The 127,156-nt window shown below is 30.8% G+C and overlaps 8 protein-coding genes and 3 long non-coding RNA genes across 23 annotated transcripts; 5 read left to right on the forward strand and 6 right to left on the reverse strand.

Moving 5' to 3' along the window:
• Positions 1-20,227: 20,227 nt before the first annotated feature.
• LOC147909808 (uncharacterized) lies at positions 20,228-20,522 on the reverse strand. Its single transcript, XR_015545196.1, has 2 exons — positions 20,414-20,522; positions 20,228-20,331 (listed from the first exon to the last, which is right to left on the reverse strand). It is a non-coding gene; the product is annotated as an uncharacterized LOC147909808 (long non-coding RNA).
• A 3,285-nt stretch (positions 20,523-23,807) lies between these two features.
• On the reverse strand, positions 23,808-31,166 carry LOC147909809 (uncharacterized). The gene is made up of 2 exons (XR_015545214.1): positions 28,843-31,166; positions 23,808-27,375 (listed from the first exon to the last, which is right to left on the reverse strand). It is a non-coding gene; the product is annotated as an uncharacterized LOC147909809 (long non-coding RNA).
• An 8,702-nt stretch (positions 31,167-39,868) lies between these two features.
• LOC105153626 (uncharacterized) lies at positions 39,869-49,339 on the forward strand. Its single transcript, XM_011068581.2, has 5 exons — positions 39,869-40,080; positions 44,300-44,680; positions 45,139-45,573; positions 45,710-46,302; positions 46,496-49,339. Exons 1-5 carry the CDS (start codon positions 40,078-40,080, stop codon positions 46,707-46,709), a joined length of 1,626 nt encoding a protein of 541 aa, XP_011066883.1. The 5' UTR covers positions 39,869-40,077; the 3' UTR covers positions 46,710-49,339.
• A 255-nt stretch (positions 49,340-49,594) lies between these two features.
• LOC105153628 (glycolipid transfer protein) lies at positions 49,595-51,899 on the forward strand. Of its 2 annotated transcripts, none has more exons than XM_011068585.2 (5): positions 49,595-50,064; positions 50,194-50,249; positions 50,338-50,459; positions 51,314-51,431; positions 51,516-51,899. In XM_011068585.2, exons 1-5 carry the CDS (start codon positions 49,920-49,922, stop codon positions 51,696-51,698), a joined length of 624 nt encoding a protein of 207 aa, XP_011066887.1. In that variant the 5' UTR covers positions 49,595-49,919; the 3' UTR covers positions 51,699-51,899. The 2 variants fall into 2 exon arrangements, with proteins under 2 accessions (XP_011066887.1, XP_011066886.1); XM_011068584.2 differs by having other exon boundaries at positions 49,602-50,064; positions 51,281-51,431.
• On the reverse strand, positions 51,893-53,520 carry LOC105153627 (transmembrane protein 17B). Of its 2 annotated transcripts, none has more exons than XM_011068582.2 (5): positions 53,392-53,520; positions 53,187-53,279; positions 52,649-52,752; positions 52,456-52,569; positions 51,893-52,372 (listed from the first exon to the last, which is right to left on the reverse strand). In XM_011068582.2, exons 1-5 carry the CDS (start codon positions 53,432-53,434, stop codon positions 52,130-52,132), a joined length of 597 nt encoding a protein of 198 aa, XP_011066884.1. In that variant the 5' UTR covers positions 53,435-53,520; the 3' UTR covers positions 51,893-52,129. The 2 variants fall into 2 exon arrangements, with proteins under 2 accessions (XP_011066884.1, XP_011066885.1); XM_011068583.2 differs by having other exon boundaries at positions 53,372-53,508.
• Positions 53,521-53,687: 167 nt separating this feature from the next.
• LOC105153632 (translation machinery-associated protein 7 homolog) lies at positions 53,688-55,238 on the reverse strand. 4 transcript variants are annotated; one of them, XM_011068589.2, is made up of 2 exons: positions 55,104-55,238; positions 53,688-54,176 (listed from the first exon to the last, which is right to left on the reverse strand). In XM_011068589.2, the coding sequence occupies exon 2, from the start codon at positions 54,173-54,175 to the stop codon at positions 53,981-53,983; it is 195 nt and encodes a 64-aa protein (XP_011066891.1). In that variant the 5' UTR covers position 54,176; positions 55,104-55,238; the 3' UTR covers positions 53,688-53,980. The 4 variants fall into 4 exon arrangements, with proteins under 4 accessions (XP_011066891.1, XP_011066892.1, XP_011066893.1 ...); XM_011068590.2 differs by having other exon boundaries at positions 55,063-55,203; XM_011068591.2 differs by having other exon boundaries at positions 55,037-55,177.
• Positions 55,136-58,694, forward strand: Dhfr (dihydrofolate reductase). Of its 2 annotated transcripts, XM_011068587.2 has the most exons (7): positions 55,136-55,276; positions 55,943-56,151; positions 57,524-57,644; positions 57,716-57,871; positions 57,948-58,065; positions 58,325-58,434; positions 58,504-58,694. In XM_011068587.2, the coding sequence occupies exons 2-7, from the start codon at positions 56,118-56,120 to the stop codon at positions 58,580-58,582; spliced, it is 618 nt and encodes a 205-aa protein (XP_011066889.1). In that variant the 5' UTR covers positions 55,136-55,276; positions 55,943-56,117; the 3' UTR covers positions 58,583-58,694. The 2 variants fall into 2 exon arrangements, with proteins under 2 accessions (XP_011066889.1, XP_011066890.1); XM_011068588.2 differs by lacking the exons at positions 55,136-55,276; positions 55,943-56,151 and adding an exon at positions 56,482-56,815.
• A 79-nt stretch (positions 58,695-58,773) lies between these two features.
• Positions 58,774-60,046, reverse strand: HINT1 (histidine triad nucleotide binding protein 1). Its single transcript, XM_011068586.2, has 2 exons — positions 59,691-60,046; positions 58,774-59,122 (listed from the first exon to the last, which is right to left on the reverse strand). The coding sequence occupies exons 1-2, from the start codon at positions 59,889-59,891 to the stop codon at positions 58,853-58,855; spliced, it is 471 nt and encodes a 156-aa protein (XP_011066888.1). The 5' UTR covers positions 59,892-60,046; the 3' UTR covers positions 58,774-58,852.
• A 287-nt stretch (positions 60,047-60,333) lies between these two features.
• LOC105153633 (cyclin-dependent kinase 4) lies at positions 60,334-78,582 on the reverse strand. Of its 4 annotated transcripts, none has more exons than XM_011068595.2 (5): positions 78,234-78,582; positions 63,110-63,921; positions 62,553-62,912; positions 61,716-61,876; positions 60,334-61,613 (listed from the first exon to the last, which is right to left on the reverse strand). In XM_011068595.2, exons 2-5 carry the CDS (start codon positions 63,899-63,901, stop codon positions 61,391-61,393), a joined length of 1,536 nt encoding a protein of 511 aa, XP_011066897.2. In that variant the 5' UTR covers positions 63,902-63,921; positions 78,234-78,582; the 3' UTR covers positions 60,334-61,390. The 4 variants fall into 4 exon arrangements, with proteins under 4 accessions (XP_011066897.2, XP_011066899.2, XP_087262334.1 ...); XM_011068597.2 differs by lacking the exon at positions 78,234-78,582 and adding an exon at positions 74,271-74,540; XM_087406208.1 differs by lacking the exon at positions 78,234-78,582 and adding an exon at positions 72,344-72,758 and having other exon boundaries at positions 63,110-63,917.
• LOC147909810 (uncharacterized) lies at positions 74,915-83,605 on the forward strand. Its single transcript, XR_015545108.1, has 2 exons — positions 74,915-76,957; positions 82,787-83,605. It is a non-coding gene; the product is annotated as an uncharacterized LOC147909810 (long non-coding RNA).
• A 7,047-nt stretch (positions 83,606-90,652) lies between these two features.
• On the forward strand, positions 90,653-115,464 carry pwn (calcium-binding EGF-like domain-containing protein pawn). 4 transcript variants are annotated; one of them, XM_087406425.1, is made up of 17 exons: positions 90,653-91,146; positions 91,586-92,081; positions 107,331-107,646; positions 107,967-108,290; positions 108,874-109,106; positions 109,317-110,150; positions 110,392-110,565; positions 110,656-110,860; positions 111,113-111,354; positions 111,427-111,554; positions 111,985-112,255; positions 112,363-112,579; positions 112,644-112,769; positions 112,990-113,072; positions 113,151-113,275; positions 113,653-113,895; positions 114,511-115,464. In XM_087406425.1, exons 2-17 carry the CDS (start codon positions 92,018-92,020, stop codon positions 114,616-114,618), a joined length of 3,693 nt encoding a protein of 1,230 aa, XP_087262551.1. In that variant the 5' UTR covers positions 90,653-91,146; positions 91,586-92,017; the 3' UTR covers positions 114,619-115,464. The 4 variants fall into 4 exon arrangements, with proteins under 4 accessions (XP_087262551.1, XP_087262552.1, XP_087262553.1 ...); XM_087406426.1 differs by having other exon boundaries at positions 91,706-92,081; XM_087406427.1 differs by having other exon boundaries at positions 91,713-92,081.
• The last annotated feature ends 11,692 nt before the right edge of the window (positions 115,465-127,156 follow it).

Here is a 127,156-nt window from a genome sequence, read left to right on the forward strand (position 1 = left end):
GTTTTAGCATCTTACACAATTTCTTAACCCGTCTTCTGTTTCTTTTCTTGTTGATTATTCTCATCTTACTTTCTTATTCTCTTTATCAAATGTTTTTGTTTACATTATTTATATAAAAAGTTACAAGATAATAAAATTCGAATGTCTAACTAAAGATAATTTAAATTTAAAACACGTGAATATATGAAAATACAAAAATATAAATAATAATATAAAATTTGAATAAGTCAAGTTAATTAAATATCTGAGACAGCATAAATACACCACATATTTGAATTAATATAACGTCACTAATTTTTCATGTTTCTTTTCTATTGTTGAAAAATTTCGGAAAAGAATTTTGGTATTTAATTTGTCAGGATTAAATATGGCAATAGATCTTTAAATGCGTATATAAATTTGCAAACATTAGTCCGTTAGAACAAATTGTGTGGCAGGCTAAACCTTTCATATAGAATTTTAAGAATTGTTCTTGTTATTTTGTTGAAATTCTTTTAATATTTAACTGCTTTATAAAATAAGATCCAACCATAATAATTATTTTATACAACATCTAAAAATATAAATATTTGTGAAAAATTTTGTATTGTCTTTTTCTTTGTTGCACCAAAATAATAAATGCTGCACTAAAATGATAAAGAAATAATATATAATAATTTAAATAATATAAAAATAATCTTTTAATTAACGAAAAACGATCATGATAATAATTCCAATCACGATAATAATGATATTTTTGTGTGCGCGCTAGTTATAATGCAAATAAGAATTTTATTTCAATCTTCTTGGGTGCAAATATAAACTATTTTCGAACTAATGAACGCGAATGCAAATATCCTCAATATTTCTCAGTAAGGAAACTTCCACAAAAGCGATGATTGCAATAAGAAGAAAAACGAAAATAGAAAGGGAGAAGAAAAGTTGCACTGAATCTGTGTTTCGGAGCCAAGGCCCGTCATAAAAACCCGTCGAAATATTGCTGCGTAATATACCATGCGTTAATGCAGGTCAGGTTTTATAGGTCCTATCTTTACCTTTATAGGTTTATCTTTCTTCGAAGGTCACAATTCAACTGACAATCATGATATAAATACACATGTTTTACATGCTTATAATACCTGATAATTTAGGAATGCGTTCAGGAATTACGCCCAGATAACTCTAAGCTATATTACGTATATTATGCACACTATAATTATTTAAGCGTAATTCCTGAATGCAGCCCTGAATAAAAGAGAAAATATAAATGAATCGCGACTATCGATATCAATGATAATGACGGAAACACGACAATGATTTTGGTTAAAAATTATACTACATTTTTATATTAAATTTATAAATTTATAAATCTTTTTAAATTCTTGTAAATTAAACATATTTTCTACGCGTGCAGTCAGATCATGGTAAGCAATCAGTGATAATGTAAAATAAGCATTACTTATAACTTACTATAAAATGTTTATAATTGTATAAAATTACAAAGCATGCAATATATATATTTTATATTCGTACAACTTTAATATTATCTGATGTAAAGAAATTAATCGAAAGTTATATTGAAATATTTTATTATCCAGTCAATTTAATTTAATTGATACATCATACTTATTTAATCTTTTTAGCAATGATTAATCAAGCAAATAAACAAAATAATTGCTTTTCATCATTTTTAGACTCGTGATAGTAAAGTGAAACAATTATATTTTACTTTATAATTATAATACAATAATTTTTCTTCCTAAAAATATTGTTAAAGGTGTATTTTACGAAAGATAAAATACACCTTTAATGAATTTATTAATAAACGAATAAATTTTTAATTAACCAGTCGTACACCGGATGTCCAATGCCTAGTCCATCGGAATGCTCGCTCAAATTCGCCTGCCCCAATAATTTGTCACGTTTATACATCTGCATGCCGCCAACTCTTCAAAAACCACAATGGAAACCATGTTGCATTCATAAATACGGTTTTCCTTGCAAAACTCATGCATATTCGCGAAAACTTCTGCGATCCGGTTACAACGAATTGATGACTCAATACTGAACTTCTGTCATGGGCATGAGTGATATTTTGTTGATCCTAGAAATCTTGCTGCGCATTGCTTTAATAATCAACGGTAGAGGATTCTTACTTTTCGTAAATTTTCGATAAAGATCTCTTTTAGGATAAAATCAAAATGCAACACTCAACAGTTGTAAATTATGTTATATAACATAATTACATGCATGCGGCATGGAAGATTTTTGAATGAAAAATAGAAAAAAGATATGTAAGCATGTAACAAATAACATTATTAATTTATAACTTGAAAAAGATAAATACATTCAGGAAAACAGTAAATTTTTGTGCAACAAAATTTTTGAGTCCGAAGAGATTAGACTATGATATTCTTACTCTCTAAATTCTTTAGAATAATAATAAATAAAATCTCATTTTAAAGAGAATGAGAAATCTCTCATTTTAAGAAAGAAATCTCTCAAGTTAAGTTCAATCTTGAAAAAGAGTGGCTCCTAAAAACCAGATTATAAGTGGTTTTAAAAATACCGAAAAATTCTATTTTCTATTTAATTCTATTTAAGATCTATTTTCCATTAATAAAAAAAATTGTGACGTGATAGGACAATTTATTGAGAGCATCAAAATAGATAAGAATGGTTTAATCTCCGGATCAAACATTAAATTTTTTATGTACTTGTTACTTCTAGTATTATTAACTATGTTAAGTAGTATTATTAATTGCGTATATTAAATAATTTTTCACATAATTATTCATTAAGTAATACTAAAGTTAATACGATATCTTTTTTAATTTGAGGATTCTGATTCTATTTATGAACGCATTTTAAGACTAAAAAAGATATAGGCGCATGGTATGCAGAATTAAAATGTATATTCACTCAAGAAATATACATTTAAGAATTAAAATCAGCTTATACTAATAAAAATATAGAACTTCTCTCACTTAATTAGATTTATTCATCAGTCTAAATTCGTATCATATTATTAATTTGAGAAATTGAAGGTAGAATTTGAAGTTCTACTTATTAAATATTAAAAGCATTTGCCTCTAATAATTTTTAGACAGAACCTATATTGTTATAAAGAGCGGCGAAACATAATAATATCGTCGTTATCTATCGTCGAAGTAGGTTGTCCATCGACAAAGCAGTGACGGAAAACCGAAACCGCCATCAGTTCTTGAAACACAATATACCGCGACGCTGGTCACTCATTTTTCCCTTATCTTCTGCGCACAGTTGACAGTTAGCAAAATACGCCGCTTACCGGATAAACGTGTCGTCTAGCCAGAAATATCTACAAATATCCGCAATGCGTCGGCCATGGCCACAGAACAAATGCGTAAGCGATGCGTATCAGACGATGATGGTAGAGGAAACGGAAACGGCTGATAGAACTTTTATCTTGAAAAATTCGTCCCGTGGAATCGTATTCGAATTGGAACATGAAACGTCTTTTCCTCTTATAATCTGCACGAGCTGCTGCACGCAGGTATCTGAGACATAGCAACGCATGTGCGTGAACGCATTGCACTGTCAGTCCAATAAAATAGATTGAAATCGATTCAGATTTTCAAAAGTATGCATTCGTGATTGTTGAACCGCTTTCAATCCTAATGCATTTTTAATTCATTCGTAGGAATTGCATAAAACATTTTTATAATACCTTTCAATTTAACAAAAAATCTGATGGTCTTAATCATTACTAATGTCGAAACGTTATGATTTTACCGTTTCGACTTCTCAACCGTTTTCCCTTTCATGGATTATTCTTTTTTGCATGAGTGAATCCTTTTCTTCGCCCATACTAAATTTGACGCATAGTTTTTGTTCCTAATATCGGTGATCCATTTTATATTATATACTGTTACACATTCTTAACGTTAATATGTTAATATGTTTCTAGCTTACCACTAGAATATTATAATCCTAGTGCTGTTAATTATATGTATAATCCTTTATATATATAATATAGATTATAGAGGAAATAGCCCAAAAATACAAATTAAAGCAGAATATAATTATACAATAAAACCATCTCTTGTATATGTAGCAACGAGAATTAATACGTATTAAAATAGAGGGGAGAGAAAAAGAGAGAGAGAGAGAGAGAGAGAGAGAGAGAGAGAAAGAATTTGGTTTTTATCTTCCTATACCTTCTACATACTATTACTGTGAAACATTGAGCGACTTCAATTAATATTAACAATTTATATATGTATTAATAGTTAATATATATGTATTAATAATAATTGATAGAGTTACTTTTTTTGAGTCATTATAATTTAACTTTGTTCCTTTTTTCTACCCGGGAAAAAATATTATATATATATGTGGACATATTTTATATATAATTATATTTAATTGTATATAAAATATGTCCATTTTTTATATAATTATATATGAAACATTTTTTTCCAGATATTTATAAGTAACTATAATTTAATTTAATTGTATTTTTTGTAACTAATTTAACAGTTATTTTTACAGTTACTTATGTGTTAGTTACGTAGTTTACTTTATGTTAAACTTATTTGTCAACCAACCAAAATGAAATATTCAGTGATTATTTTTTATAATTAAGATATATTTATCACTGATAGAATCATCACACTCTGTCGTATTAATTAAGCAAGAATCCTTTTGGTATGCAGATGCGTCTTAATATTGACCGAATTTTGATTTAAAAAGTATATATTAATTCATTATAAATAATAGCATATAATCGAATGTTTAGCATAATAAATAAAATAATTTAGAATGTTAGGAATATAAATATAGATATATAACATAGATATATAACATATACATAAGTATACATCATTTATATTCCAGTTATGTTTATGATTTGCTGAGAATTAAATGTATAAATTCCTATATACTATTTCCTATATAATAAAAAAGCAATAAAAAAATTATAAAATATTAAAAAATAATTATTAAATAACGACTCGTTATTTAAAAAAAAACTAACTGTAACTGGTTACTTTTCAGTATCAATAACGGTAATTAATTATTTTTCAAGAGACAAAAACTGTAAACTATGACTATAATATAGTCACCCGCAAAAAATACATATCAATACTCATTTTTTGGCGATGAGATTAGTTTCACAATTTCTTTCAGAAGTCAAAGTGAATTGAAGAAATTTTGCGTTCATCAATCGGAGTAATGAACTTAAAAAAAGCGGGAAAAAAAAGCGGGAAAGAAGTGATGAAAAGAAAAGAGAAATAAGAGAATAAGAAAAACGGACAATAGAAGGAAAAATCTACCTATGGTATTAACATATGGTTGCTTTTAAAATCATGTTCGCATGCATTCTCTCATGTGGTTCGACCCATGTTAGGCTTAAGAAATCCCAATATTCAGAAGATTTATTATATTGAGGAATGTAGGATGATTTCAAAGAAAAAGAAAATATTTGACAAATTAACTAAAGGTCAATAACCTGCAGTTTCTATTTCCTAAAAGGGACATTCAACCTTAGAGCCAAAGTCAGGTATGTTGTGAAATCGGAAATCACGATCTTGGAAATACGCGCCAAATTATATCAACACCAATTTCGATAAGAATATTTGGAATAACAACATAGCAGATCAAATTATGGATCGAGTTGGCGATTTCTATTTTTAGGATCTCTATTCAATATTTTTCTTGTTGGAAAAACATAGCCTCAAATCTTTTTTATTTCTTACAAGACGTGCAGTTTAATGTTTAATTCGAATAAGAATTCTGTATAGAATGTGTGATATGCTTTAATTTAAAATATACAAATAAGGATCTACAAAAAAGGATAAATAAATATATAAAATGAGGCTCGAAAGAATCTATCAGTGAAAAATATAAAAAAGCTCAGAGTCTACATCAGCTGTTCGGATGCACAGAAAATTCTTTATTTTCGTGTGAATGTAACAAAACGAATAAAATAAATGTTTCAATTCTTATGTAATTTCGATTTATATTTTATATTAATTTATATTTTATATTAAGGACCTGAATTGAAGGGTCGAAACGTTTATTTTATTCGTTTTGTTACATTCACACAAAAATAAAGAATTTTCTGTACATCTAAATAGCCGATGTAGGCTCTAATAGGCTTTTTTACATTTTTCACTAAGGATAAATATACAAATTTCGAAAACAGCTACATAGAATAAAATTATAGCTGAGCATCAAGATGTTTGCTTTGCAAATTGTTGAAATATTTGAAAGAAGCATTATAAACGCCAGCTTTAAGAGAGATTATTTGAAGATATATAAAATAAGTCACCTTTGTTATTTGCTTTAGCAAATGTAATTTAACAATTTGTTAGAGCTCTTTTCTATGATACAAGCAAAATATTTTTCTTGTACTTCATTAATACAGAGCATTAGCAGCATTAATACAGAGGCATTTAATACAGATTTAATACAAAGGCATGGACGCTAGTCAGTTTGTAAGGAACTGTCGCTTCTCGAAAATATAAGAAAACATAAGTAGAAGATTAATTTTCATGCAATGACACTTTTTTTGGAAAAATTCAAAACTAAAATACAATTTTAAGAAGCATCCTTATATAAATTGATTAGCTCCCACGCCTCTATATTAAAGTTGCTCAATGCAAGAAAAATGCGAATATTTCGCTTGTATCATATAGAAAAGAGCCTCGATGAATTATAAAACTATATTCACTAAATTAAATGATTTACTGTAATTTTATATATTTTCAAACAATCTTTCTTAAAGCTAGCATTTATAATGTTTCTTTCAAATATTAAGATGGAATCAAGTGATATTCGATTGTGACTTGCAAATGTCTTAATTTCTTTATTCTATTTTTTTATAAAATCACATCTCTTTTCATTGCTTACAATCATGGGCTTCTATGACTAAATTGTTTACTTCGATTATGTGAAAGAGATAAAGAAAAATTTCGTGATTTCGAAAAGAGACTAGCCTATATACACGTATATGCATGCGTACTATATTTGTGTGTATATTATGTATGTTTGAATAAATGGGCGTATAAGAAATGGCCGATATGCTTGGCGTCAAATATGGTGGTAAAGTGCTTAAAAGTAAAAGTGGAAATCTGCTTATATGAATTTTTCGATATACATATATAAAGTAAGTTTAAATAACTTATTATTTGTAATGTATTAAGCAAAAGTTCGTAGCGCTACTTCATTTGTACAATGTTCACACGTTTTTAAAAAAATTTGGTAATTATACCATTCAATAGAGCGAAGTTTCAGAAGTTTAAGAATCTATTTTTTTAATTGCGGTACGCGCAATGATTTTTAACGGAGTTATGAACAATCAGAGTGCATCTTTTATTAACAAAAAAGTTTAAAAAAATGTTTCTTTTCTGCTATATATAATATTAAGATAAATTTTTCACAATCAAGGAGCCACACAATTCGAGACATTATATTTGATGTACTAACCAAATATTATGTACACACGAATAAGAAAAAAGAGAGCGTGATTTGCTAAATGTATGACTGCGAAATTTATTGTTTTAATTTTATGTACTAAGGCGGGATTTTTTGTAATTTTACTGAAGATTGCCAGATATTGGCCGAAACGTCTAAAGTTAATGAATCTTTGTAATATATTAAATATTACAAAAAACAACCTATGTTGTAGTTATATGATCCTTTATTGTGGAAAATTTATTATTAAAAATCACTTTTTATTATTTATAACACTATTAAGAATTATTCCGCACTCTCTCTCTCTCTCTCTCTCTCTCTCAAGAATATTTCTTCTCTCTCAAGAAAGTCACTCCTCCCTTAAACAAGCAGCGGATGTCGAATGAAACTGGTTTGGCAAAATCGAACGCCCCCTAAGAAAGGAGGGGATGATAGACCCGATTTTCGTGGAAAGTCGTATACGCCCTAAATGGGAAAAAGATGAAATAAATATTGCTTGGTGAAAAATCGTTACAAAATATAAGAATTAAAGAATTCCATTTAAAACTTTTTGTTAGTAACTTTTTAACGATGGTTAAAACCTGTTGGAGATCACTTAGGATTATAAACAATATATGTCAAGGTCACTGAAATCAATAAGGTCACCCTTAATTTAAAGTTTTATCTTTTTATAAATTAAATTTTGTTCATTTTAAACGAAGTTACAGATGCTTGAATACAAAAGTTCGTGACGATAACTTTTTGTTCGGACCAACTTTAAACAAACTTTGTAATTTTAATACTTCTTTCGATTTTAGCATTGAAAGTTCAAATAGCCGAATTTATGAAGTCCTTGGTTACTAAATTGCGCGGGAAAAATGATTACACTATTAACATCCGTTAAATCGATACGGTTGCAGCCTTGACCGGTCGTAAGAATATTTCCTACCAATCAAATTTCTTTCGTCATATTATTCGTTTGTCATGAACATATCCGTCGACAGCTATCGACAAATATTGACGTACCGGATATAAGCTCAAGCAGCCGCTTACTTTTGACATTTCGTGACGGTCTGACATCAGCAAACAAAAAAGAAAAAGAAAAACAAATGTGGAACGAATTTATATCAGCTAACTGAGGGTTTTTACAAATAACACAGATTTAGTATTTGCATATTTTCAAAGTACATATAAATATGTGTGTGTGTGTGTGTGTGTGTATGCGTTTTAGAAAAATACATATTTTAGAAAATACTTATTTTTTAATAAAAAAAATTTTAACACATGCAAAATATTTAAAATAACCTGACAAAATTACATTGTACTGTAAGATATAATACTAACTCTACAATGGGTGTATTCAGATGCACGATCGCTCATTGATGGTGTGAGCTCTTGTATCTGTTTGATCTATATTTTTAGTTCTAATGAAATATGCAAAAGCTCAGTGAGCGCTTATACTTCTGGAATGCAAATAAAGAGAATATCTGACTGTGAATGATAAATTTTTACAACCAAATACAATATATATTTTAAATAAAAAAGAAATTAAAAAGTTATTTAGTATTTATTAATTTAAATAACTTCTTCTGATCTATTTCTTATTTAATATTTTAAATAAGTTTTTGAAACTTATTTTATATTTTTTATTTTAAAAAAGTTGTATCAGCTTTTTATCGATTTTGTATTTTAAATAATTTTCTGGAACCTATTTTATATTTTCTATATTTTATATTTTTTAAATAAATTGTATCAGTTACGTTACCGATCCGTCGGTAAAAGTGACAGTGAGTAGTTAAATTATAGTATATTTATGATAAAGTATAGCATATGAGATACTACTCATATATGATCCATATTGATTTTCCACTTTGTTCGCGTAGAGTTAATACTATTAAGTATTAATTATAGGCTATCATTATAAAAAAAACTGAACCGTTATACTTATAAATGTATATGCATATATTCAAATAAACAAAATCATTAAAATATTTTGTATTTACTATTTAAAACGTTTATTTAAAATACATATTTCTTATTTTATATTTTAAGTAAATTTTCGAAATTTATTTTTTATTTAAAATAAGAAATACTTTTCGAAAATTTATTTAAAATAAAAGAGAAATTATTTTTATATTTTAAATAAAAGTTATTCTATATTTTAAATAAATAAATGTATTTCCGAGTCCTATTTCTTATTTTATATTTTACATATTAGGTGTTGGAATTAATTCGTAGCGTTTTACAAGAGATGGGAAGTACTTTCATTAATGTATTTTTTAATGCTCATGTGAAATAAATAACATTCTTTCATTAAAAACGCTACGAATTAATTCCAACACCTAATAATTTCCTGTGATCTATTTTTTATTTAATATTTTAAATAAGTTCTTGAAACCTATTTCATATTTTTTATTTCAAATAAGTCGTATTAGTTATTTTACCTATTCCTACGATTTTATACTTTCAATAAGTTTCTGGAACTTATTTTATATTTTTTATTTTAAATAAGTCGTATCAGTTATTTTATTGAGTCCTGATAATTTGTAATAAAAGGAGCATTTGAAATTAATAATAATATAAACCTAGTTCTTGTAAGTCAATAAATTATAAAAAATATGATTCGTTTAATAAAAGATTATGCAATATGTCAAAGAGATTAATATGACAACATAAAATTTAATATATCAAACATAACAATAATTTTATTTCGTTTTCTACATATTTGAAATTAAATTTTTAAATCGATCAGGGTTGTCCATCTTATTTTTATCATTCTATTGATAAGATATGGTTCTATTATTCTATTGAAAGTAGAGAGAGACTATTACCTGAAATTTCCATCTGAAATTTATCATCTGAATCTTGTGATGAATGATACTCCATTGTTGTACTACTTTGTTGTAAAATGTTACTATCTTTTCAGAATTAGAGATAAGAGATAAAATTTTTTTGTATCTTTTATCAAAGTCTTAGATCACATAATGGAAATGAAACATTTACATAAAATATCTCTGACAGAATTTAAAGAATATTTTAAACTGAGACATCATTGCCTTTTACCTTTTATCTTATGAATCTCTTCTAAACTAAGATTTTAGTTTAGAAAAATTTAAAAGAATTTGAAGAATATTTGAAACTGAGCATTGCCTTTTATCTCTTACTTATGAATCTCTTTTAAACTAGAGATTCATAAATTATCCAAGCGACAAAAGGTATAAAAAAGAATTTTAGATACTTAAAAACTTTTTTTATTAACCATCAATTCTTGTATAATTCTGTAACGATTAATATATGTATAATATTTGTTCACGTGCATACTTAATCGTCACAGACATCACAGACAACAAAACACATTCCTTTTTCTTCTTTCCAAATCGGTCTTCCGTCGAGCAAACAGAAAAAAATCGATAAAATATTCCACGAAAGCTGATTTTTCCTCCACTATTTATTATGCCGATAAGCGAAAGCGAATTCCTGATTTACTATTAGGTGTTGGAATTAATTCGTAGCGTTTTTAATGAAAGAATGTTATTTATTTCACATGAGCATTAAAAAATACATTAATGAAAGTACTTCCCATCACTTGTAAAACGCTACGAATTAATTCCAACACCTAATATATCAATCGGGGGGCAACGATCTGAACGGATCAGTCAAGAGTTCAATAGTCAACAATGTGACAAATTCCTAAAACTTACGATTTTCCTTACCTGTCATTCACTATTATCTCTCTAAAAACAGATATGGACGCATGTGCGTCTTCTATTTCTTAAGCTTTGTTTACTCAAAAATAAAAATACTACGGTATACATCACGTACATATATTATAAATTTTCCTAGTATTTTTATATGCAATAAAATAAGAGCTACGTACGTATAGTCCAGGTTGGGAATGTTACATCGTAAAAGTAATGCGTTATCGCTAGTTTTTGTAAAAAGTTACTTATTATCGTTATCATTATTTAGAAAGTTACTTAGAATCATTTGATTTCTATGAGGCGTCACTTAGCAAATTAGGCAGAGTTTAGGTAGAGATTCCTATTTTGCTATTCCTATAAGCAAATAATATGAATACAATGAAAATGGCCAGTGTGAAAGCGATTTCACACTGTGACGTTTTTAGTCCATGAAATTTTGAAATTTCCATTTCGCACAACACTCTTACTGCGGGAGGGCTTAAAATATATCAGATGAAATATATAAGCTGAAAGGAAACAGCTCAAGCATTCTTTGCTACGTAAGTCGTCTATCTTTTCCTAAAATGGAGGAAGGTTGAACAAACCAAAACATAACAAGAAGGAAGTGCCTTTAGGATTGCAGCGCAAAAATCGAAAATACTTGAAAGTAGTAGCGCATAAATAGCGCATAAATCCTGTATATTTGATTTTGCAAATCGATCGTTTTTAACGAGTGGGGAGGGACTGTCTACTCAGCCCCTCATAAAAATTTTTTTTTAGCTAAACGGAATGAGCGCAAAATTTTTTGTTTACGGATATGAATAGAGCATAAATATCGCATTTCATAATTTTTTTATTAAGATTTGGTTAAATGGGGGGGGCAGTTAGGCAGACGTCAAAAACTGCAAAGCATTTGGCCAATCAAGTGGAGTCAGAAGATCAAAGATCGGAATCAGTTTTGCTTTACTTATAATTCAACAACGTAAGTGTTTCTTCGCTGGCCAAAAATTATTCACTTTATCGTTAAAGTATGAGCATCAATTTTGTAACTTTTTCTCCTAGAGCGGAAACATAAAAAATAAGTTTACCATTGAAGTAATTTTTCATTTTTCATGTTTCTACCTCAGAAAAGAAGTTATAGAGTCGATGCTTTGTCTTCGTCAAATAAATTATGAAAAATATAAATAAGATATAAAGCGAGATACAATGAAGAGATTCCCGAAACTGATCAAATTATATATCATTGTTATGAACTTCTTTTAAAACTCTGTGAAGATTATTTATAACAAGATCATCTTAAGATATCTGTTTATTTATACATTAAATTGGAATGATATTAAAAAACCGTTGTTTACATATTAAATTAAAATAACATTGAAAAGCCATTTTTGTCAATTATTTTCTTCAAATCAATGATAGATAATTATTATGTATGTAATACATTTCAAGAATTCACTGTATAATAAAATAAAAGACTTAAACACATTAAATATTTTTTATATATAGAAATTATTTTATTTTAGTGTACTTTAAGTATGTGAAAAACCAGATAAAAAATTATGTGCATGCCTTCTTGGATTAGTATTTTATTCGTCACGATAACTCGATAACTTAAATTTAACTGAAATTTACACGGCAATTTCAAGTTCGAAGCTCTAGTTACGGCAGAAACCGCGGTATGTTATGGGAGATATAGAATCTGCGCGCCTCGGCCGTCGGCATGTGAATTTCAGCATCGAACGACGCACTCTACACCTACGACTGATTGCGCAAGTTCTTAAAATCAGTACGCGAGACTGGACTCACTTTCAGCGTGTCAAGGACACCGACGACAGGTCCTCTCGGCCTAATTCCTCGCGATGAGCGGCCGCATTAAATCTCGCTAATACGATGCTCATTCTGTTAAGTTAACAGAATGAGAATCGTATTAGCGAGATTTAATTAATTCGTGGTCACTGAGTATCAGTTGAATTTTCTTGTCCTATTATTAATCCCTTAGAGACGACATTGTTGTTAAAAAAAATTTGTTGTTAAAAAAAAATTGTTTTTTACTGATTTTGCTTAAAAATATCTTAAATGAAGATTTATGATATATGTGTACTCTATCTATATTGATATATATATTCTATATTAATATAGAATCTATCTCTATTGATATATGTATTATATATAATTATTTCTTTTTTATTATTCACTCGAGTAACTAAGATCATTTTTAAGTTTATTTAGTTGCATTAGGAACAAATTTTCCGTTCTTTTCTGGTTCTAAGAAACGAAATATAAGTATATTGTACTGCTAAATTATCAGCAAAGGCGACATCCTAGGCGGAACGCCTTCTCCACCCTTTTCCTCCCTCTGCCACTAATCAGTTTAGTGACAGTAAAAAGTAGAAAAAATTTGGTAAAATTTTAGAAAAAAGGAAACTGCACCGATTTCAATAACCTTGATAGATGTTGTCTGAGCTTCAAGAGATTTTTAGCTGTCACTCGTTAAAAAGTTATTAGCAAAAAAAGTTTAAGAAATAATGTCAGATTTCTATTATATATACATTATTAAATACTATCCTAAGTTCTCTCTGGTTAGGAACGTTCAACTTTTCACGCGAAGCGAAATTCATTCCATCCTCCCCTTTGCTTAGGAATGAAACAACTGTCTATCCCTGATGAAAATAAAAATCGGAACGTAAGTCGTGTAATGAGAGAATAATAGAAGTGTAAACGAAACTTCTAGGAAGCAAAAATTGAAATAATGAAACGTAAAAGAAGCGTTTACGTTTCTATTACTCTTATTATATTCGACGATCCAATTTTCATCATCAAGGATGTTATGAATGCGTGATCTTGTTTATTTATACTCTACAATATTCGATCTATGTTGAGTATTTACGGTATATAATTGATCAATTATCTGTTGTCTTTTGTTGTTGAAACTCTCAAAGAGATTCTACTATGATCTAAAATAAAACTTTACAATTTTTTTAGTATAAAGTGGTGTTCGCAATAAGCTTATCGATTATTTGATAGAACACGAAGTTTTGCCAGGTTTTATGCATTGTCCTCGATATAATAATGTGATGAATTTCTCAATTGTGATATGTTATTATTTCAATGTGTCATTATTTAAATGAGTGTATTCGTTAACTTAAAGCCAGCGAAGATACGCTCCATGAAAAGGAATCAGAAGAAGAGCGAATAGCTTTTGAACGCGCCGCTGCTTTGATTTTGGTCAAAGTGAGGAAAATTTTCATGCCTTCATTGCATGAAATTGCACTTTTATAGAATAGCCATGCTGAGAACGGAAACTTGAGTGCATCAGGCTACGCATTGGTCTACACTAAAGAATCCGAGTTCCATTCCAGCCAGAAAATTTTCGTAGGTCCTTATATATAGTGAATGCAAAAAGTATTCGTACAAAGAAATTTTTTATAAAAAAATCTTATTTGTAGAAAATAAACATTTATTAGCAATTTTATAATAAATACGTTCTGTTCTAATATAAACAAATGAGCTTCGCATGTATTTCTGATTTTGAAAGCTAAATTTCTCGACGAATACTTCGCATCCAAACAATACAATTTTCCATTTTCGCTTATTTTTCAAATGATATTTTCTATAATTAATACACATCTTTTTTTTGTATACTATATAATTTTAAGAAACATAGAGTCTATTTTATTCTTTATAAATAAATTGTTAATCAACAAAAAATTATCATCAATTGAACGTCAAATCAACGTCAAATTGATGTTAAAATCATCGATTCGATATCAATTCGATAACGTATTTCTCGTTGGATAATATTTTACTTCTTAAAACTAAAGTTTATTTTTAATATTTAAGATTATTCAATCTTAAATTATTTCTGCGTTGTAGCACTGACGAAGGCTTTGTAAGTTTGAAACGTTAATTCAAAGTTAATTTAATTAAAGCTCGAAATAAGCCATGACATTGTGTTAATTTTTAAAAATATATGTTATAAAATATATAATATATAAATATATATAAAGACAATGGATATCTTTTAACAATAAAACTGCCACGTTATGATTTAATAAAAAATGAAACTGAAGTTTCTTCATTACTATTGTCGATTAATCAAGTTTCTGTCGTGAAATAATTTATTAATATTTTTAAAATTTTTATTGTTTGATAGAAATTTGGAATATTATTTGCGTTCTTTTAATAGTTATGCATTCACTAAATGGAATTAAAATCAGAAAACGTATGTAAATTAGAAAACTAGGAAAATACAACGTATTGCAGTATTTCTTTTACTTTAGTACACGTTCTTCTTAAGAATAAAAACCCAGATACCGACTTATGCAGAAATAGTCTTAAGAGGATAAAGTGATTAACATTAATAGACACATTCCGACAGAAATATATTTCATTTTGACAGAAACATATTTTCGCACATATACACGGTGTCTCATAATCACCGCGTATAATATACTTTTATAGCGTATTTTAGAGATAGAGTAAAAAAATCTTAATACGAAAATTCAAGCAACAATAGTTTTTGAATTATAATTGATAGATAGTTTGTATTCAAAAACTATAGCCAAAAACTATATTTTCATATTAAGATTTTCGTCTTAGAATGGTCCAAAGAATCCAGAAATAATAACAGAAACTATAAAAATAAAATAATTTTTAACTTATAAGCAACTAAAGTTAGCTTATAATTAAAAAAATTATTACAATCTCAACATTTTCGTATTAAGATTTTTACTCTACCTCTAGAATGCTGTGAAAATATCTTATACGGTGATTGTGAAACATCCTGTATATGCTATATTAAAATACATATATTGTAATTACTATAATAAGTAATAATTAATCAAAAAACGTTTCAATATCTTTTCATTTATCAGTTAAGAAACAAAAATAAAATATAATTATTGTAATAATATTTTATTTATATAATTTATTTTAATTTTATCTTACAAAAAAATATTAACAAACATTAATAAATATTTACATAAAAATAAAAATATAATAGCTAATCAATTGAAAGGTACAAATAGAAACAAAAAAAGTAAAAGCGATGCGGCAAAATGATCGAGACGCCACCATTCCCAGATTAAGAGATACAGAATAATAGGAAGGATTCTACAGGATAACTGTTTTGACGTCACAACACCTCACCATGGGATGATATTCGTGTTTCTCAGGAAAGCACACAAGAATAGACGCGTTGTCCTTGACACGGCAGTTGATCGCGTCGTGTGCGTATTCGTCCGAAGAATTTAATTTTTCGGACGCCGAAAGTGAAACACAGACCATTTGGCCCATCGATACTGACTTGACTTGAAATTCTCCGTTTAATTCGACACGTATCACAAGTATTGTTCACCGTGACTTTATATTATCTTCGTGATATGATAAAAGAAGAGAAATAAATTTAAATTTAAATGTACAAGTGAGAATTTTAAAAATTCACACTTTAAAAATTGTTTAAAAATCAATTAATAAAAATTAATTGATTGGCCATACGACGAAATATGTATAAAAACAATATTTTCGAAAATATTCACTCAATTGATTCCCCACCTTCGACGAATAATTTGTTTGAAAAATGAGGTATATAATGAAATAAAAAATTCAGCATTTATAAATACACACATACATACACACACATACACGCGCTCTTATGTAAATAGAATAAACTAAACTGAATCAAAAAATCTACATAAGAACGCTTGGCAAAAAATTTCGGGACACCCTGTGTGTGTATGTGTTTATAAATGCTGAGTTTTATATATATATATATATGATGTTTGGACAATTGATCAAAATGACATGAATCTCTGACTTTTTAACTTTTCTCATTAAATAACTTTAATAGAGACTCGAAATTGTGAGTAAAAGAGACAGAAGAAAGCGAATATAATTCTTCTTGTCGGAATTACAAAACCGTAGACTCACGAAATGATTCTATTCCAACTCTCTCAAAAATATCTGCTATAAGTCTAGGTAGATTTTTTTCCTTAATACATTTTAGTATATTCCGAAATAACATTAATCGTTATATAAATGAATTCTAAATGGTTATCTAGATTGTTATCGTGAATTAACAACATTCTCAAAGCAACGAAATTCACATATTTCGGTTTCTACCGGTAGCAGAATGATTTAGGGTTTTTGCTGTATCGCCCATATTTTTCCAGCGATTGAAAATTAATTGCCGCAAGCAATTTAAATATTGGACTTGAAATAGCGCTTTCTATTTAAAAGTTAAAATACTAAGATTCGAAATTTCAAATTCAGGATAAGATACACACTTTCTCTCTGTATCTATATTTTATCCCGAAACTATTTAGTTCTCTACATTTTATACTATCATTTATTACCACAGAAGTTGGGATCATGTGGTTTATTACCGCTTCGGTTTGCTACTTTTTCAATTTGCTATCTTTTCGAATCAGAGCCTTTACTTTTTTGATTGAACGAATTTCCGAATAACCTAATTGCTTTGACTTTTTTAATTGTCAACTGCTGTCGTGATGGTTAGTTTACAATGAAAAAAGTATGATTTCACCTAAACAGAATTGATTGTTACCTTATTTCTTGGTAACATAAGTTATCAACTTCTTCATATAAATTTCTTATTAACTAAACTTGATTTATATAAGAAATTAAAAAAAAATAGTACGTATATAACGCCCGACTTTCTCACGTTGTACTTATACACGTTGATTTATACACGTCCCCATTTTCCTTCAATTTTGAAAAGAAATTTTCTAAATCTGATTTTTTTATTAAAGAGATCTCAAACTACAAACCAATAATAATTTCAAAATTTAGGGAGTAGTATTCGATCTCCAGTAAGATAGCGAAATCTTCGATAAGAGGGCTGTCAATTTGTAGAATATAGTTAATTGAAAAGTAGCGAACGTAATTGGATACGAAAATGATCACTTTCAGAGTTCTGTAATATTCTGTCAAAGAATTCCATTTTCGAAAGGGAAAAGAATAGAAGTAGAAATATTCGGTGCACAATAATTTATTACCTGTTCACCGATACAAATATAATTTCTATATGTATTACTATTGAAATTATCATTTTCCTTTTAATTGCTTTTTCTAAAAATAGTCCTCTACATTAAAAGGAGAAAAAGAGAGAGAGAGAGAGAGAGAGAGAGAGAGAGAGAGAGAGAAGAGAGCTTATTATTTTTTCGAAATTAAAACAATTAAGCTTTAACTTCCATTAATTTTCATTGTGCATATTATCAATAAAATCTATAAGATTTTTACCGTCGTCATTTCTACAGTTTTTTTTATAATAAAAAAGATCATCAAAATTTAGAGTAATCAACCGAACAACCGAGAAATGTTTTCCGTCTGTCAAAGCGCCAAAAAGTCAAAAGGAGTTTCCGGTCAAAAACCGGAAAGATGACAAATGACAACCGTTGATACAAAATTGATTACTCAAGTTTTCTTCAGCAGAGAAATAAATGACAAGAGTCTTTTTTATTACTAATTTATTTTGATAGATGATTATGTGTAATTATGCTGTGACACGCTCTCACGCATAATTGCGTGTTATGCTGGGCATGCTTTCGCACTAGTCGCACACGTTGCGCAATATCACATACCGCGAAACAGGTTTTTCCCTGGCAAAATCAGCAAAAAAATTTATTTTTGACATGGGTTGCGTATCCCTTAGTGCCTTTTAATAGCGCCGCCTTCGCAATTATATTAATTAATTAAGCGCTTTCTAAAAGCAACGTGGGAATGAGTATGTAACTGGAAAGAAGAAAACAAAAATACAAGGATTTTGGAAATCTATAAATTTATATGTAACCACCATAAAAGAATAATTTTAATTTAATTAAGAAATTGTAAACTCGAAACAAAATTATATATATATATATATATATACAAACCCTCATTGCTTTTCATATGTATGTATATATATATATATATATATACACATACATATGAAAAGCAATGAAGCATAAAATGTAATAAAATAAATAAAAAATATATATATATATATGTATATATATATATATCAATTTTTCAGAAGTTACTCAACATTACTCAGAAGAAAATGTAACATCGTTGCTGAAATTCGTTACTGAAAAAAGTAACTTGTAACGGTAACGACCAAATAACGCGTTACTTGTCAACCTTACTTCAACTCTACCTCACAAATACTTATTAATGCGTACACTTTAATCTTGGAAAAGAATTTTCGAATCAATAAAAGAGAAAAAAGGTAATTGTTATACAAAGATTATATGATTTAGTCGGTAATACAGATGACTTTAGAATCCCCTTTGGGATCAAATTTGGAAATATAAATACATATAAATTAGAAAGTGTTTTCTATCAAATGATACAACAATTTTTATAATATTGTTTGAAATTTCATTTCGATGAGGCTGAATATTATAAATGAACTATTATAAATTTTAATTTCTATTTCTACATCGTCTATCTATGCAAGATAAGGCATATAATTCATGTATATTGTATACACAAACGAAGTGTGCTAATTTTCGCGTTCTGCGAGACTTTATTGACTAATCGATCGCGTAACCGTGAATAGAGACACATGATTGTTGGATAACATAGCTCTTAGGCAACATACAATCGATACTAGATTATAAATTTTAGTTTCTATTTCTGTGCATGTATAAAGCGTAGCTTCATGCTTTATGAATCACGCAAAGTATTCATATACATATGTACTTGTATATTACGTACAACATAATAAAGAGTGTTAACTTTTCTTATGGTTTACAGGACTTTATTGACTAATTGATCACGTAATCATCAATAGAAGCGTATAATTGTCGAATAATATAGCAATGTACAATCGAGATTGAATATTTTAAGCTTTCGTTTCTATTTCTACGATGCCACGTATATGTATATAGAATGCAGCTTTATGCTTCATGTGAATTGGCACAAAGTATATATAAATATATACATATTAAGCTTACAAACGGAGTGTAGTATAATATGTAGGATAGAAGTTGTCACACACGATTTAATGTCTAACGATTATATTCAATAATCGTTCTCTTTTCCGTACATTCTCTTTCACGCTGTCCGCTTGTCGCCTCTTTTTTTACATTTTTTCCTCTCAAACACTTCGGTTTTTCCGGAGAAATCAAGAGTGTCTCTTGTCTTGTATGCGTCTCGCTTGTCCTACTTTCAGCACTCATTAGCATGTCTTTTTACAACGTAATTTCCGCACATTCCGCCGGACCTCTTTCCTATTCTTTAATGTAAAGCAAAATAATAATAGTAATAATAATAGTAAATAATAATAATAAGTCAACAAGGTATTACGCATATCTCACAGTCTGCGGATTCGTCACGAAGACGCGCGTGCGTTTCTACATCTCGCTAACCACGAACTCCTGACAATGAACTAGATAGACGAGTTGCGACGTGTACGCGTGTCTATGCGTGTCTAGGTTAGTAGTGACAACTTTATATCCACTTGACATATGAAATGAGATTGCCGTGACGGAGAGCGTTTCTCATTCCTTGAAGCTACGCGAGTAGCTTAACTATTCAAATATATATCTAATGTCTTTTTTAATCCTATTGCAAATATATAATTATTATTTCTTTTAAAATTGGAGCTTTAACACAGAAATATCTGTAAATGTGAAAATTATCTTCATTTTTGTTTGAAATTTGTATATCATAATTAAAGTAAAATTGTTATAACTGTATTTTCGTATTTTACTTTTCACTTTTTAATTGAAAAATACAATGTGCTGGCAGAAGATAAAATTAAAAATTTATGCAACAAGTTTCGGACTAATTATTCTCATATATATTTCACCCAAAATCTCCGTATTCTTGATACGCATGACAGACAGTGAGTGCGAGCGCTGCTGCGCATCGATTATCGACATTATCATATTTCCAATGGTGCATGTAGCAATACGTGGCAATGATCCACATAATCCTTTCATTGAACTGTCATTCTTCTCTTCATTAATCACGGATGAGAATAGAAAAATTTTGTAGTCGGCTTCGGCTACAAAAATCGAGAATATGATATACACCATAAACATACAATGAGTACGTTTAGTACTCCTACGTACGTACACAAAGTTTCTATCTAACATGAACCGGTTTCACCAACACCGATTATTTGATCAGCCAATTAATTTTGTCATCAGAATTGCTAATAACAAGACTTTAAAATCTGTCTTAATTTCTAATCTATTCATGGTAAGGAAAAAATTTGTAGAATAGATAATGAATTAGATTTTAAAATATAAATACATTTTGAGCAGTTTTACAAATATTTATTAACAAATTTGTCGTTAAGAAATTAAATCAGAAGTGAGAAACTAGAAATTGACCAATCACAATTAAATGTCAAAAAGATAATTGACTGCGATTGATCAATTTCTAGCTTCTAATTTCTTATTAATAATGATTTACTGTAATGATGAATATGTATTACTATTTTAGAATGCTTGATTGTGCCATGATTGTGACATGTTTATAATTTTACAATTATTACTGAAACTTTTTTTATCTGTGAGAGCCTTTGCTTAGATTTCAAATTCCGATCATTCTTATAAAAATCTTTTTTCTCTAATAACATTTTTTCTCTAATAATATGCGTTTTTTAATCTTTTACAATTCATGGCATATTAAATATCGAGTCAAATTTCATAATTTTTAATATGAATTGAATTGAATCATTAAAGAGATGCACAGGCTTTAACATTCAGCATAAGTCTTTTATTAAATATCACCAATATAACATTTAGAAATAAAAAGTAAAGTTCTAAAGTTTTTATTTTTTTTTTATTGTTTTAAAGTGATTTTATTACAATAACAATATATTATTTTGGTTGAATAAAAGTAAATACAGTATATAATTTAAATAATTTTCATAATTTAAAATATTTTTTTACTTTGTGCCTCACTCGCTCTTTTATTTATTTCTAAATTTTTTATTTTTTTTACATTCTCTAAAATTTTTATTATATACTTAAAGACTCTTTGTGCTGAATGCATACCATTGAAAAACTCTGCTCTAATAAAAAACGTCATAATAATTTTTGTCAATTAAAAAAAAATACTCTCTATATAGAATATTCTAATATAGATTGATCTGATCTTGATCTAAATAAAATAATATTACAAAGGCATTAAATAACAATAGGATTGATTTTTTCACTTTTTCTAAAATACATACATAACTATTTTTGCTTACTTTTTTAGTTGAAAAAAGGCTCTATATCAAAATGTTAAGTTTCCATTATTTCAATGCTTTTGTCTATAAGCAAACATTATATATATATATATATATATATATATATATATATATATATATATATATATATAGGATAAGTGTAAATAATACGGAATAAAATCAATTACTGAGCGGTAGGGAAAGCGATGCGACGGTCGGAATGGGTGAAGTAGAAAAGCGCAATGTGGAAAATGGAGGCGTACCGCGCGCGTGGTTTTGTCTCGAGTAAGAAACGAAAGAGAGTGAGAAAACACAAATGCGAAGCAAGAGAGTGAACGACGCTGGAGAGAGTAGGCCAATGCCAGTGTCAGAGACTCGGCTAGCCAGCTCCTCTCGGCAAACTTGAAACTTGATCATGAAAACAGAAAAACGAGCTACACCGATTACGTTCTTGCGAGATTTATTTACAGCCCCCTTTCCCCTGCGTCGATTACACGCGATTTTTGATTGATATGAGATTGAAAAGGATCAGTGACGGATGAGGGGCTAACATTTATGGATGTGAGAAATTTGGATAATATTGTGTAAGATATTACTATTTATACGAGAAAATCAGAAAGAATCCCTCTCTCTGTGTGACTTCGCGGCGAGATGATTGGTTGCTAAAATGGACGAGGTCTCTGATTTAGTCCTGGCACCGGTGGAGCGTTCAATATTTTTTCTTGGCTTAGCTCTTAAGCCTATTCTACAATATGTAAACATAGTTATAAGTTGTATTTGTAAAAATTCACGAATCACAGCCGAATATGTGAAGAATATTCTTACAACTACACTCACTTACAACTATACTTATGTAAAAGAGGGTTTATAGTTTCAGAAATGAGATATACATTCACTTCTCCCATTATTCAATTTTTTCCCTCGGAATCAGATAATTCTTCAAAGCTGACTTTCTTCAAAGCAGAAATTTTTCGGCGAACAGTGTGTGCCTTCCGACAAAATGCGACACACAATGATTATGTCATCTTTGTTTAAACATTGGCAAACAATAAGGATGTAATAATCCATTGTCACACTGTGTCATTTGTGTCGCTTATTGGAAAGCACATATTATATATATATATGATTTAGCGAGATATTCTGAGAGTCATATTATAATATATATATATATATATATATATATACATATATTATATTTCGAATAATTTGTTGATTAATCCAGACACAATAATAGATACCTATTCAACCTATCGTTACGTAACGATAACGTCAAAATGACGTTAAAATGAATTGTGACACTGATCGAAAAGTGATTCTTAATAATTAATAACTTCATAATAAGTTCACAATTTTTCAATAATTTTAACAAGAAAGGAAAAAATTTTTTTTTTTGTATTTTAAGGCGGTAAGTTCAAATCTGTCGTCAGAAAAATTCCATTATTGTTGAATTTTCCATAACAATTCCGCATTAGAGTAGGATTTAATTTATGCATTTTCGTTATACGATAAATTTTTCAAGCCTGTGATTGGCTATAAGATTGAGAAATCCTCTTTTATCTTGCACGTATAATAAAAACGCACAAATAAAATAATATCCTTAAGCTCATTTTTCGAACAAATCTGCTGACATGTTTATGCTACAGATTAATGACTAAAACCGAATAAGAAATGCTGTACAATGCAGTAAGAATTGCTATACAAAATCCTCGGTTTCCGCTGTGACCCTGCAATAACAAAGCATTTTGACAGCAGAGAAACAGCAAGGAAACAAACTGTCACTATTATAAAATAAAGCAAAATATTATAGAATAAAGCTTGCTGACTTTCTTTGTCAGTATTTTGATAGCAGGATAACAGCGGAAACATAGGGTTGATTTCACTAACACCGGTTATTTTTTATCAACTTACTAAATTTGAGAATTGTTAACTTCTAAACTGAAAACTTAACATTTCTATAATGGCTTATTATAGAACATGCCTAAGACTGCACTTTTGATTGTGATTGATTGATTTGCTTACGTCTTTACAGTTATGACTAAAATTTTTTTACATATAATTAAGGATACATCGGAAAAACTGTGGCTTAAAATTTGCTGCTTTGTAGCTTCTTTGATATCAATCTCATTAATAAACCACATAAGACATGCCAAGTGGCAGTGCGATACTGCCCTTAGTTTTGTTTTGAGAGCTGATTGTTGTTGACGTGTTTGCGAAAACGATTTTCGTTCTCTCATAAAACATTATTTTTTGAGAGGCAAAACGGCGAAGGAAACAAAAGAAAAGTTGGATAAATATTATGTGGCTAATACTCCGTCAGATTACACCGTCAAATATTGGTTTCGAGAGTTTCGTGGTGGCCGCAACTCCACTACCAATGAAGTCCGCAGCGGCAGGCCCTCCGATGCGGTTACCGAGGAAAATGTCAAAAAAATACATGAAATGGTGTTGGCTGACCGGAAAGTGAAGGTGCGCGAGCTAGCAGATGCTACAAAGATTAGTACTGAGCGAACACGCCATATTTTGGGCGAGATTCTGCATAAGAAAAAAATTTTTTTCATTCCCAAGGAGGTTACTTTTCACCCCACCTAGTATCTCACTCTTCTATCAGTATGACGTTGAAAGAACACACTAACAGCACATTACAGGATACTAATAATAGTAAATAGATTGGCGCATAAATCAACTGAAAGAGAGAAAGAGAAAGATGTGCTGCTGTACACGCTGTACGACAATTTGTCCGGCTCGACCTGGTTTTCAAGAAAAGTCGTTCGCTTCTTGCTACGTTTAAGATCGAAGAAGAGACCATGCCGCTGTTACGAATGGCAGGATGCTCTTTCCGATTCTGAACGGTGGAAAGCATCTCTCCTCTCCCTTCTTCCGACCATCTTCCTCGGTCGCCTCTCGCTCTCCCGGCTCTTCCCCTCGTTCTGTTATGAAAGTGCCGCAAGTGGAGCGCGCCGCCTGTGCGACAACAAAGCTATACTTTTATTTATAACTGGCCGACTTACGTCGCGAGTTAGATTCCTGCCGATAGACGAGAGAACGGACATTAGATCGGGTAGACGGCACGGCCGCCTGATCATTAGGATCATCGCGCGAGAGAGTGGAAAAATGGAAGCGAATCGGGAGAGTGCGAGCGATGCGCGCGAGAAAAATCTCGACGGGCAAAATTCTCTTGTGGCGAGAGAGTTACACTGGATCGGAAGAACTGGAGACGAATGAATGGCGCTTCCACTGACGGAAGAATTCGTTTTCCTTTTGTGGACGCGCCGACCCGCGAGATCGATGCGAGAGAGGCACAACGAGTATGCGGGAAACCAGGCGAGACTTACTATCTCAACGGACTTTCCAATAAAAGTTTAATAATTTGTTGCAAAATGATGAATTCGGACCCGATCGGTCGTTCTCTATATTGCACCGAATAAATTGCAAATGCTATACATTATTAATTAACAATAAATCAGTTGATCGCTCGCTGATTAGGCTTCCCGAGTGATTTACCGCTCAATATATTATTAAGGCTTGGATGGTCAATAAAGAAGAAGTATGTCATATCTGTGATAAATTTTTAAAGTAATGAATCAATTGACAACCAAACGTTACATTATTCATTCAAGTGTCTTTTCTAAAAGCGCTAAGTTTTAAGATTCTCCAACAATTTCCTGTTTCCTTTTCAACACTGGTTTCTTCAGAAGTACCTGAAGTATATCTGAATTATTAGTGTTATCTGCTCTTTTTTTGTCATAGAAATTAGAGTTACAAGAAAGTAGATTTCTTAGAAAGGATTCGCCTTAATATTGTGAGAAAATGACTACGGTCAAAATTGCGGTATTTTGTAAATGCTGATCAAAAGTTTCACAACAACTCGAGTCGAAAATAGATATATTATGTTGTAGTCATTCGAAAATTGCTATTTTGAGTTCAATCAGACGAAAAAGCATTTTTATCTATACTATAATTATTCTTTTAACTGTTTTAGGCAGTCGTATTAGGTCACGATATATATATATAATTATGTGTCTCCATTCCTATACAGCACACTTCATCCCAGAAATCTTCCTGGAAATGTTCTCAGGACGTTCCTTGGAGATTTGCTATATTTTTTATTAAATAGGTTTATGCTGAGTAAGCGGTGAAGATCATGGATATTAACATTCTTCTTTTTTTTGCTTACTAATAAACTTTTGAAAAGTATTGTGATTAATGGTTACTGAGGTTACTTAAACTGTCAATTTCCGGCTTCATTCCCCACTACTGAAAAACATGAAAATATTTGATTTTTCACCAACGTAGATTAACCTACGTCTTTAATCTCGGTTTAACTTATTCTTCGTCTTTTTCTAATCTTTAGAATTAGAAAAAGATGAAGAGTAAGTTGAACCGGAATTAAAGTTAATCTACATTGGTGGAAATGGGCATTATGTATATAATTATGTATATATTAGGTGTATTAGAAAGTTCCGTCCGTTTTTATGCAAAAAGTATGATTATATTTAAGAAACAAGATGAAAACGTACATCTAAATGTTACATTTATAAATTAATCGATATTCTAAATTTGTTTGTTAGTTTCGTTTGTTTATTGCTTCTAAATTGATAAATAAAATGGTAATTGTCTCTGAAGAACAGTTTCGTAGGAATAAAATGTACAGTTTAAATATAATTTTTTTAATTTACTGACACATATAAGTATCGAATAAAGTTAATCAATCCATCGTTAGCGATGACTTTTTTCCATCTTTCGGGCAGTAAGCGAATTCCGCGGCGAAAGAATGACTCATCTTTGGAGGCTATCCACTCAGAGACCATTTTTCGACATCTTCATAAGAATTGAAGTGTTCCTCTGCAAGTGCGTGTGCCATCGATCGAAACAAGTGATAGTCAGAAGGGGCACAGTCTGGTGAATAAGCCGCATGGGGTAGCACTTCCCAGTGAAGTGCTTCTAACATTTCCTTAACGAATTTTGCGAGGTCGTGAAGCAAGATCACTTTATGCTGTCTCATTTCATATTCTGATCGTTTTTCTTGCAATGCTCGGCTCAAACGGATAATTTGTTTTCAGTAGAGATCCTCTGTGACATCCTACCCTGTAGTATCTGTGCAATCAAAACATACAGGATTGTTATCATCTTCGTAAAAAAAAATTATTACATTTATAAATTAATCGATATTCTAAATTTGTTTGTTAGTTTTGTTTGTTTATTGCTTCTAAATTGATAAATAAAATGGTAATTGTCTCTGAAGAACAGTTTCGTAGGAATAAAATGTACAGTTTAAATATAATTTTTTTAATTTACTAATACATATAAGTATCGAATAAAGTTAATCAATCCAGCAAAAAACTAAATCAATTTTTTTGAAATTTTGATTCCTAATTCACCGTTATTCGAAACTTCGAAACAGTCGCGATACCCGGGATGATTCGCAAAAACGTCATCTCGAAAGTCCACGAGATGATTGCAGAGAGAAAAGCGGTGGAATCGAAAGGAAGATCGGTAGGAGTTAACTAGTGCGACGTATTAACTGGCGTACTTATTAGGGAATTGCACTTTCTTTCACAGTTGGCGCGCTGAGGACGGCCGAAGGTGAAGAACGAGGAAACCGACCTCCGGTGCAACGACCTGCCGCGAAGTGTGTCGGTTGTGGGCGCACGCAATCGTCGCAACGATTTTGAAAAATGACCGTCCCACTTCTGCAAGGGAGTACTTTCACGGTCGCTAACCCCGCGACTGAGAGAATCGTGCTGATCTCGCTACCCGCGCTTGTGCGCCATAAAACCGGGTTCACAGACTCTCTAACGGAAAAGACCACTCTTGCTGCTTACCGTAAATCGTCAAGTTTAAATCTCGCTGAACGACGCATCAGCGACAGAAAAAAAGCAGCGGTCTGAGGAACTTCATGCGATCGTAGATCAATTGGCAAAATCGACTGAATCTGATTGTATTTGCATATCGAAGAATGAAGTTGTCAAAATCGACAATAAGTAAAAAAGTTTTTTACTAATATTTATCGATTATAACGGTAATTTAACTGTTAATCTATTTTTCAGGCATAGATTTTAAAGAAAAAATAGAGATTTTAAGAAATCACTCGTATAATTCGTCAAAATACTATTACGATCCAAAGAAAAAAAATCAAATCAAGTAGAAGCATGTCTACTAGAAATATTTTAAATCATTAATTATATTATAATTATAATTTGAGCAACATTAATTTGAGGTAAAGATGCAATAATATATAAATATGCAATCAATATATAAAATATAAAATTGATCATTGAACACAAATAAACAAAAGAAGGTCATATTCAGACAAAAAAAGGTCTTGATATCTAATACTTTTTATGTGATTTTTACAATTTTCAATTCAAGTAAACTGTGCAATTTAATTTGTGATATTATATATTCCAATTTTGGTTTAGAATTGTATTTCACGACAGACAAATAATTGGCACGCAATTTATTTGAACTGAAAATGATAAATTTACACAAAATTATTGGGCATCTATTTTGACCGAAAATATAATCTTCGCAAATTTGTGTTGAACGCGAGGGGTTACTCACTGATGAAAAATGATTTCCTTGCTGATTTTGTAAGTAGCCTCTCGGTTAGCCATTCGATTTTCGAGAATCTCGTTTATTGGTAATTCAGTTGAGTGAAACTTTATACGTAAACAATATTCTCTTACCTAGAAACAAAATAAAAAAATTGTTAGAGAAAAAACAAGATTCAGTAAATTATATTAATAATAATATAGAACATATTATATAACTATTTGCAAAAATAAAATAATAATTATTCTCAAAATATAATCTATCTGTGTGCCTCGATCGTCACATCAAAATAATCATGAACATGAGACTTCGACGAAAATTTTCATATTTCCTCAACACACTCTCTTCTTTTTCTCTCGGCGATTTAGCTGAACGAGCGCACATACCGATTTTTCGTCCTGAGTTGCATCGGATTTCCCTCAGTTTCTCAACTTTTATCCTCGTACGGATCGCCGCGATCCACGGGGCCCACTTTTCACCATGAATTCTCACGATATCGTGCTCGGAAAGTAGCGAAAACGTGTTTGAGGATTTCTTTCCCTTCCCCCTCCCCCACAGCACCTCTTGACACTCTGGGAGGATCAGCCAGTTCGCTTTTGTACAGTCCACCATGCACGAAGAATAAAACTGTCATCTCGAAAGTTGGCCTACTATCTCCCTGATCGCAATAATAGCCCCCGCAGCAGCGAGACGTGTCTTCCTTCTCTCCTCGGAACAACGCGATAGTCTCTAATGCTCCCTGGAAAAATAAAGTTGCTGCGGATCTTCGTATCTTCCATAACCACATTTACTTTTCTCCCATAAATATGGAAAGAAAGATGAAAACTATGAAGAGAGATATCAAGTAAACGACTTGAAAAAATAACTGATATAATGTCAATATTAAATAAAGAATAATATGATTTTTTATCTGTGTATTTATTATATCATAATTTACGCATTCAAAAAAAATATTCTGCCATTTAGTGGTTCCGTGTTAGATTGTTTCGAAACTTTGCGGGGTGTCCCCGTACATTATCTTATCCTTGTTTAACATATGACGTATGTTGTAACAAAATTTTAAGTTGAAACTAGTTTGAAAAAGAAAAAGCGTGGAAAAGCTTTTCCTTCTATTTTTTCAAATTTAAAAAAAAATTTCTTTTTTTTTCAATTTTGCATTTTTTACGCAATAAAATAATATGAAATCATGATTTTATCACGATCTACAATTTTTAGTTTATAAGTAAAAATTCTTTAAAAATAGTCTTAAAAATTATTAAATTAATCAAAGTTTTTAAGACAATTTTTTGAGAAAAATTAAATGTCATACTTTCAAAAATTGATGATTTCTTACTTCAAATTAAAAAAAATTAAACAGAATTTATGAAAATTTTTTAATTTTTTGTTTTTTTAAAAATAGAGAAAAAAACAAATAATTAAAAAAAAATATTTTGGATTATTTTCGCAAAGTTATAGACATTTGAAAATTGGAACTGCGAATTTTGAAAAAAATTCATATCTCATGACTATTAGCGTTTTCCATTGGGAAAACTGATGCAACACTGATGCACACTGAGTGCAATTGTGTTGTTCCAATGTGAAAATTTCAGTGTTTAATGTTCCATTGATAAAACTGGTGCAAAAAACTTGCACTGAGTTCAACTTTTGTTCCACTGTCTTCGAAATCAGTGGAGACCAGTGCAAATTGAAATTATATTCGTATTTTAAGGTATAATATTATATTAATAGAATATGATGTTACATTATAATTAATGTTATAACAATGATATTGTTTTAATGTTTCTAATAATAGCAATGCAATGATATTTTGATGTTTAAAACTCTTGAAATGTAAAAATTTAATTTTAGAAAATGTTTTAAATAAATTAATGAATCAGAATATTGTAAAATAAATAATTTAAGTTTGAATATAGTTATATACATTTTTAGGGGTATTATAAAATGGATGTCTAATGATATATTCCATTGAACCGCACACATACTAAACTAGTGCAGTTTTCATCTAAACCTAGCACGGTGCTAGTGTTGCATCAGTTTTCTCAATGGAAAATGCTATATGTTGAAAAAAAATTTTTTTAAATCATGGTAGCTTCTTCCGATGAATACTATATCAAAATTTCAGCCAAATAACATATATATGTATAATAATTTAAGAGTGAATTATTTTAAGCATTAAAAGATTCAGCTTCGACTGTTATAAGTCTTTAATTTCTAATTTGATTGTGTACAATAAATATTACTGAGTCAGTGGATATTCACTAATTGCCCAGTGGCATACTTGACACTATATAATCAGTGAATCAACCAAAAAAGAAAAAATGATTGAACATTATATAACTAAAATATTGATATTTGCACATTAAGTTCAATTAATCTTCCAATACGATATTCATTGAATTTAAGCACTAAAACAAAGTTAATTAGATGACATAATATAACGCTGATTCTACAATGAATCGGTAATCGATAATCCTAAGTTTTATCGGCGAAGTTGACCAATAGCCAACTTATACAACTAAGGCTGACTTCACCGATTAAGGGTATACGGTCAACACGATGCTGTAAACGCTTTAAAGCATTTTTTAGCTGGTCAGTTTGTAAAATTCTTTCTTCTAATTGGTCCATCAAATGCTTTGAAATATTTAGAAGAAAGAATTTTACAAATTGACCAATTAAAAAACGCTTCAAAACATTTGCAGCATTGCATTGACTGTACTCATAGTCAGACTTTGTACTTAAGGCTTTCTTAAATTTATCTTTAGATGCTCAGCAGCCAATGAAATAATTCGTAGAGTATCTAAAGATAAATTTAAAGAAGCCTTAAATATAAAACCTGACTATGAATGCGAGTATAAGACTACTCATTGTAGAATCAGCATAAAGGTTAATTAGCTATATAGGTTAGGAATCTTATATTTAATTCACCGATTAGTAATTACCAGTGACATACTTGATTGATATCACTGATTATCTACTGATTTAAATTTAGAGAGTACATATACATAGATTTAGAGAGTATAAATTACTTATTTTAATTAATAAATTAATCGCTTTTATGTATATTATAACGTGGAAATTACCAAATTTATTCTGAGTTGACCTCGGAGCCGTCTAGCGTCGTTCATATTCGCAATTGATGAACAAATGCAAATGCGTGCAGTTCGTGCCACGTGGTACCTGCCGCTGATACTAAAATATTTGAAAATAACTTCAAATTTGTTCTAGAAATATTAATACCAAACGCAGATAAGATGACATGTAGCAGAAAGATACAAGTTGCCAAACGATTTTTGAGATCGAAAATCGCAAACGGACGCCTTCGATTTGCAATACCGAACGTACTTAATAGATCAGGCTGTAAGAGTAAGAAATTGATCAATCACAGTCGATTATTCTTCTTACATTCAACTGTAATTAGTCAATTTGTTGACTCTTAAGCCGGTTATACATTAGCGTTGATTTCAAAATGCAAACTTCAGATTGGCTGTTGCAACAAACTTTCGATCGGCTTGCAACTAATGTAGAATCAGCTTTACACTCTCATCCACTACTACTACTATTATTGTAGATCACGCATTCCATTTAACGTTTATAACGTTTGCGAACATCATTTCATTCTCGTTTAATATTTGAAAACAATAAGAATGAAATAATGCTCGCGAGCATTGCAAACGTCAAGTAAAACCCTTAAGTCCATTTCTATCAATGTAGATTAACTTTAATCTCAGTTCAACTTACTCTTTTTCTAATTTTCAGAACTGGAAAAAGATGAAGAGTTAGTTAAATTAAGATTAAAATTAAATTATATTGATAGAAACGGGCCTTAAGATCCTTTTCAAATTTCGGTTAAGTTAATTGACGGTTATATGGGATCATATTGGGCTGCGTTCAGAATTATCATCTGGATGCACTCAGATTCTTTTATCCTTGTTTTTGTGAACAACAAGGATAAAAGAAAAACGACATTTGGGTGCATCGGACGATGATTGAACACAGCCTAAGCCGGTATTCATAGTCGATTCTTATTTCAAGAATACTTCTTAACTTCTTAGGTACGACGCGCCACTATAGTGGCTCACTCTAGTGGCTCACTCGCTCACCGTTTGAATTAAATGATCGTTTTTATATGTTTTGTTTCACACTTTTTTTGCCTGCACAGTTTTATAACAGTGTTAACAATATACAAACAGAATATACAGTCTTTGTTTTTGATACGCCAATGTCAGGTATGAAATGTTGCTTTTTATTTAAATAAATAGAAAACAAAGAGCAATTTGTTACAATTCAGGAACAGACTCGGAAATCGAAAATGATATAAACAAAAACATGCGTGGTAGGAAGAATATAAAAAACGAAGATCGCGCTATGAGTATAAAGATTGTGACGTGGATCTATGTGTTGTACCGCTTTAAAATATATCATACTCAATTGTATTATTAATTATTAAAGTATGTGTATCATATCTTTAAGAAAAATTATAATTTAATCATCAAACTTCATTCCAATGTACTCGCGTAGAGAACAACATTGTCCGTCACACGTTGCAGTGCTGAACTGTTTACGCGTAATTCGCGTTAAACTCTGCCTTACAGAGAAACGTTAGAGAAACAGTCCCGCGCAAAATTCAGCTATGCTTAAGAGGTTAAATAATATCTTAAGATGTTAATGCAGCCCTGATTTGATTCGTGACTTATTAAGACCGTACTTAAGACGGTCTTGAATATAAGATCTGACTATAAATACCTTAGGTCCAGTTTCACAACTTATGGTTAATTTTTAACCGAAATTTAAACTAAGTTATCTTGACTTTTACGTGACCAGTGTTTCTCATCTTTCATCTGGTATCATCAGTGTCACTTGGACGGCAGACGGCTTCCCATTAGCCCTAAGACTGCAGCCATTGGTTGTGATAGTAAGGGCCCTGCCCTTAATCAGGTTAATGGTGGAAATATATAAGGCGTGCCCATGATGAAAGTCATGGTGGAATTAAACATGGTGTTGTCCCAAAGATGCGCAGTGGCAAAATACTGACGTCCACGATTTCGCTTCTAAATGCAGCTGACATGAATGTAACGTTTGATGATTCGATTTTATTTTTTCGAGTTTTTATATTTGATAAATCGTATTAAAACACATATTTAATATATTTTACATATTAGAAAAATAAAAGTCGCGCTAACATTTAGGGACGATTTTTGATTGGTCGTGCCGCCATATTATGCGCAATAAAACACCTTGACTTAAGTCAAAGTCTCGCTACAAATGTTTTGAAGCATTTGATGAACTAATTAGAAATACATAGTCGTTCGGAAATACTCGTGTGTACACTAGTATGCACTAGTGCAAGATCGTTCGGAAACGTCGAGAGAGTCACACCGAGTATCTCACACACATTAAACTACCCGTGCGAAAAACAAGTCGATGTATTATGGCTGCAACACAGATTTGCATAATGCATAATGCATAGTGCATAAAGGAATCGACTAATTAAAAAAATAAAAAAATAAATTAATTATAAAATTATTATTATAACTATAATTATATTATATTATTATATTAGGTGCGCAACTAAGTTCCCGCTGTTTGTCAACAGATGGCTCCAGCAGTAAGTGCTGGTCGATTCTGACATAACCTAAACGTCATGAACCAAGCTTAGACATATGGTAAACAAACCGCTTTGAAACATTAGTGATTTTGTTTTTACGTCATATTCTTTTGGTTGTGTGAAAATGTCTGATTTTGTGTCAAATAATCGTCATATGCGGGAAGTATTGATTTTCTTCTTTCATTCGAAGAAAACGGCGCATAGAGAGCTCCAAAAAGTTTACGGAGATGCTGCTCTAAGTGAAACAACGTACCGAGATTGGTTCTGTCGCTTCAAACGGTGATTTCGATGTTGACGACCGTCCGCGTGAAGGAAGACCAAAAACCTTCGAAGACGCTGAATTAGAGGCATTGCTCGATGAGGATCCGTGCCAAACGCAAGAAGAGCTTGCTTCAGTATTAGGAGTTACCCGCCAAGCCATTTCCAAGCCATTTTTTCACAATAAAGTTGCATTTTCATCAAAATAAGAGCGAGAACTTAGTTGCGCATCTAATATTATTATATTATTATATTATTATTATATTATTATTATTATTATTATATTATATTATATTATTGGATCATCTAAAAAGTATCCGCGGTTTTTTGTCACTAGATGTGTGTTGATGGTCATATATCTAGTGACAAAAAACCGCGGATACTTTTTAGATGACCCAATATTAGTGGCACACCAGTGAGTTTCCGAACGCAAGTATGCTCTTATTTATCTTGAACATAAGAAAAGCGTATCCAGAAGCGCCATGTTGTCGCAATTGAATTTGAAGTTGGCGTTATGTCATTATGTCATTATGACAATAGATTGTATTCTTTTCTTCGGAAATCGAAACAAATGTAAATTTCTGCATCCTTTTTTTTCGGGAACAATTTGTGAACAATGAATTTACATTTGAACATGATTTTACTTGACATATACTCATTTTAATATGTCATATCAAAGTTACCAATGTAAATGTTTAAAATGGCTGCATCTGCGTAGAGCGATACGAAATTCGTCTCAAAAACGAGCATACTAATATAGAGCGTTTTTTTCGTTATCTAATCAGAAACTATCATAAGGTAATCTTCGTCTTCAGGAATCAGAAGACGAAGATAATCTTAGCCATAGTTGCTTTTGGTTGCATAACGAAAAAAACGCCGATAGTTCCATCGGGTTAACATCTGTAGTTAGAAATTAATCAATCATGATCATTCCATTCTTCAGAAGAATAGCTATTAGTTTCATAACTACAAATGTTATTAAATCCGATTAAGGATCATGTAGACGTGCACTATATATGTATATATCAATTGTTCACATCACATCGCTAATTTAAAATAATACAATCTCATTGGTAAAAACAGTAAAAAATTAATTAGGAACTGGCCGATATGAGTGGTATGTGCAATTGAACTGTGCGTAACTGCAGTAACTGCGCTCCTTCCGCTCAGTTCAGAATCTGTCCCCTTGTCTTATTACACCATGGATATATCCACAAACTTGTATAGCCGTATAAACGCCGTATGCATAAAAAAATTGTCCAATCGCATTTCTCCTATAAAAACGCTCCTATAAAATGTTGGATAATTTTCTTAGTTATTATGTCGTAGTCATAGAAATAGTAACGTTCTCAAGAAAGTTATGTATCTTCCACCTTAAATTTATTTAGAAGTGATGCTATTAAAAATACATTTCAATTGATGTCAAACTTTAGCTGAAGTACACATTTTTCCATCCGTGAGCGATTCAAAAAAAATTACATTGTTGGTTGTGTAATGCATCTGCTAAAAATTGTAAATGGAAATTAAACAAGCTTTTGTAAGTGTTCGAGAGTCGAAAGCAAGAAAAGATATCGACGTTTTTAATCGCGAAGAAAGATAATTAGATAACTTTATATACAATCTCAATATTCGCATAGCAACAGGCTGAAGAGTTTGCACGAGCGTGGGAATATGGAAAGAACAAAAGAGAGTCCAAAGAGTCCGATTTCTTTCTGTCAAGTTCTCAATTTTCATTTGTGATGAGGGGTTCTAAATGCTTCTATGAGTATCATCCTTATTTATCATTCAACAAGAATGATATCTGAGAAGCATTTTGCAAATGAGAATCCCAACATACTCTTGAGTGTGAAATCGACGGAACAAAAGAAGAAAAAGGCCCTTATAATTATATTTAATTAATATAAATACATTTATATTACGATTAGTTTGAAAATCGAAAAAAACTTTTTCAATTTTAATATAAAGTACCATCTTCTATTTTGTGTCTACTTTAATCCTACAAATTTTTATTTCGTTTTCAATTTGGAAATTTGTATACAACTAGAATATCGATAATTCGATCATTCCAGCATCCCCTTATTGATACTGAATAACATATTAAAAAATCTATAAATAATTTTATCGTGAAAAATATTACTCAACTGGAGATCGACTCCGGATCTCTGGCTGAAATAGGACCGGATAACCATTAATTGTAATCGTCAATCTGTAATCTAATACAGGCGGCTAATGTGACGAATACTCGTCTAAATATCAAGGCGATTCCAGACAACATGATTAATGTACGCCAACTTTATGCACATTCGCTAAATATTGGTCTACATTCATATGGATAATTATGCATGTTATGAATGTGTGTGAAATATTTGCTAATGTAGCGTACATTGATCATATCGTCCAAAACTACCTTTACATGCATGTCTATCGATCCTTTCGGTCACGTCGGGAAATGAAGACCGCTGAGACAACTTGCAGATGAGCTAGTTTCGCCCGTCCTACGCGCTAATTCTGCTCGTTGAATGATACTTGTGTTTATTACTCCCCAAACACTCATTAATTAATACATTTGGAAGCAACGCAAGTCGCTAACAAATGAAATTAGCAAACTGAACTCTGGGGATTTGAAAGCATGTCAGATATTTTAGTATATTCGCATAGTTATACAAACGTAATGATTAAAGGAGAAAGTTAATTACGTTTCATGGTTCGTCAAATGTAAAGAGATGTTGGAATAATTCTATCAGTACAATTATCAATCATATCATAAACTGCATACAGATTTTTTAAAATCACTCTCAAGTATAGACTATATCAATAATTTTTAACATATTACATTTAAATATTAATTAATTAAAAAATATTATAACTTGTCTTAATTTAAAAGTATCTTATTTTTAATATAATTAAAAGTATACGAAAAGAATAAGATATAACGTTGAGAAACATTATTTACATTACATAATATTTTATGTAAACGATAATCAAGAATTATTTTAATATAATAAAAATTTTAATAGTAAAATAAAAATGCTGTTGGAAAGTCTCATGACTTTTTCACAGAAAATTCATCGAGTATTTTATCAAGAACAAATAAAATGGGTTATAACGCAAATGGGTTGAAAACGCAAAAGTACTGATGAAAAACGGCCCTCAATACGAGTCAATTTCCCGCTGGAAATTAGTAGGTCCAATCTTCGGGTTGGTTCACATCCAATTCTCGGATTGGTAGGCGTCCAATCTTCGGATTGCGCGTGAATAATCTTGCACGACCGGAAGTACGAACGTATGTTCCATTTATTGCCGTAAATGTGTTAGCTAACTTCTCTTCAAGTACGATATCGTAAATCGTAACCGAAGGTAATTCAAACGCGTGAAGAATTTCTTGTGCCAATTTATAAAAGAGGCACGATCAACATACGACTCACTGTCAAGATTTGAAAAATAAAGGCGCTTCCGCCAGTGACTGTAAATCGTAAGCTGCGATATATCTTGGGGGATTCGTGGTCGTGGGCATGTCTTTTCTGGATTCGTATGAAAAATGACGAGCCATTCTGGGTTGCTAGATATATATTTTTAATTACGTCGAAAGAAAAAGAAAAATGATACAAATATTAACTATAATTCAGAAAATATAAAACAAAACTTTAGATCTACAATCTTCTTCTTCTTACGTTATAGACTTCTGGTCTGTTTATCTCTCTCATATGCTTGTGATGTGCACGCTGATTATTCAATTGCCATAAATATACAAGACTTACAGTTTTAGTGCCAGTTCCAAATAGCAGATTTTTCGAGAAATGTTTTTCTTTTTTGGGATATGGATATACTCGAAGTTACTAACCTTTTTCGAAAGGAGACACGAGTCTAAATTTTTTTATTCTTTCCCAGGACAAATCCTCTGGCATGATAGACCAGTGCATTCACCCAGAAAAAAAGTTTCTTTGATTTAAAGAAATGTTATAATACTTTGCTATACAGTTAAAGAAAAAATTTCTTCGATTTGTGAACGTTATTTCTTTGATTTAAACATTATTTTTCAAAAACAAATAAAATTTATTCTATTTAAAGAAATTATATTCAAATAGAAGAAATGATGTTCAAATCATAATTCGTCATTTCTTGGATTTGAACAATTATCTGCTATGTTTTCGCGCTTTAGATGCGCTCACGTTCTAGATTTACAATTCAATTGTAAGAATTCGGGATGAAATTCTGTTAATGTGTTTTTATATAATTTAACGTAATTTAATGTGTGATACGAAAAATATATGAATCATGATGTATGCAAAAACTGTATATTAAAATACGCGCGCGCGTGTGTGTGTGTGTGTGTGTGTGTGTGTGTGTGTATAAGAAAAAAAAAAATATATATATATAAAACTGTTACAAAAATATATAGCTGTTACAATAAGTTGAGTTTTGCTCTAATTAATCTGGGAAATAGTTACAGCTAGTTCTTTTTTGCGTACCGATTCCTTGGGATGATATTTTATATTCCAATTAAAAGTCACTATTATTAATTACAAATTATTGATATATTGACTGTTCTATAATTTATTAGTATTATGACAATTACATCCTTACAATTACATCCGTGCAGAATATTGTATCTTCTAAAAAAAGGAAGAGAAATAAAAAATATAGATTTTTTTTTTATAAATTCTTGATTAGTAAAGAAAATGGATCTTTATTTTTTGCTGCTAAGATATAAACATCATTTCATAATGATTACTCCTGAGTTAAATAAATGATAAAATGAATAGAATTTTACCAAAACTGACGCGAATATGATCGCGCAAAGTAGACGTCAGGGAAATTACGAGACCGTGTCCTTTGATATTAGAGAATTAAAAAAAAAACAACAACAACAGAGCAACGAGGCGGTTATTTGATAAAACTGCCGAATAAGGGCTGGCTTGTTTGTTTGTTTTTTTTAGTAAATAAAAGAAACGCGGAGTCGGCAATGCAATGTGCATCTTGCAGCCTAGTTTACGACTCGCGTCACATTTTGCAATCGCACACGCGGCATGTAGGTATTGTAGGTGTACATACATACATATATACGACACGTACATCGCGGTGACGCAGTAAGCTAGGGACGGGGATGGAAAACGATTCCGTGCGAAAGTGCCAGTCGAGGGAAGGACCACCCTGCAGCATTTGAGAGAAAGAGAGAGAAGCGCAAGGACGCGATAAACGAGGACGCGGGCGTCTGCAGCGTCGCTGCGGCGCGGCGGCGTCGTATAGTACCGCAACCCGCCACTCGTCGCCAGGCGCCACAGTTCTTTATCTCCGCATGTCCGAAGCCGGTTCGGTCGGCTCTGTTTGCGGCAACGCCATTCTCGACAACGTCTTTAGTCTTGTTTCTTGCTACCAACAAAATGGTAAGTCAAACAAGTGGCGAGTGTCGCATTACATTGTTCATCTCGAATTACCAAAAACGTATTAGAGAAATTCTATAGGAACCGGAAAGTCCTCATATATAGTTCCCCTGCGGAATAGTCATGTGAAAGAAAACGTAATGGGGGGGAAAACCTTAGGGTTTTTCTTGGAATCTTATATTTGATCGCACACGATCATCGCGGAATGTCGTCCACGCTCGTGTGACCACGTACGTCATACGTCGAAGGAGGTCGCGTGACTGCAACAGACGTGCCGCAGCTGCGGCAGCGTGTCGTCTGCTGCCTGTCATCTGAACTGCGTCCCGCATAATATATCATTTTATCCTTATCTCTCGAGTGTCAAACAAGGATAATATGATACATCGTGCCTGAAACGGAACGCAGCCCTGCTTTACTCGCGACTGGTTAGCCGCGTGTAACGGAAATCGCTTTAGTCGAATGGAGGAAAAGGACGATGATCGTTCTCCTTTTCAGCGGGAGTTAAATCGCGGTAGAAAGCAATAGAGAAGACGTGAAAACGCAGCTTCCGCCTCCGATTTAATGCGACGCACTCTGATGACAGGAAAGAGGGGAGGGTCGGGTCATCTGAGCATTAATGCGCGGTTAGTCTCACGTTTACGAAATTTACCGCGTGATCGCAGCACGTGACGGGAAAGCCTGTCGTGCACGATTTTTTAAGGCTATATAGCACACAAAAAAAATTTTTTTTTAATAATTTTAAAAATTAACTAAAACGAGAGAAAAAACAGTAAGTGAATCAGCTAATCACAGTAGAAATTGTGGCAATAATATAAACTGTAGCAAATATAAAATGTTGATTTGCTTACTGTTTATGCTTAATGCTTAAGTTTTTTTTGTGTGTGTCGTCTTTAGTATTATATAACGTCAGCTTTATTTTTGATTTTTTTTTCATTCCGTCTGATTTGTATGCTGCGCGCGAATGTTGGACAACCTTGCATTGCGATTGAAATCTTATTTCCAGCGCGTTATATGTATACAGGGTGGTTCATTTAAATCGATCATTTGAAATATCTCGCTTATTTTTGATGATATAAAAAAATGTTTCAAATGAAAGTAGAACGGTTTCGAGAGGGATGTATTTTGGTCATGTTCTTTTTTTTAGGTATAGGCGTCAAAAGGATATGAAAGTCATCTCTACTTTTTTAAATGGAATTGTATAATTTTTTTATACAATATGATATTTTTTTAATTATTCTGCATATAAAAGTATTAAGGTGGAGATATCAGAAAATCAATAGTTTACGAGCTATTTTATATTTTATTCCGGCACATATTGACATAAAATATTAAATCATTCATAAACTATTAATTTTCTGATAATCGTATCTTAATATTTTATGAACAGAATAATAAGATGGATGTAATTGGTGTAAGGAAAACACATAATTGCATTAAAAAAATATGCGAGTAAAATGGATAATTTTTTAAATGAACAACTATATGTTTTCTTTCCATCAATTGATTCATTTCATTATTCTATTCAGTAAAAGTATTAGGAACGATTATAAAAAAGTTCATAATTATTTAACATTCTATATCAATATATGCCAAAATAAAGTATATAAAATATCTCATAAACTATTGGTTTTTTTGATATCACTATTTCAATATTTTTATATGCAGAATAATTAAAGAAATCATATTATATAAGAAAAAATTATACAATTCCATTTTAAAAAATGGAGATGATCTTCATATCTTTTTGACGCCTCTACCTTAAACAAAAAAAAAACGATATGATCAAAATATCCTCCTCGAAACCGTTCCATTTTCACATATTTGAAACATTTTTTTATATCATCACAAATAAGCGAGATATTTCAGATGGTTGATTTAAAGATCACCCTGTACACATACATACATATACAAAAAGTTAATTAGCTTTAAAAAGTTAATCCACGACGATATTAGCCCATCGCTATAATTGCATCGTATAAATCATATTCAATCTGAAAATTATAATCGAAATGTCATGGAGAGAAGAACGAGTTTTCTTGTTAAAAAACTAACAAATATTGATTTCACGACACCACGATTTTTACATTTAATTCTGTCATGTCCAGTATAACACTATGTTCTTTATACAGATGTTCTATTTTATTTTAAATAATTAATTTTTTTAATTTGATTATTGATAAAAATTATATAATTTTATTGTAACAAGTGGAGATAACCATTATTTCTTTTTAGCATTTTCACCTAGAAAAAATATGTCATCAAAAATTTCTCTCGATACCATTTCATCTTCATTTGAAACAATTTTTTTTTATTTATCATGAATAATGTCGAAGAAAATTGATTATTTAAAATAAAATAGGACACTTTGTATATCTATGTTTATATATATTACTCGAATACGTCTCTGACAATATTTTCAAAAAATATACCGAAACTCGCAAGTTTTTTGTATCTCAATAATAGACAAATATAACAATGCTTATTATTTTGATACTTGCGGATAAAAATATAAATTGGGTCAACAATTTTTAGAGCTTATTACGTAAATCTTATTTCAAAAAAATTTACTAATATTAATGTCATTTTGGCTATGCTAATTTTTTTTGTATTAGATACAATATAAATATTGAAAATATATCACTGTCAGTTCTTCTATAAAATACGCGGCAGTTCTAGTGCATCCGCTTATGCGGACGTATTGATTATTTATATCCATCTATAATATAGATTAACGTAATTAACTCTCTCTTTAATTTATTTTTTATCTCTTTCTAGTTTTAAAAATTAAAAAAAGATAACGATTAAGTTAAACCAAGATTAAAATTAATTTATATAAATAAAAATGGACATTAGTAAAATATACAAATCATATACGGATACTTCTCCGCAGTAATTAAAACCAGGAAATGAAATTTCTCATTCATTTCATACTCGAGTATTTGTAGAATGACCGCTCGAGAATTGGCGTATCGATCTGTTTTTCTTTACTGGAAGATTAAGCTGTTACTTTCAAAAGAGTTCTGAATGTGACGTAAAACGAAGTATTGTTTTTTAGCTTGTCGAACTAACGACAAAACTTTTAAGCTTTCTTACAAAACAAATCGCAAACTGAACGACACTTTTGTACATACTTAAGATTATTGTGTATATGTGGCAGATGCTTGTTTCTATCAAGATAGATTAATTTTAACTCGGTTTAATTTATTTGTTATCTTAATTCTATCAAAACTAAAAAATGATAAAAAATAAATTAAATCGAGATTGAAATTAATATACATTGATGAAAATAGACGAAATAAAGATATTCATAGCAATACATATATCAGGAAATGTTAAAAGAGCTTTTCACAGTAATCCTTTTTTTATAATATTCCTTTTAATCTATTCTATAAAATTGCGATATTAACTAAAATGTCATTGAAACAATAAAGTATAAATATTATTTAAAATGTAATGTCGTACGTGGTCTCATATCGTACCCTATATAATCCAATAATAGAAATCTTTGTTCTACACAGGAGTTTACTATAATAAGCCTTAATAATAAACCTTTGAGTTTATAGAAAAGCTATTACAGCCGATAAAATCTCGATGCTTTTAAAGTATGTTTATCATTGTATCCCTTAGGAAATTTAATCAGATTAAGATTAAGGGATGATGGATTTCATTTTGCGTCGATAATAATAAAACATTTTTGTGATTATCCATGTTATGTTATATGTTTGTTTTCTTTAATATAGATTAATTTATTTTCTTCTAATTCTAATAATTACAAAAAAATAAAGAGTAAATTAAATCGACATTAAAATTAAATTGCATTGATAGAAGTGGATTTAAAACAAATTATTTCTTTCTGATTAAAGTGTATATATTTAGAAGCATGAAAATCAAATTTTTTAAATTTAGTTTGTTATGATTCAAAGTTTGTCATTTAAATCATAAATTGTGACTTAACGAGTAAATTTTGTTAATCTTTCTCGATGGATACTCTAAAGAGTGAGATTCACTGTAAAAGATTGAAAATTCACTCTTTTTTAAGACTGGCTCAATTTTCATTCTTTAGAGAGATTTCACTTCAAAGAATTTAGAAAGTAACAAAAGGTAAGAATTTCTTAAAAATTATAACAACAAACATCTGTGTTTATTCGACTTCTTGGCGTTGCACAAGAAGTACTCACTCTCGGAAGTACAAATATGAAATACTTGCTCGTGTATATTTAAGGTGCTTGCAGACGTTGCGACATTGGCGGACAATCATTATCGTCATCGCACCTTCGCGGTGAACGGTAACCCGGAAGGCATCACGATACGCAACTTAGTAGACGGTGAGACCTTGACTTACAGCTTGGCACTGATAAGAGGTCGTGCACCTGCGCTATGCAGTTACATTACCGTTCGGGGTCACAAGAACGTGACCTCGGAATGGCCGATCATCGCTGGTCAGTTCCGTGTCCTGATAGATCTGGCACGCGGTCCGAACAAATTAGAACTCGAGGCAGGTGGGCACAAAAGAAGATTGGTTCTCATATATGAACCGAGAACCACCAGGCTACGGGTGACACCAGTGTACGTTATCTGTGCGGGTCATGATGGTTATTTTCAGGTAGCGACAACAGTAAATTATACTTTTATAGTAATGTCCTGGCAAAATCTCTCTCTCTCTCTCTCTCTCTCTCTCTCTCTTTCTCTCTCATAGGAATTATATTTACATAATTATTTGAAATCTCAGATCACAGAATTATTTCAATCACATTTCAATTATTTCAATTTTATCGATATTAGACTTAATATTCAGGAACATTATTTTGATTAACTGTAATTGATACTTAACATAATGCAGATAAGTGAATCGTGACTCATAATTCAGCTACTTGGAACGTAGCGTGCACTCCTTCAATTATCGATCGCTATTCTATTGCATGAAATGTCATCGTGTTAGCCTTGCCTATATTCCAGCATAATTGGATTGTTTTCTCTTGATTGCTTAATCTTGTGAAACAATAATAATTTTGTGAATTATTCACATCCATCCAGCAGGTCATGATCTGATCTACGTTTTAGGGTCCACGCAATGAGGATCGATCACCTGAGAGCGCGGCAACGAGAATAGGATTAGGTGCCAGACTTTTGCAAACCTTGACAGCTGAAAAGCTTCAAGAGGCCGGTTATGGCAGAAAGACCTTTCAGCTAGAAAGGGATCTGGATGGTCCGGAATGTCTGGTAATGCATAGTATGCTTCACGTGGACCAGGCACGAGCAATGAAGCAAAGAGAACTGTGGGAGTTGATCGCACGCGAGCTGATGACTGGTCCCTTGGCATCTAAAGATCGCAAATACTTAGCGTTTTTATCGTGTACGAGATACCGCGGCGCACCTAGCCCTCGCACGCACGAGGATACCTTGGCGAGAACACAAGGTCACGCAGCCCTCGGTGGAGGTGGCTTAGCGCTCTTCGGTTCGGCGTGTCTTCACACCTGGCCTACGTGTATGGCTCAGGTTAGTTGATGATACTCATTGACTAATTTAATATGACAAAGAAGACCATGTATACAATGTAGATTCTTTTCATTTCATATGAAGCACTCTAAGAAAATATTAAAAAATAGAGTCTTTCATATAATTTATTTATCAGGTATTACCGAGATTCCTGGATGCCACTGTCATTGACACTGAGCAGCTTATGGACGACAGTAATTATCGTGGCACGCACGGCGGCTGTTTGGCAACAACATTAGGCTCCGTTCTACACGAACTTGGTCACACCTTTGATCTCGGCCATACTCGAGAGGGAATAATGGGTCGAGGATTTGATTACGTCGATAGAGTTTTTGTAGGCGCAGCTGGAATCGATTTCAATCGTAATCCCATTAGAAGAGATCCCCAACACACTACTGTCGCTCTTAGCCGGCCACTCAGTGTCACGGTAACTGTGCAAGATCTCGTACTGTCAAGTCCACGAAGGGGTAGATTGCTTTCGGAAACATCTAGACCCGCGCCATCGTCTACTTCGAGACAATTACCCGGAAGACTTTCAGCGCCAGCTAGTCCTGAGCTTAATAGATCTCTTTCTAAAAGTCTGATCGCCTCCGAACCTCTTTCACAGCCTGACCGAACATTCTGGGGTCCATCATGTGCAGCATTACTTGCGTATCATCGCTGGTTTAACAGCGAAATGGACAATCGTTCCAATAGGCATCATCACGAAATAGAATACGATGGAAAAAGGTGAGTTATTATCGATGATACATTCTCGTTTTATGTGACAATATAAATGACGTTTGATTAAACATCAAACGACCTTTTCACGCGCGACCCATTAATTTCTTCTTAAATTATTTATTACTCTGCCTCTATGTCAGTAATAAAATCAAATAAATTCAAATAACTATTTTTAATAACTATGATTTTTCTTTATAAGGAATGTGGTAAGATCACGATATGGAGTACGAGTAATAGAGCTTAGAGAGACATCGGGTGGGATGGTTGTGGGTTCTCGCCAATTTCCTGGCTTACGACCACCTTTGGAAGCTTTAGTTCCACCACCTCCATCCCACTGCCTCATCACTCTTACCCTTGTTGCCGAAGACTCCACCGGGAATGTGCTCAAACATCCTCTTCCTACTGCCTTTTAAAGGTCAGCAGAAACAATGATGCATAATTTTATTTTCTAGTCCGGCGAAGATTGTTACAGTTCGTAAGCAATACTGGCTTAATATACATATTGTAAATTATTCAAAGATGTTATATTTTTTATTTGTTCCTCGTTTAAAGTCTATTATTTAAGTATTTTAATTAAATATGTATAGAAAAATTAATTTTTTATTGATATCTCATGCGCTAATTATATTTATTGATAAATCTGCATAGACAAAGTAAGATATTTTTAGACGCATATATATACATATATATATATATACGTAATAAATGCAATACTGAGTGAGAATAAAAATTTGAAAAATGAACTGCGAAGATATTTACAATTTAATTTTTATGTTTAATTTTTTTTTAATATAAATTTCTAATTTCTGTTTAATATGAGAATAAGAGTTATAATCGTCCAGATACACACACACACACACACACACACATACACACACACACACACCTCACGGTGATCGCATTGCGTTTAAAATTATTAATCAAAGTATTATACTGCCATTATATATCCCTTGCTTCTAAAAATACAAATACGATTTCGGCTAGAATGAAAGCAATTTGCACATCAAATTTGAAAAACTTTCTCTCATATCACATTATTTAATAAATTTATTTTAATGTTTTATTACGCTCTATTCCATATAAATAATTTTAATAACAGAGTGGAATTTTTAGATATTTATGTTATAAATTATACTTTGACAAATATATTTGTATAGCTGAGAATCAAATAAAAGCTTGTATTTACTGTACATGGTACGTTCCTACGGAGCGCTTATATTGGCCGTAATCATATGTCGTAATCTAAGAATTGACTAATCACAGTCGAGTCTTCCTCTCTCATTCCACTATAAAAAGAAAATACTCGAAAGATCGGTCAATTTTTACAGATTATGGCATACGGTTACGGCCAATATAAACGCTCCCTTAGAGATCCACCTAAAAATTAACTACTTGGAATTTTTTAAATGATTATAAAAACATGTTAGTGTACATATTGTATAATGTTTAATGTCAAAAATATAAGTATACTTTCTAAGATATTGAGATAGTCGTTTTAAGAAATTTTTCCTTTATGACATTTGTAGCTATAATTATAAAATTATAAAATTTTAATATATATATATACATGAATTTTTTAGGACTTTTTCTGTACTTTTAGATCAACATTTTTATCTGACAATATAGGCAAAATTCTAAAAAGTGTATGCATATAAAAATTTTGTATACTTTATAATTTTAGCTACAAATGTTAAAACAAAAAAACGATTACCTTCAACATCTTGGATGCAAGGCATATAATAATTATTTTTTTTAATATTATATAATATATGCACCCTATAATACAACCTTATACAATATCTATATACTAACATATTTTCATGCTCATTAAAAAAATCCTAAACAGTTTATTTTTAAATGGCCTCCTGAAATATGGAATGCGCCAAACAAATATGTAACTGACATAGAGATGATATGGATTTTATATAACAATGTATGATGATGTAGTCAAATGAAATATTTGATAACACATCTTGCTCATGTACAACTCTTTCCATGTTGTCGAATATGCAGGGAACTATTATTATAATAATTTATTTTGTAACAATAGTCTCTAGCGTTCCTCGAGCTCTAGTCTTAATCTCTATTAATGAAAACATAATAATTAATTAATAATATCCGTAACGTGCACAAATGAGTATTACAAACGAGGAGTATATACATTTAGTATATAAGGTATTGGAAGTGCTCGATAATTATATACGTTACGGATATTTCGTATAGAATCTTATCATATATTCTCTCAATTTCCAAGTAACAACCTGATATTATTTATCATCATTTTAATGTATCTTTAATGACACTTTTACGTCTAAAATGACGATAAATAACATCAGTTTGCTGCTTGATATTTTGGAGAGGAATCTTACTCTAAACTCTAAAGAGTAAAAATTGAGACAGTCTTGAAAAAGAGTGACTTAATTTTCAATTTTTAAAAGTGAGATTTTATTCTTTTAGAGTAAAAATCACTCTTAAAAGTTTTTAGAGAGTAATTAAACACTTACGTAAGTAGAATTTTTAAAAAGACAATTGACATAAGTTCTAGCCTAGACTAGAAGTCGTCAGGGCATTTATATATTATTAACCGTTTGAGTGCTGCCACGCAGCACGATCATACTTCTCATCTTTCTTGTTGAAAAGTATCAAGCAACTGATAATCAATTCCGATTGGATTTCTTTTTAGAATTAAGCATTAGTCAAAATGTTTTCTTTCAATTAATTACAAATAGATTTTAAAAATATACATACAGTAAATTTTATTTTTACTTATCACAACACTTATAAACATTTTTCGACATGAAATAGGAGAAGTGCGAATGCATCGCTAAACAGTTTTTCGCATGGATTTTTACGATCATCTTCAGCATTCAAACGATTAAGCATATATAATATATACAGTATTATATCCTAAATTATTTTAATAAGTTAAGCTAGTGAACCAAAAATTACTGAGACAATATTGTACCATCAATCCCGGCAAACTGACAAAAATAATCTATATGTACTGAATTAAAAATACAAAGTTAATTAGAAACATGAATAACTTTTTTTTACCTATTTCTCCTTAATGAAATAAGCTTACATAGTTAATATGTGGTAAATGGCATTCATATAACTTTATATTAAAAATTTATTTTATTATTTGCGCCCTTTCAAATTATACAATTTTTGTTTGAAACGTTTTTTCGTATCTTTCATATATATATATTTTTCAAGATATCATTTAACTGTTTAAAATAAAATAGGACACCTTATATATAATTTTTGTCTGTATCCTGAATGTATGTATATATATTGTGTGTGAGTGTGTGTGTGTGTGTGTGTGTGTGTGTGTGTGTGTGTGTGTGTGTGTGTGTGTGTGTGTGTGTGTATATATATATCGTAATTTGTGTTGCAAAAATGTAACGTAATAAAGTATTTAAAAAATATGCAAATAATCTTATTGCAAATGATGATATCACATAGAATATTGTTGGTGATGACGGTCAACCGATATCGAATTTTTTTTCTAAAATAAATCATTTTAAAAAATTGAATCTTATCTAGAATCCCGAAGATAACAATATAGTAACGTTATTTCAAAGTATGACGCATGTATGAGTAGTATGTATTTGAAGTAAATCATGTCATCCTCCGATTCAATCGTTCAGAAAAATACTTGTGCAATAATAGAAACTGATAACAAACTACAATTTCCTGAAATAATCGATGATAAGATAGACACCGAGAATTTCTTGCAGGCCGCTCGCGATGTCGTGCGGACAGTTGGTATGTACCTACTTTCGATCTTAACCTCAAAGTTATCCAAGGAATTGAAATCAAATCGCTGTTGATCACGCAAATTAATCTTGTTTTAAATACAACATGATATACGACAGAAACAAATTTGTATTTCAGATAAATTTGGCAAATTATTTGCACCCGTACGGCATGACATGCAAGGCAACATTGATGTAAGTTAAGCAAGAAGTTCACAAGAACAGTATTATTTATTAACAGTCTTTATGGAACTTGAATTTTACATTTTTAAATTATTTACAGAAGCTTACCACTAGATACTGTATGGATAAAACAGCTAACTCGACCTTACAAGACATGATTTTGCTTGAAAAATCTACTGAAAAGGACCTCATTGCAATTGATGCCTTAATGTGGTTAAGAAGGTTATTAAACATGTAGTTGCAAATGCTGACATTTTCAGTCATTGGACAAAATTATAATAATTATTTGACATAGTTAATTATACACATTATTATTTGACATAGTTAATTATACACAACAATTATTTTTGTAAGTTTTATCTTTTGCAACAATTTTTTTCCAATGCTCATTCTTCGGAGCTAATATTAGTCACTTATGCTTGATCTATAAGAGTTATTTAAATTATGTTAATTAAAGGCACTAATTAATTTCAAGGAATCAAAATAATGTAACTTGTATAAGAAAGAGAAAATAATACTAAGTATTAGGTGTAGTAAAAATAATGGATTTCTTTTTACTACACCTAATATATTTTAATAATAAAGTATATTTAAAAATATTAAGTATATATTCTCTAATAAGAATAATCCAATTTGCTGATGTAACAAAAAAAAATTGAGTTGATATATATTTTTGACAGAGATTTATAATTAAATGAATTCAATAGACCCACCATCAACTTGTGAGAATTAATAATATAAAATTAATAAAATAAATAAAATAATATTAAATTATCTATCAATTGTATATGAAATTATATTTATAAATTTATCACATGTTTCAAAGTCGAGAAGAGTAATCAGTGCATAATTGAATATATATAAAAAAAGTATGGAATTCACACAAAAATTATTGTTAGGCCTGAAACCCCAATGATCAAAAATGTGGATATTTATTTATTCTGTGCTGTATACATTATTGCTATTATTAAATCTACTAGTTCTTTCAGATACATACTTTTGCATATAAAACATTTTTATTTAATGATTGTTAAATGTTTTAGAGCCTTACATCTGATTTTACTATTCTTTGAAAGAATCGTGGAGACACATAAAACTGGGGAAGCAACAGAAGATTTGGTCGCATTCCTGAGAGAAGCGTACAAAGAAACTTTAGAACCATATCATGGTTGGTTGGCCCAACAGTTGTTTAATGTAACTATATATTTTTCTATATATGTCTATAAGTTAATAACTTACAAAAATTATAATAGTGTTTAAATATTGGTTTTGTTACAGCTCCTGTCACGTATGACGCCTTCTCGTTCGCAGCTCCTATTAGCATTAGCCGATGGAGAAATAGGGAGAGAAGAAATTACTTTAAGTAATATGGAATTATTCTTAATAAATTTAAGGAAAAATATAATAGCCTTAAAAACGTTTTATAATGATCATAATCTAGAAGTGACTACTGTAGTATAATATAAAATATGTTAGAGTTCAATATTATAAATTCAAAAATTATAATTTCAATATTATATCTTCTATTACTTAGTAATTATTATTATCTAATTATAATTATATTATCTAGTTATATTATTATCTAATTATTATTTATAGAAAATACTGCCTGAAAAGATAGATTATATTTAAAATTAAAGAAGATACAACGAAGCTAAAAAATTTTATGCATGTTTATTAGCATAAAATCATAAATTCTTATATCTATATTACATTTCTATAGATTTCAAGTACAAAAATTAGTTTCTATTCAAATGTAACATATCATTTATATCATATTACATTGACTGCATTCGGAGCGACGTTTCCGTAGGCAGCCATTAAGTCTTAGCATTATATTAATAATGCAATATTTTATTGTTAAATTGAAAGCAATAAGTAATGTATATCAATCAATGTCTACTATCATCAATCCCATATAATTGTGCAACATAAAACCTTTTAGCATGATGGTCTGCTGACTTCTTTAAAGCTACAGTAGCTGTTATAATTTCTGTAACGAGCAGAAACGCCATAATACTGTTAATAATTATTTCACTAAAATGAGGTCTGGTTTTGCTATCGAAGAGAAGGAACATCTCTAAAGGAAAATGTATGAGAGTAGATATCAGCCAAAAGCTTGCCAATTCTGGAATCTGTATAGAGATTAAGAGAATACCTTCAATCCCCTAACAACAATTCGTCTAATTTATCTATATATCTTATTGAAATAAATTACCTTCTCTGCTAGGTTCCCAAGATATCCCAAATACAGCCGTATACCTTCCAATACTGATATAATAATAAATACGGCTACAGTTATAAATTTGTATACATCTGTCAAATAATAGTACTGTAAAATAAGAAATAATATCTGTATTCTTTGTCTGTCAAATTTTGTAAAAAATTTTACTGTTTTGATACATATTTACTTTTGCATCTAAATTGATAAATATTATAAAAAACCATACGGGATACATCCATACATTAAAATACAATGCCATTTGGAGGGGCAAATTGGATTGTATCTGATTTCCTGTATAAAGCAAATAATGAATGATAAACATATATAAGAGAATATATAAATATGCAAAAAAGTAATGCAAAAAATTTAATTAGGTGTATTATTAAACTAGTAAAATTAGAAATTTTATTAAAGTTGTAACGAAAGTTTCAAAATTTATTAGAAATTACGCGCGTTTCCGCAACTATTAAAATTCAATAGTTAGTTTTGTAATAAAAAAATTAATTAATTTTAATACTATCTTTGATTAATTTTAATACTATTGTTATGTTTTAAATCTTCGAACAATATATTAAAAATGTCATTAATACATTAATTATAAATTAATTTGTAATATTAAATTGAATGGCGATAATAGATCAGTTAGAGTGACGTAAATTTTTACTATTATCGTTTCTCATGGCAACAACTGCTACCAATAACAATGCAGAATGCAAGATGCATACCTATATCATAAAATTCCTTTTTTCGATCGTGATATGCCAAACCAGGAAATAAACGATTTGACGCGATGACAACTGACGTTTTCCACATCATTGCTAATAATGTGAAATTTTCACATTTGGAAAAATAATTAAGTTTAAATACACATTTAGAATTGAGTTTTTGTATTTTAGTTCCTCGCACTAACCAGTAGCGGCGATTAATCACCTGCTACCAGTGTTGCCAAAACTAGCATTTCAAATGTAGTCATCTAACGGTATTCATAAGATAATAATCATCTAATAAAATTCTAGATTTTTATTAGCTGAAATCTTTGTCATAAAAATCAGAAAATTTGACATAATAATGCTCTATATATATATATATATATATATATATATATATATATATATATATATACCTTTATTAATATTAAACTAAAGCAATAATTGAGAATATCAAATAGTATTATAACAATAATTATGTTAACAGTATATAAAGCGTAAGGATTTTTTATTGCTAGATTTAGAGATCTTTGTGTTCTTTATTTTGCTCCCTCTTAAATTAATATATTTGACGTGAAACATATAAAATCGTATTTGATAAATGCTATTATACAAGACTTGTATTCATTTTTTTAAAGTTAGTGGAGAACACATCTATAATATTATATTTACAAGTTTAAAAGTTCTCTCAGAAATAAAGGTCGTCAAAAAAAATTGCAGTCTGGCGTAACAATAAGATCAAGTTCAAAATCATTGTTACAATTGGAACATTTATGGGCACAGTAGATCACATATTTTATCTATTACTACGATCATTTTTTCCCAGATTTTTTTATGCCGCCGGTGACCAGAGGTCCTTTTTGACTGGCTTTCTTTGCTGCCTCAGCCAAAGCTTTCTGTGCTTCCTTTTGCTTTTGTTTAAAGGCTACATCCTCATCATCCAAAACTTTGCTTTCCTTCTTTGGTGCCTTCAAGGGTTTCTTCTTACCTCCTTCTCGACCAGACATTCTAAAGTACATAAAAATTAATCACTTGTGTCTGATTATCGCTTATTAAAAATGATACATAGCTCTAACATTGTATCCAAAAAGTTATTTAATTGTTTACTGTGTAGATGATTATCTGGGATAATCTTGACATTCCCAGTTAAAAGTCATTATTATTAATCATAGCTATACACATTTTTTCTTTTTACCCTTAGTATACACTGATATACACATTCAGGTTCTTGGGATCTTATTTATATTTATATTATCGTAACTTGCATAAAAATGGACATATTTCAATTAATTTTTTTTTCCAATCAATGTAGAATTGATTAAGAAATAAGTATATAATATATAAAAATCGATAGATTAAAGTATCTTTAAGGTATACAAATTCAAAGAAAAAGAAATTTTAAACACACGAAAAAAATTTTGATTTAGCAAATTGTACTGGAGTTTTTGAGACCTTAATGTGTTCATAGTTAGGATTAATTATATATTAATTATTCTATAATTTATTTAAAATCATTACGTAGATTTAATCAACATTTTCTAAATAAACATAAAAAAACATTTAAAAAAAAAATATATATATATATATATATATATATGTCAATGAAAACAAATAAAAACTGATCGAATTTCATTGTTGGTTATAAAAAAATCTTCTCAGGTAACTATTTTTGGATTATAAATCAATATAACCTCCACAGAAACGGAAATTAATCAAATCACAGACAAAGTATTTTACAATAAGCGATGAACAATGTTAACAGCTGTGTCATTAATATTATCACAAAATTAAATCCATAATTCGTTCAAATATATAAAAAATACTTAAAAGTTATAGATATATAATATATTTATGAAACAGCGACATACACATACTACGCAAATATCACTCTTACTAGATTGTGGAATTCTGTCAGTATTGGAGTACTCCACTTACTTGCAGCAGTACTCAATTTCCAGACAAGATCGCGAAGTACGAACGAGGCACGACAGATTTCGAAATTCGTTCTGATGAAGATTAACAAATGCCGTTGTACGGTAAATTTTTCTCGAGCTAATCGCACAGATTGTGCTGCCGCAAGCCGTGAATTCGAAGCTCGGCGATCTCAGGTCTGTTCCTTGCTAACTGCTAAATAGATAGTCTATTACTTTTCTATTCTATCATTTTTCTTCTCTTTTTACTTTTTATTTATAATTCGAATCAGAATTTAAAATAGAACTAAACTTGTAGAATATACAAAATATCCGAAGAATTACACACAAATATACAATACATATGCGTAAAAATATCTCTAGTGAATTTTTCTGAGAATTTTTCATATAAATTTTCAAAATTTTTATGTAAATTTAAGAGTTTTGAAATAATTTATAACTTTTTAGAAAATTTCTTAGGTTTTTTTTATATAAATTCGAACACTTTCGATGAAGTTACAACTTTTCTAAAATTTTCATTAAATGAAAATTCGAATTAATCTGAAATATTCTGAAACGTTTTATTTTTTTCTAAAATCTTAAGTTTTCTCAGATTTTATAAATTTCATAAAAAATTACAGAATGAGAAGTATAGAAAGTCTTAGAATATTTCAATTTATATATATATATATAATATAAGAAAAGTTGTAAACTTTTTCAGTTTTTCTAAAAAGTGTTTCAAATCGTATAAAAGTTTTAGGAAAAATTTTCGTCAGAAATATGACATATTAAATTGTAAATAGAATTCTGTCCTACATTCTATACTCTAAAGAGCTTTACATGCATTTTTCATTTTAATTCCAGAAAGTGTAAGGAAGTTATAAAAAACAGCTATTACTTGTGGTTTTTATAAAAAATAATTACTTCATTGTTCGAAATAATCTATTAAGATTCATCAGATTCATATCAGATTACGACACACACATCAACTTTTAATGAACAAAGATCGTACTTGGAATCGGTTTAAGAATTCGATGCAATGTTGTTCAACTTTAACAGTTATAAATATGCAAGTAAGTGTATATATATTTTTTATACAAACAAATTTGATCGGGATTGTTTGAATTATCTCTTTTGAGTGTGCAAGTCTCTTTCTCATCACATTCGATTAACATTTATATCTCTGAATAACAACATAAATGTTAAATATTATTACAAAAAATTTATGTATCTTCTCCCTTCTTTCATTTTGTCCAAAATTCGAGTGTTGGTAGTATTGACGTTATTATTGGGACAAGTCCCAATTCTCTAAGTCCCCTAGTTTAAAAGTTTCTCTCTTCTTCCATTATTGGTCTGTTCTTTTCAGCTAAACTCCTCTCGCATCGTTCACCTTTCTTCTTTTTTTCTTCACGTTGTAGAAAAGAGAAGAAAAGATGAATGATATAAAAAAAATTCAGCTAAAACGAATAGACTTTATTATATTATACGCTGTGCTACAGAAAATTATTCTTCTTTCTTTTTAAACCATTTAGGAAATAAAGAAAAACACAGCCAGAAAAAGAATGGCATCAAATATTTTGACACTTCTTTAAAAGAAATATTTACGTTTCTCCCAATAATTCCAAAACAGAATGGTGGGGACAAGATATTCACAACAGAGTTCTCGAACAGCTCGACTGTTAGTCTCACTAGTCGGTTAACAGTTTCCTTCGTGATAATCAGCAGAGCGGTGATAAAGTAAATAAGTAGAATAAACAAATAAGATTCTTATCAAGATAATTAATTGAAAGATTTAACGTGGTAACATTGAAACAATTTATATCTTTTGTTCACATAATTTATTTATTATTTTATTTAATTAGCTTGCATAAGTAATGGAATTTTAATCAAAAAATTTGTTTGACGTCAAAACATGATAATAAGAATCATGTAGAGTACTTGCTGATATCAGCATCTTCTGTAGAATCCAAAAGGATTTTTAATATAAAATAAAAAAATATCTGATAGAAAATCGAGAATTGAAACAAAAATATCAGCATATTCATTTTTCTGAATACAATGACTTTTTCTTAAAATATACTTGCTGTAAATATAATTTATAAATTTTTTTTATAATTACAATTAGAGCTTATATTTTTAAAAACAATTCTTCGAGTTACAGCAATTTTATATTATTGGCATTGATAAAGTGAAAGGAATCTTAATCCTTGAAATTACTTGACAATGTAAAAATTAAAAAGAGACTTCATTACAATTTATAATCGCTGATACATCTGCGTAATTGTTCCTTATCGCTATTATTAAAAACGCAATCATATCGAAGAATCAACATTCCGCGATTTTTTCACGAATTAATATTTTCAATGCAGCAGTAAAACTCCAATTGAAGTGTTCATCACGATTTTTTTAAACAAGCGTAAATTGAATAATGCCATGTGTGTTTAGGATCATTGCACCGGATTTATTCAAGACTGCATCTTAACATGCCACCTAAATTGGAATTAATTGCCGCAGCATGCGAAAATATGGGCATTGGAGTAAATGGCGATTTGCCTTGGCGTTTAAAGTAAGATGAATAAATATACTTAATTAATAATTAATTTAGAGAGAATACTTGAACGAGTGATTCGTACGTAGGACGGAAATGGCGTACTTCACGCGCATGACAACTAACACAATGTGCAAAAATAAAAGGAACGTCATACTTATGGGTAGACGCACATGGGAGTGCATCCCCGAAAAGTATCGACCTCTGAAGGACCGAATAAATATGGTGTTAACTTCGCAATTATTGTAATTATGGGCAAAATAACAAATATCAAACAAAATTTAATTTCAAAGAAAACAATAGATCATATATCAATTTTAGGGATTATGGAGATGATGCGATAGTATGTAAAAGTATACCACATGCGCTTGACGTAATTTCAGGAATGCAGAATGAAGTAGAAAGGGTATGGGTAATAGGAGGAAGTAACGTGTATAAGGTACTTTGTACGATAAATTAATACAATATACATACATTTGTAAAAGATCTGTTCTTTTCGGTTGCACAACAGTATAGATTCTGTTCACTTCATGTGAAACGTATCAAGTATTTGTGACTCAAAGTTAAAAGAAAGAGAAACAATTTGAAGAATAGAAAGTGTGATTAAAAGAACAGACCTGATACTGCAACAAAAATTTAAATGTTAATAATAATACAAATTTAAATTAAATGTAACAATTATTGTATAATTTTATTAGAGTGCCATGGAATCTCCGCACTTTGGACGATTGTATTTGACGCGTATAAAGAAAAAATTTGAATGTGATACGTTCTTTCCTTCTATCCCAAACGATTTCGTGTTAATCGAGTAAGTATTAATGTTTCTTTGTATTAGATATGTTTCACATTGCTGTTTTGTTAATAATAATAATTCCAGGGATCCAATGGTACCACAAGGTATACAGGAAGAAAAAGGAATTGAATTTGTATATGAAGTGTATAAAAGAAGTAGCTAAAGAGTTGAAAGAACATTACTTCTTTCAATTAAATTAAAATTATAAATGTATTATTTTTGTTGCAAAACATTATTTTTGCTGCATTTGTAATAAATAAAAGGAAAAAACGTTACTATATGATATTATCAATTATAATTTTAATACATAAATTAATTATTGATATTTTTTGTACAAAATGCCCTTCAACCATATACTTTCAACACTTTATTCACAGAAAGTAAAGACTTCATAATGAAAATCAAGGTTTATACATTTAAATGTATAAATATGTTAGCCAGGAGGCCACTGCAACTGCCGACCGCCAAGAACATGTAGATGCAAATGATACACTGACTGTGCACCATGTTTTCCATCGTTGATGACTAAACGAAACCCATTCGTCAAACCTTTTTGCTGTGCTACTTTATGAGCGACATTCATCAGGTGACCAAGCAAAGGTTCATCTTCATCTTGAGCTTTGGAGAGTTGCGAAATTGGCTTTCGTGGAATCACCAGAAAGTGTACTGGTGCTTGAGCATTTATATCATCAAATGCGACGCACTATCAAATCAGAAATATATTCAATAAATTAATATTAGCGCATTTCGCATAAAAACAATACATTATTTAATCCAAATCAAACTATCACTATATAATATAAAAAATAAAAAAAAATAAAAAAATATATAAAACTAATAAAAAAAATATAAAAATTAATTTCCTCTCTATATCTATATTTATTCTAATTCTTAAGTTTTCTGATATAACAAGAGTCAACTAATAGTTTCTATGCAACTCAGTAGACTGGAACAAGTGGTTATATAATAATCATATAGATGAAAATAAATAAACATACAAATCATTTCAGATAATTAGATGAAATTTCTGCTGTACATAGAAAAGTAAACGCAATACATAGGAGATAATGTAAATTTATTTTAATGCTTACAAACACATTCAAACATTTTAGCCATACTTTTTATGTTATGGTAAGCAATATCGCGCAAAAAATAATATATAATATTTTCAATAACAAGTCTGATGCAAAGTTCAAGTAACGCCGGTAGGTCGAATTTGCTATGTAATTCAACACAAACATACAATTTTGTGTGTTATGTCATAATTTTACCTGGCTGTCCTCGTAAATAAAGTTGCACGGGATTTCTTTACGTAATATTTTTCCAAATATCGTATCAGCTTTTGGCACAGCCGACTGTGCCTTCTCCACCTCAGTCGCCATTTTCCTTAAACTAGCAGAACAGACTGGCAGGTTGCCACCTATTGTCAGATGTTTGTATGCATTTACGACGAGATTCGAAAGCAACCTCATGTCAAAAGTCGGTGACGTCGTCGCAACTACAATAATCTGTAAAGCGGATATCGTTAACTGTACATTACATGCGCGTTTCGATGCTTTATTTATCTCTGAATTCCATTATTACAATCCGAAGGTCGCGACGTACGTGTCAATGCAGCCACGATCGAGATATCGAAGCGCGAATTTCAAATTCGACAATTGTTGAAAAGTCAGAAATAGATCACATATTCGGAATGGATTCCAATCGGAATTGTTCATTTATTCTGTAAATTTTTATTGTATTTTCTAGGGGAAATAAATCCAATAATTATTTCAAAGGTATATGTACCAGAATACTTGCCGGATCGGAACATTTTCTTGTTTCAACAAACTGCTTTCTGTATTCATTACGATTGTAAAAAATCAAAAGGTTTGCTGATGGATACATCGAGGAGATTACTTGCGAGACAGAATCTTGCATGTAAAACTATAAAACTTTTATTTCATAAGACAGTCTTCTCTTAATAATGCGATTATTCTATTTTCGAAGTCTTAATACAACAATGGACTCTAAGAGGCACATAAATATTGTCACTTATTGCTTTATACACGTATTGTCAGTATTGTACATTATTAAAAATACGCTATTAATGATTGCAATGGTTCATGGTACATGCAAAGTATGGCAGTGCGCTTTCTGGTTTTCTCTGGAAGATCTTTAAATCATTCCTGTATTCCTAATGGGTCGCAAAGGCCCCAGTCTTAGAAAAATAATTCTACTTATAAAAAATATACATAGTGTTATCTTGAATTACATTAATTTCGCATTAAATCAAAGCTAAGTTAGCTATGTATTAGCTTTCGTATCTCTAATAGGATTTGCCGTAACTACGCATATCTTATATAATATAATGTAAATGTCGTGCATACAATTAAACTATTAATCATTAAGTGATAACTGCTGTGAAATAAAAAAAAAGTTAATCAGAAGTGTAATTCATGACGTTATTATAAAAAGACGATTGACTGAAACATTGAGACATTAGACAGTAAATAAATAACATATCAAAAATAATAATAATCGCTTCACTTTCATATTGTACATTAAGGTATGCCTAGGATAAATTAACGTAAATATTATAAACTTATTTCGCAAAATGTTAGATTGTTACATTTACTGTTAATAACTTAATTACGCAAGGTGTAAAAGTAAGGAATATGTATAATGACTACTATTTAATACGACGCAACAAATTTAGGTGCTAATTGAATTTATAGTATTATATCATTTATACGCACAGTTGTTAATACTCGAATTAGATATTTAATATATAATCAACGTTATTAGTAATTCTATATATGTACTAATATTCTATATATGTAATAATATTCATACTGTACTACGCTTAAATGTCGCATATACTTATATATGTATACACGTATATACTTCTATTCCTGAATATAATACGTCAGTCTGAGTTTGCCAGTTATATATATAATCCAGCAATAAGTCTAGATAATTTACGGAATAGTCATTGTACGCCCTCCTCGGAAAAGTATCGGTGTCTTACGGCTTGAGCTGCAGTTATACGACTATGAGGATCAAACATGAGCATGTTCTTTATTAAGTCTAATCCATCTTCATTGAGATCTGGTACTATTAGACTGAGAGGTCTCGGAAGTCTGTTTGGAAAAGCATTCCAATTGAGAGATACATTCTCCGGCCATTCTTCCTGTGACGGAGTACCCAAAACTCTAAAATAAAAGAGCCAAAAAAAAAAATATATATAGCATAAAGAAATATTAAGAGTATTACAAAGTTTATTCTGAAAACAGAAAACCAAAAGTATAACTCACTGGAAAATCCTGTCCAGTTGATCACCTTCACTGGTACCTGGGAATAACGGTTCCAATTTGCAAAGTTCTGCTAGTATGCATCCGACAGACCAAACATCTACAGGAGTAGCATAAGAACATCCTAAAAGTACTTCGGGTGCTCGATACCATTGGGTTACAACCTAGACAGAATATCATAAGATTTTCTTAATTACGATATTAAATGATACAGAATCATAAAAAGTAGCTTAAATAGTAATTATTATACATATCTCTTACTTTTACACCTTGCGTAATTAAGTTATTAACAGTAAATGTAACAATCTAACATTTTGCGAAATAAATTTATAATATTTACGTTAATTTATCCGGCATACCTTAATGTACAATATGAAAGTGAAGCGATTATTATTATTTTTGATACGTTATTTATTCTTTGAATCATATGCATTGATATATTATCGTTAGACTGCAGATATTTATGCAAAATATTTAACTGAATATTAATCATCGGACAGTTTTAGCAGTCGATCGTTGTTCATTACAGAGTTATTAAAAAATAAAGTAAAAAGGTTGAGATTATTATCTGTAAATACGCAATTTATGCAAAATATGCATTTTATGCAAAATATTCAGTTAGTATTTGTTAGTAAGTATTTTGCATAAATATCCGCAGTCTAATTATTACTTATTTAATAATATTTAAAAAATGATATAGTTAAAAATAAAGTTTATAAATATATATATATATATATATATATAAACATAAATAAATAATGATCAAACAATGACAATAGTAATAACAATATTTGTGATTGAGAAGAAATGTATTTGTAATACTTAATATCTAACACGTACCACGGAAGTTAATCTCATTTCAAAACCATACGTCTTGGCTAGACCAAAATCCGCGATTTTGATTCTCCCTTCCCGCGTTACTAGAAGATTCTGTGGCTTCAAGTCCCTGTGTATTATTCTGTGGCTGTGTAGAAACTCCACTCCACAGAGTATCTCTTTTAACATTTGCCTCACAAGATACGGTGGGATGCTTGATCGGGGCGAGCTATTCCGATAATTAGCTATGTATGAAGCGAGATCTCTTTCTACGTGTTCGAACACTAACCAAAAAGTGATATCATGTTCCGGTCTTTCGAATGTACCATCACCTGATGATACATCAAGATAATCTCCTCCTTGGCAGATATCCAATAATCTGACCTGGATAACGAAGAGCAAATATATAAAATATATACTTATATCTACAATAGTAATACATATAGTATTAATTAATAAATAAAAGATTCTATTTATGATAGTTTATAACGAAATGTAAAATATTGAAGACCAGTATATATATGTACATATATAGTACGTAATCGATAATGGAAATTATATTTTGATTAAAAGGTACTTACAATATGTGGGTGCTCGTATTGTTCGAGCGACTTCAAGGCAGCAATTTCCCTTACTGTGGACGTAGGCAGACCATCCTCCGTCAAAGGTATCCTGACTCTCTTAAGCGCTACGGTTTGACCACTATTCTTATCTGTAGCTTTGTACACAGTCCCGTAAGCGCCATTCCCGATAACGGACAAATTCTCGAACGACGCTCGTTCACGCAGCGAGAAACTTTGTATCGTCGTCTCTTCTGATCTTCTTCCGGAAGGAGCAGAGAGCTCACCTTGATCGCTGTACTTCATTACAACGGATTTTAACGTCTTGAGCTGCTCTTCTCTTGATGTACTCGGGATCGCTTCCGTTGAGGTCGATGCGATATCACTCTTTTGTTTGGGGAGATCCGGATCCGTTTGAGACGATTGTTTAGTCGATTCCGAAGATGTTTCACTGATTAAAACCGATTGCTTCGATGTTGTTGCCTGTTCTGTAACATCTGAAAGTTGTTTATCTCCTTCCGAAACGATCTCTGATTGTGCAGAGATCTCTGTAACATCTGAAAGTTGTTTATCTCCTTCCGAAACGATCTCTGTCTGTGCAGAGATCTCTGTAACATCTGAAAGTTGTTTATCTCCTTCCGAAATGATCTCTGTCTGTGCAGGTATCTCACTCGTGCTCGATGTCTCAGTACTTTCCACTTTTGTTAGGTGCTTTTCTTCAGACGAATCGGATTGCTTGGGCCTTTTCGAGGCAGTTGGTGTCGATAAATCCGGTTCGAGCTCTGTGCTCGAACGTCGTGACCTACCAGCCATCACAACATCTCGACTTCTACCTGAAATAAAATTTGTTCTTATTATTGACAGAAATAAGAAGTAAGAAAATATAATAATTTCTTGGAAAAGGAAATGAGAAAACCTTAACATGTTTTAATTTCAAGAGTAATATTTCTAAGGTATCTTCAAAGAATTTTGTGTTAAAATAAGAATATATTATTTTTGCACACAGAAATTTAAAGTTATATTTATAAAACTAAAAATAATGTAAATAAATAATGTAGATTAAAGATTTTTTCTCAGAGTTTTTATTCGAATTGGAATACTTTTTCAGAAATACTAAAAAAGTTTATGTTTTTTCTTAGAATTATATATATATATATATGTGAAATTCTATAGAAAAGATGTAGACTTTCTCGGCACTTCAAAAGTGTTTCAATTTGTATAAAAAACTTTGAGAAATTTTTTTAAAAAATTATAAAATACTTAGAAAATTCTGAAATTTACAGCAAAATTCTGAAAAATTATATAAAACATAAACAATTTTAAGAAAAATTTTCATCAAGATTTTCAATGCGAATTATAAATAATAATAATAATGAGCGATAACTAATAGCTAAATCCGAATCTAAGTAACGAGTTTTACTTCCGCTCGCTGATGATTATCTATGAGCTCCTTGACAGATTGATATCAAGATTTATTGCGAAAAATACGCAAGGGGACGAGATGCACAGCACGGATATCGTGGCGCGTGCATGAGTGTTTGTACAGTCGCGCTTGCGATACACGGGTTCGCGTCGTAAAGCAGATACACGGGACCGGCTCGTTTCTCTCTTTTGCTTGCGTTTTATTAAAATTTCGAGACGGTACCACAAGCAGGACGTGCGATCATGGCAAGCCGTCTGCTATGCGACATCTGCACCGACACCTGCGCTCGTATAATAGCCCGCTATACTGGCCTCATCGTCGGCTTTCCGGAACATCTTGTGAACGCGCGCGCAAGGGAAGTCCTAAACCCCACCAGGGGTCCTTGCCCTTTGTTTTCTTCGCCGGATCCAGCGATAGTAATTGATTGTGAAATAAATATGTCAAACCGTGGTAGTGTCACTTCAAGAGTGAAATTCCACAAAAGAAGAAAAAATATATATTAGTCGTATCTCATTGGATTATTAAGCCGTTTTCATTACGAATCTTCTACGGAAAGAATGGTTTTGCTAAAAATCTAAAAATTTAGATACACATAAATATGAAAATAGATTTTGTCGAACTATCAAAATAATTATGTAGAATACTCAAATCGATGGTAAAAATGACAAAATTGTTTGCGTTGCTTATCATGTTTGAATTTCTTACGTAATTATTTTGATGGTCCAACAAAATTATTTTGAAATATAGCTAAATTTTTAGATGCTTCAGCAAAATCATCCTTTCTATGCAGAAATTTGCTGCAACGTTGCAATATTATTACAATATTACTGGAACTTTACAATATTGCTAAATTGATCTGTAATATATGGGTTATTTCCGACATCTAATGGCAAGCTATTTTTTTTTATTCAAAACACAATAGATCTCACTAACAAGTTTTGTAAACTGTAAACTATTGATTATGAATGATGCGATGATCTCACACTTGACACGAATGCGTGAATTTTGTTGTTTCCATACGGAAGATTCGTGATGATGAGTTGAATAAAAGAGGAAGCTGGAGATATTAGGCCAAAGAGATATGAAATTACGATAGAAAAGATCCATATGGCATAATTCAAATGATTTGAATAGCCGGATGCCGAAAAAAGGCACTCGCCTTCATTCAGAGGAAATAATAAACTATACTGTTATCACTTCGTAATTTCTTTGTGACACATGGCCGCCGTTAGATGTTAGTTGTGGGAAAAGTCGACAGGGTACAGATAATCCAACGTTATTTGATTTAATATCAAAATACATTCTTTTATGTTACGAATAAAAATCCTTAAACTTTTACGTTTAATCAAATAATGATTGTATTAGTAAAATATTTTTGCTGTATTATGTTAACACAGACATAACGTCGAATATTAATATACGAAAAGAATGGTTGTGCTGAAATATTTGAAAAGTATTTAAAAATTTAGACAGTACAAATGTAAAAATAATTTTATTGGATTATCAAAATAATTATGTAGGATCAAAAAAAACCTTACGGCATTGCTCGTCATGAGTTTTCTAATAATTATTTTAATGGTCCAACAAAATTATTTTTAGATCTGTATCTATACTTAAATTTTTAGATACTTTAGTAAAATCGTTTTTTCCGTGTACTTTTGGAGGAGAATGCTTTGCAAACGGATGTACTCTCACGGTTTTGATTAAATTCTTCTATCAACTTCCTCTTACGATAAGAAATTCTAACTAGAAAAGCCGACCAGAGGAAGGAAGGAAGAAGTGAATGAACGAATGAACGAAAGAAACTGACTTTTATATCGCAAGAAATTTTTTTATTCGCAATGTCCGACATTGCGAGGAAAAAACGGAACAAAACGGGATGTTCGTAGGCGTAAATTTTAATGGGGTGCATTGTGGAAAAATTCCGGGCGAGATACGTCGCAAAATGAAAGAAACGAAGAAAGAGAAAAAAAGGGAAATATATGAGCGAGTCAGGGAACTGGAGAAAAACATGTCCTCGTTCTGGAGGCGACCAACAACTTTGTATGTACAGAACGCGTTTCCATACGGCATTATCTCGAGACCACCTTCCTGGAAGAGGCAGATGTTTCTATATGGTTTCGTTAGACACCAAGAAGAAGAAACAGTGAAGTCGATGAAGTGTAGTTTAGCAACATTTAAGAAAAAAAAAACACACATTTCAAGAAGATGGAAGCATATTACTTAGTCTGTTTTTATAATTACTTTTCATTTATTTTTATTAGAAATGAACGAAAAGTAATTATAAAAGAGACTAAGTAATATGCCCCCATCTTCTTAAATGTGTATTTTTTCTTAAATGTTGCTAAACTGCACTTTCTATTAGTAGATGCAACGGTGCGCCAACAACTTATTTTCGCTGGTAATATATAATGCAATACACTTATAAATATATAATATGTCTGCACATTCTGCATATTTTGAAACACATAGGGGAGACTAAAGGAAATATTACTCATTCTGTCATCATGTATTTTTTATTAATTCAAGTTGATAACTTGGATGGTGATCGTGCAAAGACTATGCATTCTGTAATTTTGTTTCTCTTATAAAGTCTCTAAAATTATTAAGAACACGATTGTTAAGAACGTTCGGTCGATATTTTACGTTTTTTTTACGTTGTAAAGAATTTACCAAACAAAATCACGATATTTGTTGTTGCAACACTTTCCACATAATTTTCAATAAATCCATCATGATTTCCAAAAGTTGCTATTTGCTGTAAAATATTGTATACTAGTGAAAATCCACAAGTAATATTCTTTAGGTAGTATTTTTAGTTGAATAATAGACATCTTTCCTTCGTTTTGAGAAATCTTTCTTTTTTATTGTCTTTAAATACTTTTCTGTTCTCATGCATCCCTTGGTAAAATACAATATTCTTCTGTATGTGTATATATATATATATATATATATATATATATATATATATATATATATATTGTTACATCAAGTGTCACGTAAAACGGATGAAAATAGCCCAACAAAGTTGACGTAGTAGATAAGCGGTTGGGACACGGGAAAACTGATAACTCGAGAAGTCTTCGTGCTAGATAAACAACCGTACGTGAAAGAGGATGTTCAATGGAGTACAAAAAGATGTTTAACTGAATCTTGACTTAACCGTCTAAACCGAGACACTGACATATAGACTCGAGATGTGAAATCACGCAATGCTCGTCTTATTGTTGGAAAAACACAACTTCCGCTGGCAAATTAGATAACGTAAGAACTTTCGAACGTCGGAATGTTGAGTTACTCAATCTTCTTATCATATTACTCGACGAAGTACACTCGATGATACACACGCGCGTGGAGTTCCGTATAAATACATCTAAAATTGAAAAAAAAATGTAAAAGCAGGCAATATTTCGATTTACATACCACATGTCAGCATTTTATTTTAAATTTCGGAATAAAATATTAACATTTAAATATTTTGAGATAAATATTAAAAGAAAGAAAATAATATAAAAGCGTAATTAAAAAAAGAGAAAGTAAAAAATAACTCTAATAAATATAATAAAAATAATATAAAAAATAATTCTGATAAATAAGAATATTAAAAAATTGCGTTTATTAGAAAAGTGTCGCTTAAACTTCTTCAATCTCTCGCCTCAATTTTTGGATATTTCGAGAAAAAAAAAAGTAAACACTGATAATACTCTCTTTAAATTATTATACATCAGATTATCTCTAAGAAAGGAAAATCATTTCTTATTATTTAGAGTTTAATTCATTAGGTTTCTCTCGACAAAATTATTAACATTTTACGTCGCACGACGTAAAATTATTGCCCCGCGGCTTCCGTAAAGTTACACGTGTCACGATTGTTTACGCACTGTGTAGCGCGTAGTATAACTAGCATAATAACGCGTAAATCATATGTCGCCTCAATTGCAACATAATTGAAGGCACATTTATGATTATTGTTTGCAAAGTCGAGCATTAACGCGCGTAGATCTTCGTTGGATGAATGAACGGCTACATACGATTAAAATACACTGTTTACACTCATTAATTCATCATGACCGAATAGGTGCAACAATGTTAAGCTCGAAACAGGACAAATATTGCGTTTTATTAAAATAATGTATATTATCTTCTTAAAGTTCTCGAGATTGCATCTATTAACTTTAAGATGCACAAAAGAGGTCAATCACTCTAAATGCAAGTCGTCGATTATCTTATCTCAATCCGGGCATCCGCGTTACAACTTCGAGAATAAAGATAAAAATGTACATAAGATTAATTTTTCATATATTACAGAATTGATATAAATGTAAAATTTTGATTATAAAAATATTGCACGATTTAATTAAATCTTGCAATTAGAAAAATTATCACAAATGTGTATTATCACAAAATGAATACTCAAATAAATTCGTGAGTTCGAGCCACAGAGTTATGCATTTTGTGTATCAAAAATATTGTTATACTTTTTAAATTGAAAATGTTATTTATCATATTGAAATGCGATAAGTATATCGCTCTCTTCAGAAGTGACAACCGAAAAATTAAGTTTTCCAAAAAAAAAAAAAAAAAGAAAAGACTATTTTTCAACCAAAGAAAAAATTGCTGACTAATCAAATTGTCCAAAAAAAAAAAAAAATTCTTAACATAATCAAGTATTTTTGTTCTTTTGTTAAAATTTCTTTTAAAAATTAAAATCATCACCTTTTTGTTGCGACAATTTTGACAATTTCTTTTTAAATCATTCTTTTTGAATTATAACAATTTTTTATTTTTTTTTTTTTACAAAATTAAGTTAGTTCATTTTTAGTGATTGATCGCATAATGTTTACTTGATTATTCATTCATGGTAATAATTATAAAATCTTTTTTTTTTAATTGTATTTTATAAGGGAGCATTTTTAATTGCATTTTTTAAGGAAGTGATTTTCTCGATGAAAAATAATACGTTATAAACAACTTGTCAATTACAAGTTTTGAAATATCAGAAAGTCTCATAAAAAAAAGAGATTACGACATTGTAACATGTATATTATGATTATTATATTGGGAAACCAAATGGAATGTTGTTTGAGTTTGGATAATCGGCATTCTATCTCTCAATAAAATTGACAAAAAATGCCGTTCTTCGTGCGGGGAAAACTTCACCGCGGAGGAACGCTGTGACGGTCTAATTAGAAATTCGAATAATTTATGAGTGCCGCGTCGTCCTATTCAATTAAGGATGCTGAAAATACATCTTTGACGATATTCTGAGGCCTCGTTTGCTACGCTATACTACCGAACTGAGTAAACAGGGCGTCGCTGGTTCTAGATTATCCGCAGAATTGACACTACTATGTACTCAAGTCTTTCACACAACAAACACTTGCTCGACGCTCTCATTCACTTCTATTTCTAGAACGAAAAATCGAGGGTAAAGAGAGTATGCATATTCAGTATCGTATACCGCTTCGACGGTATCTAGGAAGCTGAATATGATCCATCTTCCATAAAAATATCCGTTCTAGAAAATAATTTTTGTTAACGATTTTCGTTCAACGATTTTAAAATTAATATATATTTTTTAAAGGTAATTGGTGTAATTTATGTAAGAAAAGGTTACAACAAAAATTTTTAATTCATAAAAATTCTTTGTTTTTTAATTAACTCATAATTTTTTTTTATATATAACAGATACATTTGTTATATATAATAAAATATAAATATATTTAAAATATAATATTTTATTATTAATAGATTTACTAACTTTTAAATTATACATAAACATTTGAATATTTTACGTAAAATTTAATTTTATTATTTTCTTTTAAGAAAATAACAAATAAACTTTTAAAACAAATAAAGTTTATTTTTATTCTAAGCTATTCATTGGAATATTTAGAATTTTTATATATAAATGAAAGATTTGTAGATGATAATTATTGGTTACGAATAATTTTGTATATCAAGTTTTATAATTATTGACTGATGTATAAAGTTCATATAAATATACAGGTTATCTATAAATGTGTAAGTTCAGTGACGCCTTATCGTGGAAGAATCATCATATTTCTTAGATATAAAACTGCAAGTGTTGCACTTATGTGTCAGAATGTGTAGATTTGAATGAGTATAAATGCGATACGTTGCGATCTTCTTGGAATACTGCTCAGCATAAATTATTCATTTAGAGTTGGAATGAGCTAACTAACAGAATTATCTTCTACGCTAAACGCGTTTCATTGTTGAGTAAAATGCGCGTAATAATGTGTTAAGAAAATAGATGATAATGTGTGAAGAAAATAAATCGTCGAATTTTGATATTTGAATGGTCTGACTCAATTCTTTAATAATTTAGTAAAATTAATTTATCTCTCTCTCTCGCTCTTTTTCATTCACATTAATTAATATATTAATTTTTTTAATGTATTGCTCCTTTTAAATCACCTCTTGAATAATAAAAATGCACACAACTTTTCGAAAATTTATCTATACGGTGAAACGATATCTAACTTCTCTAAGGGTTCAGATTTTCACCCGAGTATCCCAAGTTTATCCTTAAAATTCGATTTAACATTCGATAAAACACAAGGATAAAATCTAAATGACTTAGGTGGGAATCTGAACATAGCCAAACATATTCCGTGTTTACAGTCACATGGTTTCTCTACGCGTTACTCTACGCACACCGTTCGTAAACAAGAGGGACGCACAATGGCGGCAGGAGTAGGGCAAACCAACCCCGAGCTGTCGCTTCTTGTCTAATCTTCACACACGTTGAAATATTTCACATACTCGTCCTACGTTTCACAGATATGTTATCCGTAATCTCATCGAAATGCATTTCTCACGATGAATATTACGAAATACGGTGATAAATGAAGACCGTATGCGCTTTGCGTGAGGAAAGAGAGAAGTGCAAATTATTTTTTAGACTTTAAATATAGATCGATCCCTACGTCTTTTGAAAATTCTGCGCATTTAAATGACATACGGCAAAATAAATATGAAAACTTATGAAATAAATGAGTTTGATGATATTTAACGCCGAGAATACACCAGTTGTTCATATTTTGAGAAATACAAAAAAAATACATAAAGCTAAATCAATAAACAAACTAACTAAAAGTAACATAATATCAATATTATAATTTTACATCTAATTTAACGATGTAACTGTTAATTATAACATGATGTTATTACAGTTAATTGATATTTACTGGAAATTAGATATCAAAGCTAAAATTATAATATACAATTCAAAAGAAATCTTATTTTACAAACAAAACATTTCGATGCTTTCATTTACAGATCACATTCTTCCTCACTGCAGGAAATCTGTCGTACTATATCCATGCGTTGAAGTTCTTATTAATCAATATGATTTCAAATCGTGACTACCTATTAGAGATCTAATAGGAAGAGTCTACGAACATCCCGATCGTTTTTGACGTTGTTGAATTTCCGTTCCTCAGCGAGATCAACAACAAAGCCCATTTAAATCTCTGCGACTCTCATGCGCGATTTTTCATTGGAGTCCCATGGAGAAGCGATTGGCGAACATTCGCCACGAATCAGCTCGTCCAATCGTTGCGCGAATTTCGGTACCGGTGGCTTCACACGCGAGATAGGTACACTGTGGGATCCCCCGCGTTGGCCGCCAACGCAAAGAGAAGAAAACTACCGAAACCGGCCGCTCATATTTCACCGTGAGCTCTTCTTTCGAGAGGTAATGGGAAGCACAATCTGTCTTTCTCTTTTTCTTACTCCTTCTCTTTTCCTCTTGAAAGTCCTCTTTCACGTTCCAGCAACCCCAAAGTCCCGCATTCCGCACTTACCTACCTACCAACGCTGAGGTGCTGACCTCCTGCGAGAGGAGCGAAACAGCGGAAACCCGTGACGCTGCGTCTATACTCCACAGAAGAAGAAGAAGAAAAAGAAGAAGAAGAAGAAGAGGATGAAGATGAAGATGATGGTGAAGATAATAACGAGCGCACGCAGAAGACAGAGAACGATAAAAGTTGGACGGATGGATAGATGGACGCCGCGCGCGAGAGATACAATAAAGACAGACAACACAACCGAAACTGTATATCGGCACGACCCAGGCGCACGCCGGAAACGGTATTAACGAATGCCCCGGCGTACGCACTCGCTCGTAAGCACTCGCGCGAGACACAACGGGGTTATGAGCTGCACACAGGAGGCGACGACACGTCACGCACACATCAGTCCGTTCGCCACTCACAACCATGGTCGCCGCGCGGCCGACGAATCGTCAAGCTGTATCCGGCGTTCAGGCGGCATGAGATCCGACACAGACTGTGCTTGTGGGTCAGGCTGTAGAACAACCGAGTCTCGCCACGCCGGTCTCAACGGATTCGATCAGTTGACGGCGGGCCCTCGAGCGGGTTGGCCGGTTTCCGAAGGGATTGTTCGCGGCTGCGTTTTCTATGCAGTGGCCTTTCTCTCTCTCTCTCTCTCTCTCTCTCTGTCTCTCTCTCTCTTTCTTTCTCTTTCTACAGCTGCCGTCCGATTTCCCAGCTCAAGATCGGATTACCGAAGAATAAGCGCACTCCGTTGTTCCAAAAAACAAGGGAAGGAAAGAGGGGATAACTGCGAAGATAACTCGAACTTTGAAGCTTTGAATTTACTTGTACTTTGAGTGGATACGATTTTATGTTGATACCTCGATCCTAAGATTATTGTTAGTTCCAATCAAGTTGAATAAAATATTTCGTAAGTGCTATACTCTTCGTTGATTGTACAGACTGTCATTTTGCACTGTTGAGATATTAAGTTTTTACAAAGTTTATTATTAATATATTAGAAAAATGGAAGATATCGAGTCCCCTCTTTGGTATACATATATATATCTCGGTTTAAATTTTCTGAAGAGCTTAATTTAATATCAGGATAAATGTATTTAAATGTTGCAGATTTCTGTTCCCTTGAATTACACGAGGAGAATTGTGTTGACACATGATGCTATTTATAGATATACGCCTTTCGCGAGTGAATGCGGACTCGTGTAATCGATAGAGACGATATTTTCAATCTTTCGCGGTTAATGAATTATAGGCACCAAATCTAATCGGTAATTTGTAATTATTGTTACGTATTCGTTACATCAATAGTATCGTAATTTTGGTTGTAATTCACACTGACGCGTAGGAAACCGGTTGAAGCCTGCGCATGATCGATCCAGGATCTTTAATTTATGTCAAACTGTCACTATACATATTTTATACGTATTATAAAGTAGATATAAATAATACATAAAGTAGATAAAAAATACTATATAAGCAACAAAATTATATATATATATATTATGCATATATATATTTAATTATAAATATATATATATATATATGTAAAAGCAATAAAAACTTATTTATCTACCAGATTTAGATATCTACCAGAATTTATGTGTAAAAATATTTACATCAGAAGAAATTAATAAATTCTCTTTCGTTTTATTTTTGAAAAATAATATTTTCCAAAGATTATTAATATTAAGTAAGCTTCAAATATACAAAAGAACTTCATTTATAAATCTCATGTTTGAAACTTATTTAATATTAATAAATTTTAGAAAAATATTTATTTTTTTAAATATATTCCTCTGTTAAATACTGCATTCTTCTTACATTATGTTCTAATCAAAACAAGTAAAAAAACTGACTAAAAAGAGTGAGAGAAAGAGAAAACAAACTCATAATACTGAAGAGCAAACAGAGTCGATATTCGCCCGTATATACTTACATATTTATGGCCGCAGTAAGTGATCCCTAAAGCGGACGGCGCGTCGTTTAAATAGGCTTTACAAGTGGCGGAGAACGTGTAATTTTTCGTCATCCCGCGGAACCCCAGTTTGGGAAGCGCTGGCTGGGAGAGAAAGGGAGGCACGCCGCTGTTTCGAAGACCCAGGGTCTCGTGAATCGTGTTTCGGAAGGACGAGACGCGCGCCCGCGCTGGAGCCGATGTATACGGTGGCTCGTTCGAGTTACTGAATGATCGCGCACGCGATACGCCATGGATTTATATGAACGGAGGAAGATTACAATTTCTCAGAGATACGTGGAAACGCATGATGTTTCGATGTGTAGTAGTACCTGTCTACGGTAAAGGAATGTGATTCATCACGCTCAATGAGCTATCCCGGAGTAACACGTCACTCGGTTGAAGTTTAAAGTATTAGTTGGAGGCGATTCTTGGACGGTATCCAAGCGTGTTGAATGATGTCGGATTTTCTTCCGGGAAAATGCAATTTTACGATCGCGGAAATGCAGATTACAAACGTTCTGGAAAACGAACCATTTGTCAAATGTCTATCGATTATTCTCAGTATTCTTTTATCATGAAAATTCGAAAATTTTATATATAATATATATATATATTAGGTGTTGGAATTAATTCGTAGCGTTTTTTAATGAAAGAATATTATTTATTTCACATGAGCATTAAAAAATACATTAATGAAAGTACTTCCCATCACTTGTAAAACGCTACGAATTAATTCCAACACCTAATATATATATATTAATCAGGGTTGGGAGTGCTAAGTTAGGAGTTGGGAGTTAAAAGATAAAAGTTAAGTTAAAAAGTTAAAAAGTTAATTAATTTTAACTTAGTTGCATTTTAGACTCTTAACTTTTTAATTTAATTTAGTTACATTTTATCGGTAACTATTAACTTTTAATTTGATTTTTTTGAAGTCAATCTTTAGATACAATGCGAGAGTAATTTTATATTGTATCGTCGTTATTTGTGAACAAAAAAAACAACCAGATTCTTTAATAAATAAGCTGTGAGAAAGGAAAAATTATGTAAAATAATCAAACTTTTTCTTTTTTTTTTTGATTGTTCGAAAATTTAACTTTTAACTTTTTAATTACTTTTTTTATTAACTCTGTCTTAACTTTTAATTCAATTAATTTTATTATGGATTAACTTGCATTTTAATTAAGTTAAATTTTTAAGGCTGTTAACTTTAACTTAACTTAGTTAAAAAAAAAAGTTAACTTACCCAACCCTGATATTAATTGAAGGGTGCAATGTGTTTTAATGAAAATGAAATTAACATTAAGAAATATGTATGCAATATCTCAGGATATACAGGGTGTCTGATAATAAGTGTAACGCTACTCATGGAATGAATTGAACTGAATAAAAAACATCCTGTACCATTTCGTAATTCTCGCAATAATTAATTAATAAAGATCTGCGGATAAACGTACATCTGTGCGATTCAACGACAAAAGACAAAAAAAAATATTAATTTACATTTTGAAATGGTCTCATCTAAGCAACGTTATTATACAATAATAAAACAAGTAGGCGTTATGCATCGTTTTCTGCGTTTTCACTTCTAACGCCTACATGTTTTTATTATTGGTTTTCAAACTTCGGGAGTCTTTATTGTGATTAAGTTATTATATAAGTCAACAACTTTCTGACAATTAATAATTTGATTTTTTCCGCAAATTCCATTCAAAATTAAAGTACTTTCCCATCGTAATGCGACGTCGATTATCGATAAATACAGAGAACGATTACTATCGCGGGGATTTATGTATGTATGTTTATTCATTCTAGGATCATGAATATCTCGTAATTCTTGTTGTTCCGCGAATGATGGTAAAATTCTGCCGAGTACATGCAAATATTAGCATTTAGTCTATAGACATGCACAGGTAACGTGAAACGCTTTACGTTTGCCAGTGATTGTAAAGTATCGTGATTTTCTAAAGTATTGTCTAATGTATTATTGTTTTCCGAGTCACAGCTTATAAGTATAATGAATAGTATAATGAATAATTTTCAGTAAATAATAATTGCGAGATAGATCTTATATTAGTTGAAGCCATACATTATGAAGTACACTGCACTATGGGTTTGTCTAAATAAAATTTGGTCTAGATGGGACTACAATAATAACGAGTATTTCTTTTCAATGTTACTTTTCAACCTGCCACGTGGGAATAAGTGAGAGTCGCTCGTTCATTATAATTTTTATATTCCATCGCGACATTAACGGCACGTTAAACCATCAGAAACTGTCAGTTCGCCATAACCGCAAGACGGGACTTCGGTATCGTCACGCTGGCCGAACTCGCATGCATATTCCCGGGAAAATTAGCGACGCGACATTACACATTCGTCATCCTGCGCCTGACACTATCACCCACGGCGGGAAGCAAAGGAAGTGCGGCGGTTTCGACGACCGCGCGCGGAACAACTAGGATCTCTCGCCCGTTATTTCAACATCCGCGTCGTTGTAAAAAAATCGGAGGTCTGTCGTTACGTCGCGCCGGATCTCGTCGCGCTTTTGGGAGAGTCCTATCAAAGGAAAGGGAGGAATCCTGTACAGTGCATGTACAGTCTACGGAGGATGCACTGAAATGTCTCTCTCGTAAGATCTTCTGGAATGGAATATCTCTCGTCGGAATGTATGTAAATATTGTACATTAGCGATATACGGGGCTGTTGCGTCGAACAGTTTAAAAGCGATAATTATATATATATATATATATATATATATATATATATAATTATTGCTTTTAAATAAATATATATACGTGCATATATATATATATATGTGTGTGTGTGTGTGTGTGTGTGTGTGTATGTGTGTGAAGAGGGACCGGGGAGTTCAACAGCCGCGTTAGCATGCGGAGGATGCGCGGCGGTTATGCGCTTTGAAGACGAAAAGAGTCGGGATGACGGTCGGTTACGACCCTTCGCAGACCGCTTTGCTAAATAAAGATTATTTACAATAGCGCCGTTCTCTGCGATCCAGTGCCAGTGAATGATTTTAAATAAGCAGAAAGCAGATATGATAGGAATCAGAATATGTAGCTTGGTATTCGAAAGATAATTCACAGACTGAGTCATATTACGATTACGGTTTTATCGACGCGACAGTATTGATGTATGATTTTGACATGAAAAATAATAAGATTATTGTTTTGCTTGTTGCATTACATAATTACACTCCGCTAATGCTATACGAATAAAGTTTAATCCTCTACACGCAAATAGGGTCTTTAAAAATCATTATCGATATTTATTATATGAATTTTTATAAATAAATTTAAATCTAAAGAAAATAAGTAAAATACAATTCAACTTTTGAGATGGTAGACATTCGACATTGAAACTTTGACAAGTATATAATTTTTCAGATTTTTATATAATCCGGAACAATAAAAAATTTGCTGTTTTTCAACCGCTAACAGAAGAATTAGACTTTTCATCGTTGCCGGTAAAGGTTATGAAATTTGTATTAATTCCGCTGCGAAATGAGACATTATCCACTCGAAAATAGAGAATACGAGATTCCCGTGGCATTCTAGCGGCGCCGACGCGACAAGGCAGACATCTCGCTAAATGTTTTACCATTCTAACCACTCGTCTTTATCAGTAGCACAAACACTAGTGATAAACCTCTTAATCAAGCCGCTATATTTACAGACACCCAATTCTATCTCGAAATAAAAGCGAGATAATACACGTATTATCTTCACACCTCCGCGATTCATGTTTGCACGGAACTTTTGAGATTCAATATAAAAAAAATACTCCTACTATACCGTTTTTATCAAGATTAATCACGTTTGACGAATTTTCTCTGCGATCGACGGTACGTAACATTTTGCGAGACGCACATAGGACGAGAAAGCGATGTAAAAAGAAAGAAGCAAGGTAAACAAAAGAAGAACGCACCAGTGCAGCTTCACTGCATCCCCGGATTCCCCGGATGCGCTCGGCGCGGCGGCGAGACAATAACGCAGGACCACGTGTTTGGCGTTGGACGGATCCGCAGGGCGGGTGGCAGACGTTCCTGGCGAACCCGTCGATCGTCATCACGGCCGTCATCACGGCCCGTCGTCGTCGTCGCTGAAGGCGGCGCCAGGTAGCGAGGACCCTGCGCTTCTCCTCGCGGCGGGGCCCTCTTTCGTGGCCTTCTCTTTCTCACGCGGCGCTGCGACGAGCGTGTTGCGCGCTTCGAGACATGAATGGAATGCTTCCTCCGGCGGGCGATGCACGCGAGAGACGGCTACGACTCTGGAATGGAATGGGCAGAGAGGCTCCAGCACGGGTCTGGGCCCAGGAGTGGGGCCGACGATCGCCGGGCCCTTTGCAGGGCTCGATTTAACGTCAGGGCTGTAGCTATCTTTTGTAGCTATCTTCGAATCATACGTTTAAGCGTGACTGTACTGTGTCAAAAACGTTGGAAACAGAATTTTTCTAGTAGACACGACATTGTAAGAGTAACATAATATCAATGCTATAATTTCGCACTCAACAATATGTGAATGTAATATAATACATGGTGTTGTACAACAGTTACATTGTTCAGTGCGAAATTATAACATTAATATTATGTTACTTTTAATTGGTGTTGACTGGATTATTGTCGAGCTAAGTAATAAAATAACGAGAACATAGAGAAAATAAAAAAATGGAGTGTTAAAACTTGATCGCGAACGTAATAGAATTGGCGGATATCTTCTTTTTTTTATTTGAATCATAGTATTTAAATCGATATCTTCTTTTTTTTTTGTTATATCGTGGTATTTTAATTCAATGTGCATGTAATATTTTTTTGATTCTTTATCGTGGTAAACAATTTGTTTGAACAAATAACGAAGAATACTCGATTGCTAAACTATAAGCTATTTTTAATCGAGCATGTATAATTATTGCGTTTTTTAAACATTTCTTTATCAAATGCAGCATTATTCTTGCAATCCCTTTTAGAATAACAGATTATTATTAACGAGCCCAATATGTCGGCAGATTAAAGGAAAACCTTCGTTAATTTTTGAAATTTATGATAGAATGTTTCTTTAGCTTGGAATTCCGCAGCACTTTGATCGCTTTTTTTATACTAAAGTGTACATTTTATGACACGAGTGTGAAAGAATCACTAGCAAAACGCGCAAGATATAGGTTCAACATTTAATTGGATATTTCTGTTAGCTTCACTTGTGTTCGAATTTCCGGCGTAAGAAAGTATGTCGTTGTACTCTCTATACGTGATCAGAATTCGTAGTGGTAAGGGCAAGGCGTTCTGCGTCGAAGGTATAGGGTTAAAGAATTCGATATGCGTCGTGTTATTGATTGACCTAAATGTACATTTGATTTCTCGTCGATAGTCTGACTTGAATGTTTTTTTTCTTTCGTTCGTTTTGTTGACTACTATAATTGAAGAATAATTATTAATAACAATATTTTATTTTTTAACGTGAAATATTTAAACGTAATTTTGCAGAAATGTTGTACAGAAATATTAAAAATAGCATAATTTTAATACACGTGTGGGTAAAGATACAACATCTAATCAACCTATTTATGTGATTGAATTACTTAATTTCAAAACAAACAGCATACGTATTAACGTATACACTTAGTAAATAATAAATAAAATTTGGATCAAATTTAATAGTTCTTGTTTAACTCTATTGTTTTAGTTAAATAAGAGCAGTGGCGATCTATGTAAGAATAATTAAAAATAATTCAAATTGGATATAATTTAATTAATATTGTAAATTTAACAGTGTAACTCAAATTCTTTAGTCCGCATTAAAAACATACTATAAATGGTCAAGAAAATTACTGTTGTATTTTTCAATGACTAACACTGCATCCATTAATGATTAGGAGACTTTTCATACTCGTCATTCGGTTATTCGAGCAGCTTGCGCGGAATTATCCCGCGTGACAAACCAGTGATGCATCTAACGCCGCCTGTTTCTATAAGTGTAGTAATGCAGTGACGCATACTGCAACCAGATGACGTATGAATCAATGATTATTGTCGCCCAACGAGCTACTGTACTTCATACTGTCTTGCGGCTACAAATTGGAAAGGCGATTGACAAATCAATTAAAATCTAAATAAGAGCGAGTAGAAGATATTTCTTTGTTACTTGTCTTTATAAATTATTAGTATCATTATTATGATTTTTCTTATTATCAATCAATAAGATATTATATTTGCAAATAACAGTTCATAAATTTTGAATAATTTTTTTGTGTAAGAAAAAGAAACTTTTTTAAACGTATTTTGGAGCGTTGAATTTTAATCTGCCAGAAAAATTTTATCGAATAAAATATTTATGTCGAATTTTTAAGATATAGCGTTTTTTTTCCAAATAATGTGAATGCAACATGTGATGAGCAAGGCGGTTTTTCCTAGTAAAATTTAGTGATAAATAATGTTATCAGTATTAGGACGAAGACATGCTAGGCGATTACTGGATTCTAATATGTGAAATCGATCCAAATTTATATAAAAAATAAAAATTAAACGCTTAATCCTTCTAATTTGTTTTTTTATTTCAATAAAATTTATATATATTTGAAATATGTATGTTTAAACCTTAAAAACCAAATCTAATGAAAATATTTCAATGACAGATTCGGCTGTAAGAAATTATCTATTCTAGAAGTAATATATTCTTACATAAAACTTTAAATTAGTTTATATTAATTATAATTAATTTTAAAAATGCTCATTTTTGCGTGATCCCCTTTTAGTTTTATTATTGTTTCAAGTAGCACAACGAGAAGTTTGCCATTATTGAGAATGTTACGTCTCGTAGGATAATTAAAGCAAAGAAAATTAGATAGTAAATTCTTTAATCTTCGTAGTAACGGATGACGCTATACGTAACACATTCCACGTAGAAAATACCTGATGATTGTAGAAATAGAGAGAGAAATTGAGTTCCGTTACGTGCTGTATAATGAGGACCCAGTGTACCGACAAAGTAACTATTTTTTTATTGCAATAGGTTCTCATTAAATTATTCAAGCCACTTAGAAGGAGAACACACATTTTACTTGTAAATCGTTTCTGAGAATGCACACAGTGGGAATGTGGATTTAATGTATATTTTGTTTTTGAATGGAATTCATTTTCTATTTAATCTTCGAGTCTATCGTTTCCATTTAATCGACAATTGAAAATGGAAGAAATAATTATTAATCTTAGTATACTCTAAAAAATTCTCTATAGAAAAGAATAGTAAAGAAGTATATGATTCTTGATCGATACAAATCATTTTCAAATATTTTATTTATTACAATTATAAACTAAATAGCCGAAGAAATAGTTTCCGCAATGATTAAATGTAAAAATATATCAAGATGTTTTCAAATAAAAATAATCAAGAAGGTAATGTTGTAAGACTGCCTTGACGTTGTACTAAAAAACACCTGGAGGCCATCTACACCTGGTTGCTCATAGAGCTTCTTTCATCGCATTTCGGCGTAATATTTCGAGAGGGACAGAGACACCACAATGAACTAACTGTATAGTCCTGGGAACACATCGATATGCACTTCAGCTTCTTATCGATTTGCTGAAATAATGTTTTAGCATTTTTGTTTCATGTTGCAAATAAATTTTTGCGGATTATTTGTAAGACTCAAGCAACTAAACTTGAGATATTTTGCGATACATCGCAAGCGCCGCGATTTTCATTTTCTTGAATCGTAGTGTGATATGTATCTTTTAATCAAACACAACATTAGCACAAAATCGCAATACTAATTTAAAATCACGCCTAAGATTAATATTTGCTATACAAACAATTCGATTAACGCATAATAAAAAAGAACTGATATAATTTTCTATTTTGAGAGGGATTTTTTTCTTTGAAAACATTCCAAATTTTAATAGAGATTTTTTATTATATTTAAAAAAATGCTTTTGTATTTGTTGCGTTCTAATAATTATTTTTTATTATTTAGTTGTCACTATTCTGAACTTATCAAAGATTTTTAATATAACAAAAATGGACAGTTGAACAAATATATATTATAATATATATAAATCACAATAATATATCGCAATTACTGCGACTTTTAAGAAAAATCGTAAAATGCAATGCGCAATTTTGAAAATCGCACGTTTCTAATTAAAACATGGCGTTATTTGCTAAAATATCACGCTAAAAAATATAAAACTTAGTATTTCACTTTGAAAAATGGAAAGCCAAGCAGAACGTCAGTGAGCACATCGAGTTGAGGTGCGATAAAAAATATATCCGTATACTGTACGCAGCGTAGAGCAGAAAATTCATTTCGTGAAGTAAAAAAACCCATTTGGATTACTCGCCCGCACTCACTTTTGTGACCTTGTACCTATCTCGCCAACGTACACCAATTTGACACGAGGCCGAGTGTGCTCATTGGCACTGCCGGTGTTTTCCTATGCAACGTACGCGAATAGGACGCGGTTAGTGGTTCCTTTATTTTCGTTCCAGCGCGGACCGAACAATGGGGGATCTAAATTGGGCAAAAACCAGTCCGGCGTCTAGTTTGGTGAGGTCGGAGGCATTCTGGTGCACAGTGGGACCAGGAGCAGCGCCAGGGGGTTAGTGCAAGAGGCAGGAAAGAAGATGAAAAGAGATGAAGGGAAAAGAAAAAGGAGAGGGAGGCACGTCGATAGTCTCACAATGCAACCAAGTCGCACAAAGCGACCGGGTAGGATCTGCGATCGATTCAGTCGAGACCGTTCTGAATGTCCTCGGAACTCGTGAGCGACCGGCTTTATGGATAAAAGTGGCAATTAACACAGCGACAGTGAAAGAATGTTCCATGTCTATGCCACCCGGCATTAGTTCGTTGCACCCTCAGTCAGTTATGACACGAAATTTGTCTTATTTTTTTACCTTTTCTTCCCGCTTTTTTTTTGTACCCGTGAAATTGTTTCTCAATATGATGTTCACGGCATCGTTTTTTTTTCGGCTCCCAGCTCGCGCCAATGCAGCTGTTCCTGGAAAAATATACTATCCGGGTTGGTCGATGTTTAGGGATGGACGTGTCGGAATGTGGATCTTTTCGGAAGGAGGATGCGCCGGACGAGCGTGTGAGCTATGTGTGTCGGAAACAGCAGATATCTTCACGACAAAGATTATTTGTCAAATTGATTATGTCAGAAATGATAAGCAGCAATTTACAAAATTAATATGTTACTCAAAATAAACTATGTGATCCGTAAATATTAACGTTTAACAGTCACAATAAAGATGAATGAATTAATTCAAAATTGAATTTATTATAATTACAAAAAAAAAAGAAAATTATTGAAAAGTATAATATATAGACTGTAATATATAGACTTCTATTACGTGATGTATTTGACAGTTTTATAACATAACTCTAAAAGTTTTTAATTTTATTTAAAAAATATATAATGGATTAACATAAATACGAGATATGATTAACATAAATATGAGATATGATTCTAAATACATTTAACGCGAAATAATACTGAAAGAATGATTTTATTGAAAACATACAGATGTGAAAATAATTTTGATAAACATATTTATGTAAAATACTATACTCAAGTATGATGAGCAATATTATAAAAATTTTAATATTCTAGTAACCAACTTGAGTGCTCCTACATAATTATTTTAATACTCCAACAAAATTATATTTGTAGTTAAATTAATAGATACTTCAACAAACCCGTTCTTTCCATGTATGCAGTATATTTAAAAAAATAAAAGTGATAATAAAATACGCGTTGATTTTTTTCGATTTAATTAAACATGCATTCTTTCATCCTTTGTATTTCATTTTAGAGACCAATTATCAACGTCCAACAAGACCGCGTTCTTCTACAGCCTCTTAATTTTCTTTTTTGTTTTTTTTTTAACTTGATAACTTCGTCTTATTTTCTTCCATGTCCGGATGCTCGTTTTGGCTATCATCGACACGACGACGCTTAAAACGTCGACAGTAATTGTGCGCCTGACGCAGATGACAACGTCGTTTATGCTCCTCTCGTCTCGATTGAGCGTAATAAAATAAAATTTTGACGTCCGACCAATCTTTTACAATCTATCACATCGATATTGCAAGCCGAATTATCCCAATGATTATTTATGGCAAAACTTTATGTGACAATGTCATATATTTTTAGACATATTTACATTTTCTAAAAATAAATGTTAATAAAAGTATCATTAATTATTTTTCTCAGAAATTTTTTTCAAATATAAAATGTTATTTAAATATAAAAATTGTATTATTGTAATCCTTTGTTATATATATATATTCTTGTAGCTGTTAATAATAGGTAATATATAAATAAAAATATTTTTGAAAAATTTTTGTCAAGTATGTACTTAATAGAGTTTACATACATATTTTTACAGATATTCACTGATGGTAGACAAGAAATTCAACTTGTCAGTTGAGTCGAATTTGTAATACATTTCGATATGTTAATATAATATACATTTGATATATATATATATATATATATATATATATATATATATTATATATATATATATATCAAGTTAATGATAAAAATATATCAATGTATCTCTTGTTATCTCTTTACAAATAAATAATTAAAAATAATATTTACTTCATTTTTAATTATCTCAAAGATTAGAATTGTTTTTATTGATCATAAATTTCCTAATTGAAATATTTTTTTATATTATATTATAGTATATTATAGTATATTATTATTATAGCTATATCTATGGAATTAAAATTTGATTTTACAAAAATAGAAATACACATGTCAATGTATTCCACAAACTATTTTTTATACATATATATGTACGTATATATTTATATATTTATATATATGTATATTTTCACATTTTAATACATAAAACAAGATTATTGAGAGATGCAGATGCATGTAAAAAAAAATTAATTAGTAATTTAGGAGTCTAAAAAGAAAAATAAAGTACCATTTGGAGGCACATTTGTACAATACGTACGGTAAAGAAGCTCGAATAATATATTAATTCTTGAATAGTTCTGCAAAGGGCGCTGCAGATTTCTTTCTGCACATAAACGCCTCAGGAAAAAGAGTTTCATGTTAAAAGGAGAGATAGTACCATTCTAGAATTTTATTAAGATTTTATATTTGTATATTTTAGTATTTATTTTATTTTATATTTATGAAACTATTATTTTACTTTTATTTTTATGCAATAAACATATACTTCATTTATTAATAAAAACTATGCATAGTTAATCATTTTCTATATTATCAACTAATGGTCAGAACTGAGAAAAGGTCTGTTTTCTGTAGCTAAAATAGTGTACATTTTTGAAACTTAAAGTGAGATAGGTATATGTGTATTTGATATCTGGCCTATCTATTGAAACATTCTCAACTGATACTGATTTCTGATTTTGATAAGTTTTAGATAAGTACATATAAAAATAAGGGACAAATACTTTTTATGTGCTTAATTATACATATGTTAATAATTGGAATACATTTTTTAAGCAAAATCGATTAAATTTTAATACAAATTACCTATTAGGATATAGATTGTTATACAATAATATATTATACATCATTTTTTTAAAATAAATTTGAGTTGTTTTAACTGTACAATTATTGGATGACTAGTTTATGGAAATTGCCACATTTTTTTGTTTGTAAAATTGAAGGAAGATGATTTTTTGATTATAAAGCACAAAAGAAATTTTTAAATATTTTAAACACAACATAGTTTTAAATTAGTTAATAATTTATAAGTATATAACTTGTCAAATTAAAAGTTTTTATAAAAAATAGAAAAACCTGAGTAGCACAATTCATTAGCGAAACATTAGTTAAATGGGGATATATTGGGCCAATATTGCGTCGATGAATTGTGCTACTAGGGAATTATGTAGTATTAAGTACATTATATTATGTACACACTTTGAATATCCCACCATTCCCAGCGTAGCCATAACATTTCTTGTTACATATTTTAAATTTAAGAAATAAACATAAATTATTCAAAATGTATAAAATATTAAAAAAATTATTCAAATTATTTAAATGATGATATAAAATTAATTTAAGTTACATAATAATAAACGTAGAATTAATATTTTTAATATTATTAAAAATTATTATGCCGAAAAGCAATACGCTACATAAATACATATGCTTCATGAAATATTTTAAAATTAAATTTAAAGAATTAAAAATTTCCAATTTAGAAACAAATATTTCTATTTCTGTCATATCAATTTAAGAAACTGTTCCAATTTAAAAAAAAAACATATTAAACATTTATTACGAAATACTGTTTCTTATTTTATTTTATATTTAAATGTACAAATTAAAATAATATAATTAAATAAAAATAGTAAAGAAGATTATTTATATACATCCTGCAAAATTAAATATGATTAAAAACAATAATATGATATATTGCAGTTATATGATATATTACACGTAATTCTTATGAGCACTATGTATTTTATGAAATTGGAAACTGTATGTACATTGCTCTTGAGCAGAAATAATACGGATGTGATAGCAAATAGTCATACATTTAAATATGACGACATGGATAAATATATCTAATGAGCATGAGCGAGACTTTACTCCCGCAAAGATAATTTTCTTCTCATATTCTATTTTCTTCTTTCCGGATGAGAATCAGTTACTGACCGAGTAATTTCATGCGTACTTGGCCAGGGGGCAATCCGTTACATAGAAATACAATTTTAATTCTTCGTGCAATGCGGACAATCGCACTAAAGTTCGCATAGTGATTTATAGAAACGGGTGTGTCGCTACGTGAGGTCAATAGATGAATAGATCCTGATTATTGATAAAATGTGTTTAAATATTATTAAAAATATTTTTAAATCACTCGAACCTTGATTTTTTTTATTCAATTTCTATTTAAATTGTACATTATAAATTTGTAATATTATGTAATATTATATTACTTTTGCATTCATTTTTCATGCTATAATAGTAGAACAATTAATATTAAAGAATTTTTTATTTAATAATACGTAATTTAATGTAATAGAAAAAGATATAAAAATCTATTATCTGTAATTTAGATATATTTTATATTAGTAAGGGATATAAAAATAATACCATGTTATACCAGATATTTTTTTTGTTACATTACACTATGTATTACAAGGGTTTTATAAAAAAATATTACAATATATATTTTTAATTAAATATTTTTAGTGATAAATTTTCTTCTAAAAAGATATTAATTAATAATTATAAATTTGATATAAAGAATAATAACTGTGTATAGGTAATATATGTAAATGGTTTCTAAATTTCAACTATGATCCTATTAGTAGTATTAAGTTGATATCATTTAAAATATTAGAAACAACTTGTGAATTCCAACTCGTTTTAGCCATACCAAGAAAGAGGAAAGAAGAAGACAAAGATGTACACTTACACATGGTGTTTATATCATTTGTCAGTAAAGAAATGTTACTGAATTACAGAAAGAAGAGAGTACATGTGCTGTACGTCTTGCAGCTGTCAAGCTTTCACAAAATTAGCGAGTTAGAAAAGCAGGCCAACTAATTTTACATATGAAAGTAATATTCTTTCAAATAATTCTATTCAAATAATCTGACAGGTATTACGCGAGTAAAATTATTCAAGATAACTAAGTGGGGACACCAGGGTTAGAAAATAAAATTGGAACTTTGGCGTGCAATTGTGTTGTTAATAAATTATATGAAACATTTAATCTAATACGAATGTAAAGTTTACATTTTATATTAAATATATTTAAAAAAATATTAATTTATCGCGAAGACATAAAATATTTAAAAAAGCCAATCCTTCGCGATTGACAAAATCTTCATTTGAAGATATCTGAAATAAATAATTTTGGTGTTAATTTAATTTTAAATAATGTCGCTATCATTTGATCGTAACTTTTTGAAAAATAAAATTAACAATTTTTAAAAAAAGCTACGATCAAACAATAGTAATATTATTTAAGATTAAAATAATACCAAAATCATTTTTATGTCAACTATGAAGGACAGATCGGCTTTTCTGAATGTTTTACAATTTCGCAATAATATTTTTTAACTTACCTCGTGATGCTTCATGACAATAATCGTGTATGATTGTAACACGAATGTTTGTTCAAAGCGTAAAAAGATGAAGTAACGATATGGACATGCGATTTATCATAATAACGAGAGAAATAGTAAGGCATCGGTACATCTTGTGTTTACTGAATGCAGAAAAAATATGCCTATGCGTGTACAATGCACTTACAATGTTCAGTTATACCGCACTGACCAATTTTTAGTTACATACGTTATAGTCATTAATAATATAACACGTATAAATTTTGTGCACTTGTTAGATTCTTTATTTTTACGCAGTGATAATAATATGAAAAGAAATAGATTTGATCATAAGATATCAATTTGTTAAAATTGGTTGATGTACGTTATTATATTTAATTTATACTTATTATATTTATAGTTATATTTATACTTATTATATTTAAAAAAAGAGCTTTCTCTTTTCTTTAAATTAAGCTACGATAAATAAAAATATTAAACCGCATGAAATAAATTTAATAAAATTTTTTTCACATTTATTAATCGCGTACATTTTAAGTATTAAAGTTTATTAAAAGCTTTCTTAGAGCTTTACCTGCCTTATTTACAATAATAAAGATTTAATATCTTATTATTTATTGTATAAAAAAAACTTTCCTTAAGAAAGTTAAAGAATCGAAAAAAAAAATACGAAAGTTTACATATGATATGTCCATTTTTGTAATATCTTGAAAAAGAAACAGCATTAATGACAACATTTTTGTGCAATTGAGGCTCTCATGCTCACGATGCATCAAAGTTCCGTTAACTTTACATGTGCGCGATTTGCGCACGTTATAGAATTATTTGATTGTACATGAAGTAGAATTTTAATAATGTTTCTAACGATAATAATCTTAAATTGCTATAAATTTTGCAAATTCCATTTTTTATAATAGTTGTATAATTTTTATTAATTTAAAAGAATTTGCGAATAAGACAGCAAAGTATAAGATCTACAAACGATACAAAGCAAATTTAATAAATATTGTAAAATTATGAACATAATAATTATTGCTAATAAAACATAATAGAGTAGAGATTATCAAAATAATACAAAAATAAATCATTAAACGTCATATATGACATCATGCTTATTTTATCTTCTTTTTAGCAGAAATTACCGAGCGGAGAGATAATGTACGCTTAGCTCTTAATGACAATTAAAAGTCTGTATAATGAGAAAAATAACTCCATGTCGCGACAATTATAAAATTAAAACTGTATGACAGAATAATTAGCAATGTCATATAATATCATTATTTTATTATCACTATTACTATTTAAATTATAACTTTTTGACTTACGGAAGATAAAAAAAACTTTATTATTTTAATTTTGTAATCTTGTCCTATTGATATATTGTGCTTGTATTTACATTAATATTTATTACTAATAAACATTTTCTGAAAGACATTTTTGAAATCTTCTCAAACAGTTGAATAGTCAGTTGAATAGTCAGTCATAATAATCATCCAAAGTTTATTATATTGTAACTATAATAAACAAATAGATGAATGAAACTAGGAAATCACGAAAAACAAGACACTAGGAAATAAAAACTAGACAATTGGCTTAGCGGAACATACTATTTAGTGTAAATGGCATGAAATACAATATTCTGTATAATTTACTTTTCGAAGTTTTACTTAAAATAATTATTTAAAATTATATATTTTACATATATTTTAATAAATTGTTATATTATATTCGTTAAAATTTTCTTTTATCATGAAACACACTATAATTGTCTAAGGCTGAATTATTCCACCTTTCAGTCAACTTCAGCTCACTTTTCAATTTATTCTTTTATGTTCTTACTTTTTTACTTGTTAGTTTATCCAATAGATATATTACCATATAATTTATCTAAAGATGGAACAACCAGTCTTAAATAACTTCTTTCTTTCGAAATAAAAAAGTGTCTGACCTCCATCATAAAATTCTGGTCTCAGAATTCAGATTTCTTTTATCTATGAATTTTTCTTAATAGAAAGAAAAATGAAATCTCTTAAAATAAATTAATTTATTAAAATGACAAAAGGGAATTTCCAGATTTTTAAAGGGTTCAGTTCCACTTTGGCTTTTCATTTCTGTTTTCCATTTCTCATCACTGAAAGCATACATGCTTCAGTTTAGAAAACTGAATACGCAGACTATGGGTAAAAGCTATATAGTACCAGCCGTACAGGTAGACACGCTTTGCTGCAGAAAATGTTGGGAGAAAGAGAGAAGGATTCATGGGAGTGGGGAAAAGACTGCTTTACAGAACAGGAATGGTGGTAGAGAGCCGCAGCATGGTGGAAGTCAGCCACGAAGACGTGACGTACATACTCGGCAGTGTACAGTGTACCATGGCATAGCTATGGCATAGTTAAAGTGGGAGAGTGTATGACCGTCCTCAGCCTGAGCCAGTCTAGTGTGAACGACCGTGAAGTGAACCTCGGATGGTGCACGCTTAAGGACCTTGAGTCCTTCTTGCATTAGAACTTCAGAACATCAGGAATAATCACCAGCTGTTGGTTGAGTGAAGTGGATGGTCGCCAGTGCGTTCTCCTCTACGCTTATTGGATTTTGATGGAACGAAAAAAGAATGGAAATCAAGTCCCCGAATCACGATTCACATAAGGAGAAATTCACTGGTCCAGATTCTTCGTGGATCTTGTTCGGGGAAGTGTGTTATTGTCTTTAGTGTGAATTGAATGAGTGTCGAGAAATTATAAAGAGATTTTGAATGTGAAATTCGGTAACGAGAACTTTATTATTCGAACAATACTTAATTTGTTAATTTGTTTGTTATTTTGCATTAATTACTTAAAGAGAGCAATTGATTATTGCCTCAAAAACCGTGATTATATTTTATATAACTATTTACATTATCATATGTTATCCAATATAAAAGGCCTTTTATATTTCAATTGAAGTCCGAGAAATATTTAAATTAAATCTATTGTTAAAATCATTTTGTTAAATATAGTTCTCAAGCCTTGAATTTTGGATAATTTTTAAGTGATGTAATTCATTTTGAAGAAGCAGTTTACAACTCTTTCTCTTTGAGACAGATAATAAAAGCAGCAAAATTTTAAAGTATAATTTAAAGCAAAATAGCATGATAAAATAAATTTCATGACAATGAAATAAAAATTAGTCTTATGGAATGGGATTCTGTCTCATCGAATATTAAGTTAAAGTCCGGCACGGTCAAAAACCTGACGTGTACACCGGTCTGATCCGCTGCCAAGTAGGTCAACCGGCGTATGCGAGAGTGTGAGACTGAGTAAAAAGAAAAAAAGAAACATCACAAGTTTGCAGGACAAGAGGTGGAGAGAGAAAGAGAGAGAAAGAAAGAGAAAGACAGAAAGAGAGAGGCGAGGGAAAAAGAAGAAATGGCGTGCCGCAGGCAGCGCCCGTGAAGTTGGCTCTCCTGATGTCCAGCGGTTCGTTGTAGGCTCATGATCCAAAATGGCGAACATCAGTAGGCACCACAGCTCGCTTCGAATTGACGACGACCGGTCCAGGTGCGCGGAATCCTGAAGAAAGGGTCCACGCGATATCGCGTCCTTGACATTCGCGTTCTTGATCTTGCTAGAAGAAGCGTGGGGTTGCGAGAGCAACCGATGATCATGGCGGGGCCCAACGGATCAAAGGTCCTCGTGACCTTGACGATCCTTGCACTGTCCGGTAAGTTTGGAGAGGAAAGGTTGGGATAGGGTAGTGAGTCAGAAGGTGGAGGATGGAACAATTAGACGTGAAGTATTTGTGTTAAATGCTCTGCGATGAGTTCTTAATGCCTGTTGGAATATTTTTTTTAATAAAAATTTTACAAAATATTAAACGTAATTTTAATTGCGAGTTTATCCATAATAATTATGAAACAACACTTCTATGAAATATTCGACAAAACATATAATTTAATTCACGATTATAATTGCTTTAACTGTAAACATATAATTTAAAAAATAAAGAACAATTTAAAAAATGTAATTAATAATAGATAAAATTTCTATTTAGTTATTAATACATTTTGCCTAATCTGTACAGATTATAAAATACGAATTACAGAAGATATACAAACTAAAAGTTTAGTGGAGATATCAATGATCGCAATGTGATGTTGTCGTGGCGACATTAACGCCCAGTTTAAGTATGCCGATATCACATCGTTCAGTCGTGAAATAATTAATATAATTTACAAAAAGAATGCAAGGTCTTGAAAGGTATCTTGAACCTGTTCGATAGGTTTTTAAGCCGGCGGAGTGTCGGCATGTCCGAAACCGGTATCTTGACCTCCACCGAAAATTTCGACAGGTTCAAGAATGCTTGTATCGACGCGTCGACGCTTCATCGAATCACACGCAGCTATTAAGTAATTGAAAAATATTTTATCATTCACCTGGTAAATATAACGTCAGTCTCTGATGATATATATAATTCTACAAGGATTGCTCCAGGATAGTTTTATTTACATATGATGAATATAGATCCTCATTTTTTTTGAAAAACATGTCAAGAATTTATGCAAATATGTCGCGACTGCGTAAATAGAAGTATGTCCGGTTTCGCAGCAGTGTATACATCAATACTACATGGAGGAGATAAGCGCTTCGGTATCCGTGTCGTGCCACTGCATGTCTGGTTTCAATTCTACGTAGGTATCCTATTCTGTATAAAATCACGAATAAAGTCTGCAAAATATGCTCACACACTATTATAAAGTATGTATAACAATAACTTCGAAATAGCAATATGGAAAAATAAAGATATTAAATAATAATTTTTTTAATTACGGAGAGAGGGAAATCACGGTTGCCATCTCCGACTAGCATTTTGCCGAACATCGATTCCAAGCAGACGTTCACGTTTGATGAATGTTTATACATCATATGTTTTTATAATATATAAAAATGTTAAATAGATATTATTAACGTTAACGTTTATTAAATAGTCGAAATGTCTTGTATAAAATGATATTTTAAATTAGTAAAAAAATGTTAAATAGACGTGTGTGTGTTATATAAACATTTCATAACATTTTAATGACGTTTTTATAACGTTTATTAAATAGTTTCAAAAACATATCAAATTTTAAGCGGTTATTTTACATTATTAAACGGTTAAATTTTATTTTCAACGACTATAAAAAGTATTCTATATGTATGCTTGGGACGGTCTATTTGAAATCAATTATTACTATTTAAATTGTTATTTTCTTGTAACATTTAAGTTGTTTTCTGTATTATAAGAAAAGGATCATTTTAAAGATTTGATCTCCTTTTGCTGATGATTCTGCGTGTGTATGTAAAAATTAAGAATGTTATCATTTGTTTTTTTTTTAAATATTAAAACTTTGAACGATTAATCAGGGATTTTTTCTGTCTACAAGAGAATCGTTCAAACAGCTGAATTTTTCAATTAAAAACCGAAAAGATGGCAACCGCAATCGTAATTAATATCTCATTATTATACATCACAATGAAAACAATTGCGCGAAAAGATAATATAACCGAGTTCACTCCTTTTAATAATTGAAACGTTCAAAAATCTTCACGTTTCAGATAAAATTGGCGACGCGATTACGAAACGCGTACACGCATACGCAATTTATCGGTACGACTTAAAGCCCGTATAAAATTGTAGAGATCGAATAAGTGATATGGCCTATATTTTCCCTATTCGTGTCTCACCAACTGTTTCCATATAAAATGGAGATAAACGAAGGAAACGTGTGTAACACTTATTAGATTTGTAGTCTATACGAGACAAGTGTTCAACATTTACATCGAGTGATTTTAAATTCCCAAATGGGTTGTATAGATTAATATAGTTATTATCTTTTATACAATATTATAATTAAGTGTTATTAATAGATCATGGAAATTTGTAAAGTTTTTCTTAATATACTATTTTTTTAAAAAGCATAAAGCAGACATTTTGCTATATAAAAAATATTAAATAATCGCTGAAGATTTTAGTGCAAATTTTACGAATTTAATTTTCACATATTTCACCTCTTGAATCACAGAACATACATAACCATTATTGCGTTTTATGCGTTTTCGCTTATTAGCATTTACATTCTGGAGCATTAATATTGGATTCTGTGTCTCTTCACGTATAAATTAATGACTGACGCATCGCAATCTATTTCGTGTTAATACCGTTGATTTATGAATTTATAGACTAATATATTTTCGAAATGTTTGAAATATTGAATTGGTACCAATCAATTATCAATTCACTGCGTAATATCAATACCATGATGTTCGATGCTGTAAGCATTCCTTTTCACCGATGAAAGAGTCATCGACTGACACGTCACTCCCGTAGCTTTCATGAATTTTACCATCGCTATATCGGGTTTTCCGTTTGCGCAAGGAAGAATATTTGCATGAAGCTACTAACGTCATCACGCTGGCGCGGCGGGAGCAACGACACCGAGAAACGTATATCCGGCATAGAGTTTCATCACTCCCTGACTTTCGCCCAACCGCACAAACCGTGAAAGTATCACGAAATTACTGCGTATACAGTAGAACAAAAACGAAGGCTAGGTTCAGACTACACAGAGAATCACTATTTTCAAGATTTTTATCTATCGAGATAAAAATCCATTTATCTGCTGAATTCATGAAAGCGCGAGTCGAAAGTCGAATTTTAAACGAAAACATTTACGGAGGGTAAAGAAGTGAAATATAATAATTAAGTTTTGAAAGCGAAAGGTTTATCGTGATATCTGAAACAAAATTAAGAAAATCAAATAAATTTTTGTGCAAAATTTCTTAATAGTGTTTTAAGATGTTTTTTAACATTATTATTGAATTAATGATCAATATAATTTGTGATGTTATTTCCAGCTTCAGTTTATGATTGCTTTTCAAGTCTGACTAATCGAATCGGCGGACAGTATAGAATTGAAAAATATATTTGCAAATATTATTAAACACCAAGATCCATTTTGACCGAAAATAGCATCCTCTTTCTCTTATCTAATTTATTCTTATCTAATTTTCACTTATAATTATAAAATAAGTATTAAGGGGCCAAATATAATCGAAGCTAAATTTTGATGCTTAATAATATGATATTTATAAATAATATTTATACATATATATTTTTAAATATGTATGTACATTTTCCAAGTTATATAAACTGCACGCCGATCACTATCGGATTTAAAACACAATCATAAATTGAAGTTGAAATAATAATAATATCACAAATTACATTGCATCAAATTAATAATGCTAATAAGCATTATTAATATCTTAAAATATTGTAAAGAAAATCTGCAATAAAGACAAATAATAAAAGATTTACATTTTCATATAACGTGAGATTATTTTACAATTGACGTTTATAACTAACTTCCGTATCGGAATTGCATGCGCTCTTGTCATGTCACGATTACCAGCTGTCGTGAAACAATCCATCTTTCTTTTGAAGTGGTGTCACTTTCATGTGACATTGATTTGCCTATATGCAATATCGATTCAATTATACAATTTCGCTTGTTGAATTGCACTATGCGGATACGAAATGTCGCATTTATACCGATCGAGAGATACCGATCTAATAAGCATCTTAAAATAAAACTGTTTTACAGAGAATTTATTTGAATATATATCAAAATAAAGAGCTACAAGCCAACTAACTATTTAATATAAACAATAAATCCACAGATATTTCGACCTAAACACGAAGTCATTATCAATATCAACAAACATAATTTTAGGCCGGTGAAAAACGCTTTTATATTAAATTTCCACTTGATTATTTAATCCAAGAATTCTTCGATTTTAAATGTAGCATCATATAGCGGTTATAGATGTGTTTTTCATATTATATTGTAAGTTTTTAGAATGTCAATACACATTCAATTCAAGATAATGCGCGCATGATGCGTCAGTTATGACTATCCTGCATTGAGCTATGACAGTGATGGAAGGTTGATCTTGTCATTGAAGTAAACCGCTATTGAAGTAAAAAAAGATCTCTGTCAAATAATTGTAACGCTAATGTCATAGTTGATAATGATATCTATTAAAATTGTAAAGGAACGCGTATAATAACGAATATTAAGAAAAAAAATAAAATTTGTCAGCAAATAAAAAAATGAATTTATTTTTCCTTGACTTTGTCTCAAATATCATGATTAATTGAATTATCCCGCTTTTAAAATTCAAGTGTTACAATTCACTTTTCTACCTTTCGTGTCGTAATTGCATCACAAGGATATGAAATGTCGCGTTTATAGCGAAAAGAATAAATATTGGGCTGGAATGGGGTACCGTTAAGTCTGCCGTTACCGCCTCGAGAGACGGCACATAGCACGGTATATACGTCCACGGGTAAACCCCTGTCAGGTTTCTTTCCTGTTCTTTTATGGTTGCGTTAGGCTTATCAACATTTAGTTAGTCCAAAAAAAGGAATGGATGAAAAAGGAAAAACAGTATTAATAGTAAAAAAAAATTAATTGCATCTACCATTTGTGGTTACTTTAAATATGTGTCAATTGAAATTTAATTTATTAAATTTGGAGTACCAATAGTGTGTGTTGAAAGAGTGGCGCAATAGTAGTACTCGAATTAACTTCACTGCAAACAATAAGATGATTACTTGAGATTTAACGTAAGAGCCATTATCACGTACACATTATGGGAAATTCGTCGAGGCCGTGCGAATCGGATCGATCTTTTGAATTAGATAGGACACAGGTCGGAGACTCCCATGCTTAATCGGTCACCTTTCTTGAGGTCATCCGTGTATATAATCGCACTAATTCCGCTTTCAGGTCAATATCATTATTGCCAATATTACCAGCAGAAAAGAACTTGAAACCGGTAATATTTTTACGTTTGCATCTCTCTCTCTCTCTCTTTCTTTCTACATTTCTCGCAAATAATATATTCGTGATTTCGCCGTCGAGAAAGGTGTTCTACCTCTATCTCGTGAAAAGTATATAATATTCGTGTCTCTTGGAAATATGTGTTACTGTGAACAATTACCTTTTCTTACGCATTCAGTCCTTTAGCTAGTTTAACTACAACCATTTGTCATGTTGACCCTAGCAACTTACGGTTTTACAAGTAACTATAAGAATCTTATCTTTATGGTTCTGCTTATGCCTTACCATCGTCTTCAATATAACTATGCGCTTTCTTGAAACTGCTAATAATAAACGGGCGGCGGAAACTGTTGACTAATACTCTGTACAGATTTTCTACTTTTTTTAAAACAAAAGTTTATCGTATGAAATATTTAACTTTAACATTAAAATTACATTCAGCTTTATTCGCTCAAAATTGTATTCAGTAGTAATCTCATAAATATTTCTAAATCAACATTTTTTTGTATTAAACATTTTTGAAAACTAAGTGACTAATAGAATATATTGCATTAAAAATGTTAGTCTATACTTTCCCTGAGTGGAAACGACATAGTTAAATGCGGGATACATATATTTTTCTACTTGGTATTATATATTATGTTTAATAAGATAGGCATCTTATTATAAAGGAATTATTAGGGTATTTAGAGGAGAGATTTGCAGAGTTCAAATCCACCCGAAATTTTTTATTCATTTCCTAAGAAAATTATCATAAATATTTTAAATTATAAATATTTTAAATGTACAATAATAATAATAGTAGTATTAAAACACATCGTTTTTATGTGTGATAACAAAAACTCTCTCAAAAAGATCTATGGATACGCCCATGAGAAATAATACCGTTTTCATTCTTTGAAACAATTTCAATCCTATCCACGAACATTCCGCAAGAAAACGTTCTGCCAGAAGCTAATTAACGAAGTAAAAGTACCACCGTTAAAGATCGTTGCGCCGCGTAGGTACTCTCTCGCACATTTGCCACTAATTATTTCGAGTACGATTGTATGCAGGCGACGTTTCGTCTCATACGATCATGAGGTGAGAATCGTGGTTCCCGCCGAAGATGCAGAATATTCCAGCCTCCGCGAGAGGTTCGGCGGGACTGCATTCCGTTCGTAACGACGGCGGCGCCGCTTGCTATGCGATTCACCTACATTCTCACGGCTTCTCGATTCGCATTAGAGAGATCGTAGTGCCCGTGAACTCCGTTACTTGTTTACAACGCGCAAACTGTAAAAAATATCTTCCATTAATACGCGCCGATAAAACGGCGCTCCGCTGCGCCGAGTGGAACGACCGACTGTAATTTTAAATAGACACGAGCTCATTTTGACCAGTGTCGTCGGATCATTTTGATCATGTTTTTTCATAGGAAATCCGTAAAAAGTTATTATTTCCTTCGAAATTAATTTTTAGTAACATATGCACAATTACGTGACATATTCTCTCTATAGCTTTATATTACATCTTGAAGCAGAAGAAATAGGTATAATAGTCGAAATGCAAAAGACGCCATATCTAAAAATAAAAAGAAAATGAAATGTTGGAATTTTTTGGATTTTTTTCTTACGAGTTGAATATTGAAATTATGTAAGAACAGTTACGAATCTCATAAAATCAAAGAAGAAAAATGGATCAAGTTGCAAAAGAAATTAAATCTCTACTCTATACTCTGATTAACCTATATTTACCATATAAATTTTTTATTTTCATTTATTATTATTTTTATACAAAACTTGTTTCGCCAATTTTTTATCTGTGTTTAATATTTATTTTTTATTTAAATTTAACATAAATATCAAAGAGAAAAAACCATTGTATTCTTTTAAATAAATAATTAAATGTAATAATTTGTATCGTAGAATATAAATTTTTTGACAGACTAATAAATTTTTATTAATTTTATTTATTAATAGAATAATAAAAATGCCTTGAAATTATACAAATTCTGTTTAATTCAAAAACAACTCTGAGATTGAACTGTTTTTGGATTCTACAAATTAACTAAATCCTGCAACTGTGAAAGCAATTAAGCATATATTGTATTTTAATAAATAGAAATTGTATTTTTTAAACCACATTACATATTTTGATAACTAAAATAAACTTTTATTAATTTTTTTTCATGTTGATAAGATCTTGAAAAAAGATTTGAAAAATTATTATAAAAAAATCTTTAATAATAAGAATAATTACAATTAAGTTTTTTCGTTTTCACCAAAAAATATTTCATATATAGACTACTTTTGCAAATGGGCTATTCAAATGTGTAAAATAATAAAAGATAGTAATATAAAAAGTAATGTAAAATATAATAATAAAATAGTAAAAATACAAGTTTTGATCTTTTGTGTTATTATATACGAAAAATATACGCTTTAATTCATCTTTAACCTACATTATTACTAATAATGTAGACATATATTGATTTATTTACTTCATTATTCAACATTGTTACTTGTAATGATAATTTAGCAACATTTATGATCGATACTTCGTCGACGCGCGTGTCCAACATTTTTATGATTCGACATACTTTTAGGGAGATAACTGTGTAGCAGATGAGAATCTTATCGCGAACGCACACGCCGGGCATTGTATTTTAATTAGAATTAAAATTACGTTCTCCCATGTGTACATACACCGCCAATTGTCAGCTTTCCTGGTACAACAGTTTGCTTGCAATTACAGTGTATTATCCTGTTACGTGGAATGTCCTACTATTGTGAGCATTATGTTTGCGGCTTTAGCTCTATTTAGAGTTACGGCGGATAGTTTGCAATGCATATATTATGCTGGATGTCATCGGGAGAGGATGCCGTGAGAATCCAAGGAAATTGTACAGCTGCCTCTCTCCCGTGGAGTTTGATAACTTTTATCACTACCCGGAAGAGCGGAAAGCGCGCCAGTTTTTCCAACGAATTTCCGTCGACATCTACACGTTTGAATAATATTTGAGCTTCGTGCGGAAAGGAAATCGCGAGGAATCTTATCATTACATCCACTTCCATATTCTCTTTCTCACGCATTTAAGATTATAATCATATACAAAGTAAATAATAATTCTTAATAGCATTTAGCCATTTACATAAAATTTACTATTATTAATAAGAATGAAGAAAAGAATGTAGTCGGTAGTCTTTATGCCGCAATCGACGCATTATTAACGCTTATCAAGAGATTTCATCAAGAATTCAACAGAACGTTACAATTCATATATAAGGATTTAAGATTATCATTCTTTTATAAGAAATTTCACTGAAAGTTTTAAACTGTTTAAAAGCAAATGTACAATAATTTTGTGTACAATATTATTTTCTTACAAAAAAAGCACAAAGAGAAATACTCATTTTTATATATACAAAACAAGTTCAAAATAATTCAATGAAAAGCAAAGTGTGTATTTTAGTGTATTTCATCTCGATAGTAATTTATCATAAGTATCATCAGTTGTTTTATCATTTCTTCACATCAACAATCATTATAGCGATTTAATTACGATAAGAGAGCATTGTGCGCTCTGCAACGGTGTATTGTAATGAAAAAAGTCTACATTGGGAATGCTCTGAATGCAATTCTAATCGTATTTGCAGAACGGGCATTGCGTTCAAAATGCTGCGTGTCATATGCGTAGTTTAATGATTAATTTAAAAAAAGGCGTAGAAGCAAGGTCTCGCCAGAGAGAATACTCGCAAATTAACCGCGGCGAACCGAATCATGAAGGCATAAATGTGCTTTTTACCTGAACAATCGGTACCTTCGCTAATGAATAATTAATAGTTGACACGGTCAGATTCGCGATGCGAATGTTTTATCCGTCCGGTTAGATTGCATGTCTGCAAAAACGTTGAAGTTCTTGTACCGGATATCTTGGAACGTGCGACTAAGCTTCCTATTATTTCGCAGTACCGCCTGGATAATGATCACCTTCACGTTTTATCAATTTCCACTTTCGCGACACGATAATTTTATGTAGCTCGTAATGATGACATGAAATGTAATTTTCTTTATATGCTTGTTTCATGATACCCATGTTTTGTAATTTGCCCTGTCGAAGCAATAATTTGCCGGAACCCAATAACGCAAACAATGAATGTCAGTTGCAGTTATTTAATTTTTCAGTATTGCCTGTAATTCGAATGTCTATTAAGCATCTCATTGATTCGCGAACTTCCGTTTTGTATACAATTGTAATCATAATATCGATAATCATCGTTAACGACATTGAATTTTCTACTAGCTTTTTTATTACATTTTTTAAGTTAAATTGTTTCATTAAGATTTCTGTTATTAAGATAATTGAATAGCGGGGAGGATACGCTACGAAAGACATCGCGAATCTTAATATCGTGATATCGTCAATCTTGTTTCATGCTATTGTCGCTAGCGGTGAAAGTTGCAAGAAGAGGGAAAGGCTCATAAAAAAAATGGTTCTCTAAATATGCACACTTTCTACACAATAATTCTAGATGCATTTTTACGATCGACGAACATCCCGCCGGATGCAGGGATATTTTTGCGGTCATGTAAACGTTCCACGAGATAGACGGGATTAATTGTTTTGGCCGATATATTCTGTATTTATAGACAATATTCAGGTCAACTATGGCTACTATCGAAACGTCGTGATCTATGCCGCGGCTTGTCGTCTTAGTTTCACTTAAATTATTACTTCGCGCGTCGCTGCATCCCCGAGGATGCAGCATTGTCTAAATATACAAAATGCAAATCATGATTATCATTTTTGAGAGAGATCTTTTATTTGAGAAACGAATGTATCTAAATCAGTTAATTTGAAAATCATAAAATTAAATGTTATATATGTGTGTCTGGACAAATAAAATTATATTACTAGGAGCATTCAAATTAATTAAATTAAATTATAATTTAATAATTATACAAAAAAGATATAATTCCTTGTACAAAAATAAGTTGAAAATGCAAAATAAATTTTTTTTTGTCCGAGACTTTATTTCCTAGAAAATCAAGTTTGAAAATCATAGAGTGCGCACTTGATAAAAATATGGTTTGTGGAAAGACATTGTAAATGTTTACATGACTTTATACCGTGGTTGGATTAAAGAAAATATGAAAAATATGTCAAATTTTATTAAGAGAGTAAATTATTCGCAACAAAGGCTTGAAGGAAAAAAGTTTATTCTGCACTTTCTCGACTTACTTTTACCGGACAAAGAAATCTCCTTATGTATAATTGTTTTATAGGTTTATCTCCACCGTATATAAATTAATATTGTCTAAATGCAGTGAAGCCTTCAAAGAGAGTTGAAAAAATTTACCTCTAGTAAAAAGGTCATCACAAGTGTTTGAGAGTGAGCTTACAGCTTAAAGAGTTTTCTTTCTCGAGAAATACAAATTATCATCAGTGTATTGAAAACCTGGAAGATTATGTTGAAAAATAATATGACTTACATTAAATGTGTTTCTTTTATTTCGTATATGATTATTGAATTATAATTTATATTTGAACGCTCTTCATATGTTTATCTAACAAATTACATCATAAATGCAAAATAAAATTTCTGTTACGATTAAAGTTTGATAGGACAAACTAGCAGATATTTTTCGGTTTTAATTTCGATTTTTTTATTAAAGAAAATCGGAATCGTTTAACTTGCGATACACTTCGATTACAGTTATGATATTTTTAGTTTTTTATGTTCCTAGTTTTTTATCTTTTAATTAAACTACATAAATTTATACTTTTTTCTTTCTATTTTTATTTCTACATGTAATCGACAATGCTACTTTTTAGTGCGATTTTTATAATTTCTCGTTACGTATTAATTTTTATAATTATAGACACTTTAGATATGTACACTTAATTAATAGATGGAAAGAAACGATATAATTATAAAATTTTCACTGGTTGATTTTATCGAGAATTTTATGTTATTTACACAACCCATATAGAAAATGTTCGTTACATAAAACGGAAATACGCTGTGCAATTTTCCTATAAAAACAGAAATATATAATTAAAGAATGGAAAGAATAAAGCGTTGCTTACATTCTATTCATTTTTTCTATTCCTCTTTGGTGTTTTCAATATGTAATTATGACATTAAGGAAGCAAAACTTCCTCAGAAAATAGCGAGCATACAAAAGTCTTATCTCCAGTGCAATTCTATGTGAAACGGATAAGCGTGTTACGATAATATTAAATGTGTGATCATTAATCATATGGGAAATATCTCACGAGAACAATTCAATGCAGCTAGCTTACCTTTCTTTAATACATTAGTTATCAGAACGCGCGTCATTTGTTCGTCTCTTTTAGATTATATCAGCGTTTTTCAATTCGTTTTAGATTATATCATCTTTTCAATTTACGACACATTAAATAACGAGTAAAAACAAATGTGTCGACCATCATTAAGTACACTTTAATGATCAACATAGATTTTTTATCAAAAACCGCTAACACGACATTCAGATATAAAGACTAAAGTTTTAATTTTTATTTTATTATTTTAAAAATAATTTTATTGCAATGATAGTATCGTTTTGATTAAAACGGGGGTGATATAATTTAGGTAATTTTCACCATTTCTAAAATATTTTTTACTTTGCGCTTTATTCGCTTTTTTATTTATTTCTTATTTTTTTCACTTCTTTTTATTTTTCTTAATGTTTTTGTGGTACACTTTGAGATTCTTTTTACGGCTTTCGCAACACTGATTAAAAAATTCTACATTATATATCAACTTTTGTTTAATTTCTTAATTTCTCTACAATTTGGTATTATTTGCATACATCATATACAGAATTTTTAATTATATGTTATTACTGCATTCGTTCTTTTTATTTAGAACGCAAGACAAGAAATCAATTTTTAAGAGTACTTTGTATTCAACATTTAACTATATTATTATCCCGTTATAACAATTTTTCATCCTTTTTCTACCTTATCTTTTTGTGCTCTGTCCGCACATTAACTTGAAGGCTTGCAAAATTCCGTATTGAAGATATGGAATTTTGCAAGCCATCGACAACAGATGTGAACGTTTATCTTCACCAAGTGTTTTTATAATGTTCGATAAATACTTTTTTATTGCATCTGTTGCATTATGGTCAAGTTAGCGGCTCATAGCAATCGACAAGAATTAAAGGTGTATCAGATGTACAATCCCTGTAAAAAGTGATTGGAATTGGAAATTTATATTTTCCATATAAAAATATGAATTTATGCATATAAAACAACAAGACCTCCAAGCGATGTCCTAAAGACATTCAAAGAACGTGTATCCTCTTATGCCCAGTTTTTCATTATCTGGCTAACTTAGATTTAATATCTGATATTTTATCCAATAGGCTTCATCTATGATGATGTCATGAATAAAACTTATTTGTGTGTGGTGAAACATCAGGTTAAGCTTAACCATAAGTTAACCAGATAATGAAAAATTGGACATCTTAAGGATACCTCTCTGATAAAATATGTTATAATGTTGTATTCGATAAGATTAATATTTATATTTAACAATTTACAGATTAAATAAAAACATTCTCGTTTTATTCTAATTAGTTTTTAAAAATATGTTAACTTCTTATCGAAATAATTTTTAAATCAATTTCTAAATCACTACCAAACTTTTTGTATTACTTTCAAAAATAATTAAAAAATCTTATCGTAATTCTTTTTCTTTTTTCGAAATATGTGTAATACATTCTTAAATAATCATTAAAGTCGCTTGATCAAGTACCTGTCTTATCTCTAAAACAAAATCGATTTTGCTTCTTCCGTTTCGGCAACAAAACTATCGTGAGTAATTGAGATAAGTGGTTGACCGCGTAGTAGTTACTTCCGTCTATTCCTTGATTGGTCTTCCTATCAAGAGGAATCTTAGACTGATCGATCGATTTCAATGTGCCGATCGCCGACGACGCGCTCTATCGATGTCAATGAACCTTTTTACCTTCGATTGAAAGACGCAAGGTGCCATCGAGGTACGAGAAGGAGAGGTGAGCAGTGTCCGAGAACTGGAGAGGTGAACAGAGCGCAATCGTAATTTCATACCCGTCACGTTCACGATTGGTCAAACGGCTCGATACTGGCCTCGAGAATGTCAACCGTTCACGAGTACCGTTTGCCTTGACGGATTGACTGTGGAACCTTTTTACCCGGTATGGATCATTGCGCTAGCTAAGCCACCCTTTCGCGAGAAGGAGAGCGCTGACAATGAGATCACATGACTAGTCGAGGGCAGGGTCACGGATACAGCTTCTCGATTGTCTTGAAAGTTTAATCTGCTGGCTCGAGTAACATATATGTTAAAGAATTTTTCCTGAGCCTGAACAGTGTCCCTCTCTTTTTTAATTATTCACAAATATTTTACTTCAATTTTTAATATGTAAAATATTGTGTAGTAGTTTTTTAATTTAACATTTAATTGTACAATATAAGCTAAAAGTATTAGTCAAAAAATTAAAGAAAGCTAATATTAGCCAAAAAAGTTTTGGCAGTGAATACACCTTGAAACTAACTTTAAGAAACAAAACAACAAATAATTTAGTTTATAATAGTTTATATTGCTGCAGTTTTAGATAAATAAAATAAATAAATAAAATAAATAAAATAAATAACTTTTAAACGAGTAAGTGAATCTAAATGAATTATTATAAATATTTATTAAAATATCATTAGTATAAATATTTATTAAAATTTCAGTAGTATATATTAACATTTAAAATTTTTAGTATATACAAAAAATATAGAATAAAATATTTTTTTTAATTTTTAATGACATTTTTATTTTCATATTTGCGATTTTTTATAAAAAGACAAACAAAAAAATTCATTTAAAATCTTCAAATTCATAAAGACTTTTAAACTAATAAGGGAATCGTGCTCAAATCTTATAAAAATATGTAATGATAGAACAATTTATATATTTTAATATTTTTGATAACACTTAAGATGTGGCACATACATTCTTAAAAATCTTTTTATAATTTTTATATAATTTTTTTAGATTTATAAAAAAATAAAATTTGTGGAAAAATTTTCTCGTCGTAAAAATATGCAAACTTTAGGAGAATAATCACGTGCGAGAAAGAACATTCACGTTACGTGCGAAGTAATTTGTTGAGGAAATGAAGCTATTTATGGCATGGCAGAGCAATCGCGAAAAGATTACAGTAAATTTTCGTTACCTCGACACAAAGGGCTATTTCACGTATCTTCAACATCGTGCGAATTTAACAGTTCGAAATGAGGGACCTTTCTCGTTTAAATAGGGCCGAGGTGCGAATCAACGTTACCGTAAAGTACCATTTCAGAGTACCGTTTGAGCGCGAAATTATTTCATCTGCGACTGGATCAAGCACGAGAGATCTTTCTCACGCAAGCATGGCAGGGCTAATTACGTCCTAATGATGATATAATTATATATTTTTTTACGCGACGGAATGAGGAAGTTACCATTGCAATTTAATATTTTTCTTCATTTGCTGCAACAGTCACTTGTGCGGTCCTCTGTCCAACCTTTTGATTTCTCACACGCCGACACGGTCAGTTTTAAAATGCAATTCGGTTTTCTGAACAGCCGCGTTGATATAATATTACGAAAAAAGTTCATCAACCTTATACGCGAGTATTATATACCGCGAGTTCCTCGAGCATGGCAAATATTCCCTATACGACCGTAGGTCTAATAATCTTCACTTCAGTGGTTTACCGTTTTAATATTCGCGTAAAAAGTACGAGCGTGCATTATATTTAGGTTTATCGCCCTCACGTATGAAGTCTGCAATATAATCGAGCATAAAACTCGATTTCCTGTAACATCCTATTATCAAAATCTCGAAGGTGGAAAATTCTAACTTGAAATTCAATTATATTATTAATTAAAAATGTTAAATAATTAATATATAATATTTATTTTAATAATAGTTATTTAAAACAGGAAAAAGAAAGAAAACAAAAAAATATAATTTGAGATAAATTCTCTATTCTTTCAAGAAAATATTAATAAAGTAGGTATGTGGAAAAGATAACGTTAATTTTCGTTCACTTTTAGGAGTATTGGCTATACAGAACGATAAAACATCTTCTCGAATGTCTCGGGAAAATATCGTGTTGAGTGCTAGTGCTTACACTGGTCCTGAAAAAACATCCAGTAGAAGTCACCCAGATGAGTCTTGGACTTTCCAAAGAACCGTTCCGGCGTTTCAACTAGAAAGCTCGAAAAACGTTAACGATTACGATAGGGAGGAGACCAGAATTGTGTTCAAGGATACGAGTCACGACGAATCTATCAACGAACTAACATCGTCAAAGCACGTGGCCCATATCGACGGTAATAACATCGAGACGAAAGCCGGCGAGTACTATCAGTAAGTTTCATTCTGTTTCTATGAATACTGATAAAAGGGCGAATTACACGCAAAGGACGTCTATATAAACGTAAATGGATTCTTCGTATTAACAGTACAGTTATATAAGATCCTGTTGTGAGCATTAGATGTCGATATTTGTCAAAGCTTCAATTACGTGAATCCATCAGAGTTTCAATTAACTCGATCTGTGTTTCTACTCCGAGTAAAATGTAAAAAAAGGAACTAAATATTATATTAACAATAATCAACGTAAATTGGTTCGTTTTAATTCTAGTTAAAACTATGATTAATCTTTTAAAATAATTTGTCATCACAAGTAGTATAGTGCCTACCACCAGCGAATCGATGTCGGGGGAAGGACAAGGGGCTCCGCTGAGAGTAGATCTCCTGTCGGAGCCCCATCAGCTGGTTGGCGCGCCGAGGCAACGAGCACAGCATTCGCCAGCGGATCAGCAGCGGCGAGGTCGTCAAGAGACCTCGAGGACCTATAGCATGCCGCCAATTTTGCAAACCGCTCCACCAGGTAGACAAGCAAATCCTGATATACAGGACATTATCACCGGTATCGTCAAGTTGCTCAATGGCAATGTAAATGTAGCCGCGAACACTGTGAGGCCGTTGAGGCCGATACAAGCTACGAGGTAAGAATTTTAATTTTCCTACACAGAAAAGACTGTTTTGCTAAAATATCTCAAAATTTAAATAGATACAAATTAAAAAATAACTTTGTTGAACTATCAAAATAATTTAGTAGGTCACTTAAACAAATTGCTATGATATCAAAATTTTTTGCTCATTATGCTTGAAATTCTTATTCTCAATTATTTTGATGGTCCAATAAAATCATTTTCAAGTCTATATTTAATTTTTTTAGGTACTCAGCAAATTCACTTTTATATCATATTTTACGCAATACTATTATATGACGATTTAATTAATTTCTTTTAGCATTAGAATTATTAATTTTTAGAATTATTAATTTTTGAAAATATTATTTCACATATTTTTGCGTATTTATGTTATATATTTATAAGAAAAATATCAAGAGACGATGGGGGGAATGCCTTTATATATTAAAAATATATATTTAAAAAATATTACATAAGGTAAATTTTTGGCGCAAAAGAATCTCAAAAATTCGCATTAATTATTATTTCAATAGAGATGCAAGCATGACAAGTACGCATGTATGTTTCATTATTGGCAATAACATTGAATTTGCAGGATCAATAACAGAGGACCACCCAGAATATCAGATGTGCCACCATTACCATCAGACTTTGACACTCCTGGCATGAATCCACCGCCGCCACCATCATCACATCCTTATCCATTTGAAAAGCCTCCTGCACCTGACAGACCGTTGTTGCCACCTGAGAGACCCATTAGACCCTTTATCAGCGGAGTGCCATTACCAGAACAAGTCGTGCCGCCTTGGAGTTGGGATTCTTCTTATAGTACGTCGTACAACCATAAATAATTATGCACTTAATTAATTACTTATTTCGCATGGGTACTTTAACATAACAGGACGTGGCTATACAAAATAAAATAATTTTCCGGGTAATTTTAATGAAATGAGACTTATTTAATTATAATTACAAAATAATCTTTATTTTACAATATTAAAATCATACGGAAAAAAATTAATTAATTTTTCTTTAAAGATGGGAACAGACGACCGTCACCTTATCCTCCGCTATCATCATTGGATTCCTCCTTCCACCGCGACAAAAACCTTTCAACGACAGAGAACTCGCAGTATGATTTAAAACCGGAATCCGAAACGCCTCAGGAGAGCTCCACGATAAAGAAAGATGCCAGTCATCAAGAAACACTTATCGAAGACGACGATACTAAGAATTATGCGAGTAATTCTAGCAAAGATCGAGTCGAAACCACGGTGGCGTTCGATAATTCAACTATTCAGAATGCAACAAAGAAACACGAACCCGAAGAGTCTACAAAGAAGCCTATTAATCACAAATATTATACACCGTCGAAGGAAAACAAAATCAACAACGAGGAAACATTGATCCTTGGTCTTGCTACGGACGTCACTTCGACTCACACGATACCACATCTAGAGTCTTCGGTAGCATCTTCGAACAGTGAGATCAAAGTTACAAAATCTTCGAAAAACGAAGAAAAACCGTTTTCGACATCCAAAGGAGAAAAATCGCCCGAGAAAGTTACCTCGACCATCTTGAAGACTTTTTCGACCAGCACCTTGAATATCGAGACTAGTTCATCGGTTCAAGTGATCGAATCTATGTCGACAAGAGTCGTCCTTCGACCGACCGCGACTACCGTGAAATCAAGTGTTGATACTAAGTTTGGTGTGAGTTTGGAGCCTAGTAGTACATCAGATATCGAATACATAGAAACGACGTCCAGCGTTTCGACACCGACCGACGGTCTCCCTACGACTTACTCGAAGAACTTGGTCACAACAGAGAAGAACATTCATCCCACGACTTCAATATTCACGAAAAATACAGGCAAGTAAAAGATTAGAGACATTAGAGTCGTGCATAAATATTAAGAAAGATTATTAAGAAAGTTCTGAATTATTCTTCGAGTTTTATGTACATAAACGATTTTTACATATAAATTTATTTAGAAATAATAATTATTCCTCAAAATCATTATGTTCGAAAACTGTTCATCACTAATCTGTTTGATATATATATATATATATATATATATATATAATTTATATGAGATATAATCGTAATATAGGATCCACTGAACGATATCGTCCGCGACCTGGGATTGTCTTGGACGATACTTTGGATTATACTGGAGCGCAAGGATTACCAAGTCAAAGACCTTATATACCCTCGAGACATCCATCCTTTGGTGACGTCTTTGACGTAACAGTTTCGGCTATTCAAGGACCCGGAGGAAGTTCTGGTAATATATTTTTGTTTAAATATAAAAAAACGAAAATCTTTTTAAGTGACTGAGTTTCATTAACTATAATTATTTTTTAATTTAATTTAGGGGAGAGCGTTAGAGTGTCTCTAAATTCAGGCGGCAGCGGTGGTGACGTTATATTAACTTCTGCAATAGGTGGAGAAGGTTTTGTGAGTATTGACGGCAAAAGAACATATCTGAATCTATTCGATACCACGGAACGGACGCCCACACCTACCCATGTACAATCACAACCACCTAGAACACAACCGCCATCCATCATCGGCACTGGGTATGCCTTGATTTAATAGAATGCTTTTTCGAGAATGTATTATGTCAGTAAAAAGAAATATATTTTTAAAAGCTTTTTGATTTAAATCTTCTGCCAAACATTAGACAATTTATTAATAATTTGTTTTTTGTACCCTTTGTTACCCTTGGAAAAAAGTTCATGATGATGATAAGACAGCTAACTTGATCAAGGATAAAAATATATAAAGAATAAATATATATTACATAAAAAGTTTCTATTTCTCTTATCCAGTCTTGCTATTCCACAACCGGACTCTCCTGTTGCCACTTCCCGTCCGAATGTACCAAATCGAAGGCAACCACCGTTATATCGAAGACCGACGCAGCCACCTGTCAGAATAGACACTTGTATCGTAGGTGACACAAGTACGTGCGACGCAAGTCAACACGAAGCTTGCGCGACGGTTCAAGGAGTATCAGCTTGTCACTGCAAGCCAGGATATGCGAGATTGCAACATTCGTTGCCATGCAAAAGTTAGTAAGCGTCTAAAAATTACAAGATACACATTACAATTACACAGTTTGCATCCAATGTTTCTCTTTCAGAGATCGTCAGTATTGTCGTGTCAATTAGAGTTGACAAATTTTATGACAAGAAAGTCGTATGGGATCGAGGATTAGCTGACAAGGATTCAGAATCTTATCAAACTCTTGCTTATGAGGCTAATAGAGCCGTAAGTATATAAATTAAATATAACAATTAAAGTTATTACATTTATTTAATTATTATAATTCTTAATTATTATTTAAAATATGAATAAGACGTTTAAAAAATAACTTAAACTTTTTTTTTTAAAATAAATTTTATATTTTAGCTAACTAACTAAATAGTGTATTGATTTTTTTACATACATTATATAAATATTAAACATTTTTAATTATGTCTATATCTGATTATGAAGTAAAATAAAATATTTATAAAGTTTATCAAAAAGATCTCGATCAATTACTTATAACTTACTTAATTAGAATATACAATATAGTTTATTAAATTGATTAGAACATAGATAGAAAAAAATTTATTTAACCATTTCTTTTTTTCTATTTATTAAATAAATGTAATTATCTGATTTATATTTATTGCGTTTATAATATGTTTTACAGGTTGAATCTGCCATGTCTATGACACCATTTTCGGATGAATATATGGGATCGCTGATAAACAATGTATATCAAGGAGACGTGAGCCAAGGACAAGGCGGAGTTTTCGTGAATGCAACCCTGAAATTAACTTACGAACCGAGAACAATTAGGTCAAGCTTAGCCGGTGAGCTTCAAAGACATCTGTTAGGTGTTATTCATAGAAGAAATAACAACATTGGAAACAGTGCCCTGTATGTGGATAGCCCACCAGGATCTATATCGAACTTACAAGGTAAACTCGATCGTTAATTGTAATTAGTAGCTATAACCGATGCGATATTTTGAACCGCGAAATATGATTATAAAAGTTATGAATTTCTAATGCAAGTAAATTTATAGATTTAGACGAATGTGTTTCGTCGGAGTTGAACGATTGCCATTCATCCTCTAGCTGTACTAACACTTTCGGCGGTTTCACGTGCACCTGTAATTCAGGATTGAAGGATCCTCATAAAAATGATCCTAATGAATCCGGCAGGACGTGCTTGTCGTGTCCCTCGACCTATTGCAATAATCGCGGCACTTGCTCCTATCAAGGAGATCAGATGCACTGCACGTAAGTAAACGCGATTGTACAAGTTCTTTGTCAAGTGCACTGAAAATTTTTTTCCAATCTTTAGATGCACCGGCAATTATTACGGCACACAATGCGAGGTCGACGGTGAAGTTTTGGGCGTCGCTATAGGCGCATCGGTGGCTGCGTTAATAATCATAATTCTGACTCTAGTCTGTCTCGTTATGTGGAGGTAATTATCATTAAAAGATGGCCGCATTCAGCAGAACATTTATTTTGTAACTGTTGGAAGTTTCCCTCGCTTAAAACTATATTTTCTCTAAAAGTATAATCCAATCAGCGCAAAGAAAACTTTCAACAGTTACAAAATATACGTTCTACTAAAAATAAATAATACAATCAATTATTATCATTGTACAGTAATATGTGAATTCAACTGTATCATTTTACAGTCGTAAGTGGTCTCGCGAACAAAAGTCTGCGGGTTCTCCGGTGTACGGTTACATCCAAGGTGGAATACCTGGTACTCTCCCAGGTAAAATCAATTAACAGATAAATTTAAACTTGAACTTTTGCTAGTGGATATATATTTAAAGACATAAATAATTTATAGGGACTTTAGCGAGGGTTGGTTCTGTAGGCACTTTGGCGTCTGTAAAACAAGGACCGCCAACGAATTTACCACCTTACATGTGGGCTCATTTTGGGGAACACATGGCTACTGCGAATCTCTATGCGGTATGCATCAATTTCTTTTATTAACAATAAAAGAGATGTAATAAGAATTTTATTAATAAAGAAAATATCGCGTAATTGATGTTGAAATTGGGGAAGCAAATAAATAAGACTAATAAATTTTAATATGTTCATAAATAGATAACAGACAATATAAATTTGATCACATAAAAAATATATGATCGTTATAGTTATCAACTACAAAGTATTTAATTAAGTCCATTAATTATCGAAGCTACAAATTGATTTTTATGATTTCTATGCAATAAATTATAATGATTAAGGTCACTAATTTTTCTTATTAAATCATTTTAGTTGTATTTATTAGTAAGAGTTTTGCTTGTTAATAAGAAACTTCTTAAAAATTTTTTTACTGGAAGACCGAACCCATGGGCCCTACACGACCAAGCTCAGCGATGTTCGGTTATCCACCCATGAGCGTTCACGGAACATTGCCTCCGGTCCCATTACCGCGCCTTCAGGCCCCATCACGGCCGAGACAAAGACCCCAACCAGATCCGGATAGCTCAGATTCTGAGCCGCAAGATAAAGACAGAGCTGACCTAATTCCTCAGAGCAGTGGTTTTCACGTGCCAAGGCCAAAATCGAGATCTTCATTAGCGGTGAGTATCCATTAATTCGTTGAATATGTATCATAATTCGGTGGAAAATGATAATTTTTAAAATTATAAAAATGATTTATTCTCATTATTACGAATTTATTTCTAAATTAAATATTTGATGTAGAGAAAGAGGATTGGTTTTTAAATTTATTTCTCTGGTATTTAGTAATACTTCTTTATTGAATTTTATAATGTACAATAATTAAATAGAATATATATACTGAATAAATGAAAAATTTATTTATGACGTGCATAGTTTTAATACTTCAATTTTAAATATAAATTTTATATAAAAGATCTCTTTAATCTCTTCATATTAATTGAAATTTAATAATAGATAAAGATAAAAAAAAAGTTCGATAATTATAAAATCAATTTCCAAGATAAAAAGAAATTCAATGACGTAAAGTAATTTTTAATCAATTCATTCTAAATCGTTATATTTTTGTGCAAATGCTTTGTTCTGATCCTTTTTCAATTTCCTCTTCCAATTTTTAATATAATTCAAATTGTTCGATTTCGTTTTAATCCGATCCGTTTGCAATACTATTTAATTACTACTACAGAATCTAACTGATTTTTAGTTATGTATCAATGAGTTGGCTTATATTTCAGAATCAAAGCGGCATATATAATGACGTGGAGTACGACCAGGGTGATGTTCATCATTTATCGAAGAATAACATCCCGATGTCTACTTACAGACCGTATTACAGAACGTGAAATTCGTTGCGAGTGGTGTAAGCGTACGTGTCAAGGGATTGCACTAAATAACCCATCGCGAATTTATCGTCTAAAGTGCTCAATAAATAGTGCATTAGGACACGGTGTGGTGCTGCTACTGCTGATGCTGTAAAGTAATCCCACGGTAGAAGCTGCAACTCGTTTCAGAGTCGTCTGAACAAACGAACTGAACATAGGAAGATTTGCACACGTGAAGTGGAAGTGAGCCTATTCGTAATCTTGCTCGCTATAAAGTCGTGTTCTTGTAGTCACGCGATATCGTATTTGCGATAGATCGATTAATTATACAATAATAAGTATAATACGCAGATATTTATTACCTATTCAGTTTCGTTATTTGAGTTAATATTTTGTAAAATTGAAAAGTTCATTCTCATATTAGATAGTTTTAAAGAGACATATGCGACGATTGCACATATTTGATTATTTTTAATTAATTTGTTATTACTGTTAGCTCAATACTCCGAGTAAAAATAATTTATAAGAGCAAATATATTGACTGTTTATGATTAGTTGTAATTGTTAAGCAGAAACTAACTGTTATAAATATACGTTATAAATATTAAACAATTTAGTAGAGAAAAATTTAATGTTTATGTTAAGTCACTTTAAGAATTTAAGAGTATTATTATAATTACAAATAATTTATTAAAATCTTTTTTTGTGAAAAAGGTGTACCGAAATCTAAGGGCAGTAAATAATTATTTTCTTACGCATCATGAGATATTAGATACTTTAATTCATTAAGCACTCAATGTAATTATATATTGTAATTATATTTTTTAGATTCAATACAAATGTCAATAAAATTTAATTTAGTTTTTACTTTGTCTGTCTAACTTGTTAATACAATAGTATGAGGCAAAAAATTAATAAAACATATACGAAACTGAGAAATTAAAGCAATAATAAGTAATTTAGCAAGTGCAATTAAAGCATAATCAAAATTTAATTAGAATATAATTACAGCAAAAGTATTATAATTTTCAAATTAATTATTTACAAAATGGCAACGAAAAAAATATAAAAAATATAATTTAAATAAATATAAAAAATATCATTCAAATAAATAATTCAATTTTCGCAGAATATATCACAAGCGTATACGATGTCAGATTACATGCAACGAGAATCAAATAAATAATACAGCGTCACCAGACACGTTATTTATTTTCTAGTGATATGTGAAAATTTAAAAGATTTTAATTCGATTGTGTGACGAAGCTGTGCGCGTCGCAGTTTGCACACGTCAAGTGCCATCGATCCGTGTGACACACACGCGGTCGAGACAACATTGGCGAGAATAAAATATTTAGTCGAGTGAACTCCCAACGAATGAACACTAGATACGTACGTACTAGTATAAGTAGGAGAGGTGAACAACCTCGATCGATTTCCATCGATTTCCTGTGAGGTTGACTGCTCAATGTTTCAAGTGTTTTATCCTCTTTAGATCCATGATAGTCAGAAGTTGCAAAAATTGCGACACAAAATTTCGCTCATCTTTTTAAATGTTCTACTACTATGTTTTTCATCACTTTAAAGTAAGATCACTTGCATCATTTTTGCAGAATTTTAATTTTAATCTTAATATGATATTTTCTGGTTAGTTTCACCAAAATCACGGAAATGACTAATTAAATCGTTTTTTTTTTCTACCGGAACTATGCTCTCATTTGGTATTAATAAGCTGGAATTATGTCCAATTAAAATCTTTTAATCAAAACGGATGGAAAGAACAGGGCAGAGAAACGGTTTGCTGTATTCACACTGCAACTCTTATGCATTTTTTTGATATTATTGTTCCGCATGCTTTTGAATGCTTAATGGCGCAATTCTTCCAGTTTCTAAAGTAGCCAGTAGGGAAATCTCTCATGAATCACCGTCTCGCGGTACAATGCATTTCACTTTCCCTATCTACGTTTATTGTTCAATATTTTCCCAGATTTACGAGATTGTCTAGCATATTTCTATAAAATCATGAAGCATTCTAAAGAATATTACATTACAGCAATTATGAGTAAATTATAAAAATGATAACACAAAAAGAAAAATTTATCATTTGTTATTAATTATAATAATTGTTGCAATTCACAGATTCTCGCAAAACGTTAAAAAATTATGATTTACAGTTTCATTAATAGTTTTATTTTAATGACAATTATGTAAACTGATATATATACCCGGGAAAGAATGTTATACTATATATATATGAACATATTTTATATATAATTATATATAATTATATATAAAATATGTCAATTTTTTTATATTAGGTGCGCAACTAAGTTCTCGCTGTTATTTTGATGCATTGTCATCAAAATAACAGCGAGAACTTAGTTGCGCACCTAATATAATTATATATGAAACATTTTTTCTTGAGTAAAAACAAAGGAATTAAATTAAACAATAAAGATAAAATGTAAATTTTGTATTTATATATTCACATCGAATAATCAAATTTAATTCTGTTGCCAAAATTGAATTTAAAAAAATGTTCAGCTTATCATGATCGACAAATACCTATTTGTTTGTTTTGTATAAAAAAGGCTTCCGGAAAATTCGAGCTTTTGTAACAAATGCATTTGTATGTGCATTGTGAGTAAAATGTATTTATTTGTAAAATATATCCGTTGTATTTCATTCTGAGTTCGGTTGTCCGTTGTACATTCACACAGTGATATATGTGTGTGTGTGTGTGTGTGTGTGTGTGTGTGTGTATGTGTGTGTGTGTGTGTGTGTGTGTGTGTGTGTGTGTGTGTGTGTGTACAGGAAAATGCATTTGTATATACGAGAGGATTAAATTACTTCGAAATATTGCTTTCATTCGCGAGTTTCATGCTCAGCAGTGCAGTCTCTCTTACTTTTAATTTAATTTAATTAAGCTCAAACAAACACTGTAAAATAATTCTACAATTTTACAATATTACAGTTTTACAAACCCTTTCATGTCTTGTTTTTATAAACGATACAATAGTTACTAAATAATGTGTAACATTTTTTTATATCTATTTAACTTTACGCATCACTTTCTTCACGTTTCTATATAATTAATTGATTTAACTCTAATTTTTATATAATTATCAACGATGCGGTAGTTTGATTGTGATGCCCGTACGTCGAGCATGCTGGACATTTGGAGCAGGAGAATACGCCCCCGAGATAAATTATGAGTTTATAGTAATAATAAACACCGTATCTTTGAACTGGAAGTATTAAATTTCTTTACACGGCGATCGTCGCGTCGTTTATCGAACAACAGACGTTAGCAACAGTGAAATCATGTGATAATGACGTAAATCGACGGGCAGCAAATATTTTAATGTTTAATTCATGGTATCTTCAAGTAGGTGTGTTTAATAATATCTGTAACGGAAACATATTTTTTTAACAACTTTCACTTTCTGTTACTAGTATAAATGTATTTGTTTCATGGATCTTTTTTTCCGGAATTTTGAGCATGCATGACGCTTTTGAAAATTTCATTTATTATTTTTAAATTTTATTTTATTATTTTTATTGTAACTTATGAAAAGAAGAGCGTAAAAACACCGCACAAGATATTGCTTGTGATATTTAATTATCATTACATTAATAAAACATTAGACGTTTCGGCCACAATCTGGCCATCTTCAGTAAATTCACAATATTCTTAAAACGCAGAATTACATATATCTGACATTAAATTCAACCGTTGTGTAATATAACTATGTATAAACATGTTCTTTCATCATGTGAAGGTGCATCGTACAATAATGTTGCAGCGCCAATTGTCATATTGCGAATTATGTAGAACAAGAATTTCCAGATTCTAATTTAAAAAATTAACCTATCATTAATATCTTCTAGTCGATTGTATGAGAATTGAATCGTTACCTGTTTTACACAAAATGATGAATCTTAAGCACTTCCTTTACGCAGATGGAAATTCGTTGTGACATTGTGTTATTATTTGTCATATCATATACGTTACCACTATTTATGTATATGTCAAAAGTTTAGATTTAGTCTAGAATTATTTATTAAGTGTGTGAAAGATCTTTCTTTAGAAAAGGCAGATCTATCACATATTCAGGGCTTTAATATCGCTTACAAACCTATAAATAAAATGAATAGATTTATTAAAACTGGAAAAGATTCTTTGCGTAAAAAGGAATTGTGGAGTGGTTTATAAAATAAATTGTTTAAATTGTGAGTCTTCTTATGTTGGCCAAACAAAAAGGAAATTAAAAACTCGAATAAAAGAACATAAGGCTGACATAAGATCCACCTCGGAGATGTCAGTAGTTTCACGTCACCAGTTGAATGAGATGCATGAATTGGATTGGGATAATATCAGAATTTTAGACACAGAACAATCATTATTGAAAAGAAGAATTTCTGAAATGATATACATAAAAAGCCAAATAAATAATATCAATAAGCAAAGTGACACCGAAGGTTTGCCCGATGTTTATCTGCCTTTTCTAAAGAAAGATCTCTCACACACTTAATAAATAATTCTAGAACAAATTCTAAACTTTTGACACATATATATAAATAGTAGTAACATATATGATATGAATAATAACATAAATAATAACACACAACGTCATGACAAATTTCCATCTGTGTAAAGGATGTACTTGAGATTCATCATTTTTTTGCTGTAAAAGGTAACGACTCTATTCTCATACATTTCGACTAGAAGATATTAATGATAGATTAATTTTTTAAATTAGAATCTGGAAATTCTTGTCCTACATAATTCGCAAAACTGGTAAATATATATCAACGATATATATATATATATATATATATATATGTATATGTATATATTTATATATCGAGAGAGAGAGAGAGAGAGAGAGAGGAAAGAAAGAGAGAGAATTATATTAGGTGTTGGAATTAATTCGTAGCGTTTTACAAGTGATGGGAAGTACTTTCATTAATGTATTTTTTAATGCTCATGTGAAATAAATAACATTCTTTCATTAAAAAACGCTACGAATTAATTCCAACACCTAATAATATCAAGTCTTAAATTGTTATTTTGGCCAAAATTGTTTGTTCTTTGGCACATCCTACTGAAATATAAATGCAAGGTGCATTCTATGTTTTCAGTCTTAAAACAGAATCGTTTGAATGTCCTTGCTATAGTTAAACGTCAATGCATTGATGACAACACACACACACACACACAACGTGCAAGCTGAGCAAGTGCTCTCATTACGAAGGGAAATCCTTCGACGTGTACTTAAAAGACAAGTCATTCTTTTACGTATTTTTTTTCTCGAAGTATCTGTAACTATGTCCCTGGAGGTACAAAATAGATTTTCACTGTCGTTACGAACTATAACTCGATTAAAGTGCGGGCAAGCTCGTGTCAAGGAAATCGCCCGGCTGCCGCGTCCTCTAGTAACCTTATTGAGGCGAACTGGGCGACAACCTTGCCTTGTAATTCCGTAATCCTATATTGCAACTCGATTCTGTTAGTTGCTCCTTCGTGGAATTAGCCATGATTTGGTCTGATCTTGATTGTCCATCAAAATAGAAAAATGAAGATGTGAAATGAGATTTTTGCAAAATGCAAATTGCAGGAAAAGGAGTTTTCTTATGATAAAAATTAACAAGATAAAATCTTTGAAAGTTTCACAGATGCAACGATTAATGTAAAGTACTCTCTACATTCTTTGGAGTGGAATCTCACTCTAAAGAATAAAAATTAAGCAAGTCTTGAAAACAATGATTCAATTTTCAATCTGTAAAGTAAGATTTTACTTTTCAGAATTAAGATTCATTCTAATAGTTTTAGAGTAATTAAATTAAAAATATTCTTTACACAGGTTGGGCCACAGAAATCTGACAATTTTAAAAATGAAACAATATTAAATGTAACTTGTCTTAATTTTTTGTTATATAACAGTAGGAAATAGAATGTCATTTGATATCTGAATAAGTTTGAATAATGACTGCGAAGAACTAAAATATAAACATAGTTATTATTTACATATTTAGATATATTCAAATAACATTCTATTGCTATATAACAAGAAATTAATATTTAAGTTATATTTCATATCATTATTTTATTTTGAATGTCAAGTTTCCGTGGCTCACTCAGTATTATGTATTTCTAAAATTGATTTATAAAAATAACCTTTTCTTAAACTTATCTCCAATTATAAATATAATAATCTTTATAAATAACAAGTGACTCATTTAAACATATGATTATAATATAATATTTTAATATTTTATTGTACTTATAATACAAATAATATTGTTTATCAATGTGCATAAACTTTTTATTAAATAACATTACTGTAAGAGGAAGTAATATAATCTAATAAGAATTAATAGCTTCATTCGTCAAAGATTATAATCCTTTTAAATCAAGACATTCATTCTTATTAGATCTCAATTTATATCAATTAGAATAATTAATGCACATTAACGATAATCGTAGAATTAGAGATTTCGAACAATGGTAGTCGGTACTGATGATAAACCCGTATGTCAAGGAAATCCTCTCGTATTTTAACCTCCGCCTCTCTAATGTCAGAGCTAAGCCTTACGATTTCCTAGGGAAAACCTTGGTCTCGTTCATCGCGAGTGATTAAATAGGACGTAATTTTTGTGAGCACAGAGCGACACGTTGGCACAGTATTGTTGTATTATGGTTTGAAAGTCAAGAACAAACAAAAAATATGTACATAAAGTATCTATTCACACATAATATTTTTAATTTGAAATACATTAAGTTTCGGTATAACTTTCAAGTGTAAAGTAATGAATATTAATAAAAAATATATAATAAATTATTTTATGTAACTTGTGTATATGAAGTAGACCGTTTTAATACTCTAAAAAAATGTCTGATATAATTTTTTATTTCTCTTCTCGCTTATCGAACATGCAGGAATTTTCTGCAGATTTCTCTTTTTTTTCTATGGGTGAATCATACACAACAGTGAACACGCATATATTAAGCCGGATTAAGCTGTGACATGTCGGGGAATTTTTATCTATTGGTGTCGTTGATAATTCGGCGAGAGGCGTGTAATCGATAATATTTATAACATACGTGATATATATTACTCTCACTCTTTTATAATTAATGTATTTCCTAATATGTTTGCTGCAGTTGTTAAAAATATCCAAAGAAAATTTATTTAGATAATATACAAATAGTTATTTCATGTGTTGCATAAAATTAGCTTAACTGAAACTTATAGCTTGCTTATAAAGTCTGTTTTAGACAATCTATAATTAGCGTCAGATTTTAATATAGAAATTTTATCTATAATTTTATGCACGGAATACGTTGATATATTTATGTGTATCGTAATATATATTTTATATATGTGTGTGTTTCTTATTCTTTAAATGTTTATTACATAATATGTTTTTTAATTTTTATTACACAATATATAAAATTGTAAACAAAATTTTATCTTGAATTCTGTCACGAACTATAGATTGTCGATAATAGACTTATGACTTTTCATTGATATACATATTTCATCAAAGGCTAATACTACGATCACGGTATGTAAACGATAATTAATTAATTGAGTCATCGAGCGCCATTAGTAGTTAATAATTCCACATCACACTTGATGTATACGAATCAACACACCACCTGTGGTAATATTCTGATATTAGCTTTAAGAATTCTAGAGCATAAAATGAAATACGTTTTGTTTGAAACACGTCTCGTCGGAGCTAAATCGAACTCGACCATCCAGCTTTCCAGCAATGTGAATTCCTATAACTCGAGTAATCTAGGAAATTGGATTTGCAAGTTTCATGGAGAATATTCGCGTGAATGAAGATCCAAAGTCCATTCGCGAAACGTTAGGAGAGATCGGTTTTACAAAAGTCATCTACTCGTAAGATCTTAGAAAATTCCATGAAAATTCTGATGTTCTGAGAAATCACGCTACCTACATCTAACATTATCAAAATGTTCAGAGAAAGTCTTGATGTGAAGAGCTTAAATTTTATACTTGCACAAGTTATAAAAGAAACTTTTGTTTTATATCAAAGAATATTATTTTTTAAATACTAAAAAATACGCTCTTTTTTTATTTGTTGTAAAGAAGTAATTAAAGAAGTAAAGAAACGTGTTCATATCAAAAAATCTTATTTTGTAAAATTTTTTAATGCTATATTCTTTTTTGTCTGTTTACAAAATGTAGCATGAAAGATATAATTAACATTACATAATGAACAGATATCTGACATTGTCCTCTGTCTCTCGATTAATTTGAGGAGTCTCCTAAATGAGCACCTGCGGAGTAAGCAGCGACTCAAATGCGTTATCGATTTTGCCTGCATAAATCAAGTAGCAAGATTGCATAATAAACTGACAATTCATTTGTCGATGCTCGTCAAATTATTCGCTTTACAATTCACATGATGCACAAATCGAATTTACGAATCGACAAAAAGCGAATTATTTTCTCAGTTTTACTTTTTATCATAAAAAAAAAATTGCTACTAATTCTTACAATGATTCGTTTTTTTCGAGCTTTCCCACAAAAAAGAAACCAACGAAATTCTTATTCCATTGCCTTACGATTGCATTATTCTTTAAACAAAATTATACAAAAAATATGACTTGTGCACTGAGGCTATAATCGATTAAGTTACGTTTCTCATGCTCACTGACGCCGCTTGCATTATAGTTGCCAGTTTTGTTCGTAGAAAGTTAGCAAATAGAACTTACGTAATCTTAGCCAAATGTAACAATAAAACGTGTAGCAACAAATACAGTCTATTTCAATATTTTAACGGTTTTTTTTTGAACAATTTTTTGATCAATGTTTTAAACTCTTACGAAAAAGGTCGCTAATATATATTGTTGACGAGATATTTGATGGTTTTAAAGCATCTTGTATAACGGGTATAATGAGAAATTTAGTCGCAAAACTGAATTTCATGCGGAAGAGAACCATTAAACTTTTCGCCAACGCAATAACCTTAAGAGGGAAGTTTTAGAACTATAATAATAATGATGTTTGAAGGGCTAAGGTTATTCGTAAATTTTTACATCCACGTTATACTTCGAAATTTATGATAGAAAATTTTGATAACTTTGAATAAAGCAATATTAAAATTGTTGCTTAAATATTTATCTGATTATATTTAGAAAAAAAATGATTATTACACATTAATAGTAATATTTTAATTTTTTTTATCATTATATTTCAACAATAATAAAAATAATATTAAAATAATAATTCAAGATGATAAAATACCAGTAATAATTTAATTTTGTAATATAAATAAAGTACAAAGAATATAAATCGATGTGATTAGAATTTAAAAAATGACATATTAAAGATCATTCTATTAGTCGATTGACTGTCTGGAAGAATTTATTCATGGAAAAATTCACGGCTGTCTTTGATACGTTCCTGAAGTGCCTTAAAGTTTGATCAAAAGGGTTATTTTATGGATGTTAATTATTACTTTTAATATTTAATAAAACAACTCCAGAGAATTTATTTTTTTTTAATATACATTATTAAGGATTTGATAAATATATACAAAAATTTGTGGTAAAACTTTTTATTATACTATAGATAATAAAGATAATAATAAAAAATTTATCATGAATAAATTAAAGAATTTTTGCATAACGTTAAAGAAATAACGTAATCGGCGAGGACTATTCTTGAGAGTTTGAAGAGCAAAATATATAAAACAGTATATTCGTTATACTAAAGATACACATGATTTTCGGATTCGCAGTTTGTAACAGGAAGTCATGTATTGTTGTAAATATGTAGCGGATTTTCGCGTTTTATCGCGCGCACGTACGATAAAGAGTGTGTACATAACAGACGCGAGGAGGAAAAGTGCATTCTCTTGCCGTCACACATGGACCGGCAGCGATGTGATTTACGCAAAAAAATAAAAATCACGATAGCCTTGCATATCGCCGTGAAATGCGTTCGACATGCGGAATTCCGTGGAAAATTGAAAGCACAAGTTGAATAGCGATTCGGCAGTACAAATTCAGATAATCTCTTTCTCTTTTTGTAAATTTACAATTTCTACTTTTACAATTCGCACTTATAAAATAAAAATTTAAATTACATGATTTAGTTAAATCAATAAATTAATTATTTATGTCATAAATCAAATTTATTATTTTATGATACCTTTATTAATCCTTTCCATTTTTCTCAAGCTGTGCTAATTTGAAAATTCGGAGCGCACTAAAGTTTTTCTGCTGTTATTTTGCAATTCGCTCTTATTTAATAATTACGTTCTCAATATGAAACGAACAATTTTTCATTAAAGTAATTTATTTAATGGACAAGATTAACGTAATTCACGACTATTGTGCACGCGAAACGGTCATAAGAACGGTCATCGCCGTTTTGCTCATGATTTCCGGAGTTATACGTGCCAATTTTCGAAGGCGAAGCGTAATGGGGGACAAGCATAACGGTGTACGTCACGCCGACAGCTTTTGTATTTTTTTCGCGATATCTGTACGTGTATATATCTACTTGCACAGATAATTACCATCTGCGCCCGCGGAAAAATACTGGGTAATATGTGAACCTCCGTTTCGTCATGCCTCTTTGAAAATTGAAATTAGTAGCAATAATTCTTGTGCCAATTCTTCAATCAGTAGAAAAAATATGCGAACTACGAATTACTTGTTTGCGCAACATCGATCATATTTTACGGCAATATTTTAATGAAAATATTATTCTTACTTCTATATCTATACTTCTACATATACGAAGTATATTATTATTGACATAACAGAACAATTGTTTGCATTTTTTTACATGTCTGTTACGTTATTTAATATGACTAAATATACATTTAAATAATAATAATTTTTATGTCTGAGAACGTTAAATTATTCAAAAGCTTTATTTGGTGCAAATATTGTTTGTTATCTCTGTAAACATAATCGATCGTAATCGTTGGCACATTTAAAGACAATTACTCAGGAAAATCTGGCAGCAAATAATAGATATTGCGCGATGTATTCACGCAGCATTATCATGCTAGCGTGGATTTCCGCCTTTTACTACCAGAGTTTCATTCCGCTTCTCCACATACAGATTGGTATACGCGAATATATAATGCGTGTATAACCAGTACGTGTGTACATGTTACATCTTGCTTTCATCGATCTTGTCATCTTCAGCAAGTCGTGAAAGAACCCTGACCGCAATGTTTACCTCCATCATTTGCAAACTTGCAATAAAAAAGTTGAAAGCGGGTATATTACAATTTCAGGAGAAGTTATTTCTTGTATACCTATATTACTCTACTTATTTGGAGAACTTTTATGAAAAAAATTTATACTTTTCTTTTTATGTTGTATTTTTCTTATTATATTATTATATTTTTATATCTTTTATATTTTTATTTAACTATTATATTGTATTTTATTATATTACACATATATGAATTTATGTTTCCAAGGATTCTCAAATAGACACATTAATAAAATTATTACAAATTAAATGGCTTTTTTGCTTGCACATAAAATTTTCTTTGAAATGTATAAATAATTGCATCCTTTTCGATATTCATTGCTCTCTCAAGTGCTCTCACACAGTGCTGACTTTGTTTGCAAGTCTTACGAAAAATATTCTGTATTATCAAATCCAAGAACTACGAGTCTGTTAGCTGTTTATTAGAAATTTAAAACATAATACTATGTAAATAATAACAGATGATGTTTTGACTATTACCGTTATTTCAAACTAAATTCTTACGCGTACAAACCTATTGTTCAACCTACGAATAAATCTATCTAACGGTAATGCTAAATTGCAAAATTATATGCGATTCAAATTAGACATAAAAGTTATTTATGTATTACTATATTTATATGTCATTATATTTCTTTATTATATTACAAAGGAAAATAAATATTAATAAAATTGTAATAAATCGAGTAGCTTTTATGCTTACATATAAAATTTTCTTTGAAAATGAGACATTTATATTCTTTTTACGAATATATTAATCATTATCAATTCATTACTCTCGTAAGTTTTGACATTTTATTCTTTGTTTGAAAGTCTTAAGAAAAATATTACTTTAATATATTACAATAATATATTTTTTTATTATGTATTACATGCATAAACTAGTCAAAAGACTCAAACATGTTTATAAAATTATTATAAATTGGACAACTTTTTAATATAAAACTTTAACTACAATGTTGTAACACGTTTGTATTCTTTTCGTGAATATTAATCACTATCAACTCATTATTCTCGCAAGTCTCAACATTTTATTTGGAAATTTTATAAAAAACATTTTATTACATTATTATAATTTTTTACGATATTACATAAAGTTTCAAAGGATTCAAATAGATACATTAAAATTGATAGTTTTTGCTTGCACATAAAATATTATCTGAAATATGTGAACACACACATTTAAATCCCTTTCACGAATTATTAATCACTGTTGATTTATTACTCTCGCAAATGTTAGCGACAACAAATTACATATTTCAAAAAGAGCGACGTTAGTC

This window comes from Acromyrmex echinatior, chromosome 5 (assembly GCF_024713525.1).
Source record: "Acromyrmex echinatior isolate Ae372 chromosome 5, ASM2471352v2, whole genome shotgun sequence".
Lineage (NCBI taxonomy): Eukaryota > Metazoa > Arthropoda > Insecta > Hymenoptera > Formicidae > Acromyrmex > Acromyrmex echinatior.

Coding starts and splice junctions, on each gene's coding strand:
- LOC105153626 (XM_011068581.2), top strand. Junction 44,681..45,138: donor GTCATGATGGTTATTTTCAG/GTAGCGACAACA, acceptor TCTACGTTTTAG/GGTCCACGCAATGAGGATCG. Junction 45,574..45,709: donor GGCCTACGTGTATGGCTCAG/GTTAGTTGATGA, acceptor TTTATTTATCAG/GTATTACCGAGATTCCTGGA.
- LOC105153628 (XM_011068584.2), top strand. CDS start 49,920: ATGTCATCCTCCGATTCAATCGTTCAGAAAAATACTTGTGCAATAATA. Junction 50,065..50,193: donor CGATGTCGTGCGGACAGTTG/GTATGTACCTAC, acceptor TTTGTATTTCAG/ATAAATTTGGCAAATTATTT. Junction 51,432..51,515: donor TGGCCCAACAGTTGTTTAAT/GTAACTATATAT, acceptor GTTTTGTTACAG/CTCCTGTCACGTATGACGCC.
- LOC105153627 (XM_011068582.2), bottom strand. CDS start 53,434: ATGACTACATTTGAAATGCTAGTTTTGGCAACACTGGTAGCAG. Junction 53,280..53,391: donor TTTGGCAACACTGGTAGCAG/GTGATTAATCGC, acceptor TCACATTATTAG/CAATGATGTGGAAAACGTCA. Junction 52,753..53,186: donor AAAGGAATTTTATGATATAG/GTATGCATCTTG, acceptor TGCTTTATACAG/GAAATCAGATACAATCCAAT.
- LOC105153632 (XM_011068589.2), bottom strand. CDS start 54,175: ATGTCTGGTCGAGAAGGAGGTAAGAAGAAACCCTTGAAGGCACCAAAG.
- Dhfr (XM_011068587.2), top strand. CDS start 56,118: ATGTTGTTCAACTTTAACAGTTATAAATATGCAA. Junction 56,152..57,523: donor TAACAGTTATAAATATGCAA/GTAAGTGTATAT, acceptor ATGTGTGTTTAG/GATCATTGCACCGGATTTAT. Junction 58,435..58,503: donor AACGATTTCGTGTTAATCGA/GTAAGTATTAAT, acceptor TAATAATTCCAG/GGATCCAATGGTACCACAAG.
- HINT1 (XM_011068586.2), bottom strand. CDS start 59,891: ATGAGGTTGCTTTCGAATCTCGTCGTAAATGCATACAAACATCTGACA. Junction 59,123..59,690: donor TTATTTACGAGGACAGCCAG/GTAAAATTATGA, acceptor CTGATTTGATAG/TGCGTCGCATTTGATGATAT.
- LOC105153633 (XM_011068595.2), bottom strand. CDS start 63,901: ATGGCTGGTAGGTCACGACGTTCGAGCACAGAGCTCGAACCGGATTTA. Junction 61,877..62,552: donor AAATGAGATTAACTTCCGTG/GTACGTGTTAGA, acceptor TATTCTGTCTAG/GTTGTAACCCAATGGTATCG. Junction 61,614..61,715: donor CAACTGGACAGGATTTTCCA/GTGAGTTATACT, acceptor CTTTTATTTTAG/AGTTTTGGGTACTCCGTCAC.
- pwn (XM_087406425.1), top strand. CDS start 92,018: ATGATCATGGCGGGGCCCAACGGATCAAAGGTCCTCGTGACCTTGACG. Junction 92,082..107,330: donor GACGATCCTTGCACTGTCCG/GTAAGTTTGGAG, acceptor GTTCACTTTTAG/GAGTATTGGCTATACAGAAC. Junction 113,896..114,510: donor AATCGAGATCTTCATTAGCG/GTGAGTATCCAT, acceptor CTTATATTTCAG/AATCAAAGCGGCATATATAA.